The sequence below is a fragment of the Hyla sarda genome, chromosome 6, assembly GCF_029499605.1.
Source record: "Hyla sarda isolate aHylSar1 chromosome 6, aHylSar1.hap1, whole genome shotgun sequence".
Classification (NCBI taxonomy): domain Eukaryota; kingdom Metazoa; phylum Chordata; class Amphibia; order Anura; family Hylidae; genus Hyla; species Hyla sarda.
Window position 1 is genome coordinate 256,217,704 of NC_079194.1, and position 141,439 is coordinate 256,359,142.

Here is a 141,439-nt window from a genome sequence, read left to right on the forward strand (position 1 = left end):
GGAGCCCCGAGGACAGGTAAGCGACATCACCAGAGCTCACGGGGCACCGTAAATGGCTATCCGGTGGCAGCTGAAGCAGTCTGCGCTGCCGGATAGCCGTTTATGCGATGGCCCCGACATAAAAAAGAATCGTATGTTGATGCTGCCTTCAACATGCGATTGCCTCTGAGAGGCCATCGCATGTTGAAATTATCGTATGTCGGGCCATCGTAGGTCGAGGGGTCACTGTATGTGTATTAATAAAAAATGTTACGCTTTCTTGGGGGTAAAATGGGAAAAAAACGACGTTTTACCTTTTTATTGGGGGAGGGTATTTTTCATATTTGTTTACTGGCTGTTTACAAGGCTGTCCGGGCCTGCTGGGAGTTGTAGTTTTGCAACATCTGGAGGTCCGCAGGTTGAAGACCACTGCTCTACACGGTCACTGCCTGTAACAGCTTGAGAAAACAGCACTCCCAAAAATATTAGTGCCCTGCGGACGGTGCATCCAAAAATAGCCAAACCAGATTTTAGTATGTGTTGTTTAATAAGTATATTACACAAACATCCCATTTTATTTATTTTTTCTCTGTTAGCAAGAGAAGGAATTTTGGAATACAACAGTTTATCGTGTAGGGTTGTGATCAAAGTCTCTTATTCTACACTGAGAACATCGGTGGCGGTGTCAAAAACCCTTTTCAGCCAACCATGTCTGTAGTTCCTTATCATGGTAGCCTTTAATCCGGATTGAGTTGTTGATCTCATTAACCTGAGTTGCTGGTGTCTTTCCTGTTAGATTGGTCAGGAATTCCCGTACTTCTGCTTCCAGGGCCTTCAGAGGGTAAAGAAGTAAGCAAAACTATTATGGACACTTCTACATAAAAAAAACATGACATTTACAACTACCTAATGGTGACTGGAACTAACACCAAGAAGGATGACATGAAAAGGTTTATAATATGCTCACAAAAATATAGGAGAGCGTCCGGCACTGGAACCCGTATTTGATCACTTGTGGATGTCGGGATGTCTGTACTATATTGAATGGTGGTGCAGATTGCTGTAGACACAGGTGCGTACAATATGCATAAAGAAAACGGCAGCACAGCACTCACCCTTCCTAGCAGGACGTGGTTTATTCACGGTCCATACAGTACATTGTGACGGGGGGGAGGTGAAGGAAAAAGAGCTCAACTGAGCTCGGGAAGCGACAGCACCGTTTCGCAGTCAAACCGCTTGGTCACGCCTAGGCGTGACCAAGCGGTTTGACCGCGAAACGGTGCTGTCGCTTCCTGGACTCAGTTGAGCTCTTTTTCCTTCACCTCCCCCCCCCCCGTCCCAATGTACTGTATGGACCCCGAATAAACCACGTCCTGCTTGGAAGGGTGAGTGCTGTGCTGCCGTTTTCTTTATGCATATTTATAATATGCTGCCACATAGTGCACTGCAGTGAACATACAATGGTTCCAGTCAAGCACCACCCTAAATTCATTTTACCCACTATTTGCTTTTTCTTTTGTTTAAATAAAGTTTATTCACGGAAGTACACATGCAACAATATAAGGTAAGTGACATACAGAGTATTCATCACAGTAATATATTACAAAGAAATAAGCACTTACATTAAGGCCGTTTTCACACTATAGAATGCTCTGTTTTAAAGATCCTTTAGAATGACCTTTTAACAAAACCATTAAAAACGGACATTAAACGGCCGTTACAAAATCCCATTATAGTCTATGAGATTTTTAAATTACCCGTTTTAACCCATTATTAATAATGGACATTATTTTGTGACGGCAGAGGTAACAGGAGAAAGTGCATGCACTATTTCTCCCATCACAAAATAACGTCCGTTATTAATAACGGGCTACGACGGGTTAAATTGGGTAATGTAAAAATCCCATAGACTATAATGGGATTTTGTAACGGCCGTTTAACGTCCGTTTTTAATGGTTTTGTTAACGGATCATTCTATAGTGTTAAAGCAGCCTAACAGATACAATAACATCAATGAAATTTCACACGTCTATCTTCCGGGTTTGACATTTATAGAACCTAACCAGTAGAACAACCAAAACTAAACTCATGGTTACTCTTAGAATAGACGATTGAAGAGAAGATTGAAAATGACTCACTATTCTGTTCCTCTGGCATGTAATGTAGATATGGGTTTTTTTTCCCACTTGTGGAAGAATGATTTAGCATGTAGTTCTGAATTTCTGATTGCTAGCAATAACTCTTTATATAACACAGAATTAAACTCTTAAGAATTTCTGCGAGATTCGGATTGATGGAAGAAACCAATAACTCAAAAGGCATTGCTTTGTGACTGAAAATAACAGGTGAATACTCTTGTTCAGTTTCCCCTATCTAGAGGATCTGATTCTTTTGCAGGAAGATAATGGATCTCCAAATCGTCTGTACTAAGTCTCGTACCTCCGTCCATAATCGTGTAACCTGCTGGCAGTTCCATAAACAATGCCAGATATCAATCTGCTCTGGGTAATGGGCAGGTGGGGCATTGTGTGAGGTAAGGAGGAGGTGGTGGCACATCCTGCCATTTAAAGGCATATGTCGCTTTATGTATTATCCGGCAATTAATTTCTTTCAACTGTGCACCAGGGGTAGAATTACATACTGCTATTAGACCCTTCTTTATATCAGATTGTCTGTATCATCTACATGGGAGGTGAGGGCCTGTGGAGCTGGTTCCATTAACACTACACATCCCTGATGGTTGCGTAGATGAACGAAAGGTAGTAATGACTAGTACCAGCATCCACTAACCTGTCAAAAATCAGATTCTTTCTCCACCGTGGAATACCCCCGTACCAGACCATTCAAAATTTTTTTTAAAAAAGAGCAAAATTGGTTATACAACCATTGATGTGATTTGGGAAGGCCATATTTGTTGCTGAAAGCATCCTACTTCATGACTACACCACTAGAGTCTGCCAAAAAGTCTTTAAAAGCTGTTATGTTTTTCTCAACCCACAATGTACTTACAGGATTACTCGTGCAGTCTTTAAAAATGGGTGTATGCCACAAGTGAAAAACTTAGACAAACACCAAGGCAATCCACAGAGTTTTCGCACCAAATTCCAAGCAGCCATGGTGTCACTAAAACATTTCTTCTAATTCTTTGAGGTATATCATTATATAGGAGGTGGAATAGCATCTGCAGAGAGCCCAAGGGGCATAGACCCTTTTCTAATTTTGTTTTAGAGAAACAAGCTGTGTCATGTAGCCAATCACGGACAAGACAAAAGATTGCTAAATTGGAGTCGCACAATCGGCTATTACAATTCCCCAGCCTCTTTTCCAAGACACAATGTGTCTTAGGCTACCCTCGGACCTTTATCCACCCATATAAATTTAGTAAAACTCTTATGTATTCTTTTTACATCCACTTGGTGTAGAAGCAAGGGAATTGTCTGTAGTGGGTAAAGTAGTTTGGGGAAGCTCATCAACCTTATAAGATGAATCCTACCTGACAGGGACAAGGGAAGTGAACGCCATTGAAGGAGTTCTTTCTCTATTTTAGAAATGAATGGAGGAAAGTTTAGCGTATATACTGACAATGGCGTACGACCCAAGTTAATGCTTAGATATATAATGAAATGTTTGGCCACCTGAAGTGAGGCAACTTGGAGAGGTGTAGTTGGTTTACTGCCTAACAATAGTAGTTGACATTTATCTATATTTATTTTGCACCCCGAGAATGTTCCAAATGTCCCCAGGACGTCACAGACAGCGTGTCTGGGCATTTCAAATAAAGTAGTGTGTCATCTGTATTGGCTTATTTTAACCACTATTGGACCCAAGATATAAATGTACATCAAGGTGCTCTGGTACCAGAACATACATTAAAGTCATGAACGTGAAGCTAGCACAGGAGCTGCCCTCGCTTCATTCATGACGGGTCCCCAGATCCCCACAAATCTAAATTTTTGACATATCAAAAGTTCTTTTAAATGACAGACTCACTATAAAGCAGACATTCAGCAGCTAAACAGGGGTAACAATAAGCCTATTGTTAGATGGAGCTTCTCATACATGGACACGTATTAGATCACCAGCAGCACAACTGCAGCTGGAGGTCTCCATACCTGCTCTTGCCGCTCTTAGTGGATCTTCTTGTACAAGTAGAATACTGATTATACTGATCAGTGCTATAACAATGCATAGCACTGAACAGTAAGGCTAGGTTCACACTACGGAATTTCCGTCTGCAATTCCACTTTAAATTGCAGGCAGAAATTCTGCTTCCTAAAAATGTACTGTATGGTGAATGGGTTTCCGTTCACAAATACACTTTGGAATTTGTGAACAGAAAAGCGGATTGAAAATTTGCACCTGAAGAATGGCGTTGCTCATTCTTCAGGCGGAAATACTTGTGGAACACATTGCAGTCTATTCCGCACTCGGAATCTCTGGGCGAAAATTTTCTGCCCAGAGATTCCAGTCTCAACCTAGCATAACAGTAGTAAAAAGATTGCAATAAGTCACTTAAAAAAAATGTAATAAAATAAAAAGTTTAAATGGAAAAACTAAAAATAAATCTATTTGGTATCACCATGTGCGAAAATGTCCGAACTATTAGAGTATTATATTAACAATAGTATACGGCGAACAGTGTAAACATAAGAAAATAAAGTCCCAAACTGATTATTTTTGGTCACATCTCATCCCAGGGGAAAAAAAAAAAAAAAAAGGAATAACAAGTGATCATAGTCAAATATACACTAAAGAGGTACCAATAAAAACTACGGATCACAGCACAAAAAAATAGACCTCATACTAAGAATGGAGCAATTGTAAGCATACTAATTTTCTTACATTTTATTTTTTTTAGTACAGTTGCAGGCAAGCATGTGAAAATGGGTATCGTTTTAGTCGTACTGACTTATAAAATAAAGAGGACATGTCAGTTTTACTGTATAAAGTCCACTGTGTAAAAAGGAAACCCTCAAAAGATGCAAAATTGCAGGTTTTTAATTTCTATCCACAAAAGTTTTTCACTGCACCATACATTTTATGGTAAACTGAAAGGTGTCATTACAAAGTACAATTGGTTGTGCAAAAAGCAAGCCCTCATATGTCTCAGTGGATGGAAAAATTATGAGTTATGGCTCTTAGAAGAAATTGGCTGTGTCCTCAGGGCCAAAATGGGCTGTGTCCTTAAAGGGCTAAAATACTTGAAATATAGGGTCTGGGTGCTGAGACTCTTACTGACCACTAGAACTCTCAGGTAGAGAAGCGATTAGCTGAGCACTCCATTCCATTCGTTCTAGCAATTGTTGACAGTTTATGCACCCAGAAGGGGACCCGTGGTTGACCCCCAAAAAATAAACAAATGTTACTATCAATAAATAGCTTTGGGTGTCCTATTTTTGGGCGTCTTTTTATTTCCATAAGGTATATACCTCTTACGGTAAAAATATCTTAAATTCTCACTGCAAGAGGTACATACCTTATGGGAATAAAATTGTTAAGGGGGCAATAAACGACAAAAATAAAACATTTAAAAACAACTAAAAACAGGACAGCAGTGAAGAAGCATTAAAAAGCTATAGAGAAAAATGTAAAATAGGTAAAGATGGAATTATGACTTACCGATAATTTGGTTTTCTTGAATCATCACAACAGCACCACCTGAGATTGCCCCCCATAGGAACAGGAAGCACAGAAGAGGTTAAAGGGATTAAAGGGTGATGTTGTGATGATTCAAGAAAACCGAATTATCGGTAAGTCCTAATTCCATTTTTTCAAATCATCATCCCAACAGCACCATGAGACATAACAGATAAAAGATGTCTAGGGAGGGACAACAGCTTGTAGCACTTTACGTCCTAAGGCCAATTCTTGAGACAAAGCCACATTAACCCCTTAAGGACGCAGGACGTAAATGTACGTCCTGGTGAGGTGGTACTTAACGCACCAGGACGTACATTTACGTCCTGTGCATAACCGCGGGCATCGGAGCGATGCCCGTGTCATGCGCGGCTGATCCCGGCTGCTGATCGCAGCCAGGGACCCGCCGGCAATGGCCGACGCCCGCTATCTCGCGGGCGTCCGCCATTAACCCCTCAGGTGCCGGGATCAATACAGATCCCGGCATCTGCGGCAGTGCGCGATTTGAATGAATGATCGGATCGCCCGTAGCGCTGCTGCGGGGATCCGATCATTCATAACGCCACACGGAGGTCCCCTCTCCTTCCTCCGTGCGGCTCCCGGCGTCTCCTGCTCTGGTCTGTGATCGAGCAGACCAGAGCAGAAGATCACCGAAAACACTGATCTGTTCTATGTCCTATACATAGAACAGATCAGTATTAGCAATCATGGTATTGCTATGAATATATGGGGACTATTCAAGTGTAAAAAAAAAAATGTAAAAGTAAAAGTAAAAAAAAAGTGAAAAATCCCCTCCCCCAATAAAAAAGTATCCTATTTTACCCCCAAAAAGTGTAAAAACATTTTTTTTATAGACATATTTGGTATCGCCGCGTGCGTAAATATCCAAACTATTAAAATAAAATGTTAATGATCCCGTACGGTGAACGGCGTGAACGAAAAAAAAAAAAGTCCGAAATTCCTACTTTTTTAATACATTTTATTAAAAAAAATATATAAAAAATGTATTAAAAGATTTTGATATGCAAATGTGGTATAAAAAAAAATACAGATCATGGCGCAAAAAATGAGCCCCCATACCGCCGCTTATACGGAAAAATAAAAAAGTTAGAGGTCATCAAAATAAAGGGATTATAAACGTACTAATTTGGTTAAAAAGTTTGTGATTTTTTTTAAGCGCAACAATATAAAAGTATGTAATAATGGGTATCATTTTAATCGTATTGACCCTCAGAATAAAGAAAACATGTCATTTTTACCATAAATTGTACGGCGTGAAAACGAAACCTTCCAAAATTAGCAAAATTGCGTTTTTCGTTTTAATTTCCCCACAAAAATAGTGTTTTTTGGTTGCGCCATACATTTTATGATATAATGAGTGATGTCATTACAAAGGACAACTGGTCGCGCAAAAAACAAGCCCTCATACTAGTCTGTGGATGAAAATATAAAAGTTATGATTTTTAGAAGGCGAGGAGGAAAAAATGAAAACGTAAAAATTAAATTGTCTGAGTCCTTAAGGCCAAAATGGGCTGAGTCCTTAAGGCCAAAATGGGCTGAGTCGTTAAGGGGTTAAGCTTGTGATTAGAGATGAGCGAACTTACAGTAAATTCGATTCGTCACGAACTTCTTGGCTCGGCAGTTGATGACTTATCCTGCATAAATTAGTTCAGTTTTCAGGTGCTCCGGTGGGCTGGAAAAGGTGAATACAGTCCTAGGAGACTCTTTCCTAGGAATGTATCCACCTTTTCCAGCCCACCGGAGCACCTGAAGGCTGAACTAATTTACCCAGGAAAAGTCATCAACTGCCGAGCTGAGAAGTTCGTGACGAATCGAATTTACTGTAAATTCGCTCATCTCTACTTGTGATGTTTGAAGAAAGTATGAGGAGTGGACCAGGTCGCTGCTCTACATATATGCTCTAAGGACGCTGATGATGATCTTGTAGAATGAGCCCGAAGAGGATTAAAGGGGTTTTCCAGGCCAAAACTTTTTTTTATATATCAACTGGCTCCGGAAAGTTAAACAGATTTGTAAATTACTTCTATTAAAAAATCTTAATCCTTCCAATAGTTATTAGCTTCTGAAGTTGAGTTGCTGTTTTCTGTCTAACTGCTCTCTGATGACTCACGTCCCGGGAGCTGTGCAGTTCCTATGGAGATATTCTCCCATCATGCACAGCTCCCGGGACGGGACATCATCATTGAGCAGTTAGACAGAAAACTTCAGAAGCTAATAACTATTGGAAGGATTAAGATTTTTTAATAGAAGTAATTTACAAATCTGTTGAACTTTCCGGAGCCAGTTGATATATATAAAAAAAGGTTTTGCCTGGAATACCCCTTTAAGAACAGGTTTACCTACTGTCCTGTACACCACAGAAATTGCTGACTTGACCCATCTTGGAATAGTGCATTTAGTAGCTTTTTTGCCTTTATTTTGGCCTCCATTCTTTAGTGACCGGAAGATGGTGAAGAATAGTCCTCACATCTAAGGTATGAAAATGTTTTTTTCTTTTTCATTTTTTGCAGTGACAAAAGGTAGAAAGAATGATGTCCTGTGATCTATGAAAACTTGAATAAGAAGGAATAGGTAGCTCAACAGATATGAATACAGATTCTATCGAGTACAGGTAAAAGGTTGTGTACCCTATACAACCTCAATACAGTGACCCCCCGATTTATGATGGCCTCGACATATGATCATTTCAACATATGATGGCCTCTCAGAGCTGTGTGTGTCGGGGCCATCATACAAACAGCTATCTGACAGCGCTGACAACTTCAGCAACTGACAGATAGTTGTTTCATGTGCCCCGCGTGCCCCGTTCTGCCTCCTGTTACTCACATGCTGTCCTGCTAACTCACGCAGGCTTCCACTGTGAGCTCCGTGTAAGCCCCGCCCCCCAGTGCAGCCATAGCCAATAGCCTGCAGCATCTTGCTGCAGGCATCCAATGAGCTGCTGGCTGCCCTCCCCTTCCTTTCCTATAGAGCTGTAGTCGGCAGGATCGTAATGGAGGACATTCTGTCCCCCCTGAAGGTATTTAAAGAACTGTACAGTACTGTATGCGATGTCACACATCACATACAATACATATACACACTATACACCCCATACATCAATGTTTCCCTCTCAATATGCCTCCAGCTGTTGCAAAACTATAACTCCCAGCATGCCCAGACAGTCAATGGCTGTACATGCATGCTGGGAGTTGTAGTTGTGCAACAGCTGGAGGCACCCTGGTTTGTTAAACACTCCCCATACAGTCCACATACAATGGTCATCCCAGAACCAATTAGCAGTTTCCCATAGAGATATGTATTCAACATACAATGGTTCCGAGGCCCCAGAACCAATTACCATTTTTACATAGACATATGATGTTTTCAACATATGATGGTTCTCCTGGAACCAATTAATATCATATGTTGAGGGACCACTGTATAATCAAAGAATGAAGGTGAAAGTTACCGTTCTCAAGCTAGATTCTGTGTGTGAGGAGTGTAGGAATTTAATTTAAAAAAATAGGGGGGGAGGAGAGAGAGAGAGGAGAGAGACAGAGAGAGAGAGACAGAGAGAGAGAGAGAGAGATTTGAATATTGATTGTGCTTATTAATAAAATGTATATACATATATATGGATAAAGTCGTGCTATATGTGTGGTGTCTGCATTGCCAATGCAGACCACCCATAAAACACTAATGCGGTTTTGTATACTTTTTTTTTTAAAAACATTAATAGAGTAGAAGAAAATTAAAGAGTACAAATGTTCATGCTGCTGGCTTGTTAGCTTATACGCTATGGAGTTATATATGCATCTACAGCAAAAGAAAAACATATGCTGTAGGTAGTAGGGGGTATATATGTGTAAGGCAGACAATATTGCAAATTGCGCATTTATATATAATATATCTTATTTACCCCATGAGAAAAAAATGTCTGTCAACAGGGGAAAAGTCATATGGTGCAATGCGCTGTCCTGGTGGTCCTGTACAATGAGAATTAGGTATATGCCTTTCTGTGAAGACTGATGCTATAGGGTACCGGCGCTATGTGTCGTTCCTTGTTGCTGTAAAAAAACTGTTAATTGCAGTTTGTAGGTGTGCGCTGCTTACCCGGAGTATGGATCCCACATAGCTCTCTCACTGCTTTTTTTTACAGCAACAAGGAACGACACATAGCGCCGATACCCTATAGCATCAGTCTTCACAGAAAGGCATATACCTAATTCTGATTGTACAGGACCACCAGGACGGCACAGAGCGCCATATGACTTTACCCCGTTGACAGACATTTTTTCTTATGTGGGCAAAATAAGATTATATATACGGTAAATGCGCAATTTGCAATATTGTCTGTCTTACACATATATACCTACTGCTACAAAGCAGCTTATGTTTTTCTTTCATTTGTACTCTTATTTTCTTTTACTCTATTAATGCTTAAATAAAATAAGAAAGTATACAAAACCGTATTAGTGTTTTATGGGTGGTCTGCATGGGCCCTGCAGACACCACACATATAGCATGATTTTATCTATATATATCTATATCTATACACACAGACAAACACATTTTATTAATAAGCACAATCAATATTCAAATCTCTCTCTCTCAGTATCTATTATTAAATTCCTACACTCCTCACACACAGAATCTAGCTTGAGAACGGTAACTTTCTTCTTTATCCTTTCATCTATGAAAACTTGTTACCACTTTGGATAAAAAAGCTGGGTCCAGTTTGAAGAGGAGTCCTCCAAAATTGTCAGGTAAGGTTAGTTAACTGATAAGGCTTGAAGTTCACTTACACGCCTGACTCCAGAACAATGCCTTCCAGGTAAGCAGTTTGTTAGACGTACTTTGAAGAGGTTCAAATGATGCTTTAGTTAATTCTGACAAGACAAAATTCAAATCCCATGGAGGAGAAAGATTGGTAATCGTAGGTCTAATTCTGGAAATTGCTGAGAAAAAACGCTTGATCCATTTATGATGGAAATGGAAATGCAGGTATCGAAAAAAATCCCAATGACAATGTCTGTACTTTTAAGGTTCTAAGAGATAGACCCTAATTAAAACCTTCAAAATGTTTTGAATTTGAGCAATATTTGGCTTGAAAATGTCCGGAAGGGATGAGCCACGCCAGGATACAAACTTTCTCCAGTACTTCCAATAAATTGCGGAAGTGGAAGATTTTTTACTCATTAGCAGAGTGTCTATGGCTTCTTGAGAGAGTCCTTTTTGGCTTAGAATTGACCTTTCAAAAGCCACGCTGTCATTTGTAGATTCTGTAATCCGTTGTATAGAAGAGGGCCTTTGGAGAGTAGATCTTCTCTTAGCGGGAGTGGAAGGGGATGGTCTATTGAAAGTTGCTGAAGAAGTGTGAACCATCCACTTCTGGACAACCCCATTTGGATACCAGAAGATTGAAGATTTGAGAATGTAATTCCCATTCTCCCAGATCCATCCAGTGTCTGCTTAGATAGTCTGCTTGAATGTTCTCTGTTCCTTTTTAGTGAACAGCAGTAATAGACAATATTTTGTCCTCCACCCAGGTAAACAACTTATTTGCTAGGTCTTGCAAAGGTTTATGTCTTGTTCCAACTTGATGATTCACGAAGGCAACCGTGGTGGTGTTGACCAAATAGATTTTTAAGTGTTGCCTTCGAACGAGGGTTTCTGCCGCCTTCAATGCCATCAGAAATGCTTTTAGGTCTCTGTAGTTTGAAGACTGAAGACGTGTCTTTTCTGACCAGATCCCCTGGAATGAGTGACTGCTCACCTGGGCACCCCAGCCTTTCAGTCTGTCATCTGTAGTGATGGAGATCATCGGGATAGGAATCCAAGAGACCCCTTTTGTCAGATTCTCAGATTTCAACCACCACAGTAGAGGCTTCTTTGCTAATGGTCAGATGAACATCATCTTCTCTAGAGAGAAAGGACAGCGATCCCATACTTTCAAGATTTGATTTTGAAGAATACAGGTATGATTTTGGCACCATGGTACCACCGGAATACAAGGCGTCAAGGAACCCAAAAGGGACATTGCTTCCCTTATGGTGGAAACCTTCTTTTGATAGAATTTTCTGACCTTTTGAAGAATTGATGAGACCTTGTCTTGAGGGAGAAATGTCATCTGGCTGTTTGAATCAAAGATCATTCCCAAGAATTTCTTGCTCTTGATGATCTGACTTTACAAAGTTCACAATCCAACCTAGATAGATTCTGGAGAGACAGAATTGTTAGCTGAACATGTTGGGAAAGAAGTTCCTTTATTGAAGCCACAATCAAGAGATCGTCTAGATAAGGAATAATGGTAATATGTTTCTTCCTTAGATACGCCACCACTTCCACCATAACTTTGGTGAAAATTCTTGGAGCTGATGCAATCTAAAATGTCAGTGCTATGAATTGAAAATGGAATCATTGGTTGTTTAGAAATATCGCAAATCTAAGCTATTTTTGATGAGGAGGGAATATAGGAAGAAAGTAGGCATCCTTTAAGGCTATTGTTGCCATCCAGGCATTTTTGTAGAATTAATGGAATGGCTGTTTTCAGGATCTCCATTTTGAAGCGTTTGTACACTATGAAATGACAGATTTTTCAGATTGATAATTGTTCTGAACGTCCCATTTGGCTTGGGTACGAGAAAAACGGGGGAGTAATGGCCCTGTTCTTGTTCCTCCACCGGAACTGAAACCACAGCTCCTAGAGAAAGAAGATCTTTCACACCCTGAAAAAGTTAGAGATTTAAACAGTCCATACTCTGCTTTGTAACCTACTTTTATGATGTTCAGTATAAAGGGGTTGCAAGTTATCTCTTCCCATTGATTGACGGAGAAAGATAGCCCCCCACCACCACCACCACCATGTTGTCACTTTTTTATCAGAGGTATTGGGATTGAGCAAAACCGCTCTCCCTTTACCTCCGTTGGGATAACTCCACCTGCGTGTTTTTCCCTTTCCCTTTGTATTCTTTTTGCTTGTTTTTAAAGGGACGAAAATTCATTTTAGGTTTCTGGGATTTCTCCTCAGGGAATCCCTTCTTCCTATCCAATGCTTTTTCTAGAATGTTATCCAGAAACTTCCCAAATACCATTTTTCCTTCAAAGGGAATTGCACACAATTCTGTTTTTGAAGTTGTGTCACCATGCCAATTCTTTAGCCAGAGAGCTCTTTTGGCGGAATTTGACAGAGCAGCCGATTTAGCAGCCATTCTGACCGATTCCACAGAAACGTCAACAAGGAAAGCAGTAGCCAACTTCAACATAGGAATAGAGGACAAAATTTGGTCTCTGGGAGTTTTATTTTCAAAATGATTTTCCAGGTGGGTTAACCACATAAAAAGAGATCTAGCAACGCTGGTTGCTGCTATGTTCGGATTCAGTAATGCAGTAGAAGAATCCCAATATTTGTGAAGAAGGCCATCCATTTTCCTATCCAAAAGTTCCTTCAGTTGGTTGGCATCTTCAAAAGTCTTTTCAGTAACCTCCGCTACTTGAATATCTATTTTTGGAATTTCTCCCCACTGTTCAGTGTCCTCCGATTAAAAGGAAATCTGGATCTGGACTCTTTGGATAAGGATAAGCTTTTTTCAGGCTCCTGCCATTCATCAAAAATAAGACTTTAAATTTTCATGAATAGGGAAACACTTTTTTTCTTGGTTTTCAGTCCTGAAAACATTTCATCTTGAATAGTTTGAGTAACTGGAGGATCCACAATATTCATAACGGACTTCACTGCGTCCAAGAGAGTATCCGTATCCTCTGCAGAAAAGTAATACTTGTTAACTTCAGTTTTAGTAGAAACAGTGGGTAATTCAATCTCAGACTCTTGATCAGAGGAAATGGATGCTTGAACCTGCTGATTTATGATATTTTTTAATTCGTCCATAAATGAAGGTGCTTCCTGTCGGACAATTTTTGCCGTGCAGGAGGAACACAGGGGTCTAACATAACCTTCCGTCAGTTTTTCTGAGCACAGTACACATTGTTTGATTTTTGCCTTGGCTTCTTTAGGTTTTGGCTTCTCTAGGTTTTTTAATAGTCTCCCTAAAAGAGAGAGAAGGAAATGATAAAAGGGGAACCTCAACAAACCCCCCAAGGGACAGCTACTTACTGGGCTGGACATCTTAACCTGCTCCGCAGACTCAAGAGCGGTATGCAGAAGAATCCATACTGGCAAGCAGACATCAGAAACAGGTACAAGCTTACCTTTATATGCCCAAACATTTCAATTTGGCACCAGGAATCCCACGCCAGAATCGCCTCCGGAATTCAGAATTTTGAAAGTCGTGCCAAAGAAGGAGGAACTTCCGGCCTCCGTACTGCTGCGCGCAATGCTGGCATCACACACAGCCCTGGGAGGCACAGAGACCGGAAGAAGTCACGGGAAGCACACGCGTGCGCCCGAGACCCCTGCAACAATGAACCCTGCTGTATAAACTCCTGGAGCGCCGCAGCAGGGAAAACAGGTCCCGGGAGGCACACACCATACGGCGACCTGCAGCGGAGATCGCAGGAGGGGGACCCAAAAGACACCGCCCTGCACTGCCTGGCATTTTTCCAAGAACCACTGATACCATCGCCAGCCACGAGACCAGGAGGTACAATCTCTATAGTTCCTATAAGAACAGGAAACACTGAGGGGTAATCCGAGAAGGGGCTTTTTAAACCTCTCCTGTGCTTCCTGTTCCTATAGGATGAATGGGGGCAATCTCATGTGGTGCTGTTGGGATGAGTAGAAAAAAAAAAACAGATAAAAGCAGCAAAAATAGAGACAGAAAGACTCATTGCCAAATAAAGTAAAACTAACCCCAAAATGTTTTTTAACTATATAAATAGCAAAAAGGTTGAAAATGAAAGTGTTTAAAAAAACCGATGAAGAAAAACTTATAAAAACGGGATCAGGAAAAAGCAAACAAATTAAACAAATTCTTCTCCACTGTATTCACAGATGAAAATGAATCCCAGGTGAAATACAACAAGATAAGGTAAACTCCCCAGTACAGTGCCGCCTACAAAAAAAAAAAATCTAAATAGACAAATCACCAGGTCCAGATCGCATTCACCCCCATGTTCTAAAGGAATTAAGTAATGTAATAGACTGACCCCTATTTTGTTTTATATTCAGGGACTCTATAGTAAGAGGGACTGTTCCCCAGGACTGGCGCATGGCAAATGTGGTGCCAATATTTAAAAAGGGGTCAAAAGGTGACCCCAGGAATTATAGGCCTGTTAGTATACCTCCGTTGTATGTAAACTGTTTAAGGGTTTTCTAAGAGATGCTATTTTGGAGTATCTTGATCAAAATAAATGTATGACTCCATATCAGCATGGCTTTATGAGGGATCAGTCCTGTCAAACTAACCTGATCAGCTTTTATGAGGGGGTGAGCTCCAGACTGGACCAGGGGGAAATCACTGAATGTCATATATCTGGATTTTTCCAAAGCATTTGATACGGGGCCACATAAAAAGGTTTGTGCATAAAATGAGAAGGATTGGCCTGGGGGAAAGTGTGTGCAAGTGGGTAAGTAACTGGCTCAGTGATAGGAAACAGAGGGTGGTTATTAATGGTACTTATTCTGATTGGGTGACTGTTACCAGTGGGGTGCCACAGGAGTCCGTCTTGGGTCCTGTTCTGTTTAATATATTTATTAATGACCTTATAGAGGGGTTGAATAGTAAAGTAGCAATCTTTGCAGATGATACTAAACTCTATAAAGCTGTAAACACTATAGAGGACAGTGCACTGTTACAACTGGATCTGGATAGGTTGGAGGTTTGGGCTGGGAAGTAGCAGATGAGGTTCAACACTGATAAATGTAAGGTAATGCACATGGGGAAGAAAATGAGTATATGCTCTTGCCACTAGGAGGTGCTGACACTAGGAAGAAAAAAAGGTTGGCTCCTACCTGGCAGGATATACCCATCCACTTGAAGTGAGGTAATCAGTTTTGTCACAAAGCAGTAGGAGAAGCCAACAAAAAACAATGTCTGAAGGACCCTAGAAAGAATACCGGCTAAAAAACCCAGAAACCGGAAAAGATAATCCAGACAAAAAAAAAGAAGAAATGGGTGGGTGCAGTGTCCCCCAGTGAAGGCTAGGAGAAAGAGATTTTACAGTGAGTACAAAAAAAGTCTCCTTTTCTCGGTCGCTCTTCATTGGGGGACACCTAACTGATGGGACGTACAAAAGCAGTCCTCTAGGGTGAAAACAACAACCACTAGAGAGAGGGAAAGAGTCAGAGACCGAACCCACTCGTCCGCAAAGCCTGTGGATGAGACCCCAGGCCAGGGACAACCGAGGCCCAGAAACTGAGCAACTGAAAGATCCCCCATCCATGGAGACGGACCAGGACACCAAAGGAAGAGACCGTCCTTCGTCGATACACTAACCTACGGTCCATATAGGGAGACAAGAAAAAATCGACTAGGAAGCCAGATGGGCCGGAACCATCTCGGAAGGTGGTAGGAAATCAACCCCAAGGAGCACAGGACAGACAGAGGGCAAACTTGGCTGGGAACAAAAAAGAAAAGGAAAAGGGCACAACAAGAGAACCCCATCAAGAGGAGACCAACGCCATAGAGAGCAGCATACGCCTTAACAGAAGGCAATCACCAAAGGAGGAGACCAGAACCCCACTGGAAAAAAGAAAGAGACGGAGTCGGCTCGAGAGAGGTCTGGCCCATAAGATCGAAGACTCGAATGTCTGGGGTCCCAAAACCCCTGTCCCAGGGGCCTGAAGACCAGAGAATTCCCAAGCAATGTCCCGTCAGGACGGGAATGGAGGGAAAAAACAAAAAGGAACCCAACAAAGATTCCCAGGTACTAGGCCCAGGAAGGTCACTCTAAAAGACTGAGGTGTCAGTGTCGCACAACCAACACTGTCAAGGGAAAGATAAACACACCCTTCCAGAGAGATAGATCTAAGTGAGGAAAAGAGCGATGGCAGGACCCAAACAACAGACAGAGGCTAGATTGGCCGTCGCTGAGTCATACATGAGGAGAAAGCCAATGCTGCATGAGCAACGGAAGATAACCAAAAAAAATAATACAGGAAGAGAGACAGTCTGCAATAGTGGGCAGTAAGCACACAAGCATAGACAAGTAAAAAGCTCTACTGAATGCTTTTAGCAAAAACAAAAAAAAAGGGCCCAGCCAGATACCCCACCAATATAGTGGGAAGAAAGGGATGGCTCCATCATGGAAAAAACAAGGGGTGGTCGAGAGAAAACCCAGGCACTGACCACGCCAACAACCTAATCCCCATACCCCCTGGAAGGGGGGTTGACAGTGTGCCAGGTACGGTAACCAGGCAAAGTACTGGACACAAGGAGCCCCCCCAGGAACCTTACGGCAAAATATAGGTATATGAGGGGGGGGGGGAATCGGAATCCCGGACACAGGTGCTGGGTAAAGAAACCAAGACATGGCTACAAATGCGAGTAAGAAGCATACAGCAACCAACAGCGTTGAGAGGAACACCCCAACAGGGTGAAACCCTGGACCAGATGTGTGCCAACTGAGCCATCCTAGACATGTTCAAAGCGACAGAGCAGATGAGATACCCAGCACAGGAAACCAGGAGAATACCTGGAGGTAGAGGGGGGGGCTGAACTGACTGCCACCCCAACAGGCCCTCTGCCAGAACAGAAGTGCTCAACCATCACAGGACTTCAGAACAAGATTCCAAGAAGGCCCAAGGCACACCACACCGAACAGAAGGGAGGGAGGAGTCTACACGAGCAGAGGAAGGACCAGAAGGAGTAGGAGACCCTGAAGACTAATGACTGGCTGATTGGCATCAGTACTTTGCGCCTGCAGAATCCTTCTGACAAAGTCCGCACACCAACCATGAGGTACGGGGAGCCACAGCATGCACGTGGCAGCCCAAAGATGGGAGGCCGACAGCGGCGGAAACTGAGCAGACAACGGTCTGGTGCAATGAGTGCCCCCTCAGGTGCTGGTGATAAGGGGACACAGTCGCATAGGCAATGCCTGAGCCCCTTTGACGCATGTGGAAGGATAGTGAAGCCTAGGAACCATGAATAGAATCCCCGACACCCTGGGAGATCGGGGGAGGCTTAGGAGCCGTGGAATTGTATCCCCTTCGCCCTGCCTAGGGTCGACAGAACACACCAGGTCACTCCACAGGACACCGCGCACCAGCAGTGAGGTACCAGAACTTCAGTAGCAGATACTTCAGCCCTTGGAGAAGTTGACAGGTGGCAGAGAAAACCATGCAGACCACTGTCTGACTTACTGGTATGGGTCCATGTAGACAACGGGCACTCCAGCGGTCACCTCACACTAATAGTGGGGTACCGAAATCCAGCCGCGGATGCGGCAGTGGAGAGGTGAGTGATAAGCGAGACTCCTGTCTGGCCTAATGAGAGCAGGTGCAATCCATGGCCACACAGGGACACTTTCACAGAGAACTCTCCCTGGACGAGGGGATCCGGGGCAGCAGCTGTGGATGTGGCAGCCTGTAGAGTAGGGAATTAAGTCCGCACGTCAAAACACACCTGCGGACAAGGCAACCATGTCATGACATGGTGGTAGAGGAGAAACAGTTCTGACTGTAACCCCGGTATCTTCCAAGTGGTCATGAACCTCTGGCACGACCTGCCACAGCGAGTTGCTGAAAGCGGGTATGCCAGAGGCATACCTCAACCGACCTAATGCAATGTTATATCGGGTCCAGGGGGGCCATCGTATACTGCCCCAGAAAAAAAAAAGAGCCATATAGGGTCAAAGCATGGGGGCAAAGGAAGCAAGCTTCGAAATCGGCCCCAGTTGTCAAAAAATCCATTTAATATATGGTCCCTAGATAGGGAACGTATCAAGAAGAAAACTCAGAAGAACACATAGTACACTTGATCACAGCCAAAAGGCCGAGAAATTATACATAATACAGGCTAAGGCTGTAAATTTTGTGTCCGTAGAGGTCACAAGGATGCATGGAAAAGAAGACACAATTTAATTATTCCACTAGAGGGCCCCCAAACACCACTAAACGACCTGAGAGACCCGCAGCAGAGAGTATTTATTTATTTAAATGCACACCATAAGTAAGTGCAGGGAAAAGGCGCCTTGCACTAAAACTGACCTGATGATCCTCCGAAGGTAGAACGGGCAAGGAAGCCCACACACTGTCCCTCATGCAGGAACATTCATGTTGCGGCCTTGAGTGGCGAAGTAGGGAGCAGTGCACTTAGAAGCGCCTGCTAAGAAGTGCACAGCTCCGAGGTCAGGTGACAAGAGCGGACCAAACCCAGGATAACGGAGCTGCTCAGATAACGGAGCGCCGCCAAGCATGAGAGGAGGGGCGGGGCTATACGCCGCTGGAGGCACCCACTATAGATCTGCGGGTAAGCCCGCCGGTTAAAGGCATAATGGCCCAGATTTATCAAACTGTGTGAGAGAAAAAGTGGAGAGATTTTCCCACAACAACCAATCACAGCTCAGCTTTCAGTTTACCAGAGCTAGTTAGCTGAGCTGTGATTGGTTGTTGTGGGAAAATCACTCTATTTTGTCTCTCACACAGTTTGATATATCAGGGCCAATGTGTGTGATGCGCGAACCAGGAAAGGCGGTCCTGGCCTTCTGGTCCATGCACTCTCAGGGGGAGAAGAAGGGTCGAGTCACGTCCCGCCATAGCCCCCGGAAAAATGGAGAGGAGGCGCAGTCTGGCCTCCTGGGGCACGCTGGCTCAGGGCAAAAAGAAGGGCGGCCAGGGCCCTGGACTCCCGAAAGCTGAGCCCCCAGTGGGGAAAATAATAGCCAGCAGTAAGTAGGAACAGCAATGCTGTTAAGAGATGAGCCAGAAGAGAATGCCTGTGGAGGGAGCTGCTGCAAAAAAGACGGCGACTGTCCTCCACAGGACCTAGTATGCCGAAACACAGCCCCCCTAGTGGACCGAGGGAACCCCCAACATAATATCCCAATAAAGGACAGAGTCCCACTGTAAGACAAAGGGAGGAGGGGGTGGGGGGGATATACTCACCTGTCTTCTTATACTCACCTGAAGATGTCTTCAGCCAGCTTTTTAGTCACCTGCATCACGTCATGCTGCAACAGACAGGATGAGCAGGAAAGATAGGGGGACCCGGACCCTAGGTGCAATCCCAGGAGCTGGCCGTTGGCGGGAAGGGGTTAATGGAGCATTTTGCTCAATGCCGCATGCCCCTCAGCCGCATATGGGGGAACAGGTAGCGCCATGCTACTGAACCCCCACCTGAAAACAGGAAACAAAAGGGAGTAAAGAACCTAATAAACAGCCCTTACTAGAAAATAATTAAAAAAAAGAAGACCAGGTCTGAGAAGCTCCCAGAACTGTGTCTTGCCTCTTGCTGACACTAGCTAAAACTTATTACCTCACTTCTAGTGGGCAGGTATATCCTGCCAGGGAGGAGCCGACCTTTTTTCCTTCCTAGTGTCAGTGCCTCCTAGTGGCAAGAGCATATACCCATCAGTTAGGTGTCCCCCAATGAAGAGCGACCGAGAAAAGAAGGCTTAGGGGCGATCTAATAACTATGTATAAATATATCAGGGGACAGTACAGAGATCTCTCCCATGATCTATTTATACCCAGGACTGTATCTATAACAAGGGGGCATCCTCTACGTCTAGAGGAAAGAAGGTTTCTACACCAGCACAGACTGGGATTCTTTACTATAAGAGCAGTGAGACTGTGGAATTCTCTCCCGGAGGAGGTGGTCATGGTGAACTCTGTAAAAGAGTTCAAAAAGGGGCTGGATGCATTTTTGGAGAATAATAACATCACTGGTTATGTATATTAGATTTATAGGGACAGAACGTTGATCCAGGTATTTATTCTGATGCCATATTTGGAGTCAGGAAGGAATTTTTACCTCTAGTATGAGGGTTTTTTTGCCTTCCTCTGGATAAACTCAGTGGGGACTCATTAGGGATATAGGTTGAACTTGATGGACTCTGGTCTTTTTTCAACCTTATGAACTATGTTATGTTACTATGACCTGATCATTTGCCTTTCCATTCCCAATGTGGGTTTAAAGTTTGTGTGACAATTCAGGGCAGAGGCTTTTGTACCTTGTGTGCCAAAATCAACTTTTAGTGATGGTCAGAAGCCACATTAGACTCAAAAATTTAGAGGATATGTATTGAATATTAAAAAGCAAAAAATCCTGTATTTGGAAATACATCAGTATTTTAAATTAGTACAATACCATCCAAAATGGCAGTGTTTGGCTGTAATAGTGTATATAGCTAGTGCTTATGATCGTAGGCATACCATGAGTTCCTGAGCCACTTGTCTAGTTTGGTGATTCAGGGAATTGTCAGAAGGGTGTGAACTTAGTTTTAATAATGGGAGAGAATATCAGGTGATGGGTGGAATCATACCGTCAGGGGGTGTTAAAGGGGTACTTCGGCCCCAAGACATCTTATCCCCTAACCAAAAGGTTGGGGATAAGATGTCTGACCGCGAGGGTCCCGACGTTGGGGACCCCCCACAATCTTGCATTCAGCACCCACCTCGGGGAGCTGCACGCCGCGCTGCCAGCTCAGAATCTGCTGTGTGAGGACCACGGGGCCGGAGTATCATGCCACCCCCTCCAATAGACTTGCATAGTGAGGGCGGGGTGTGACGTAACACGGGGGCGGAGTCGTGACATCACGATGCTCCGGCCCCGTGGTCATCACACGGCAGTTTCTGAGCTGGCAACGCAGCATGTAGCTCCCCCGAGGTGGGTGCTGAATGCAAGATTGCAGAGGTCAGATGTCTTAGGGCCGGAGTCCCCCTTTAATATTGTACATGAGAGGCATATTTGCCTCATATACATATCTCCATGGTGCCTCTTTAAATGCAACAATAGGGTAATGCTACTTCTGCAAACAATACTTATTACATGAAAGCAAGAGACCCAAGTTCAGATGCTGTCACTCACCCATATGTCACCTTCAATCTTCCGTATAATTGTCATGTGCCGATTACCATGAGTAATGTCTTTGTACACTGGAATATTATGCATCCGGGAGCGTCTCACAATATAAGGAAGATCTGGCAGGGTGTCTAGAAAAAACAAAACAGTTTGCACTAAAAGTTAATTTTCAAAGAACAAGACAAAAGTGGCAAGTTCAATCCTAGCATAAAAGGGGTTCTCACTGCAACAACCTTTATTTATTTATTTTAACTAATTTAAACATGACCTGTGATCAATTCTGACCTACACAATTTCCCCAAGAAATAACATTTCTGGAACTAGAAATGTTTTGCTAAATACTCAAAAAGGGTGTCAGTCGCTGGGGGGCATTTCCCAACACTGTCCAATCAAAGATGGCCATCTTAGACGGTGCAGGGACAAACATCCAGCTGGACATTGAGGATATGACTTCACAAACACCCAAAATTCAGCTGATATTATAGGGACCTAGCTAAAGATTTGACAGGAGGGACATCCTGTCATGTTTTGATTGGTCAGGGGCTGGGTGCGGAGACCCCACCATTCACTAGAAAGAACAGGGAGAAGTACTGTTTCTCCTCGCTGCAGGAGATGGGACTCTATAAGCAGCCAGATCCCCACCAATCTAAATTTTGACAGGACATATCAAAAGTTCTATTAAATGACAGACACACTGTAAAGCGGACCAGTCAGCAGCTAAACAGGGGTAAAAAATAAGCCTATTGCTAGATGGGGCTTCTCATCTTGATTCCAGACATACCTTTTAATCTCCATAGTACTTTCTAGTTCTGACATATAAGCCTTTAAAGATGTTGACCACCTCTCAACATTTTTCATAAACTTACAGTTTCAGAGGTATTCTAGATAATTAATTAAATGAGCTGTGTCACGGATCCTAGTTATTTAGTTATTTCCTACACCATTCGCCGGTCCCTGTTCGTATTTCTCTTCTTAGGCTGGGTTCACACTACGTTTTCTCACATACGGGAGCGCATACGGCAGGGGAGAGCTGAAACCTCGCGCTCCCGTATGTCATTCATTTCAATGAGCCGGCCAGAGTGAAACGTTCGGTCCGGTCGGCTCATTTTCGCGCCGTATGCGCTTTTACAACCGGTCCTAAAACCGTGGTTGACCACAGTTTTAGGTCCGGGGAAAAAGCGCATACAGCGCAAAAATTAGTCGACCGGACCGAACGTTTCATTCCGGCCGGCTCATTGAAATGAAGTGCATACGGGAGCGCATACGAAGGCATACAGGAGCGCGAGGTTTCAGCTCTCCCCTGCTGTATGCGCTCCCGTATGGGAGAAAACGTAGTGTGAACCCAGCCTTACATGGATTTCCGTCCAGGATCCTTCATGTTGCCGTGCATGTTCACGAGCCTCCACGCCTCTCCACCGCCATTACATTCTCAAAGCTGCTGCTGGCAATGAAGCGTGGAAGCGGAGGCGATCTCAGTACATGCACCTGCTGTTACATAATGCATAGTAGCCCTCTGCTGTATAGAATTAGGCAACTATCACCTAACGCTATAGGGCTTCTACACATAAGATGACAGCATGTGCTTATACAGTGGTCCCTCAACATACGATGGTAATCAGTTCCAAATGGACCATCGTTTGTTGAAACCATCATATGTTGAGGGATCCGTGCAATGTAAAGTATAGGACAGTGGTCTTCAACCTGCGGACCTCCAGATGTTGCAAAACTACAACACCCAGCATGCCTGGACAGCCAACGGCTGTCCGGGCATGCTGGGAGTTGTAGTTTTGCAACATCTGGAAGTCCACAGGTTGAAGACCACTGATATTGGAGGTTATACTCACGTGTTCCCGACGCTCCGGACCGTCACCGCTGCCCTGGATGTCGCCCTCCATCGCTGTCGCCGCGTCCCCAACGCTCCGGCAAGGCCTCTGCTTCCCTGGCATCCTCGCTCTCTGTCGCTGACGATGATGGAGAGCGCCGACGATGCAGGGGATCTCGAAGAGGACGTGCCGGAGCCCCGAGGACAGGTAAGTGATCGTCAGCTGACCACACGGGGCACCGTTAACGGCTATCCGGTGGCAGCTGAAGCAGTCAGCGCTGCTGGATAGCCGTTTATGCGATGGCCCCGACATACAAAAGCATCATATGTCGATGCTGTCTTCAACATGCGATGGCCTTGAAATGATCGTATGTCGGGGCCATCGTAGGTCGGGGGGTCACTGTACTGTGATTCTATGCAGCCAGCTACACTGAACTGCCTGTTCCTAGTCAACGTCCTCATTGCCGGTGATTCCTGTGTGTAGTGGCGCTGCTCCCTGACTACAATATCATAGTAGTCCTGATCGGCATCTGGGATCCACTGTATTAGAGAAGCGGCCCTACTCTGGATACTCCTTATTTTCTATTCCAGCACTTGGTCTTCAGTAGTATAGCATTAGGTGATAGATGGTTGCCTAATGCTATACTACATAGCCCCTATACGTTGTATGACAGCTGGTGCTTGTACTGAGATTGCTATGCCAGATGATTGGTCTTGTCACTTCTATGCATCAGTTCATACAAAGAAACCAGCTACAAGTCTGATATTCTGCATACTGAAATAAATTACATGATGGCAGATACACCTGCCATAATCTAATGTAAATCACTGTCCAGCGTGTCAGATGAATGGCATATCACATTGTATGAGCTGATGCTTGGTAGCAGCAGGACCGATCATCCGGCATAGCGATCAGTACAAGTACCTGCTGTTATATAATGTATAGTAGCCCTCTGCTCTGTAGTATAATATTGGGCAACAATTTAATACCTAATGCTATACTACTGAAGACCAAGTGCTGGTGCAGAAAGCCAGGAGTACTTTTCTCTCAGCCGAGTTTCCAGAGCAGGGCCGCTTCTCTAAATACAGTGGATCCAGAATGCAAATCAGGATTATGATATTGTAGTCAAGGACCATGCAGGTATCCTCGGCAATGAGGACTGTCTAGGAACAGGCAGTTCAGCATAACTGACCGCATAGAAGCAGCGGTACCAATTACCTTGCATATCAATCCCAATACAAGCATCTGCTGTCATCTAATGTATAGTAGCTCTGGAGTATAACATAAGGCAACCATCTATCACCTAATACTGCTGCGCAGAGGGCTAATATACATTATATGACAGCAGATGCTTGTACTGAGATAGCTATGCCAGATGATCAGTCCGCCGCTTCCAACCATCAGTTCATACAACGTGATATGCTATTTATCTGACATGCTGCACATTGAATTACATTAGATGACAACAGATACACCTGTCATCCTCCAATATAAATCAGTTTGCAGCATGTCACTACAGCGTCCACTAAACCTACAAAAGATATGTGTTACAGTCCAGCGCATACGTGGTAGGGAACTCCAAAAACAGATAATAGAAGCAACATGAGATCTCCTGTGAATGCTCATTCAGATGGACAAGGGGTTACATGATCCTCTAGTAAAAGCCACCTTGGGCGCAGTCTATGGACGACAAGTTTTTTCTCACATACAGATCATCTTGGGTCATGGAAAGTGAGGGAGAGCAGATCAAGCAACAGAAACCAAAAAAGTAATTGAAGTATTTTACAAATTATAACATTTGCCTGGGCTCTTTTTACATACAAAAACTTTAGTACTAGTGTTTAACCTCTATAAATTAATCTATAAATAAGGCTCAACTGCCCAGGGGGTGTTCTTAAACATAGCAAGAGCCCCAGATTACAGGCCCATTTCCTCTTATTCACTGCCTTCATGTCTGATGTCAAAGGGAAGTAGTCATATGCAGGCAGCAATGAAGGAGGTGAAGAAGAAGAGATGGCTGGGCTCTGCTGGGAAACGCCCCCATGGCACTCGAGCCTCATTTACATTTGAGCAAAATGGCTCATATATTGGTACTGGAAACAAGTAAGGAGATTTAAAAAAGCCAAGGGTGTGTTGTTTCATGGGCTAATTTTCACTCCTGTTAAGCTGCAGATAGGGCCACTTTAACTGTAGTCATCCAGTCAGCATGTCTATCCAAATACAGAGTAGACCTGCAGTAAACAAACCTTTAGGAGGGATCCATCCAGATGGGGCTACTCCTGTATGCTTCAGTGGTTTGGGCACTTGAGTGGGTGGAATGAGACGTTCCACAAAATGAAACTCTTCATGGGACTCTACTACACCTGGGTAGTGGGATGTCACACTGGCAGCTGACCCACTGCATGGCCTCTTGAATAAAATGAATGGAGAGGTTATATTTAACATTTTTATTTACCTCTAATGTAAAAGTCAAAAAATTCTAAATCTGCTATGGCTCAGTTCACACTCCTGAAGCCCTGTAGATGGCATAAGAGTATTCTCGCACTCTGCAAGTATTTTTTTTTCTTAATTAAAGCAATGATGGATCTTTTATATAAAGGGTTACTGATATGCCTATACAGTGGTCCCTCAACATACAATGGTAATTCGTTCCAAACGAGCCAATGTATGTTGAGGGATTCGTGCAATGTAAAGTATAGGAAGCTGTACTCACCTGTCCCCGCCGCTCCGGACCGCGTCCCCCGCTCCCGATGGTGTCCCCGCCGCTCCCGATGGTGACCCGGGCCTCCGCTGGGCTCTCCTGGTCTTCTCCGGTCCTCCGCTGTCTTCCGCAAGGCCTTACTGGGCCTGTGTAGCGACGTCATTACGCCGCTGCGTACGCTGTTCCTATTGGATGACGTGCGCAACAGCGTATTGACGTCACTGGAGAGGGCCGAGAAGACACCGGAGGACCAGCGCTGAACCCGAAGGACACCCCAGAGCATCATGGAGGGGTAAGTAATACTCACCGCACCACACGGGGAACATTAAGCTGCTATCCGGCAGCAGCTTAAGCATTTTGCACTGCCAGATAGCACTTAATGCAATGGCCCCGACATAAAAAAGCATCATATGTCAATTTGATCATATGTCGGGGCCATCGTAGGTCGGGGGGGGGTCACTGTACTTGAAGGGTCTAGTCTATGCTTTACAGCTGTGGTCTCCAAACTGTGGCCTTCCACATGTTGCAATCGATTGGAGACCACTGTTTTACAGGATAGGGTATTGCATAGGACTTAAAGGGGTACTCCGGTGGTCAATGAGTTTTTCCGTTTTTGACTTACCCTATTTGTTTTGTTTCATTTCTATTCTTGTTGTTTAGCCTACTCTAATTCTGTTCTTTGTTGTCTTTTTATCCCCCACTTTGTTTTCCTATCTTTGCTTCTATTTCCTGTTTCTTGCTGTGCTGAAAACTACAAATCCCAGCATGCCACATGCCTTGCTGGTTTGGGGCGGCTCCTTTTTTTTTTTTTGTTCCGCCCTTTACCCATCCTACTATTTTCCCGGGTCAGCCCCCTTATACACAGCACACTAATATAAATCAGCCCTGGTTGGGATACACTGGCATACACACATAAAAGGGACTACAACTCCCAGCATGTGTCATTCAGGACTCTACAGGATAACACCAGCATGCTGCCTCTGTAGTCTCCTGGGGGTTGTAGTTCACCACACCACTGTAGGGCATACACCAGTGTTTCCCAACCAGGGTGCCTCCAGGTGTTGCAAAACTACAACTCCCAGCATGCCCTGACAGCCTTTGGGCATGCTAGGAGTTGTAGTTTTGCAACAGCTGGAGGCACACTGGTTGAGAAACACTGGTGTAACATGATGTGTATGCTGAATAGGCTAGAACAGTGTTTCCCAACCAGTGTGCCTCCAGCTGTTGCAAAACTACAACTCCTAGCATGCCCAAAGGCTGTCAGGGCATGCTGGGAGTTGTAGTTTTGCAACACCTGGAGGCACCCTGGTTGGGAAACACTAGCATACACACACACACCAAGGACTACAACTCCCAGCATGTGTCATTCAGGAGTCCCCCCCTCCCCCTTCACATATAGAAATCATCCCCAGTATGAGATTTCTTCCCCTGCAGTCCATACATCCCCAGCCCGCGCACCTTCTCATCCTCCCCTTCACATAACACTTATCTTCTCTGTGAGGTCCTTCTCCTGTGCAGACCTGCGTCCTTAGAATACAGAGCAGGGGAGGGGGAGGAGCTGTGTACTCAGCTGGATGAGATGAGGGGGCGTGGCTTATTTTTCTCATGCAAACAGAAAAGAAAAAAAAAAGCTGTGACATCTTGTCAACCACAGACTCAGAACTGTGAACAACGGTAAAAGAAAACCCTCTGAATTACAGAACTTCCTGCCCAATAAACAGGTAAGAAAAACACAGACATGCTGCCAAAACATATAACACATGTATACTGCAAAAAAACTAAAAACTTACAAAGAAGATGCCATATAGTCAAAAAAATTAACCACTGGAGTACCCCTTTAAAGGTGTAGTATGGCAAAAAAAAATATTTTTATTCTCTTTAAAATCTGGTCAGGAAGGGGTTCATAAAACAAAAGAACTGTCTCCTACCTTGCTCGCACCTGAGCCTTTTTTTTTAACCAACCCCCTGGAGACTTTATAAAACCTTTCTATGTTGCTGGGGTAGCCTAGAAAAAAAATAAAAAATCCCCTGGATCTCCCGCTGTGATGTCTTCTAGGCCCTCGCAGCCCCATTTAATTCCTACATATGCGCCCAATTCAGTGATTAGCTAAGAAGCCATTGCTGCAGTGAAGAGCTTGTTTCGGAAGTAACTTAAGCTGTGGAGGACCGATGATGTCCCTTCAGGAGCCCTTGGGGTCCAAAGTAGGTAAGTATGAGTATTGTCTTTCTTAGACCACCCCTGCAACATAGAAAGTTTTTAAATCTCTGGATAACATGCGGCCAACCCCCAAAAATGATATTGCATTATCATTAAATAGCATTAAATCAGGTGACAAGCAGGACTATACAGTCAGGGGGGGGGGGGGGGGTGTATTAGGCATAAACTCCCCCTCTATGCAAAACATTTACACCCCCAGCTCTATAATCCCACCCAGTCACTCTCATAGGGTGTAAGTGGTATGCTCTGGATGGTTAAATGTCTGAACGAGCAGAGGAGCTGAACTCAATTCATAGGTGAAGATTGATGGCTTCTAACAGTAGCAGAAGCCTCACCTTTAAAGACAGGTAGTAGCAATCCTGCAGCTGCCATCATTAACCCTTTAGATGCTGTGATCGATGCCAATCACGGCGTGTAAAGTGAAAAAGATGGCAGTAGCTCAGTGGAGTTCATCAGACCTCCGCAACGTGATTGTGGAGATATCATGTGCTTAAATGGCGGCAGAGGGTCTCCTTACCTGCCTCCAGATTGATGCTGCAGTGATGCAGCCTGGGACAGTATTGTGTGATTGCATGTAAAAGTTTCCTAAGGGAACTTAAAAAGTGTAAAACATAAAAAAAAATCACAAAGTAAAATCACTCTTATTTTACCAAAAAATTATAAACATACTTGGTATCACTGAATGCATAACTGTCCAAACTATTAAAATTTTATGTTTATGATCCAGCATGGTGAACGGCTCAAACGTAAAACAAACAAAAAAATAAAAAAAACTGTCCATAAAATGCTGATTTTTTTTGGTCACATCATATCAAACCAAAAAGGATATTAGTAAAACTTACAGATCACATCGCAAAAAATGAACACTTATACAGCCCCATACACTGAAAAATAAAAAAGATATAGGGGTAAGAAAAGAACAATTTTAAGGACAATACTGATATTGTTAAGGGCACCTGTCATGATCTTGTTAAATTTTATAATCCTCCCAGTTCACTCCCCCATCATGATAAACCACCCTCTGCCTTTATTATTATTATTTTTTAGTTTTCTACCTTGATATTGTCCTGAATTTTCTGCTCAGTCTCACTGAGTTCCACAGACTGGCCAGGGGCATTTCCCAGCAGGTGTGACATCATCTGAAGCCATACAGGGGAGAACTTCCACCCTCACTCATAGCAGTTCAGTGTGAGACGGGCTGTGATTGGCTAAGGCGGCAGCTCTATACACTCTATACCTGTGATGGGCTGAGGTCCCACCTGCAATTCCTGACTTTTGTCTTTGCCAGGCTGCTGCTGCTGGCAGGACCATAAGGACCCCTGGTGGTCATACTTCTAGGGGTTGATTTAACAAATAGTTACAACATTTTTAAATTATAGCACTAATTACAGGTACTATTTAACCACTTAAGGACCACGGGCGTACAGGTACGCCCTGAAGCCCTGGTACTTAAGGCCCAAGGGCGTACCCACTGTAGTCTGGACAGAGTGGGGGAACCGACGGTGACTGTTGCCGGAGGTCAACGTACCCATCCGCGGCGGCAGCGGGCGGAGATCGGCGGCAGCAGAGGATGGCGATGCGGCTCCCTGGATCCTACAGAAGCCGGTGAGTTGCCTAGCAACATCTGGAGGGCTACAGTTTGGAGACTACTATACAGTGGTATCAAAACTGTAGCCCTCCAGATGTTGCAAAACTACAACTCCCAGCATTCCCAGACAGCTGTTTGCTGTGTGGGCATGCTGGTATTTGTAGTTTTGCAACATCTAGAGGGCCACAGTTTGGAGATCACTGTGCAGTGGTATCTACACTGTAGCCCTCCAGATGTTGCAAAACTGCAAATCCCAGCATGTCCAAAAAGCTATAATTGTAATGTAATTTTTCATTTGCTCAGCCCACTGTTCCAAAGATCTGTCAAACGCCAGTGGGGTGTAAATGCTCACTGCACCCCTTATTAAATTCTGTGAGGGGTGTAGTTTCCAAAATGGGGTCACATGTGGGGGGGGGGGGGGGGTCCACTGTTCTGGCACCATGGGGGGCTTTGTAAACGCACATGGCCATTGACTTCCATTCCAAACAAATTCTCTCTCCAAAAGCTCAATGGCGCTCCTCCACTTCAGAGCATTGTAGTGCGCCCGCAGAGCACTTGACGTCCACACATGGGACTCAGGAGAAAATAACCCCCAAAATTTGTAACCCCATTTTTTCTATTACCCCTTGTAAAAATGTAAAATTTGGGGAAAACCCAGCATTTTAGTGAAAAAAAATGTTTTTTTCATTTACACATCCAACTTTAACAAAAAGTCGTCAAACACCTGTGAGGTGCTAAGGCTCCCTGTGCCCCTTGTTACGTTCCTTGAGGGGTGTGGTTTCCAAAATAGTACGCCATGTGTTTTTTTGTTTGTTTGTTTTTTTGCTGTTCGGGCACCATAGGGGCTTCCTAAATACGACATGCCCCCCAAAAACCATTTCAGCAAAATTTGCTTTCCAAAAGCCAAATGTGACTCCTTATGGGCATTGTAGTGCGCCCGCAGAGCATTTTACATCCTAACATGGGGTATTTCCATTAGGGATAGACCAATATCGTTTTTTTAGGGCCGATACCGATAATCGGTGTAGGTTAGGGCCAATAGCCGATAACTTATACCGATATTCCGGTATAAGTTATCGGCTATTTAACCCCCTACGACACCGCTGCAGATCATTGATTTAAAGCGGGCGCTTTAAATCAATGATCTGCAGTGGCTTTTGCGGGGCCATAGGCCGCCGTCGCCACCACCCGCTTCTCTCCCCCTACCTGTCAGGGTGGTCCGGGCCATCCATCCTTCCTGTAGTGTCCGGGGGCGTTCCGGGTGGAGGGTGCACTGGTCCGGGCTGTCCTTTTTCTCCGGGGGTCATCTTCTCCACTCCGGGCAGGCTCCGGCCTAGTACGCTGCATAGACGCTGCTGCGCAGTGACGCCCATGCGCAGCGACGCACCTGACGTCACGGCGTAGCGGCGTCTATGCAGTGTACTAGGCCGGAGCCTGCCCAGAGTGGAGAAGATGACCGCCGGAGAAGAAGGACAACCCGGACCGGTTCACTCTTCACCCGGAACGCCCCCGGACACTACAGGAAAGATGGATGGCCCGGACCACCCCCATTACGGGTAAGTTTAATTTTTTTATTGACTCGGAGGGTGGGGGAGGGGCCCGACCGGTATAGCGGTATGGGCAAAAATCCATACCGGTATACCGCCCAGCATCACGGTGGGGGGTGCGACGCGGTGTGGTGGGTCGGGGGTGCGGTGCGGCAGGTCGGGGGGGGTGGCGGTCGCGGTGCGGGCGGGGCATTATCGGCTTATCGGCAAGTTAATTGCCGATACCGATAATGCCCAAAATCGGGATTATCGGCCGATAATATCGGCCATACCGATAATCGGTCGATCCCTAATTTCCATACTCTTAAGAGATGGGGTTACAAATTTTGGGGGCATTTTCTCCCATTACCCTTTGTAAAAATGGTAAATTTGGGGGGGGGAAACTGCATCCGACTTTAACGAAAAGGCGTCAAACACCTGTGAATGTCTATTTTCCTTACAAGCAGAGAGCTTAAAAGTTAGAAAAATGCAACATTTGCAATTTTTTCATCAAATTTTGGAATTTTTCACAAAGAAATGATGCAAGTATCAACAAAAATTTACCACTAACATAAAGTAGAATATGTCACTGAAAAACAATCTCGGAATCAGAATGAAAAGCGAAAGCATTTATTAATGCTTAAAGTGACAGTGGTCAGATGTGCAAAAAACGCTCTGGTCCTTAAATGGGCACTGTCAGATACAAAAACTTTTGATATGTTGTAAAGCATGTATAACCAATAGGTTTTGCAATTGGTTTCATTAGAAATTTTTCAGTATTTCATACTGATAAAGCCAGTCAAACAACTGCCCCCCCTGCCTGCTTGGACACATACTAGTCCTGCTGTGTCCATGCATCATCACCTATATCATGGACACACTTCCTTGATTGACAGCTGAGAGCGCAGGGCTCAGAGCTGGAGGAAAAATCCTCCCACTGTCAGCTTGTGTCCCGCTACTGTCAGTGAGGACAAGCTGGGAGTTGTAGTTTTGCTAATGCTGGGGGAGATGGGAGCAGATAGCATACTGAGGGAGGGGGCGGAGTTAAAAAAAAAAGTATTTTTTTTTTGTAGTGCAATAATACAAATACATGTCAGCTTTACCGTGCATTTCATAAAAACAGCACTGCCCCCCCCCCCCCCCCAAAAAAAAAATAATAATAATAATATGCATTACTGGGCATATTGCAAAACTGGGCATGGTGGGAGTTGTAGTTTTGCAAATGCTGGAGGCACACTGGTTGGGAAACACTGTGTTAAATGGGCAGCAAAAACACAGTGTGAACATTGCCTAACTGATGTACAGCCGCCCCATTCACAGCCGCAGCCTACACCAGCACTACATCCCCCTGCACTCCCACCACCTTGCCCCTCTAACCTTCCTATGGGCAGGTGTCACTGTCTCATGACCTGTATCTAGTAACCTGTGTCTTTATACACCTGAAGTAAATTACAACTCATATCATAAACCGTACACATAGAACCGAACAGTTCAGTACCTGACACTTGATAACCGCATTCAGGGCTCCCAGTGCCGTCCTTCTCAACAAGGGGGCAGCCATCTTTGTTTGACAATCACACAGACTCCCTGCACTGGGGCAGTAATGAGAGTACCAACATGGCCGCCAGCGTCGCAGCGCCAAGTCTTACGTCATACGTGCGCGTCCACGTCCTGCTTTAAGATACGTGCGCGCTCCTTCCTCCTCCTCTTTCCTTTCCTCCATTTTGCGAGACGCGGAGCGGCCGGTGAGAGATTCGGGGAATGTGTTGGGTGAGGGGGGAGATCGCCTGCTGGGGCCACAGATGGTTATGTGGGGCTGGTGGGTGACGTGCCCAGGGGGTGAGCATGAGGGGGGTCCCGGTTCCAGTCTCGGCTATGTCCGCGAGATCCGTCACGTGTCCCAGGCGTGGTGTAACGTGTTCCCGGGGTCCTCCAGCCTGTCCCGGATAGAACTGACCCCCGTCCTCTCTACCCGGTCACGTGGGCTGTGTGAATAAAGCCTTATACAGTGTACACTGCGGCTTGTCTGCCTCCTGTGTCTGCAGCCCATAGACCTATTAGACTATCGCAATATAACCTTAGAACTGTAATATATCTAACTTTCTCCCGGTTGTAAGAGTATATCGCGATAAACTGGATCCCATAGCTGTCTATATAGTGTAGCATTTCCTATAGCTGTCACTACATTATTATTCCCATATCTGTAGCGGTACATCAGTGTTTCCCTCCCAGGGGGCCTCCAGCTGTTGCAAAACTACAACTCCCAGCATGCCTGGACAGCCTTCGGCTGTCCAGGCATGCTGGGAGTTGTAGTTTTGCAACATCTGGTTGGTAAAGTGTGGTACATTATGAACTTCTATAGTTATAGCAGTACTTCATGATACTCTTCAGCACAGAAGTGACAAACTACGATCCCCAGGAATAAATAGAGGTATATATATATCTCCAAATTCTGCAGCCCTTTACAAGTATTGGACTGGGTTCACACCATGCTTTTGCAATACAGTTCCTGTATCAGGTTTTTGGATGGAAAAAATACTTCCTCAAAACCTGACTAAACTGTATCAACCTGTAAACAAAAGGAAAAAGGAGGCGCCTAGTGCATTACCCTAAATATTAAATCAAAAACCCACATAAAGTGGGGACAAGTAGGGGGTCTGATGAATGGCCGCTCACCTGGAGCATATAACCTCAGTCTGAGGTAATGGTAGAGGAATCCGTGCAGGCCCGCAGGTCTTCAGGATGGATCCAAAGGGAGATCCTGTTGGTGAACTTGGTGGTGGGAAAAAATGACCTTTAGCCAGGCGCTCGGGGATCCAAGGAGATCTCACAACCAAGTCATGGAGGTGGATATTAATTTAAGCTTTATTAGTATACAACGCGTTTCGGAGTTGGCATACCCCTTCTTCAGATTGACAAATCTGTCAATCTGAATAAGGGGTATGCTAACCCCGAAACGCGTTGTTGTATACTAATAAAGCTTGAATTTATATCCACCTCCATGACTTTCCTCTATTATGAATAAAGTTTCACTTGTTTGATTGAAATTCCAAGAAAAAAAAACTGTAAAGTAAAAAACCGTATGGTGCAAACCAGATGGAAGCATATGCACATGCAGTTCTGTACGGTTCCTATTGACTCCCATGTTAGAAAATAACGTCTTCCCGGACCAAAAAACTGGTAGTCTGCGGTTTTGGGTACAGGGAAAAAACTGACAAAACCGTACAAGACACAAAACGGCAACAACCTGATGTGTAGTTTGGCATATGGCTTTCAATACGGTTCTCAAATTGAAAACGTATACGGGAACTGTGTGGCAAAAATGTGGTGTGAATGCAGCCTTAGACGTCACAATAACATGCAGTGAAACAAAAGGAGATGAGTGGAGTAGTGGTGGGGTCTTTATTGGATATCTGAGATTACAGGAATGGGGTTTAGACAAAAATCAAAGGGGAAGGATTTATCAACCTGTCCATAGCAACCAATCAGATCGCTTCTTTCAGTTTGCAGAGGCCTTGTTAAAAATGAAAGAAGCAATCTGGTTGCTATGGGCAACTGGACAACTCTTCCTCTGGACAGGTTTGATAAATCTCCCCCTCTAGAGTGCTTTATTAAAGGGGTTATTCAGGAAAAAACTTTATTTATATCTATCAACTGGCTCCAGAAAGTTAAACAGATTTGTAAATTACTTCTATTAAAAAATCTTAATCCTTTCAGCACTTATGAGCTTCTGAAGTTAAGGATGTTCTTTTCTGTCTAAATCCTCTCTGACACGTGTCTAGGGAAACGTCCAGTTTAGAAGCAAATCCCCATAGCAAACCACTTCTAAACTGGGTGTTTCCCCGAGACAAGTGTCATCAGAAAGGATTTAGACAGAAAAGAACAACCTTAACTTCAGAAGCTCATAGGTACTGAAAGGATTAAGATTTTTTTTAATAGAAGTAATTCACAAATCTGTTTAACTTTCTGGAGCCAGTTGAGATATAAAGTTTTTTTTCCTGGAATACCCCTTTAATACAATGGTACAGCCATTTTTTCATTAATAAGGGAGGTTAATTAAAGTAGGGTGAACAGTCACCAGCACATCTGAGTGTTTAGAGGGTGGGGGCAGGGGGGTTACCCGTCAGTGATATGGGGGGGGGGGGGGGGAGGAGACCAATTAGTAAATGTTATATAGGCCTGCGTGAAGAGATGTCTTTAGGATACACTTAAAACTGGCTGTTAAATAGACTTCTGAGGGTTTGGGGCAGTGTTTCCCAACCAAGGTGCCTCCAGCGGTTGCAAAACTACAACTCCCAGCATGCCTGGACAGCCATAGGCTGTCTGAGCATGCTGGGAGTTGTAGTTTTGAAACAGCTGGAGGCACCCTGGTTGTCAAACACTGGTTTGGGGTATCGCATTCCGGAGAGCTGGTGCAGCACCAGCAAAGTGTTGTAGATGGGAGTGAGCGGTTCGGATGATAAAGTTTAGTTCTTTGGCACGTGTAGGATGATGTAGGGCGGTGAAGGGTTTTGTGCTGTATTCTGGACTGAATAGGAAACCAATGACTGGCACAGAGGGGAATCAGTGTAGCTGCTGAGGAGCAAGATGGCTGCCAGTGGCATTTAGGATGGACTGGAGAGGGGAAGGCCTATTGGAAGAGTTACAGTAGTCAAGGTGAGAATGAATCCGAGCAACAACCAGTTAAATTGTTTGAATCTCTTGTACCTCCCCCGGTCATGTTGTCGTCTATCCAGGCTGGTCATGTAGGTTGTCATGTGGCTCCTTGAGGAGGATGTTGTGGCCGACAGTAATTGGACAATAGTCATGTGACATCAAACACCTGCGTGCCAATGGTGCCCAGAGTTTGCAGTCTGATTTAAAGGGGTGCTTTGGAGGAAAAAGTTATTGCTTTGTAAAAGTTTTATCAAAACTACAACTCCCAGCATGCTCCGGGCATGCTGGGAGTTGGAGTTTTAAAACAGCTGGATGCTCCCTGGTTGGGAAACACTGTCTTAGTGTATCAGAAGCACGTTGAGGGGGAAGAGATTTATCAAGCTTATTGTGAGGATCCTTGTTGCCCATAGCAACCGGAGCTCAGCTTTCATTTTACCAGAGCGGTACGAGGAATAGAAGCGGAGTTGAGATTGGTTGCTATGGACAACAGTCTTACTAGAAAACAGCTTGGTAACTCTCCCTTGTGTTTAGGGGGTAGTAGATTTATGGCTCCTCATCCCTTCCCTTCAGTATATCATTCACCATGTTTGTTCTGTGTTGTGTGTAGCATTGTTATATTTATTTATTTTTTTCTTGCAGCTGAAACCATGCAGCTTTTTGTGAGAGCTCAAAATCTACACACCCTTGAGGTGTCTGGACAGGAGACTGTGTCCCAGATCAAGGTGAGATATCTGGTAAAATTGGGACAGGCATAAAGGGGTATTCACATGGGGCGTATATATCCACAGGACATGCCATGAATGTCTTATAGATGGAGCTCCCACCTCTATTGAGAATGGCTGGGTTAGCCAGCAGAAACATTGCCTGTACCTTTACACTTGGAATAAAACACCCTTTTTAGTTTTGTGTAAGACATGTTGGTGTGCTGCAGTGATCCCTTTTCAAAGCTATTCTAAACTTACTACTTAATCTGTGCAGGCTCACATCTCCTCTCTTGAGGGAATCGCCTCTGAAGACCAAGTTCTTCTTCTTGCTGGCACACCTCTCTCTGATGAAGCCACCCTAGTCCAAAGCGGAGTATGTGAACTCGGCACCTTGGAGGTAGCTGCCCGTCTTCTGGGAGGTTTGTACTTTTCACTTGTATTTTTCCCGACCCTCTAAGGGTTTCATTAAAGTACTATGGTTACCACTATTTTATCCTGCTTAAAGGGGTACTCAGCTGCTCAGCATTTGGAACAAACTGTTCTGTATCCTGGCGCTGGCAGCTCGAGATGTCATAGCCCTGTCCCCTCAATGCAAGTCTATGGGAGGGGGCGTGACAGTTGTCAGGCCCCCTCCCATAGACTTGCATTGAGGGGGCGGGGTGTGACGTCACGAGCTGCCGGCTCCAGCGTTTGGAACAGTTTGTTCCAAATGCTGAGCAGCGGAGTACCCCTTTTTAAGGGTATGGTTGCACATTGCAGATTTTCCCAGATATCTTCTACATGTGAACATACCCTGAGGGTACTTTATATGAAGGGGTACGGTAACATATGAATGTTTTCTATCAACAGGTAAAGTCCATGGTTCTCTAGCTCGTGCCGGAAAAGTACGAGGTCAGACTCCAAAGGTACGTAGTATAATTCAGTCTAGGACTACCTCTAAGTGGAGGGGTGTGGAACAGGGCCGGCCCATTTTAGATCCAGTGTGGGACAACATGGGAGTTGGGGGAACAGAAAGCGGTGTGTGTATTTGGGTACATTCATGTACTACAAGTAATGTAATCCTAATGTTTGCAGGTGGCCAAGCAGGAGAAGAAGAAAAAGAAGACTGGCAGGGCAAAAAGACGCATGCAGTACAACAGGCGTTTTGTCAATGTTGTCCCCACCTTTGGCAAGAAGAAGGGACCCAATGCCAATTCTTAATTTGTCATAAAGGGTTAATAAAAAATGTAGAACTTTTGTCTTGTGTGGAGTCATCTGTAGATTAAATGTGTAAATCAGAACCTATAGGCGACCAACTATTTTCCCAAATGTTTGTGCAGCCTTTTAGATGATCTGTAGGGCTGGACTACAACTACAGTCTGATATATATCCCTATTGTCTCATTGAAAGGTCACTGTAGCTCTGCCTCCTATAGGCTGCCGTGTGTAAGGACGCATTCACTCTGTGCAGCCTAATCCGGCAAGAGAATTTTATATGGACCTGCTGCTGGATCACTGCCATGCCCCAATCATTTTAGAGCCAAATGGAGTCAGGTAGTGACTGGTCAGCTCGTTTTCTGACTGTATATAACATGTTTTTGCGGATTCCGGAATCTGGATTTCCACGGCAGATGTTGCTGCCACTGAAACTCTGCCATGTGAACAGAGCAGCAAAATCCCATTGAAATCAGTGAGACTCCGCTGCTACAGAATCTCCATGTGGAATATTCATGCAGAACTCTGCCATGTGAACCCTACCTCTTGGGCTCAGCAGGAAGCAGGTGCATAGAGCAGATTTCTATTGGGGGGTGGGGTATGGAGACCCTATGCCAGTGATTTGGCATAGAAAAGGCGCATGTTTTTGCACAAACCCTTGTTGCCCCTTTTTATGCCTGCTGCACCAGTTTTATTGGCTTGGTGTCAAGGACAGGGTCTGATTACATGCTGAATTTACTACAATATATACTAGAGGGCTACCATATAGTGTCAAAAACTACGCTAGCTTGGAGCTAGCATAGACTTCAAATAGTAGCTGCTGCAGTGCCTGATACATTAGGCGGCACCTCTTCAATGGGTTATTCATGATTAGAAAACTGGCTAATTTCTTCCAAAAACTGTTCAGGTTGATTGTAGCATTGCAGCTCCATTCCATTGAAGTGAAAGGAGCAAAGTTGTAATACCACACACAACCTGAAGACTGGTGTGGTGCTGTTTTTCTGTTCCTCACAAACCCCTATTATCGGCCAAATCCTATAAGCATGGGATTTTTTACTAGACTGGTGTGTGAGATGCTGGTTTTAGTAAATTCCCCTCAGAATGTTTGAATGATGGGTTACGATTCCTTAAAGTGGTACTCCGGTGGAAGAAATAGCTATATATTTTTTAAACTTGTGCTAGAAAGTTTAGATCTGTAAATTACTTCTATTAAAAATTCTTAATCCTCCCAGTACTTAGACTTCCTCTGGAGCATACAGCAGCTATCTGTCTAACCACAGCGCTCTTCTGTAGTATTCAGCAGCTAATAAGTACTAGAAGGATTAAGATTTTTTTTTAAATTGAAGTAATAACCAAATATGTTAAAGATAAGCAAAGTTACAGTAATTCGATTTGTCACAAACTTCACGGCTCGGCGGTTGCTGACTTCAGCCTGCATAAATTAGTTCGGCTTTCAGGTGCTCCGGTGGGCTTGAAAAGGTGGATACAGTCCTAGGAGAGAGTCTCCAGCCCACCGGAGCACTTGAAAGCTGAGAATTTATGCAGGCTAAAGTCTGAGCTGCGAGGTTCGTGACTAATCGAATTACTGTAACTGCTCATCTCTACATCTCGCCTCAAAATCCCAGACGTGTTTTTGCTAGGCTACTTCATCAGGGGTGGTGATTTCCATACAGCAGAAAGTTCACTTTAGACCAGCGCCGATCGTAGTAAATGAGTACAATAAAACAGCCAATGTATGTGACCTCATTCCCATAGATTGGGGGGCAGACTTAGGATTTGAGGTACATCTGGTATGCTGGTTCTAGCCTGTGCTCAAGTTACAAAAATTCCCAGATCTTTCTGAAGAGACAGGCAATAGGTGCTCTATCTCCATACCGGCTACGATCTGCAGCTCTGAGTGTCATAAAGTGCAGACAGGTTCTCTTTAAAAAAAACTAATGGATAGGGAGTAAGTGCCTGATCTGGGGTTTGGGGGTGTCCTGTTGTTACCTCCTAATACAGGCTCTGTTGCTTCTCCAAGTTCTTTGGCCTCCACCCTTCGAGCACACTCAAACAAGTGGCGGCCTACTCACAGGGTTCTATCTCAGCAAGTGATTGGCTGAATGGGTCTTCACAGCACCAGCACGTCTACGAGGATAAGGGGCCAAAGCATGCTGAGGAGAAGAGATGGGGTGCCATTTAGATTGGGGGGTCCAGTGATTGGACCCCCCGAGCTCAACAAATGTCCTATCCTTTGGATAGGGGGAAACATTAAGTGGAGTTCTTTAACCCCTTAAGGACCCAGCCAATTTTCACTGTAGGACCCGGCCATTTTTTGCACATCTGACCACTGTCACTTTAAACATTAATAACTCTGGAATGCTTTTACCTTTCATTATGATTCCGAGATTGCTTTTTCGTGACCTATTCTACTTTGTTAGTGGTAAAATGTTGTCGATACTTGCATCATTTCTTGGTGAAAAATTCCCAAATTTGATGAAAATTTTTAAAATGTTGCATTTTTTTAACTTTGAAGCTCTCTGCTTATAAGGAAAATGAATATTCCAAATAAATTATATGATTCACATATACAATATGTCTACTTTATGTTTCCATCATAAAGTTGACATGTTTTTACTTTCGGAAGACATCAGAGGGCTTCAAATTTCAGCAGATATTTTCCGATTTTTCACAAAATTTTCAAAATCGAAATTTTTCAGGGACCAGTTCTGTTTTGAAGTGGATTTGAAGGGCCTTCATATTAGAAATACCCCACAAATGACCCCATTATAAAAAAAAAACTGCACCCCTCAAAGTATTCAAAATGACATTCAAAAGGTTTGTTAACCCTTTAGGTGTTTCACAGGAATAGCAGCAAATTGAAGGAGAAAATTCAAAATTTCCATTTTTTACACTCCCATGTTCTTGTAGACCCAGTTATTGAATTTTTACAAGGGGTAAAAGGAGAGAAATCTTCCTAAAATGTGTAACCCAATTTCTCTCGAGTAAGGAAATACCTCATGTGTGTATGTCAAGTGTTCGGCGGGCGCAGTAGAGGGCTCAGAAGGGAAGGAGCAACAGTGGGATTTTGGAGAGTGAGTTTTTCTGAAATGGTTTTTGGGGGGCATGTCACATTTAGGAAGCCCCTATGGTGCCAGAACAGCAAAAAAACAAAACCACATGGCATACTATTATAGAAACTACACCCCTCAAGGCATGTAACAAGGGGTCCAGTGAGCCTTAACACCCCACAGGTGTTTGACGACTTTTCATTAAAGTTGGATGTGAAAATGATTTTTTTTTTTCCCACTAAAATGCTAGTTTTCCCTCAAATTTAGATTTTTTACAAGGGTTAATGGACAAAATGACCCCCAACATTTGTAACCCCATCTCTTCTGAGTATGGAAATACCCCATGTTAGGATGTAAAATGCTTTGCGGGTGCACTAAAATGCTCAGAAGAGCAGTCACATTTAGTTTTTGAAAAGCAAAATTTGCTGAAATGGTTTTTGGGGGGCATGTCGCATTTAGGAAGCCCCTATGGTGCCAGGACAGCAAAAAAAAAAAAAAACACATGGCATACTATTTTGGAAACTACACCCCTCAAGGCACGTAACAAGGGGTACAGTAAGCCTTAACACCCCACAGGTGTTTGACGACTTTTCGTGAAAGTTGGATGTGTAAATGATTTTTTTTTTCCACTAAAATGCTAGTTTTCCCTCAAATTTAAAATTTTTACAAGGGTTAATGGACAAAATGCCCCCCAAAATTTGAAACCCCATCTCTTCTGAGTATGGAAATACCCCATGTGTGGACATCAAGTGCACTGCGAGCGAACTACAATGCTCAGAAGTGAAGGAGCGCCATTGAGCTTTTGGGAAAAAAATTGTTTGGAATGGAAGTCAGGGGCCATGTGCGTTTACAAGCCCCCCCTGGTGCCAGAACAGTGGACCCCCCCCACATGTGACCCTATTTTGGAAACTACACCCCTCACAGAATTTAATAAGGGGTGAAGTGAGTATTTACACCCCACTGGCGTTTGACAGATCTTTGGAACAGTGGGCTTTGGAATCAGCCACCCCTGTGCAAATCACCAGTTTAGGCCTCAAATGTACCCGGTGTGCTCTCACTCCTGAGCCTTGTTGTGCGCCCGCAGAGCATTTTACGACCACATATGGGGTATTTCCGTACTCAGAAGAAATTGCGTTACAAATTTTGGGGGTCTTTTTTCCTTTTAATGCTTGTGAAAATAAAAAGTATGGGGCAACACCAGCATGTTAGTGTAAAAAATTTTTTTTTTTACACTAACAAGCTGGTGTAGCCCCCAACTTTTCATTTTCATAAGGGGCAAAAGGAAAAAAAGCCCCCAAAATTTGTAGTGCAATTTCTCCCTAGTACGGAGATACCCCATATGTGGCCCTAAACTGTTTCCTTGAAATACGACAGGGCTCTGAAGTGAGAGAGCTCCATGCACATTTGAGGACTAAATTAGGGATTGCATAGGGGTGGACATAGGGGTATTCTACGCCAGTGATTCCCGAACAGGGTGCCTCCAGCTGTTGCTAAACTCCCAGCATGCCTGGACAGTCAGTGGCTGTCTAGAAATGTTGGGAGTTGTTGTTTTGCAACAGCTGGAGGCTCCGTTTTGGAAACACTGCCGTACAATACGTTTTTAATTTTTATTGGGGGGGACAGTATAAAGGGGGTGTATATGTAGTGTTTTACTCTTTATTATGTGTTAGTGTGGTGTAGTGTAGTGTAGTGTTTTTAGGGTACATTCACACTGGCGGGTTACAGTGAGTTTCCCGCTTGGAGATGGCGCTGCGGCCAAAAATTTGCCCAAACTTGGGCAAAGTGAATGGTTACCACACGAGGTTACACTCCCCAACTGCAACAATGGATAAGAGCAAAGAATATATCAAGTGACTGCAGCCGCTCCACGTCTAATTCAATGCAATCTTAGAAATAAACCTTCAGTAGTTGACGGGATTCCAAACACTGAACACAGAAGTAAAAGGGAACTGACATTTTATTCACCCATGATGCAACGCGTTTCACAGTAGAACTGCTTCATCTACTGTGAAATGCGTTGCATCATGGGTGAATAAAACATCAGTTCCCTTTTACTTCTGTGTTCAGCGCCTTGAATCCTGTCAACTACTGAAGGTTTATTTCTAAGCTAGAAATACTGGAAGGATTAAGATTTGTTTAATAGAAGTAATTTACAAATCTGTTCAACTTTCTGGCATCAGTTGATTTAAATAATAAAAAAAAAAAGTTTTGCATCGGTGTACCCCTTTAAAAGCTTCTTCCAGATCACCTGAAAAAAAATCCACTGTTGCCGTAGTAGACAGGCGTACACATGGCTGACGCAGCATCCTGATCACGTGACCGCTCTAACAGCCTATGGAGTATCACTCTGGCTGTACTCAGACACGTGCTGAAGAGCGGCTTCCTGTTCCAGGTACACGTGACATTATTCTTCCTCCTGATTGGTGCACACTTGAGAAAGCTTAGGTCGGTACCACGGTAACGCAGTCAGTAATGGCGGCTCCGGAAGGAGAGATCGTGTGTCCGGGCCGCACGTCTTCTCCCACCCCGGCCGTTACAACGCCAAAAGAAAATGGCGGCCCCGTGGTGTGCGCCCTGTGCCTGTCCGCTCCCGGGAAGTACACGTGTCCGCGGTGTAACGCTCCGTACTGCAGCCTGGCCTGTTACCGGGGAGCCCGGCACACCGCCTGCTCCGAGCTCTTCTACAAGGAGGCCGTGCTGCGGTGTCTACGGGAGGAAGACACCGGGGGCTGGGGGAGGAAGCAGATGGAGGAGACGCTGCTGAAGCTGAGGAAGAAGGAGGAGGATCCGCTGTGCGGCACCGATGCGGTTTTTGATGAGGAGGAGGAGGAGAATCCGCTGTGTGGCACCAATGCGGTTTTTGATGAGGAGAGCGGCTTGTGGGGCAGTCTGTCCAGCCAGGAGAAGCAGCACTTCAGCCTCTTGTTACAAAGTGGCCACATTGGATCCCTCATCCCAGTTTGGACGCCATGGTGGGAAACACATCAGCAGGGACACAAGATTATGGAGCTGCCTGAGGCTGTGCCAACCTGTGGGCACCATGAGACCCCAAGTGAGAGAGGAGAAAACGACCTTCAGCTAGTCACAAGTCCTGAAAAGACTGGAAGGAAAGAGGAGGAAACCCTGGGAGGAGAGCGGAGTCTCCATGACAAGTCTCCAGTATCTGCACCGCCACCACTTCTAGGGTCTATCCCACCCCTGTCCTCCCTTACCCGTTGTCCTTCCCCATTGGTCCGCTTCACCTTGGTCAATGTCATCTACGGCTATGCCTTCTCTCTCCTACGACACAATGGTGACCTGAGTGATCCGGACATCATGGCGGATTTTATAGGGACCTTGCTGTCCGTGTCTGGTGCGCTCAGCACGACTGCTGTGTACAACTCCACTGCCCACGCTTTGAAGAGCGCTGTACGAGCCGCCTCAGACCCCTTATTGGGTGGAGATGAAGGTGGAGCCATTTTGGCAATGGAGGCTACAGCTAAAATCCTTCTGGGTGATGGTGGTAACAAGTATTCCCTGGCTGCAATCTCCCACTTGTACCATCTGCTGGGAAAGATCCGTAAACTTGTAAAAGCAGAAAAGGACACGAGGAAAGGAGCATTTACTGCCAGGAAAAAATGCCTGTTCCTTGCATCGTGGGTGAATGAGCATGAGGAAGGTTTAGCTGTTCTATCCGCAGAGGTCATGGTGGAGTATACAGAGTATCTTAAAGATCTCAATGAAGTGGCAGAGATATCAAAAGGACTTCAGCGGGTCTGGGCTGGAAAAAGGCCGCCGGCCAAGAAAAAACTCATACAAGAGGTTGAGTAAAAGATGGACACCTGCCCTGAGGACAGAGGGATACCTCTCCAGGATTTTCTGGGTGCTGTGCGTTAAAGCTCGCTCTGGCTTAGCAACCCGAAAAATGACATAGGGTCCCCTGATCACACCCCTTTTTACAGTATCTTGATACGCCCGTCCGTTCCCGAGATATGTGGGTTTATATTTTCTGACAATCTAGGTAATGTCAGGCATAAACTTAAAGGGGTACTCCGGTGGAAAAGTTTTTTTTAATTATTTATTAACTGGTGCCAGAAAGTTAAACAGATTTGTAAATTACTTCTATTAAAAAATCTTTATCCTTCCAGTACTTATTAGCAGCTGTATGCTGCAGAGGAAATTCTTTTCTTTTTGAATTTCTTTTTTGTCTTGTCCACAGCGCTCTCTGCTGACACCTGATGCTCGTATCAGGAACTGTCCAGAGCAGGAGAAAATCCCCATAGCAAACAGAGGTGTTAGCAGAGAGCACTGTGGACAAGACAAAGAAGAAATTCAAAAAGAAAAGCATTTCCTCTGTAGCATATAGCTGCTAAGAAGTACTGAAAGGATTAAGATTTTTAAATAGAAGTCATTTACAAATCTGTTTTAACTTTTTGGGACCAGTTCATTTAAAAAAAAATTCCACTGGAGTACCCCTTTAATTTTAGTCATGGGAGGTAACGGGTGGGATTACAGTCATCGGGTGTGAATGTTGTACATTAAGGACTGAATGCCTAATGCACACCCCCTGACTATATAAACCTACCCACCACCTGATATTTCCTCCATTATTAAAATTTAGTTCACACCCGTCTGATTTCCTGAATTGTCAGGCGAACTATAAACCCTCATATCTCAGGAACAGGATGACGTATCGAGAAACTAAAAAGCTGAGATCAGGGCACCCTAAACTATTTAATAACGCAGTCTCATTTTCTGGGGGTTGGTCACATGTCCTCTTTAAAATAAAGCAACTTTGCGATAGATCTTTCTTAATTTCCTACAGTTTTGTGTCTACAACTCCTAAGCAGCAGATTCAGCATAGTGGACGTCTATCTTGCAGTCCCAGACATTTAGTAGATTAGCCGGAAGTAGAGGGGAGGGGGGCAGAGTTATTACTGGTTTTATAATCTTTGTATCATGTGTAAAACATCTTCATTCAAACTTAAATACAACTCCTTTACCCAATCTTCCCAAACGTAGAAATCCCATAAAAGTCTATGGGCTTTAAAGGGGTACTCTGCTGCTCAGCGTTTGGAACAAACTGTTCCAAAAGCTGGGAGCTCGTGATGTCATAGTCCCGCCCCCTCATGACGTCACGCCCCACCCCTTCAATGTAAGTCTATGGTAGGGGGCATGGCATCCATCGCGCCCCCTCCCATAGACTTGCATTGAAGGGGCGGGGTGTGACATCATGAGCTCCGGCGTTTGGAACAGTTTGTTCCAAACGCTGAGCAGCGGAGTACCCCTTTAACTTGTGCAATTCCACAAGTGGAAATTCTGCCATGTGAATAGACCCTAACACACCTGATAAGAGTTACCTTATTACCATGATGCGTCTGATTTTAAACTTTTACCATATGGTTTCTACCCTGAACTTTGTTCTCTCTCTCCAAGGAGTGCGCCCTCCATTATGAGACAGAGGGGCCTGATATTTGTGATTTACACAATGAGAAACTCCCCTTTCTAACTGCAGGATCGTTCTATACAGAGTTTGTGGTCCGTCCATATGCAGACACATAGGCCTGCATAAGAGCTGTAGACACAAAATGGTAGAAAATGTTTAAAGGGGTACTCCGGTGGTAAATTTTTTTGACTATATGGCATCTTCTTTGTAAGTTTAGTTTTTTTGCAATATACATGTGTTATATGTTTTGGCAGCATGTCTGTGTTTTTCTTACCTGTTTGTTGGGCAGGAAGTTCTGTAGTTCCGAGTATTTTCTTTTACTGTTGTCCACAGTTCTGAGTCTGTTGTGGACAAGATGTCAGAGCATTTTTTTTTTTTCTGTTTGCATGAGAGGAATAAGCCACGCCCCCTCATCTCATCCAGCTGAGTACACAGCTCCTCCCCTCCCCCTGCTCTGTATTCTAAGGACGCAGGTCTGCACAGGAGAAGAAACACAGAGAAGATAAATGTTATCTGAAGGGGAGGGTGAGAAGGTGCACGGGCTGGGGATACATGGACTGCAGGGGAATAAATCTCATACTGGGGATGATCTCTATGGGGGAGATTTACCAAAACCTGTGCAGAGGAAAACTTGCCCAGTTGCCCATAGCAACCAATCAAATAGCTTCTTTCATTTTTCACACGCCTTCATAAAAATGAAAGCAGCAAGCTGATTGGTTGCTAGGGGCAACTGGGCAAGTTTTCCTCTGCACAGGTTTTGGTAAATCTCCCCCTATATGTGAAGGGGGAGGGGGGGATTCCTGAATGACACATGCTGGGAGTTGTAGTCCCTGTTTGTGTGTATGCTAGTGTTTACAAACTAGTGTGCCTCCAGCTGTTGCAAAACTACAACTCCCAGCATGCACTGACAGACTTTGGGCATGCTGGGAGTTGTAGATTTGCAACAGCTGGAGGCACACTGGTTGGGAAACACGGTTCTAGACTATTCAGCATACACATCATGTTACACCAGTGTTTCCCAACCAGTGTGCCTCCAGCTGTTGCAAAACTACAACTCCTAGCATGCCCAAAGGCTGTGAGGGCATGCTGGCAGTTTTAGTTTTGCAACAGCTGGAGGCACCCTGGTTGGGAAACACTGGTGTATGCCCTACAGAGGAGTGGTGAACTGCAACCCCCAGGAGACTACAGAGGCAGCATGCTGGTGTTATACTGAAGACTCCTGAATGACACATGCTGGGAGTTGTAGTCCCTTTTGTGTGTGTATGCCAGTGTATCCCAACCAGGGCTGATTTATATTAGTGTGCTGTGTATAAGGGGGCTGACCCGGGAAAATAGTAGGGTGGGTAAAGGGCGGAACAAACAAACAAAAAGGAGCCGCCCCAAACCAGCAAGGCATGTGGAATGCTGGGATTTGTAGTTTTCAGCACAGCAAGAAACAGGAAATAGAAGCAAATATAGGAAAACAAAGTGGGGGATAAAAAGACAACAAAGAACGGAAATAGAATAGGCTAAACAACAAGAATAGAAATGAAACAAAACAAATAGGGTAAGTCAAAAACGGAAAAACTTGTTGACCACCGGAGTACCCCTTTAATAAAGACACAAGGTAAAGTTGATTATCTTACATTTTATATGCATAAAGAAAGAAAAAAACCTTGGAAAGGTGGACAAAACCTTTAAAAGGGAATGTGTCCCCTGTGTTTTTTCCTTTTTCAGAATCAGATGGTGAAACATTGTTTTTATTTGTAATTTTTTTGTACATTATTATGAGCGCAGCCAGGGAGGTGAGATGTGACGATCGTCTATTGTTTAATGGCCTGATCCTGTCTTATCTATATAAAAGTGTCATTGTAATCCTGTCTGTGATAAGGAGGACACTGCTGGAAGGAAGTGTCACCTTATTAGGTCTAGTTGCTAGAATGAAAATTAGTTTTATAATATAGACAGTAACATGGAAAATGTAGAAAAATATTCTTAAATATGTTTAACGTAAAAACGTAATCCCAAATTCACTACAAAATGTCACTAATGGGCTTTAGGCCAGGCTGCTGTTCTACTGACCAGGCTGGGCCTTGGTGCCGGGATCACACTGACAGCTGGAGCCCTGCGATCACTGCCAGCAGTCAGTTTAACCTGTTACATGCCACGGTCCAGGCATGATCATAGCATGTAACATATTGTGAGGCTCATGAGCAGCCCGGCGATATGATCACCAGGGTCCAACAGAGGCTCCCAGGTCTGCCATGGATGTGCTTACATACAGTTGTGCCCCTGGCATGGCTGTATAGATTGCCTGGCATAATACCCTGCACTACAGTAGTGCATTGTATATGTGCAATCAGACAACTGCTGGTGCTACGTATTTACATACTAGAAGGTAATGTGGCTGCAGTCCACTTCCTAATTTGACTGTTCTTAGAGTGTGGTGGAAATTTTTTTAAATCACTGACACATGGCCCGTCCTACGTTTCACCACATCAGTGGCTTTATCAAGGACTAGGGGCAAATGGCCATTTGCCCCTATTCCTTGATAAAGCCACTGATGTGGTGAAGCCTCCAAACGTTACAAAAGGCCTTTTTTTTTCTTCAATTTTGTCGCACAATTTAACTTTTTCTGTTTAGCCGTGGCTTTTTCGGTAAAAAGACTAATGTCACTGCAAAGTAGAATTGGTGGCGCAAAAAATAAGCCATAATATGGAATTTTATGTGTAAAATTGAAAGCGTTATGATTTTTAGAAGGTGATGAGGAAAAAAATTAAAATGCAAAAACGGAAAAAACTTGCGTCCTTATGGGGTTAAGGTGTAGATACAGTCAAACTGATGCCAAAATTTGTTTAAAAAAAAAGGTTTTTATTCATTTTTTTTTTTTTTTTTTTTTACAAATTGCCCTCCAGTGAAATGCGTTACATAGTTAGTACGGTTGAAAAAAGACATACGTCCATCAAGTCCAACCAGGGAATTGAAGGGAAGGGTGTAAGGGGATAATAGTACAGATCAATAAACAGGTATTATTTGAGATATAGGCAGCCTTAGTACGGCTCAGCACGGGAGCTGTATATTTTGTACTGTGATCTGAATCACATCCCATCAGCTTTTAGAAAGGATTAAACCTGCTTTGATCCTGTTCTTGGCCCCAAATATACAGAACCTGCTCAGAGCCATTTTTTTCTTTGTGTCCTCTGTCCAATCCTCCCACAACTGCTGTTCTAGTAGTGTCCGGTACCCACTGCGTCTCTACCTCTATATGGGAAAGCAGCCACTGATTGGCTAAACGGATAGTACAGCAGTGGCGGGGGGATTGGGTCAGTGAGTAAAGGTTTTTTTTATTTTTTATTTTTTTAAATCCCATCAGGCCAAAAACATTAAACACCAGACAACCCCTTTAGGGCTGCATTAATTATTAGTTGCTGAAATCCATGTCAGTCCGTCTGAATATGGTTGTTCTGTTGCCAAACACATGAGTTTCTATAAGCTCCACTCAGGACAGTTGCAGACGTTTCTGTAAATTATCCTGTAAAGCTACTGACTATACATGAGGTCACTTCAGTTTAAATAAAAAAAAAATGAAAGTCAGCAAATTGTTTAAAATCAACGTACCCATCATTTGAAGAACTACCATTACACAGCAGTGGTAAACTGTAAGTAATCTAAGAAAGAACATCATTTGAATGCAGCCAAAGCCATTCCCCCTCCCCCATATAAGATCAAACTTTTCTTCCATAATGAATGTTACAACATTGTACATCTTGGCAAACAGTAGTCAGTGTCTGTTTTCTTTTCTAGTTCAGTGCCCAATGGTGGATGGATGAATCAATAGATATATGGGAATATCCTGTAAGGAACCCTTCTGCAGTATTCCTGCCAGGCTAGTCCATACTTCTTCAGACACTGGTGCTCATCTCTTGCCTCACGGTGAACCAGGAGACCAGTGAAATAAAGAACATAGAAATAGGGTAAGATATGACTGAGACCTGTGGGAGACAATAAGATTATATGTAAAACATTGTTAAAATGTACAGGAAAAGCCCCGAATGCTCAAAAGTAGGACCCAGACGTATTTGTAAAGTGGTAACTAACCCTTGGCTTCTAGATTATACATTTCAGTGTAAGACTATGTTCACATGGGGGAATGTCCACACCGAAAATATCTGTGCGGACATCGGAGCGCCGGCAGAACATGCTAATACTAGGACCAATCGGAAATGCATTTCTGTACAGGGTCCGCAGAAAGAATACACGTCTATCCTGCGGACACCAGAATCTGAATTTCCGTGACAGTAATTTCCAGCTAGAACAGCGAGATTAATGGGACTCTGCTGCTGCCGAAATTCCTTCATAGCCTAAAGATCACATCCTTTAAGCTGCCCGTACAGCTAGATCAGTGTTTCCCCACCAGGGAGCCTCCAGCTGTTGCAAAACTTGAACTCCCAGCATGCCCGAAAGACATGCTGGGAATTTTAGTTTGGACTGGAGGTATCCTGGTTGGGAAACACTAAACTAGATAAAGGCAAGGTGTCCAGCGCGAGTATCAGAAAGCAGGATGTTTATTCCAATAAAAGCTACAAAGACCATGAGAACATGACAGGGTGACGCATTTCGGTCCTAAGACTGGACCTTAGTCATACCTATGACTAAGGTCCGTTCTTAGGACCGAAACGCGTCACCCTGTCATGTTCTCCTGGTCTCTGTAGCTTTTATTGGAATAAACATCCTGCTTTCTGATACTCGCGCTGGACACCTTGCCTTTGTTCGTTGATTCCAGTCAGTGCTGCCCACGCCGGTCTTGGCGCGACGGGCTGAGGGAGTGAGCTGGACTATAGACACTTTTGCTTGCAACTAAACTAGATAGTTATGCTCATGCAGGTCAGTTTTCACCCTACTCTGTCAAACACATCGGCTGAGCAGTCATGTGTATTGCCGTAAGAAGGTAAAAAGCCGCTGCTTCCTCCCAATGGGCACTTGGCACTATACAATGCAATCAAAGTTTTTCAGACCCTTTAATTTCCACACAATCCTGTCTCTGAGCTCTACATGTAGTTCTTTCCACCTCATTGCTTGTTTTTTGCACTGATATGCATTGTCAGACCTTATATAGATCAAATGATCTGAATTTACCATAGGTGCCTCTCATAAAAGGTGCAGGAACACCTCAAAGATGATCAAGAGAAATGGGAGCAGACTAGAGCTAAATTCCAGGGGTCCTAACAAAGGGTAGAAAAGGAATCCAGCTCACCACTTGAATGTAGTGCACGGATCTGTGTCTGGCAAGGCACACAGTATGCAAAAGAAAACTACGATCCAGCACTTGGAAACGATAGCTTTATTGAAGATCACTTGACACCGTTAAAACCGACCATACCATCAAACGCGTTTCGAGCGCATGCGCTCGAAACGTGTCTGATGGTATGGTCGGTTTTAACGGTGTCAAGTGATCTTCAATAAAGCTATCATTTCCAAGTGCTGGATCATCGTTTTCTTTTGTCCTAACAAAGGGTCTGAATATTTTTGTCCATGTGAAATTTTAGTTACTCCTTTTTAATATAAGTGCAAACATTTTCTTAGCATAAAATTCTGTTGTCGAATTCTCATTTTGGAGTTTTGAGTGCGGAATGATGGGGGGGAAATTTTTTTTCAAACAGAAGGAAAAGTGAAAGGGTCGGAAGACTTTCTGAATGCATTGTACGCGTGGTGTTGTGAAGTCATAGTAGTGCAGTCAAACTAATCTACTGCTCACTTTTTAAAAGAAGACTTCAATCCAATACATGTTCTATTATGTGAGTTTTTTTTAGTATGACAGGGACTCACCGCATGGTAGTGACCAGGCCAGAGCCATAATTAAATCTCCAAGGTAATTTGGGTGACGAACAAGACCCCACCATCCGGATACAAGAAGTCGCTTTCCTGTTGCGGTTGGGATGGTTTCTAGCCCTAAAATTCATAGAAGAAGTGCTGTCAGTGCAATACAAAACAGGCAACCATTATTCATTATCTAGCTTGCCTAAAAGGAGTTTTGCAGGCTAATAAACTGCCCAGCAGTAGGGGATGGAGGGAGAGGTTTAAAATATAGGCTCCCCTTCCATCCACTGTCCAGTACCACCATGGCTCTAGGGTGTCCTGACAACACCCCACAACACTGTGCCCAGGAACCTGCAGCCAATCAGTGGTCACGTGCACATGCGCTTTTACATGACCACCAAGTCCAATGGTTGGCTGCAAACTAAACCTTACTGCACACACAAGGATACGGCGGGGTAGCCCTCATAGCAGAATCCACAGTGGATTTCCCGTAGCACAGAAAAAAATGCTGTGGATGCGCTACACCCTTAAAGGAGTACTCCGGTGAAAAAAAAAAAAAAAAAAAAGCAACTGGTGCCAGAATGTTAAACAGATTTGTAAATGACTTCTATTAAAAAATCTTAATCCTTCCAGTACTTATTAGCTGCTGAATGGTACAGAGGAAATTCTTTTCTTTTTGAAACACAGAGCTGTCTGCTGACATCACGAGCACAGTGCTCTCTGCTGACATCTCTGTCCATTTTGGGTACTGTCCAGAGCAGCATATGTTTGCTATGGTGATTTCTTTTTACTCTGGAAAGATCCTAAATTGGACAGAGATGTCAGCAGAGAGCACTGTGCTCGTGATGTCAGCAGACAGCTCTGTGTTTCAAAAAAAGAATTTCCACTGTAGTATTCAGCAGCTAATAAGTACAGGAAGAATTAAGATTTTTTAATAGAAGTAATTTACAAATCTGTTTACATTTTTGGCACCAGTGGATTTAAAAAAAAAAAAGTTTTCCCCGGAGTACCCCTTTTACACCTGAATGCATATGATCTCCAAATGGTATAAAGCATTGTTCACCTACGTATTCAGGTCATTTGTCATCTCTCTTTAGCAGATACACCTATTCATCTACCATCAGAATACAAAGCATACAGTTCTCACCTGGATATTTTTGCATGTAGTCTTTCGGTACTGGAAAGTTTTATAACGCTAAATGCACAAACTTCAAGACATGGAGATACGAGTCATACAAGTACAACTTCAAAGTCACGTGACAGTCCCTTAAAGGTAACATGTACCTATGACTGATATACGGATCACTATGGACTGACTGGAATGTTCCAGCTACTATCTTGGTTACAAAAAGGCTGCATGAAGCCTAAGCCTAGAAAACTAATTTATCTTCTACCATTTTAACCCCTTAGTGACTGCCTATCGTCTATAAACTGTCACTAAGAGGGCCTTATGCCTGGCTGACATCTTTAGACGGCAGCATCCTGATTGCTCTTTCCCAGGATCGTGGGAGCCACGCTGACAGAATCACAGCTGTTTCAGGTGGTTTCACCCATTACATGCCGCAATCAAAACATGATCGTGACATGTAAGGGACTAAAGTGTTCTACCTAATCTGCAGCCTGGGGACAACATGTAGACCAATCACCATGTCAGCTGGGGTCCTTTTGAAGGACCCAAAGCCTGTATGGAAAAGCCTGTATACAGCCGTGGCTGTATAGATTGCCTGTCAGCATAGTGTTGACATGCATAATACTCTGCACTACAGTAGTAGTGAATTATACTAGTGGGACTAGGCGAAAATAAAGTTTAATAAAATAATGTAAAAAAATAAACAAACAATAAAAAAAGGTTGATACCAGTAAAACATACACACAAAAAAAGTTTATATTTTGCCAAACTATTAAACCTATACTAATTTGGTATCGCTGTAAATCAAACTGTCCCATACAATAGAATAATTTTATTTAAAAAAAAATAATTTTTTTCTTCATTCCCCCCCAAAAAAAACTATTTATCAAGTTATATGAACCCCAAAATGGTTTAATTAAAAAGTACAACTTGTTCCACAAAAATTAAGCCCTTTTGCAGCTATAGCAAGTTAGCTGTTACAATGCGACAATGAAAAAATATGGTTTGAGCAGCAAGGCCCAAATTGGCTTGATGACTAAGGGGTTAAAAGAAGTTGTCTGGCAATTACATTTTTATTGCCTAAAGATTAAAACAAATAACTAAATTCTCAATTGATCCTGTTCTATCACTGTCCTAATCCTTACTGGTATGGGGCATGTGACTGCTGCTGATAATCATTGGCTACAGAAGTCACGTTTGTGGGTAGTGATTGGCTGCAGGCTCAGTTCAAGCGAATGAAACAGTCACAGAAAATTGACTATACCCTATAGGAACAGACCCTAGGGAAAGAGATCTGTTTTTATGATAGAGCTCCGCATGCCCTGTGCCCCTTCACAGAACTGTAGTGTGTTAACTTGCAGCCTATACGCAAAGCTTACTGCATATGAACTATGAAGGAGTTTAAAGGGGTTATCCAGGAAAAAACTTTTATATATATATATATATATATATATCAACTGGCTCCAGAAAGTTAAACAGATTTGTAAATTACTTCTATTAAAAAATCTTAATCCTTTCAGTACTTATGAGCTTCTGAAGTTAAGGTTGTTATTTTCTGTCTAAATCCTCTCTGATGACACCTGTCTCGGGAAACGCCCAGTTTATAAGAGGTTTGCTATGGGGATTTGCTTCTAAACTGGGCGTTTCCTGAGACAGGTGTCATCAGAGAGGATTTAGACAGAAAAGAACAACCTTAACTTCAGCAGCTCATAAGTACTGAAAGGATTAAGATTTTTTAATAGAAGTAATTTACAAATCTGTTTAACTTTCTGGAGCCAGTTATATATATATATATATATATATATATATATATATATATATATATATATATATTATATATAAAAGTTTTTTCCTGGAATACCCCTTTAACGGGATCTGTATAAATACATGCTCTGGCACGCCTACAATCTTACTGAAGAGGGCACCCTTCTCCCGCGCCCCGCCTGCATTGTAAGAAGGTGCTTCCCACTTCGTCTCTATAGCAGCTGTCTCCAGACCCAGTGCCGTAAAACAGAATTATGCTGGGTTGCGCACTAGACACGGAGCAGGAAGCTCTGTCTCATAGACAAGCAATATGCGCTAGAATTTACCGTATATACTCGAGTATAAGCAGAGTTTTTCAGCACAATTTTTCGTGCTGAAAACGCCCCCCCCTCGGCTTGTACTCGAGTGAACTCTCCGCCTGTCAATCCCTTCATCAGTGGTCTTCAACCTGTAGACCTCCAGATGTTGCAAAACTACAACTCCCAGTTCATGCGCAACGTCCCTGTGTGTCATTGTCAAGGCAACGTCACTAGTCTGGGGCTGGGCCCGAAGCGCGGAGAAGAGGCCCCCCCCCCCGCACTGAAAATGGACAGCCTGCAACGACTAACCCTCCCCACCGGACGGTCCCTGCAGCATAGATGGCCTGGACCAGCTCACCCTAACTTCCCGCCGAGGGGAGGCGAGTACAAAACAAAAGGGGGGGGGGGGGGTGGATGATGACGAAGGCCGCAGTGGTCTTCAACCTGCGGACCTCCAGAGGTTTCAAAACTACAACACCTAGCATGCCCAGACAGCCGATGGCTGTCCGGGCATGCTGCGAGTTTTAGTTTTGCAACATCTGGAGGTCCGCAGGTTGAAGACCACTGATGAAGGGGTTGACAGGCGGTGATGATGAAGGGGGGGGGGATGATGACATGGGAGGGGATGATGTATTTCCCACCCTAGGCTTATAGTCGAGTCAATAACTTTTCCTGGGTTTTTGGGGTAAAATTAGGGGCCTCGGCTTACACTCGAGTATATACGGTAGGCACCGAATTTGAAATACATGCACGATACATACATGAGTCATTTGTCAAACTTTCATTAGAGGTACACTTAAAGAAACAAAGCGAACAGACTGTAAGGTGGACTCAGTCAGCACTGTTCGCTTCCTGCATTTCTCTTTAAAGCAAAAAAAAGACTGGACAAAAGATATATATTAGACCAGTGTTTCCCAACCACGGTGCCTCCAGGTGTTGCAAAACTACAACTCCCAGCATGCCTGGACTGCCAAAGGCTGTCCAGGCAGGATGGGAGTTGTAGTTTTGCAACATCTGGAGGCACGCTGGTTGGGAAACACTGTATTAGACATTCTTTTTTCTTCTCTTACCAGCCACACTTGGATCTGAAGGATTTCTTCGGAAAGCATTTTTCTGTGAGTTAGACCCTCGGAAAATGATGTATCCAAGAGCTGCCAGAATGTAAGGAACTGAATTAGATCAAAGCGAATAAAACCGAATACAGTAAAACCTCTTTGAGAAGACCATTCAAAACTGCTTTTCTATGTGGGGGGGGGGGGGGGGTGATCTTCTTTGAAAGATGGCCACTATGCATAATATATGGTGGACTGAAAATCCAGGGCACAAAATCTAGTCTGAATAAGGGGTGGTCTTCTCAAAGAGGTGGAGAGGTTTTATTGTATTTGTGTAGATAAAAGGTATGCAAAAAAAGTAACCCAAACCTAAAGAAACGTACAATGTGAAATTCTACAGTTTAGGCATCAATTTAAAGGGGTATTCCAGCGATACAACCGTATCCCCTATCCACAAGTTAAGTGTCTAATTGCAGTGAGTGCGACCTTTGGGAAGCTGGGAAATGAGGAATATAGCTACACGTTTCTCATAGCTATATCTAGGGATTGGTTGGAGTCTCAGCGCCCATCAGGACCGCTGATGTGTTCATGTGGCATGTACAAATTTTTTTTTTAGAATTGTCAGTAATGCTTAAAAACACCTAGTGCCAGTGCTTTAAATGTAAGACACATGGCACCAATGGGTTAATATCAATCATCAGTGAAACATGACAATGTGAGACATCATAATAGAACTTTCTAGGAAGGAAAAAGGTGTTCATACCATTGAGAAGGACAATGCCAAAGGCAGCCAGAGTGCTCAATTCCTGGGGATGGCGGACTAAGAAGTACGCTTGTAGTGAATATGTGAATGGGACCCAGCACAGATCCCCAAAAGCCAACATGAAACCAAATCCATCATGTACAATATCCATGGTGGTGAGAATTGCTTCCTAGTGACAGAAAACATAACATCATTTGGGTGAACACACACAAGAAGCTTCCTACTTTGCTGCCATCAGTTATGGTCTGTATAGAAACATGACAAAATGATATAACAAGTGATGCTGACCTCGTGCCATAGAGCGTCAACGACGTAAAGAGCCTGGAATCCACACACCAAAATCACGGAGAGGGAGGGGGAGCCACGGAGCTCAATATCCTTCATCAGGAAGCACAGGTTGATCAAACACTGGAAAGGAACATAAAGTGTCAGAGGAGTAAACTAAATTCCTAACGGGTTAAAGGGGTACTCTAGTGGAAAAGTTTTTTTTTTTTTATCAACTGGTGCCAGAAAGTTAAACAGATTTGTAAATTACTTCTATAAAAAAAAAATCTTAATCCTTCCAGTACTTGTTAGCTGCTGAATACTACAGAGGAAATTATTTTCTTTTTGGAACACAGAGCTGTCTGCTGACATCACGAGCACAGTGCTCTCTGCTGACATCTCTGTCCATTTTAAGAACTGTCCAGAGTAGACGAAAATCCCCATAGCAAACATATACTGCTCTGGACAGTTCCTAAAATGGACAGAGGTGACAGCAGAGAGCACTGTGTTCCAAAAAGAAAAGAATTTCCTCTGTAGTATTCAGCAGCTAATAAGTACTGGAAGGACTGAGATTTTTTAATAGAAGTAATTTACAAATCTGTTTAACTTTCTGGCACCAGTTGATTAAACATTTTTTTTTTCCCGCGGAGTACCCCTTTAAACTAAAATAACTTTTGTAGATCAAATCAGTTAATGATGGGAAATCAACCCAACAATAATGGAAAGGAGATTGTAGGTAAATTGAAATGAGGTCTTTCTGTCCAAGGTGGTTAGGTGTGTGAAGGCAACCAGTAGAGATGAGCGAACTTTCAGTAAATTCGATTTGTCACAAACTTCTCGGCTCGGCAGTTGATGACTTATCCTGCGTAAATTAGTTCAGCTTTCAGGTGCTCCGGTGGGCTGGAAAAGGTGGATACAGTCCTAGGAAAGAGTCTCCTAGGACTGTATCCACCTTTTCCAGCCCACCGGAGCACCTGAAAGCTGAACTAATTTATGCAGGATAAGTCATCAACTGCCGAGCCGAGAAGTTCGTGACGAATCGAATTTACTGTAAGTTCGTTCATCTCTAGCAACCAGTACCAGATGGGAACCACATTATGGGGACCCTTCTGTTCTATGGACACTACTGGATATGGATTATTATCGAGCACTATTTTGATAAAAGGGGATTTTGTGTACTTTTTTTTTTTTTTACTACAAATGTGTTCAGCCTGGTGTAAAACCGCCCCCATTCTACCGGAGCTGGTCCCATTGCAAAGCAATTCTTCTGTTTGTGGTCAACACGTGCACTGCCTGCTCAGCCAATCAGCGGCTGAGGTGGGACACTGACACGGCCACTGATTGGCTGGGCAGGCGTTGGCTGTGTGCAATGGAATCAGCTTCAGCAGAGGAAGACAAGTATAGGGTTTATATATATATTTTTTGCATCAGGGTCTATGTAGAAAGTAGCTACTAAAAAAGGACTTTCCAGGTCAGTTGTTCTATAACTACAAGCTCCAAATGATAACTCAGTCTGACACCAAGGTTACTGAAAGAATTCTCACCCAACCGATGAGTCCGGGACGAAGTTCACAAAAATACTTCAGGTCAAATGAGCCAATACGAGGGTTCAGTTCATGCCCAATGAAAAAGTCATATAAGGGATTTCCTAAAAAAAATTAAAAATAAAATTAAAGGATGAAAATAAAATTGTTAAACAAATACAGTGGTCCCTCAAGTTACAATATTAATTGGTTCCAGGAGTAGAGTTCAGTTAGAGTTCAGAGCTGGGGAGGGAGCTGTCTCAGCCAATCACAGCTCATCACCAATGTACAGCTCTAGGCTGTATGTTCAGAACAACATAGCAGAGAGAGAGGACAGAAGTTCTCCCCAGCATCGCTTCAGATGAGGTGACACATACTGGGTAATGCCCCTTCCCAGTCTATGGAGCTGACTGAGACTGAGCAGAATATGTAGCACAATATCAAGGAAGAAAACTAAAAAAATTATAAAAATAAAGGCAGGGGGTGGTCTATCATGATAGGAGCTGGGAGGAATAAAAAATGTATCAAGATCACGACAGGTACAATATTCTGGAAGAATCAGGCAATATATATTCTACATAATTCATCTGTTTTCCCAGGCATGATGGGAGGAGGATTTATGGGACTCACTTTATTTTAGAGAAGTGTTTCCCAACCAGGGTGCCTCCAGCTGTTGCAAAACTACAACTCCCAACATGCCGGAAGTTGTAGTTTTGCAACAACTGAAGGCACCCTGGTTGGGAAACACGGTTAGAGTCTGGAAAGTTAAGAGTTAATGAATCTAATGCTGAGGTTGGCTTCCACTTTCCCTGGATCCTCCTTAGGCTAAGTCTCCACTTGATTTTTTTGTCCTGCGTCTTTAGGTATTAAAAAAATGCCAGAAAAAACGCCTGGTCCCCCTTTGGAAGATCTGGTCCCCCTTAGGAACAATACTCCGTAATCTTAAAAATAATCTCTGCTGCTGTTCAATTGTCGTCTTGAAAATACTTTCTTGTGACCATAGGATCTAGTAAATCATTTTGCAAAAACTAAGAAAGAAATGGTTTATTACATGTAGTTTATATGTGCGTGTGCCGTACATTAGACAAAGAGACTGAAGTATTTAACCCTTGGTTCAGGCAGCAGGAATGTCTTGACAGATTTCCCTTGAAGCCATGTTCACAAGGTGGAATTTCTGTGAAGAATTCCTCGAATATTTACTCCCCACTGATTTCAATGGGATTCCACAGTCTCATTCGGACAGCGGAATTTCCACTGCAGGGATTCTGCCGCGGAAATTCCAATTTCTGCATTCCGCAAAAAAATATATATACATGCGCAGTCTTATATTTTGCAGAAATCCATAGCGGAATCCCATTGAAGTCAATGGGGCTTGGATTTTGGCAGAATTGTGTGTTCTGAGAACCTATAAATTCTGCCACAATATTCCAATTCCACATGTGAACATAGGGTACTCCGCCCCTAGACATCTTATCCCCTATATAAGGATAGGGGATAAAATGTACCCCTTTAATGTGTTTTAGCTGTGTGACAGGTCTGCTGTGTGATTATGTTCTTTCCATTCTCATTCTTTAGGGTTAAATGGGCACTGTCAGATTTTTGTGTGCCTTATATATCTTGGCAAAACATTAACCTTTCTTATAGAAATCATGGCCTATAATTAAAGGCCAATAGGCGTCCCCATACCATTCAGAACATAATCCTGTCCGGCTGCAGCATCATCTTTGTCCTAGTTGGAGCACGGGAAGTGAGGACAGGACTAGTACTCCCCTGTGTTCACTCCTATGCTGTCTATCAGACTCTTGTCAGCAGACTCAGGGAGGAAGTGAATGCACGGTGAGTGAGGGCGAGCTCGTTGCATGCCTAGAATATTCCCCTCCCTGAGCAGTGCAATTCAGAATAAGTGAGCAGCAGAACAGAGGGCTTTGTGAGCCAAATACAGAAGCTAGACACAAAAATTACATGTAAGAGAACCTGCATGATCTAGTGAGTAACACGTATAAGCATTATTTTTTTCTATGATATGACAGGTACACTATAAGGCAACATTACCTGAATTGCCACCTGGTGCCAATGCAGACTCTGGTGCTGCCAAGGACTTGATGTAAAGGAAGATGCTGAGAGCCAAAGACAGGATTGCTGCGGCAACAGCAAACTCCATGAAGTGGTCATAAACATAAGAAAGGGGTAACTTGACCATTACTGCAACGCCTGCCAGGATGGCACTTACCAGGAACGCATAAAAAGCTGCCAAAAGACACAAAAATCAGAACAACTTGACTAGGGGTTAACATACATTGGCTCAAATTGGATATTGTGTGCATTTTTATTTAGTAAATACATATGATCTGACAAGTCATCTTTATTTACCCCTCATGTTAATGTCTAGAACACCCCTTTAATTGTTAAAAAGGAGCTGTGGCCAGCCCCAAAAATATTATTAAATAGATTGGGGTGCCCTGATCACACACCTGTTTAAAGCTTTATGATACACCCTTACAGTTCAGAGATATGTTGGTTATAGTTAGTCTGACAATTCATGGAATTAATCAGATTGGTGGGAACTTAACCCCTTCATGACCCAGGGTTTTTCCATTTTTGCACTTTCATTTTTTCCTCCTTACCTTTAAAAAATCATAACTCTTTCAATGTTGCGCCTAAAAATCCATATGATGGCTTATTATTTGCGCCACCAATTCTACTTTGTAATGATATCAGTCATTTTACCCAAAAATGTACGGCAAAACGGGAAAAAAAATAATTGTGCGACAAAATTGAAGAAAAAACAAAATTTTTAACTTTTGGGGGCTTCCGTTTCTACGCAGTACATTTTTCGCACCTTCTCCTTATTCTGTAGGTCCTTACGATTAAAATGATACCTACTTATATAGGTTTGATTTTGTTGTACTTGTGGAAAAAATCATAACTACATGGAGGAAAATTTATATGTTTGAAATTGTCATTTTCTGACCCCTATAACTTTTTTATTTCTTGCGCCGTGATCTGAAGTTTTTATCAGTATCATTTTTATATTGTTTGGACTTTTTGATCACTTTTTCATGATATAAAAAGTGACCAAAAAGACACTATTTTGGACTTCTGAATTTGTTTGCGCCTACGCCATTGACCGTGCGGTTTAATTAGTTATATATTTTTATAATTCGGACATTTCCGCACGCGACAATACCACATGTTTATTTTTATTTACATTTTTTTTTATGGGAAAAGGGGAGCGATTCAAACTTTTATTAGGGAAGGGGTTAAATGATCTTTATTAACTTTTTTTTCACTTTTTTTGCAATGTTATAGCTCCTATAGGGGGCTATAACACTGCACACACTGATCTTTTACACTGATCATTGTTATCTCATAGGATAACAATGATTCTGCCGCTTGAATGCTTATGCCTGGATCTCATGCACTGAGCAGTCATTCGGCGATCGGACACCAGGAGGAAGATAAGGGACCCTCCTCGTGTCCTCCAGCTGTTCGGGACACTGCGGTAAAATTGCAGCGGTCCCGAGCAGCCCACTGAGCTAAACGGCACTGATTAGTTTTCACTTTAGATGTGGCGATCAACTTTGAACGCCGCGTCTAAAAGGTTAGTAGCGCGCAGCACAGCAATCAGTGCCGTGCGCTATTAGCCACAGGTCCCGGCCGTGGCCCCGCATTATAGAAAGGAAGAGGACCCAGGAGGTACTGGTACGTCCTGGGTCGGGAAGGGGTTAAAAAAACCTGTCATCCAACCAAATTTTGTAAACTAACTCAGATTATGTTTCCTAACTACTCCTAACACCCCTTCTGTCCTTAAAAAAAATGTCTGCCGGCAGGAGAAAGTGGGCGTTCCCCAGCAGGCGCAACATCACTGAAGCCTACGAGAGCTGTGCCTCGCCATGCCCCGCACGCACTTCCTGAGTTTGGTCTCCTACTAGGCCGGAAGAAGACCAAACTAACTGTTTGACTTGCGGCAGGAAACATAACAAAGCCACCTAGAGGCCATTTTTTCAATCACATTAACCTGTTAACGACCATGGACGTGTATACTCGTCCATGTGCCGTTAACAGGGTATGGCGCAGGCTCCCGCCTCAAACATGCGTCATACCGGCCGTCCCCCAGCCGACTCCTGTAGCTGCGGTCGGCGTTAATAGCCGACATGCGGCGATCGCAGCGGCCGGCTACTAACCCTTTACATCGCCGCTGTCAAAGCTGACAGTGGCGGCTAAAGGTGCCTTTATCCAGTCCCTGGTGGATCGCCCCCCCCACAGCGATCTAATGCTGAGGTAGCCGGAGGGCTTACCTCTCCTTCAATGCCGGCTCCTGCGCTGAGAATTATAAAGCCTGGCAGGGCCAGGCTTTATCATTTGAGCGCAGAGCACACAGGTCAATGTGGTTTTATGGAACCACATTGATCTGTATGAGGAATCAAATGATTCCTCCTAAAAGTCCCCTAAGGGGACTAAAAGTGTAAAAAAAAAAAAAGTTTAAAAACAAAGTTTAAAAAAACACACACACACATAACCCCTTTTCCCAAATTACATATAAAAAATATATAAACATAATAAAAATAAACATATGTGGTATTGCCGCGTGCGTAAATGTCCGAACTATAAAAATATATAGTAAAATAAACCGCACGGTCAATGGTGTACGCGCAAAAAAATTCCAAAGTCCAAAATAGTGTATTTTTGATCACTTTTTATACCATAAAAATGAACAAAAAGCGATCAAAAAGTCCAATCCAAACAAAAATGGTACCGATTAAAACTTCAGATCACAGCGCAAAATATGAGTCCTCATACAGCCCCATATGCAAAAAAAATAAAGTTATAGGGGTCAGAACAGGACAATTTTAAATGTATTCGTTTTTGTGAATATAGTTATGATTTTTTCCAGAAGTAACATAAAATCAAACCTACATATCAGTAGAAACGGAAGCCCCCAGAATTTACAAAATGGCGTTTTTTCTTCAATTTTGTCGTGCAATGATTTTTTTTTCCATTCCTGTAGATTTTTGGGTAAAGTAGAATTGGTGGCACAAAAAAAAAGCCATCATATGGTTTTTTAGGTGCAAAATTTAAAGGGTTATGATTTTTAAAAGGTGATGAGGAAAAAATGAAAGGACGCTTGGTCCTTAAGGGGTTAAAAATATATAACGGTTGAGAATTTTAACAGCAAGTAAATAGCAAAGTGTCTTATAATTACATAAGGAACAATATATTAAAAGTTTTGTTTGGTGACAAAGTGATGGGCGAGATTATACAGTCAGTGGGTGTGTATTACACATATATACCCCTCTATGTAAATTATTTTCACCCCATGACTGTATAATCCCGCCCATCACTCATTATTAAAATTAAGTTCACGCCCATCTGACTGATTCCTGGATTTGTCAGATAAAATATAAACTCACATATCTCAGTAACGGGAAGTCGTATCAAGAAGATGTAAAAAGGTGTGTGATCAGGGCACAGTAAGCTATTTAAAGGGACTATCCAGAAACAGAAATACAGAGCTAATTTCTTTCAAAAACCGTGCCGCATCTGTCTCCAGGTTGGGTGTGGTTCTGCAGCTCAGTTCTATTGAAGTGAATAGAGCAAAGTTGTAATTAAACACACAACCTGGGGACAGAAGTGGAGTTATTTTTGAAAGAAATTATCTCTGTTTTTCTATTCCTGGATAACTACTTCATAAGGAAATCTGACATCAGTATCCCCTGCACTAACCTTTCAGTACAGACAGGTAGTGCAGGTGACATTGAGGACAATGGTGCTTTCCTGGTCCCATTCCATGCGGTCGTTCTCCGGCAATCCTCTTAGGTAACTTCACCTCCGGGCCTGACTATGGGTGGGGCTTAGTGACATCACCGCTGCTGTTCTCTGCTGGGTCCCGCTGTTTGATGTCACTAAGCTCCGCCCATGCTCCAAGTCGGGCCCGGAGCTGAAGATACCGAAGAGGATTGCCGAAGAACGACAGCTCGGAACGGGACACTGGGGTGACACCATTGTCATCAGTGTCACCTGCACTGTCTGTCTGTACCGACTGGTTAGTAGAGGTGACACTGATGACAGATTTCCTTTAATGACAGATTATATATCAGGCCACAGGTCCTCTTTAAACTACTTTTGTATCCAGTTTTATAGACCCAGATGCAGAACAAAACATATTGACTAAAACCCATTTCTGCTGACTAGGAGACAAATCTCCTTTATAGTTACCTTTACAACTTACCATTAATTTTATATTTCAGACGGGTATTATCTCTCAAAGTGATTCCTTCAGCAATCTGAAATGACATCATTGCTATATAATTATTTGATATAATTGAGAACATTATTAGAAATTCAAATGATAATTAAAAAAGAAAAAAAAAAGAAAAATATCTGTGTGTGTGGGGGGGAGAGACAAATCCATATTATTTCCACACTGCTCTATGTATGTGTCATTGGGCAACAATCGGAGACACTGGTGATCTAGATGCCAGTATGAATAGACCATTATGTATCAGTGCTGCATTTGTTTTTTCTCTAGCCATCATTCAGATCCCTACTATACTGACTGTTAAATGGGTACTCTCATTAAAAAAATATTTTTATTAAATAGATTATGTAAAAAGAAAAACAATTGTAATATATTTTATTTAAAATAAATCATGTTATACATGTGTTTTTTACATTTGAAAACCTGGCCACTAGGTGTCACCCTATATGGCTCAGGATTACTTTTCTCCCCCTAACGTTGTTCACGTTCGGACCAACGCTGGCCGGGCACAGCGTGTTCCGGAATGCGCGTTCACATGAATGAGGAAAGGGAGATGCAGGGGGGCGGGGATATTTAAATTTTGCGTGCCGCGCGCACTGTGCTCGCTCTCTGCCTGTTTCCTTCGCGGCACGTGAAATTTAAATATCCCCGCCCCCCTGCATCTCTCTCTTCTCATTCATTGAATTCGAGCGAGCTGCACGAGAGAGAGGAGACGGGCGGAAGCGAGCCCCGGCCAGGCTTCAGATGAAGTCGCGCCTCACTAATTTAAGTTAGTGATAGCTACTCTTTAAAGCTCCAGAAAGAGCAGTACAGGACCCTAATTTGAGGTTTGTGATTGGAGAGTATATTTAGCATTCACCAGAACGGTGTCTGTCATTGTTGTTAGAACCACCGCCGCCCCCCCCCCCCCAAAAAAAAAAATAAAAGAAACAAATTACGTACTGCTCCCATAGGCAACATATATAGCACCGCCTGCAGTGTCATCCAGCAGAGCAGCAGCAATAAAGCAAATGGGTTCCACAAAGATTGCAGCGAGGGAAGAGGACCTGGCAGCTGGAACACACTGGCATCATCTGTACTACATGTGAGAAGGAGGTAAAGGACGGTTCCAGGCAGGACTACCAATAGCAGTATGGCCCCTATAGACAGGGAAGAGAAGACATATAAATATAAGTATTTCTGTAATACTGCAGTGTCATGCAATCCTCTTACAGAGGGTCATACACTCTTACCAATGGATCCCCCAAACTCAAGCTCTTTGGTACGTGGAGTTTTTATCTTGTTCACCATCTTTTGTTATTTACTAGAATAATAATAAAAAAATTAATCAATCAAAAATCCAAAACAAGCACCTTTTCATCGTTCACCAGTATGCCCTTATTTCGGTTATCTGGCATTGACACCCATCTTTTTCTAGATATGTCATCATCTGTATACATACAGTTAAAGGGGTACTCCGCCCCTAGACATCCTTTGGATAGGGGATAAGATGTCAGATCGCCAGGGTCCCGCTGCTGGGGACCCCGGGGATCGCTGCTGCAGCACCGCGCTATCATTACTGCGCAGAGCGAGATCGCTCTGTACGTAATGACGGGCAATACAGGGGCCAGAGCATCGTTACGTCACGGCTCCGCCCCTTGTGATGACGTCAATACAAGTCTATGGGAGGGGGCGTGGCGGTCATCACGCCCCCTGCCATAGACTTGCATTAAGGGGACGGGCCGTGATGTCATGAGGGGTGGAGCCATGACGTCACGCTGCTATGGCCCCTGTATCGCCCGTCATTACGCACAGAGCGAACTCGCTCTGCGCAGTAATGATATCGGGGTGCCGCAGCAGTGATCTCCGGGGTCCCCAGCAGCGGGACCGCGGCAATCTGACATCTTATCCCCTATCCTTTGGATAGGGGATAAGATGCCAGGGGCGGAGTACCCCTTTAAATCAAGTGACCCACAATGACACCTTCTCTAATCTGAGTAGTTCACGCTCCCTTTTTTCTCCCCGGATTATGAAGACTTCTCCAATCCATCACACTTCTTCCCAGAATCTGTGCAGTGACGTGCAGCTGTCTGTAACATGTTTAAGGAATAAGCACCCGCTCCCAACCAATACATCCATCATTGATGAAAAGGATGCTGACATATACTGTAGTGACCCCAATCATATGAAATCACCTAGTGAGTCCATAAGGGAAGCTTCCCGCTTGTTTACGCCAATTTGGCACAATAGCTTATGGTCTGCTGCTCTTCTGTGTCCAAATTAGCGTATACTAGCAAGAAGTGTCCCTAATGGACTCACTTGGCGACTCCGTTCGGCCATTGAAATGAATGGGGATGCTGCAGTTTACGTCGGTTCCCTTTTTTAAAGCTGCAGATACCTCGAACATACTGCAGATACACAGTACAGTGGTCCCTCAACATACGATAGTAATCCGTTCCAAATGGACCATCGTTTGTTGAAACCATCGTATGTTGAGGGATCCTGCAATGTAAAGTATAGGACAGTAGTCTACAACCTGCGGACCTCCAGATGTTGCAAAACTACAACACCCAGCATGCCCGGACAGCCTGGGTGTTGTAGTTTTGCAACATCTGGAGGTCCACAGGTTGAAGACCACTGGTATTGGAGGTTATACTCACATGTCCCCGCCGCTCCGGACCGTCACCGCTCGTCACCGCTGCCCTGGATGTCGCCTTCCATCGCTGTCACCCTGTCCCCGGGGTGTCCCCGATGCTCCAGCAAGGCCTCTGCTTCCCCGCATCCTCGCTCTCCGTCGCCGCCATCACATCTCTACGCACACCGCTCCTATTGGATGATGGGACAGCGTGCGCAGCGACGTGATGACTAGGATGGAGAGCGCCGACGATGAAGGGGATCCCGAAGAGGACGCGCCGGAGGATCGAGGACAGGTAAGTGATCGTCAGCGGACCACACGGGGCACCGTAAACGGCTATCCGGTGGCAGCTGAAGCAGTCTGCGCTGCCGGATAGCCGTTTATGCGATGGCCCCGACATACAAAAGCATCATATGTTGATGCTGCCTCTGAGAGTCCATAGTATGTTGAAATGATTGTATGTCGGGGCCATAGTAGGTCGGGGGGTCACTGTATTAACAAGGCCTTTGCAATAACATTTTATAAAAATGTATTTTTTCTTTTATTTATTTATTTATTACTTTATTTGCTGATTTGTTTTGTCCCCTGATAACTATTTTAATGCATGGAAATAGCTGATTGCTGTGAACCTGACAGCCGATCCGGTAAGAGAGATGCTGTAGATAGACAGAAGGAGCTCCCTCCCCCTGTCAAATACATTGCACGTGACAGTTGCCACTCCCCCCCCCCCCCCCATAGACTTGCATTGAGGGGGCGGACTGTGACATCATAAGGGGGCGGGGCCATGATGTCACAATACTCCGGCCCCCGTATCGCCCATCATCAGGCACGGAGTGAAGTTCGCTCCTTGCAGCAGATGACACAGGGTGCTGCAGGAGAGATCGCGGGGGTCCCAGCGGCGGGACCCCTGCAATCAGGCATCTTACCCCCTATCCTTTGAATAGGGGATAAGATGTCTAGGGGCAAAGTACCCCTTTAAAGGGGATTTTCCATTAATTGTATTAACTAAAGGCAACCCCAATGAATCTCATATTTGGGCTATGTTTACACAATGCAGCTAATTAGCGGTACGGCAGCTAATTACCTTGTTTTTTCCACTAATGACTGGTAAAAATGGCGCGCTATTATGCACATTGCAGTAAAATGCGCACATTTTTTCACAGCAATAACACATGAGCTAATTATCGGCAGCGTGTGAACACAGCCTTGACGACCTGCAATCAGTTGAGAGGCGCTGTGTCGTCTTCACCTGTTTAGATGGGAGCCCGGATATAAAGAGTTCTGCCCTTTCCTTCTTTGATGTAACACAAAAACTATATCAACGCCATCTACAATCAGAGGGGACTCTGACCGCACTATAGGCTGCTAGATACCAAGAGCTCATGACCTTCGAGCTCTTAAGATACATTTAGTGAGTGGCCATGGCTGGGTCTATATTATGTAGGAGGGGTCCGATTTCTGTGCACAATAAAAAAAAATTCTCCATTAAACTACAGGATCTCTGACGGACCTTATTCAAGTGAATGGGGTCTGTCAGGACTCGCAGTGTCCGTTGCGCTCCAACCTGTTTCAGATTCCTGTGCTTGGAAGTCTCCTTAAAGAAGTACTCCGGCCCTAAGACATCTTATTTCCTATCCAAAGGATAAGGGATAAGATGTCTGACTGGGGGGTCCTGCCGCTGAGGACCCCCGCAGTATTGCATTCAGCACCCACCTCTTTGAGCTTCACGCCGCGCTGCCAGCTCACAAACTGTCGGGTGCCGACCACAGGGCCGGAGTATCGTGACGTCACGACTCCACCCCCATGTGACGTCACCCCCCAACCCCGCTATGCAAGTCTATGGGAGGGGGCGTGACGGCCCCAACAGAGGCCCTAATGCTAATGTGAACAAGGCCTTTTATCATAGGCTACCTGGAAAATATGGGCGGGCATTTCACCACATTTGAATGATCCGACAGGCACTAGGACTGATGGAAATGAGCAGTCTCATAAACGGCACTGCATTCCTGAATCTGCAGAAAGAATAGACAGAATTTCCTTGGCAGAAACATCTGCTGCGGAAATTCCACCGCGTACACAGTGCAGCAGAATCCTGTTGAAATCAATAGGACTCCGCTGCAGCAGAATGTCCGTGCGTGGAATTCCGTACGGACATTATGCTGTGTGAAAAAGGCCTTAATGGTGCCAAATTTGTTAACTAGTGACTATGTTCTGGCCTTCTCCTGCGGTTAGAACATTTAGTTCTGAACGCTTTGTGCGCGCGCTGCGGGGAGTCGGCCATGCCCTGCAGTATGAAAACAGAAAGGAGGGAGTTACAGAGCAGCCTGCATTGATTGGTTGAAGAGACCAAGCACAGCAGACTCAGGGAGGAAGTGATTGCATGGTGAGTAAGGGTGTGCTCAGTGTTTGCCAAGCACAAGCCTATTCCTGAGCAGTCAGTTTCAGAATGAGTGAGCAGCAGAACAGAGAGATTTGAGCCAAAAAAAGAGGTTATCGGCCGTTCTGGACAGGGCACAACGGCAGTGAAAGTAGCCTTACAAATATAATCTTTTTTTAGTGACATGACAGGTACGCGTTATACACCAACTAAATAATGAAGAGAACAGCCTTACTACACTTACTGTTTGCTATATAACGTACGTATAGTCATAACCAATCAGATCCATATAGGATGAGAGGCCACAGATGGACTAATACTTCAACAGATGAATTATACATTATAGAGGAAGATAGCAAGGTTTCTAAGGTGGGAAAACTACAACTCCCAGCATGCCTGGACAGCCTTTGGCAAAATCATTTCTGCGGAAACATATGATTATTTGGTCAGGGGACACTGGATCAGACCTGCGGCAATATTCTTTTAGAATGACTACATTTGGGGTGAATGTCCATAAAAATCTGAGAACCTAGGGGGAAGTTTGGATAAGAATATTTCTAGAATACTGTCAGTCTGCAGGATGGGATCGGTAGACATGGAAGTTCGTCACGCGGCGATCGCCAACCTGTCCCTTCAACTTAGTGCTGGGCGGTTATACCAAAAATGTATATCACGTATATATCTTTAAAAATTATGGTGGTTTCACAGTATTTAACGGTATTTTTATTTATCTTAAATGGGAATTTTTAATTTTACTTAATTTTTAAAATGGGAAAAGGAGGGTGATTCTGACTTTTATTAGGGAAGGGTTAAATGATCTTTATGAACTTTTTTTTCTCCATGTTATAACCCCCATAGGGGGCTATAACACTGAACACCCTGATCATTGTTATCCCATAGGATAACATTGATCAATGATTCTGCCGCTTGACTGCTCCTGCCTGGATCTCAGGCACGGAGCAGTCATTCGGCGATCGGACACGCAGGAGGAAGGTAGGGACCCTCCTAGAGTCCTCCAGCTGTTCGGGTCGCCGCAATTTCACCACGGCGGTCCCGAACCACCCACTGAGCTAACCAGCACTGATTAGCTTTCACTGCGTCTAAAGGGTTAATAGCGCACGGCACCGCGATCGGTCCTGAGCGCTATTAGCCACGGGTCCCAGCCTTTTATAGGTGACGGGCCTGACCCACTATGATGCAGGGCCAAGGCGTGGCCCCGCATTATAGGAAGGGAGTGGGCAGAAGGCGTACAGGTACGCCCGCCATCCCCAACAGGGTAAACAATCACTGGTATTGTGGTATATGAAAAATTCCTATCATTAAAAATTAAATAAAAAATACACCGGTATTCGGTATGAACCGGTATACCGCCCAGCACTACTTCAACTTCTGTAAAAGTACTACACTGGGCATGCTGGGAGTTGTAGTTTTGCACACAAGTTACTCAATAATCACTATCCCTTGTAGGTTATTATAAAGGACGAGGTTGAAAGAATGTAAGAAAGAAGAGAACCTGATAGAACCATTCTACACACCACAGGCCTCTATCACTCACACACACCTACCTGCAGCTCTGTCCCTGGGACTACAAATCCAGGTCACTGTCCCTTTAATTACAATCATCTCCCCATCGCTCCTCTTCCTATACTGTCACCAGCAGCAAGAGCCAATCGGAAGCGGAATCGACAGACCGCGCCTCCCCTCAGCCAATCAAGTGCGACTAACTCTCGAGCCATGCGCGTGGTCTGAGCGGGATTGGCTAGGGGTTGCCATGGCAATAAGTTGTTCCGCCTATGGGCGGGAATACTGTTACGAAAAGATAAGAAACTTGTCGATCTTCTACTACGTCATCTGTATGAACTGCATGTGAAATAGAACGGCAGCCTGTAGTAGAGCAGTGTTTCCTAACCAGGGTGCCTCCAGCTGTTGCAAAACTACGACTCCCAGCATGTCCGGACAGCCAAAGGCTGTCCGGGCATGCTGGGAGTCGTAGTTTTGCAATTGGTGTGGAAACGCTGCACTCTTCTTAAAGGCACAGTCACCACAGTTTTAAAGTGTCTTCCTGTCTATACCTCACAACACGTTTTATGTCCGTCATTTGTGAAAACGCAGTTAAAATGTGTTGTTTTTTAAGGACATAATTATGGCTGTAAAAAAAATCTATTCTACTTATTTTGAAGAAAATATGCGCAGTCTTCTTGCAGTTCCTAACATCACACATAAACGCCCATAAAACACACACAGAAAATGGCGAAAAAAAACACAACTATAAAAATGCTTGAAAATAAGGCTAGGTCCACACCGCATTAGTGCCTCCGTCAGACGTATCCATTGGCAACGGGATGCTGACGTATACTGTATCGGAGGACGACGGATAGCGTTCATTTCAGTGGCACGAATGGAGTCACGTATTGGACAGATACCGCTGAAGGAAGCAGTAACGCAGTGTGGACCTAGCCTTAGAGCAGGACTTTCCAAGCCCCTCGGTGTGTCGCGGGACCGTCCTGCAGCAGCCGCCATTGGTCACAGTCCTTGGTTTCCATAATTTTTTTTTTTTCTGGCAGTTTTTGGTAATCTGCCACTGCAGTTTTGGAGCCAAAGTCAGAAGTGGATCCATAAGGGAGGAGAAGTTTAATTTCTTCCTTTATATGTCCTATTCCTTATGAATACACTTCTGGCTTTGGCTCAAAAACTGCAGTGGCAGATTACCAAAAAACTGCCAGAAAAAAAAGCAAGAGGAAACTTATCCTTAAGTGGCTATAGCCCGTGCTGCTGATCGTGAACAGGCAGCTGGCACCGCGACCAGAGTGACGCACCTTGACATCGCAGCGATGAGCAGAGCGGGAGAACGTCACTTGGCAGTGCCACGCAAGAGGACGTTGCTCGTCAGACCCACCAAGCCGCTGACCCTGCACCTGAGCCAGCCAGAGGGGGACTGAGGCCAGGCGAGAGCGAAATAGCTGTGGGGGGGAGGGGGATGGGTAAGGCGAAGTGGCACAGCATGGAATTAAAGGGAAAAATGAAGTGGCACAGGGTATTATGAAGGGGGGACAATGTAGTGGCACAGGGTATTATGAAGGGGGAACAATGAAGTGGCACAGGGTATTATGAAGGGGGGACAATGAAGTGGCACAGGGTATTATGAAGGGGGGACAATGAAGTGGCACAGGGTATTATGAAGGGGGACAATGAAGTGGCACAGGGTATTATGAAGGGGGGACAATGAAGTGGCACAGGGTATTATGAAGGGGGGACAATGAAGTGGCACAGGGTATTATGAAGGGGGGACAATGAAGTGGCACAGGGTATTATGAAGGGGGGACAATGAAGTGGCACAGGGTATTATGAAGGGGGGACAATGAAGTGGCACAGGGGTTGAATAAAGTGTCACGGGGAGATTGAGGAAGGGGGTGAAGTGACACGGGGGGGTTCTGGGTTAGGATGCATTCACACCACGTTTTTGCTATACAGTTCCCGTATCAGGTTTTTGATGAAAAACGGATTCCTCAAAATCTGACTTAGGCTGCATTCACATCTCGTTTTGTACATACTGGTGCCGGATTCGTTTGGGGGAGGGGCAAACCGGGCGCTCCCGTACCCCAGCCGGATCAGCTCGTGACTCCATTTACTTTAATGAGCCGACCGGAGTCAAACGGTTACTCCGGTCAGCTCAGATTTGACCCATATGCGGTTTTGGACCGGACCTAAAACCGTAGTATACCGGTTTGCCCCTCCCCCAGCCGAATCCAGCACCAGTATGTACAAAACGAGATGTGAATGCAGCCTAAACTGTATCAAAACGTGTGTCCAAATTTCAACCCGTATACGGTTTGAAAAATGACGTCCGGTTGCATCTGTTTTTTCAGAAAAAAACGTATACGTTTTTAACTTTTCACTCCATTTTGAATAAAGTTTCACTTGTTTGATTGAAATTCCAAGAAAAAAAACTGTGCAAAGTCAAAAAACTTATGGTGAAAACCTGATGGAACTGTTTGCACATATGGTTCTGTAGGGTTCCCATTGAATCTCATGTTAAAAAAAAAAACGTATACGATTTTATACAGTTTTTTACCCGGACCAAAAACCGTGGTAGACTACAGTTTTGGGTACGGGAAAAAAAAACTGACAAAACCGTACAGGATGCAAAATGGACACAACCTGATGCATCTTTTGCCATATGGTTTTTAATGGAGAGTCAATGCATATGGTTTTCAATATGGTTCCGTACGGGTTTCACATTGAAAACGTTTACGGGAACTGTACTGCAAAAACGTGGTGTGAATGCAGCCTTAAATGGCACAACTGTGGATCAATCCATCAAGAGGGAGAAAGAAGTGACACTGGGGGTGATCATTGGGGGTAATGAAATAACAGGGGGGTGATAAAGGAAAAAATGAAATGGCACAGGGGTTTATAAAGTGGCTTAGGTAGGATGAAATGACACATAGGGGGTAATGGGGGTTATGACATTGCACAGGGGATGATCAAGGGGGAGGTAAGTAGCCACATTTGTAATGCTGATGCTGGTATCACATTGTGCGTCATAGGATATGTAAGACAATACATGTGATTGGGGGCACAGCTAGCTGTGTGTCACCAAACTGCATGTCTATAAAGGTGTCACCCACATGAAAAGTTTGGAAAGCTCTGCCCTAGAGGCTCATTTGGTTTGTAAATAGAAGCATATTTTGTGCCTGTGTGAACATGGCCTAACACTGCACTATTCACAGAGCTATGGTGAACTGGGCCTAAGTGACAATATGAAATACATGAAACTAGACTAGAGGACATCTGTAGAAATACAGCATCAGGTAAACCCACAAGTGGTTCCGCAACCTTTCTACACCACAGCGTTCTCAGCAAAATCCAACACACCTCCAGATTTATGGCAGATTTCTTTATTGAAGTCAATGGGGAAAATCCACAATAAATCCGCAGAGTTTCCAACACCAAAACTATGAATTTGAAATCCACATCTCAGGTCGATTTTGTGCAGATTTTTTTGCAGTGCGCGGATATGATTTATTTAAATCTCATTCTCTTCGCTGTTATTGTAAATATTATGGATTTCCTGCGTGTAACTGAACAGAATAAAAAATCACTTTTTTGCTGGGAGGACAGTAGGAGTGGGACAGTCTAAGCTGACCCTCCAAGTTGACTTAGAAATCCACACGGTTTGTGCTCCAAAAACCTCATATTTAACCACAAATTTAAATTTCTGCACTTTCTGTGAATTTCCGAGGATTTAAAGGGGTATTCCAGAAAAAAAAACGTTCGGCTCTGCCATAGAGATGTATTGAGGGGGCGTGTTGGCCGCTGCTTCGTGCGGAGGTCGACACCCGCTATCTAGCCGGAGAGCCGGGGCCCTGTACAGAGAGATCGCAGGGGGCCCCAGCGGTCGGACCCCCCGCGATCTCAAACTTATCCCCTATCCTTAGGATAGGGGATACGTTTTTCACCACTGGACTACCCCTTTAAGATTTTTTAATAGAAGTAATTTACAAATCTAATAAAAACCTATAGCTTATGCCTCTAGGACCTCACCAATGGTGCATAATGGTGTGGACAAAGATAGATGTAACAGCGTTTGTTCAAAAATTGCTTTTAATTCAGATAAAATGTAATGTATATATATATATATATATATATATATAAATAAAATAGTAGCAAAATAGTAGCAAAATATCACATTACACTGGCATTGATCTAATGAAAAACTCACTGGGCCCTAATGAGGTATCAAAAATTGTGTGAATTAATATTGAATAAGTCCATGAATCTGCAGATAAAAAAAAAAAATATGAAAAATACAAATAAAAATAAAAATACCAATATAAAAATAAGTCCGTAAAAAATGTGTGGTTATTGAAACATAAAGTCAATGAAGAAATTAATAAAAAGAGTTGATGAATGAATGATACGGAGTATCTCTCACCACTGCTTCTGGCTTGATCTGTTGTGATGGATGGATCGCAGCCTCATAATCCTCATGTGCCCCAATGGATGGAAGGGGGGCACAGATTGGTAGATCTCCCTTAGCAGCCCCGTTGGCAAGGGGGTGCAGATGTTACGTGTCGTAGGCTCCGATGGCAGGGGAGCAAGCGGCAGTTGCAGCGCTCGGGACCTCGTTCGCTTGTCGGCTTAGCACAGACAGCACTAGTCTGGCACTCCGGCAGGAGTGTCAGTCGGCTCAGGTGCGACAACGGGTCTGCTGGTGATGGTGTTCTGGGAGCAATGGAAGGTCTGGGATTGGCGTCCCACGTGGAGGCAAAGGTGAGGCTATGAGATGCAATGGAGGTAAGGTTACAGCCAGGCAGGGCGGAGTAGAACAGGTTTAACTCCTCTATTGCCGAGGTATTTGCAGATGGACACTGATGATAACTGTGTGAATAGTGCCAGATTTCTAAACGCGTTTCGGGGTACTGGGAAACAAAGACCTCCGACCCCTTCCTCAGTAGAAATGTGTATATGATACAATTTAATAATGACGCTGTTTTTATAATGAATTCACACCTGATAGTGGTTAATAGCATTCAAAAACAATACACGGTCATGGAATAATAGTGGATTGACTCTTAAGACTAGTAATAGACGGAGTGGAGCAGCTCTTAGACAATAACTCATGAAAAAACGGATGGTGAGATAGGACGTTATTCACACCCTATTAGTTCTGATAGTAAAATTAGTCATATTACTTGTAGTTAGACAATGTGAATTAATACAAATTTACTATAACTAATACGTGTAGTCATAAAAGGGTGTTATATTGAATCAACCTGTATACAGAAAAATAAAACAAAAATGAAAATGTCATAAGGAATAGTATATAAATGTAGAGATGGCAGATGTAGAAAAGGAAAATATGTAAATTAAGAGATATGAAAATAAGAATTAAAAAAATGGAGTAAAAATAAAAATAGAAATAAATATTGCAATAGAGATTAAATGAAATAAAATTAAGATAAAAAGATAAATGAAAGATGAAAAATAAAGATGAAAATAAAAATAAAAATAAATGGATTAAAAAACAACGGATACGAAAAACAAAAAACAAAAACTGAAAAATAAAATAAAACGATAAAAATAATAATGGAAAATAAAAATAAAATTTACAGTAGATACTAGATACTAATAAAAAAGAAAATAATAAAAAATGGAGATAAAAGATGAATTAAAAGTGAATAAAAATGGGCCGGTGGTCACGTAACTAAAAATAATAAAAAACAAAATTAAAACGGAAGAAAATAAAATAAAAAATAAATAGAGATAATAGAAGCAAATAAGAGAGATTAACAGTGAGCACGGAATATCTGAAACCTGGAAGATGGTTGTTGAGAGGTTCCCATCAAACCACGAACCGCCGACAGGGGTGAAACATGGCGGCGGGTGGTGGTCGGAGGGGAACCACCTCATAAAAAACCAAACAATTCAAAGCTGGAGTTCAAACCTTTGGGTTCCATTGATCCAAATTCGTAGATCATTTTGCTCTCGGCCCTGGACATTTGGACCATGTAACTACCACCCCTCCAATCTGGTTTGATAGTTCAGAGTCCTACAAATTTTAATTTTGATGGATCTCTGTTATGAGTGATTGAAAAATGTGTTGATAGTGGATGTTTTAAATCCCCTTTTTTGATATTATTGATATGGTCTGCTATTCTTAGTTTCAATGTTCTTTTTGTTCTCCCCACATACTGTTTTTTACAGTCACATTCCAAAATATATATGACTCCTTTTGTGTTGCAAGTAATGCACTCATCTATTTTCCATATGAAATTATTAGTTCGGGATTTTACTTCTACAGTTTTTTTGAAATCTACAGTGGTGTTGCAATTGTTGCATATTCCACAACGAAAAAAACCTTTAGTGGAAAGCCAAGTTTTGTTATCTTTGTTATTCGTTGGTGGTTTAATGGAGGGAGCAACGGTTATACCCAGGTTCGGCGCCTTAGTGTATATGATAGGGGGGTGGTGTGGTAATGATTCTCCTATGATTTTATCCTGTCTTATTATTTCCCAATGTTTGTTGATCACTTTTTCAACTTTTTTGTGTGAACTATTGAATGGCAAAATGATCCTAAATTCAGGTATTTCTTTTTGATTGTTTTTATCCAAAGTGAAAAAAGAGGTTCTATCTAGTACTCTTACTTTGTCCAAAGATTGTTTTAGAATCTCATCTGGATAACCTTTATCTAAAAATTGTTTAGTGAGGGTCTCGGCTTCTACCAAAAAAGTGTCGTTATTAGTACAATTGCGTTTTAGACGACGATATTGGCCAGTTGGCACATTCAATAGCCAGCGTGGCAAATGACAACTATTGTAGGTAATAAAGCTATTCTTAGCTGTGGGTTTAGTGAATGTGTTACAGATTAATCTGTCCTTGGATACCTGAATCTGTAAATCCAAAAAATCAATGTGACTAGTGCTAATGGTAAATGTTAATGAGCACTATCTCAATTTCACTTCTAACTGGTGAATGAAGTGTTCTAATTCTAATAGAGTGCCACCCCAAATCCAAAAAATATCATCTATATATCGTCGCCAGAGCACCAGACTGGCGCCAAGTATGGGGGTGATGGTGTCTTCCTCCCAAGATGCCATGAATAAATTGGCATAACTTGGCGCGAATCTAGTGCCCATGGCAGTACCAGTTTGCTATAAATAAAAATCACCTTCAAAGAAAAAATTGTTGTGAGTGAGAATAAAATGGATTGCCTGTGTTATAAAGTCCACCTGATCTGGTTTGATATCACCTTCTTCCAGGAATTTTTTAATCGCTTTCAGACCCAAATCGTGACGTATTATGGTATAAAGGGAAGATACATCAAGTGTGGACATGATGTAGTGATCCTCCCATTTTAGGGACTCTACCATGGCCACCACCTGAGTAGTATCTCTTAAATAAGATCTTGTTTTCTGTACAAATGGTTGTAGAACTTTATCTACGTATTGGGATAGGTTAGATGTTAAAGAACCTATTCCTGATACAATGGGTCTTCCTGGGGGTGTTTTTATGTCTTTATGGGTTTTAGGTAGACAATAAAACACAGGCAATCTACCCGGGGTGCTTAAAATAAATTTGTATTCATTCGTAGTGATAATACCCTTCTCCTGTGCACTGTGACAAAAATCATGTAATTGTTTAGTGAAATTTTCAGTAGGATCTTTGGACAATTTTTGATATGTGTCGTGATCATGGAGTTGTCTCCAACATTCCTTGTTATAATCTACAGTATTTAACAAAACCACACCGCCCCCCTTGTCAGCTGGACGTATAGTCAAGTCTTTATTAGACTGGAGTTCTTTAATGGCTTTTCTTTCTTGTGGAGTTATATTGCCCCTACTGTATTTAGGTGGATTAATTTTACGTAGATCCTGCTCTACTAGTTTTTTAAAAGTAGTGATTTCCGGACCCATTTCGGTTTTAGGAAAAAAACAGGATTTTGGTTTGCAGTCTGTTTGTATATATGTTGTTTGAAATGTTTGTTTTTCTACAGGATGTTTGTGAAAGTATTTTTTTTAAGCACAGATTGCGTACAAACTTTTCTATTCCAACGTAGGCATCAAATTTTTTGAGAGGATAAGTTGGAGCAAATTTCACACCTTATTCTAAAAGTGTTGTTTGTGATGACGTAAGATTATGAGTACTGATATTTATAATGGATGTTTCTGTTATAGCTGTTATAGTTTGCCTATTTTTGTTGGTGGTTGTGATAGAATTTCGATGCCTGGTTCTTCTACGTGTGTTCTTTTTTTTGTTGGCGTGGGATTGTGATTTGGAAATTGATGAACTTCTGCCTGGATGGTCTGTATTTTGGGTTTTGGAATATTTACTGGATCTTGGATGACGTGTGTATTCTGTTGCGGAATAAAGTTGGACCGATTTGGTCTCTGGTTGTTGTGATATGTTGGATTGTGACGTCTGTATTGGGGTTGTGGATGGTAATATGGTTTGTGATAAGGTTTGTTGTATGGCCTGTGTGGGGAGTATCGTGGTTGCCATGGGTGATAATTTGGTCGTATAGGTGTTCTCTTTATAGTGTCTTGACCTAAAAAATTCTCAGAAAGGGGTGTGTATTTGTTTTGTGTGAGAATTGTATATGTTGCTAATTGATCACCAACCTGGTTTAAACCATTCGGTTGTTGCCATAATGATTTTTTTGTTTTTCTATTAATAATCTCCAGTTCTAATTTATCTAACGTTTTACATAAAAATTCCTGCTGTTTCAGATATTCCGTGTTTTGGGAAACGATGCGATCCATCCATCACAACAGATCAAGCCAGAAGCAGTGGTGAGAGATACTCCGTATCATTCATTCATCAACTCTTTTTATTAATTTCTTCATTGACTTTATGTTTCAATAACCACACATTTTTTACGGACTTATTTTTATATTGGTATTTTTATTTTTATTTGTATTTTTCATATTTTTTTTTTTTTTATCTGCAGATTCATGGACTTATTCAATATTAATTCACACAATTTTTGATACCTCACTAGGGCCCAGTGAGTTTTTCCATTAGATCAATGCCAGTGTAATGTGATATTTTGCTACTATTTTGCTACTATTTTATTTATATATATATATATTACGTTTTATCTGAATTAAAAGCAATTTTTGAACAAACGCTGTTACATCTATCTTTGTCCACACCATTATGCACCATTGGTGAGGTCCTAGAGGCATAAGCTATAGGTTTTTATTAATTTACATTATTGTTGCCGGTGGGGTCCGGCTTTAGCTTTAACTGCCTCGGTCCTTCTGTTGTGAGCTGCACCTTATTTTTTAGTTTTCAATTTTCACCCCTAGTGTGAACGTGCTCCAACACCATAATGAATGTGTGGCAATACTTAGAAAACAAGAAAAAATCAATAGAAGATTACAAATTTGATAATGGTAACCTTTCTCAACAGACTCCTGGGGGAGACTTTCTGAATGTGTCATTAATACAGAATTTTAAAAAATTTGAGCTATCTATGAGTAGAAGATTGAAAAATCAGTGGGAGATAAAAAGTTTGTCCCACCTTTTGGATAATGATATTATCCCTAGAGGCTTGAGCTTATCTAAGACCCCAGCAGGCGATTTGGACAATCCAGATTTTAATAAAAAATGGAATGACACCCTCAGAAATCACTCCAGGAGTTTGGTAAAAATGGTCATTGAAAGGAGGGAGCAGCTCCTATTAGAATGTGATCAAGATATTACTTTACTCAGAGTAGAATTGGAACAATTTTCCCAAAACACGGAATATCTGAAACAGCAGGAATTTTTATGTAAAAAGTTAGATAAATTAGAACTGGAGATTATTAATAGAAAAACAAAAAAATCATTATGACAACAACCGAATGGTTTAAACCAGGTTGGTGATCAATTAGCAACATATACAATTCCCACACAAAACAAATACACACCCCTTTCTGAGAATTTTTTAGGTCAAGACACTATAAAGAGAACACCTATACGACCAAATTATCACCCATGGCAACCACGATACTCCCCACACAGGCCATACAACAAACCTTATCACAAACCATATTACCATCCACAACCCCAATACAGACGTCACAATCCAACATATCACAACAACCAGAGACCATATCGGTCCAACTTTATTCCGCAACAGAATACACACGTCATCCAAGATCCAGTAAATATTCCAAAACCCAAAATACAGACCATCCAGGCAGAAGTTCATCAATTTCCAAATCACAATCCCACGCCAACAAAAAAAAGAACACACGTAGAAGAACCAGGCATCGAAATTCTATCACAACCACCAACAAAAATAGGCAAACTATAACAGCTATAACAGAAACATCCATTATAAATATCAGTACTCATAATCTTACGTCATCACAAACAACACTGTCACGATGCCGGCTGGCAGGTAGTGGATCCTCTGTGCCAGAGAGGGATTGGCGTGGACCGTGCTAGTGGATCGGTTCTAAGTCACTACTGGTTTTCACCAGAGCCCGCCGCAAAGCGGGATGGTCTTGCTGCGGCGGTAGTGACCAGGTCGTATCCACTAGCAACGGCTCACCTCTCTGGCTGCTGAAGATAGGCGCGGTACAAGGGAGTAGACAGAAGCAAGGTCGGACGTAGCAGAAGGTCGGGGCAGGCAGCAAGGATCGTAGTCAGGGGCAACGGCAGGAGGTCTGGAACACAGGCTAGGAACACACAAGGAAACGCTTTCACTGGCACGATGGCAACAAGATCCGGCAAGGGAGTGCAGGGGAAGTGAGGTGATATAGGGAAGTGCACAGGTGAACACACTAATTGGAATCACTGCGCCAATCAGCGGCGCAGTGGCCCTTTAAATCGCAAAGACCCGGCGCGCGCGCGCCCTAGGGAGCGGGGCCGCGCGCGCCGGGACAGGACCGAGGGAGAGCGAGTCAGGTACGGGAGCCGGGGTGCGCATCGCGAGCGGGCGCTACCCGCAACGCGAATCGCATCCCGGCTGGAAGCGGAATCGCAGCGCCCCGGGTCAGTGGATCTGACCGGAGCGCTGCAGCGGGGAGAGTGTAGCGAGCGCTCCGGGGAGGAGCGGGGACCCGGAGCGCTCGGCGTAACAGTACCCCCCCCCTTGGGTCTCCCCCTCTTCTTAGAGCCTGAGAACCTGAGGAGCAGACTTTTGTCTAGGATGTTGTCCTCAGGTTCCCAGGATCTCTCTTCAGGACCACAACCCTCCCAATCCACTAAAAAAAAAGTTTTCCCTCTGACCTTTTTAGAAGCTAAGATCTCTTTGACAGAGAAGATGTCCGAGGAGCCGGAAACAGGAGTGGGAGGAACAGATTTGGGAGAAAAACGGTTGAGGATGAGTGGTTTAAGAAGAGAAACGTGAAAGGCATTAGGGATACGAAGAGAAGGAGGAAGAAGAAGTTTGTAAGAGACAGGATTAATCTGACACAAAATTTTGAAAGGACCAAGATAGCGTGGTCCCAACTTGTAGCTAGGGACACGGAAGCGGACATATTTAGCGGAGAGCCATACCTTGTCTCCAGGGGAAAAAATGGGAGGGGCTCTTCTTTTCTTATCCGCGAACTTCTTCATGCGTGATGAAGCCTGTAAGAGAGAATTTTGGGTCTCTCTCCATATGATGGAAAGGTCACGAGAAATTTCATCCACAGCGGGCAGACCAGAGGGCAAGGGGGTAGGGAGGGGGGGAAGAGGGTGACGGCCGTACACCACGAAAAATGGGGATTTGGAGGAAGATTCAGAGACTCTGAAGTTATACGAGAATTCGGCCCATGGAAGGAGATCTGCCCAGTCATCCTGGCGGGAGGAAACAAAATGTCGCAAATAATCACCCAAGACCTGGTTAATTCTTTCTACTTGTCCATTGGACTGGGGATGATATGCAGAAGAAAAATTTAATTTAATCTTGAGTTGTTTACAGAGAGCCCTCCAGAATTTAGACACGAATTGGACGCCTCTATCCGAGACGATCTGCGTAGGCAACCCGTGAAGACGAAAAATGTGTACAAAAAATTGTTTAGCCAACTGAGGCGCTGAAGGAAGACCAGGAAGAGGGATGAAATGTGCCATTTTGGAGAATCGATCAACGACCACCCAAATAACAGTGTTGCCACGGGAAGGGGGTAAATCAGTAATAAAATCCATACCAATCAGAGACCAAGGCTGTTCGGGGACAGGCAGGGGATGAAGAAGACCAGCGGGCTTCTGGCGAGGAGTCTTATCCCGGGCACAGATAGTGCAGGCTCGCACAAAGTCCACAACATCCGTCTCCAGAGTCGGCCACCAATAGAAGCGGGAGATGAGTTGCACAGATTTCTTGATGCCCACATGACCTGCGAGATGGGAGGAGTGACCCCATTTGAGGATTCCGAGGCGTTGGCGTGGAGAAACAAAGGTCTTTCCTGGAGGAGTTTGCCTGATGGAGGCTGGAGAAGTGGAGATCAGGCAGTCAGGTGGAATGATGTGTTGCGGAGAGAGTTCAACTTCTGAGGCATCCGAGGAACGAGAGAGAGCATCGGCCCTAATGTTCTTATCGGCAGGCCGAAAGTGAATCTCAAAATTAAATCGGGCAAAGAACAGAGACCACCGGGCCTGGCGAGGATTCAGCCGTTGGGCAGACTGGAGGTAGGAGAGGTTCTTGTGGTCGGTGTAAATAATAACTGGAAATCTTGATCCCTCCAGCAGATGCCTCCATTCCTCAAGTGCTAATTTGATGGCTAGAAGCTCTCGATCCCCGATGGAGTAGTTCCTCTCCGCCGGAGAGAAGGTCCTAGAAAAAAAACCACAAGTGACAGCATGCCCGGAAGAATTTTTTTGTAGAAGAACAGCTCCAGCTCCCACTGAGGAGGCATCAACCTCCAATAGGAAGGGTTTGGAAGGGTCAGGTCTGGAGAGCACGGGAGCCGAAGAAAAGGCAGACTTGAGTCGTTTAAAGGCGTCTTCCGCTTGAGGAGGCCAAGACTTGGGATCGGCATTTTTTTTGGTTAAAGCCACGATAGGAGCCACAACGGTAGAAAAATGTGGAATAAATTGCCTGTAATAATTGGCGAACCCCAAAAAGCGTTGGATAGCACGGAGTCCGGAGGGGCGTGGCCAATCTAAGACGGCAGAGAGTTTGTCTGGATCCATTTGTAGTCCCTGGCCAGAGACCAAATATCCTAGAAAAGGAAGAGATTGGCATTCAAACAGACATTTCTCAATTTTGGCATAGAGTTGATTGTCACGAAGTCTCTGAAGAACCATACGGACATGCTGGCGGTGTTCTTCTAGATTGGCAGAAAAAATTAGGATATCGTCCAGATATACAACAACACAGGAGTATAACAGATCACGAAAAATTTCATTAACAAAGTCTTGGAAGACAGCAGGGGCGTTGCACAGGCCAAAGGGCATGACCAGATACTCAAAGTGTCCATCTCTGGTGTTAAATGCCGTTTTCCACTCATCCCCCTCTCTGATGCGGATGAGGTTATAGGCACCTCTTAAGTCCAGTTTAGTAAAGATGTGGGCACCTTGGAGGCGATCAAAGAGTTCAGAGATGAGGGGTAGGGGGTAGCGGTTCTTAACCGTGATTTTATTAAGACCGCGGTAGTCAATGCAAGGACGTAGGGAGCCATCTTTTTTGGACACAAAGAAAAATCCGGCTCCGGCAGGAGAGGAGGATTTACGGATAAAGCCCTTTTTTAAATTTTCCTGGACGTATTCAGACATGGCAAGAGTCTCTGGGGCAGAGAGAGGATAAATTCTGCCCCGGGGTGGAGTAGTGCCCGGGAGGAGGTCGATAGGACAATCATAAGGCCTGTGAGGAGGTAGAGTCTCAGCTTGTTTTTTGCAGAAAACATCCGCGAAGTCCATATAGGCCTTAGGGAGACCGGTTACTGGAGGAACCACAGAGTCACGGCAAGGGTTACTGGGAACCGGTTTTAGACAGTCCTTGGAACAAGAGGGCCCCCAACTCTTGATCTCCCCAGTGGACCAATCCAGGGTTGGGGAATGAAGTTGAAGCCAGGGAAGTCCAAGGAGAATTTCCGAGGTGCAATTGGGGAGGACCAAAAGTTCAATCCTCTCGTGATGAGATCCGATGCTCATTAGAAGGGGCTCCGTGCGGAAACGTATGGTACAGTCCAATCTTTCATTGTTTACACAATTGATGTAAAGGGGTCTGGTGAGACTGGTCACTGGGATGTTGAACCTGTTGACGAGAGAGGCCAAAATAAAATTTCCTGCAGATCCAGAGTCCAAGAAGGCCACAGTAGAGAAGGAGAAGGCAGAGGCAGACATCCGCACAGGCACAGTAAGACGTGGAGAAGCAGAGTAGACATCAAGGACTGTCTCACCTTTGTGCGGAGTCAGCGTACGTCTTTCCAGGCGGGGAGGACGGATAGGACAATCCCTCAGGAAGTGTTCGGTACTAGCACAGTACAGGCAGAGGTTCTCCATGCGGCGTCGTGTCCTCTCTTGAGGTGTCAGGCGAGACCGGTCGACCTGCATAGCCTCCACGGCGGGAGGCACAGGAACGGATTGCAGGGGCCCAGAGGAGAGAGGAGCCGAGGAGAAGAAACGCCTCGTGCGAACAGAGTCCATATCTTGGCGGAGCTCCTGACGCCTTTCGGAAAAACGCATGTCAATGCGAGTGGCTAGGTGAATGAGTTCATGTAGATTAGCAGGAATTTCTCGTGCGGCCAGAACATCTTTAATGTTGCTGGATAGGCCTTTTTTAAAGGTCGCGCAGAGGGCCTCATTATTCCAGGATAATTCTGAAGCAAGAGTACGGAATTGTACGGCATACTCGCCAACGGAAGAATTACCCTGGACCAGGTTCAACAGGGCAGTCTCAGCAGAAGAGGCTCGGGCAGGTTCCTCAAAGACACTTCGGATTTCCGAGAAGAAGGAGTGTACAGAGGCAGTGACGGGGTCATTGCGGTCCCAGAGCGGTGTGGCCCAAGACAGGGCTTTTCCAGACAGAAGGCTGACTACGAAAGCCACCTTAGACCTTTCAGTGGGAAACTGGTCCGACATCATCTCCAGATGCAGGGAACATTGGGAAAGAAAGCCACGGCAAAACTTAGAGTCCCCATCAAATTTATCCGGCAAGGATAGGCGTAGACCAGGAGCGGCCACTCGCTGCGGAGGAGGTGCAGGAGCTGGCGGAGGAGATGACTGCTGAAGCTGTGGTAGTAACTGCTGTAGCATAACGGTCAGTTGAGACAGCTGTTGGCCTTGTTGCGCTATCTGTTGTGACTGCTGGGCGACCACCGTGGTAAGGTCAGCGACAACTGGCAGAGGAACTTCAGCGGGATCCATGGCCGGATCTACTGTCACGATGCCGGCTGGCAGGTAGTGGATCCTCTGTGCCAGAGAGGGATTGGCGTGGACCGTGCTAGTGGATCGGTTCTAAGTCACTACTGGTTTTCACCAGAGCCCGCCGCAAAGCGGGATGGTCTTGCTGCGGCGGTAGTGACCAGGTCGTATCCACTAGCAACGGCTCACCTCTCTGGCTGCTGAAGATAGGCGCGGTACAAGGGAGTAGACAGAAGCAAGGTCGGACGTAGCAGAAGGTCGGGGCAGGCAGCAAGGATCGTAGTCAGGGGCAACGGCAGGAGGTCTGGAACACAGGCTAGGAACACACAAGGAAACGCTTTCACTGGCACGATGGCAACAAGATCCGGCAAGGGAGTGCAGGGGAAGTGAGGTGATATAGGGAAGTGCACAGGTGAACACACTAATTGGAATCACTGCGCCAATCAGCGGCGCAGTGGCCCTTTAAATCGCAAAGACCCGGCGCGCGCGCGCCCTAGGGAGCGGGGCCGCGCGCGCCGGGACAGGACCGAGGGAGAGCGAGTCAGGTACAGGAGCCGGGGTGCGCATCGCGAGCGGGCGCTACCCGCAACGCGAATCGCATCCCGGCTGGAAGCGGAATCGCAGCGCCCCGGGTCAGTGGATCTGACCGGAGCGCTGCAGCGGGGAGAGTGTAGCGAGCGCTCCGGGGAGGAGCGGGGACCCGGAGCGCTCGGCGTAACAAACACTTTTAGAAAAAGGTCTGAAATTTGCTCCAACTTATCCTCTCAAAAAATTTGATGCCTACGTTGGAATAGAAAAGTTTGTACGCAATCTGTGCTTAAAAAAATACTTTCACAAACATCCTGTAGAAAAACAAACATTTCAAACAACATATATACAAACAGACTGCAAACCAAAATCCTGTTTTTTTCCTAAAACCGAAATGGGTCCGGAAATCACTACTTTTAAAAAACTAGTAGAGCAGGATCTACGTAAAATTAATCCACCTAAATACAGTAGGGGCAATATAACTCCACAAGAAAGAAAAGCCATTAAAGAACTCCAGTCTAATAAAGACTTGACTATACGTCCAGCTGACAAGGGGGGCGGTGTGGTTTTGTTAAATACTGTAGATTATAACAAGGAATGTTGGAGACAACTCCATGATCACGACACATATCAAAAATTGTCCAAAGATCCTACTGAAAATTTCACTAAACAATTACATGATTTTTGTCACAGTGCACAGGAGAAGGGTATTATCACTACGAATGAATACAAATTTATTTTAAGCACCCCGGGTAGATTGCCTGTCTTTTATTGTCTACCTAAAACCCATAAAGACATCAAAACACCCCCAGGAAGACCCATTGTATCAGGAATAGGTTCTTTAACATCTAACCTATCCCAATACGTAGATAAAGTTCTACAACCATTTGTACAGAAAACAAGATCTTATTTAAGAGATACTACTCAGGTGGTGGCCATGGTAGAGTCCCTAAAATGGGAGGATCACTACATCATGGCCACACTTGATGTATCTTCCCTTTATACCATAATACGTCACGATTTGGGTCTGAAAGCGATTAAAAAATTCCTGGAAGAAGGTGATATCAAACCAGATCAGGTGGACTTTATAACACAGGCAATCCATTTTATTCTCACTCACAACTATTTTTTCTTTGAAGGTGATTTTTATTTACAGCAAACTGGTACTGCCATGGGCACTAGATTTGCGCCAAGTTATGCCAATTTATTCATGGCATCTTGGGAGGAAGACACCATCACCCCCATACTTGGCGCCAGTCTGGTGCTCTGGCGACGATATATAGATGATATTTTTTTGATTTGGGGTGGCACTCTATTAGAATTAGAACACTTCATTCACCAGTTAAATGTTAATGAGCACTATCTCAATTTCACTTCTACCATTAGCACTAGTCACATTGATTTTTTGGATTTACAGATTCAGGTATCCAAGGACAGATTAATCTGTAACACATTCACTAAACCCACAGCTAAGAATAGCTTTATTACCTACAATAGTTGTCATTTGCCACGCTGGCTATTGAATGTGCCAACTGGCCAATATCGTCGTCTAAAACGCAATTGTACTAATAACGACACTTTTTTGGTAGAAGCCGAGACCCTCACTAAACAATTTTTAGATAAAGGTTATCCAGATGAGATTCTAAAACAATCTTTGGACAAAGTAAGAGTACTAGATAGAACCTCTTTTTTCACTTTGGATAAAAACAATCAAAAAGAAATACCTGAATTTAGGATCATTTTGCCATTCAATAGTTCACACAAAAAAGTTGAAAAAGTGATCAACAAACATTGGGAAATAATAAGACAGGATAAAATCATAGGAGAATCATTACCACACCACCCCCCTATCATATACACTAAGGCGCCGAACCTGGGTATAACCGTTGCTCCCTCCATTAAACCACCAACGAATAACAAAGATAACAAAACTTGGCTTTCCACTAAAGGTTTTTTTCATTGTGGAATATGCAACAATTGCAACACCACTGTAGATTTCAAAAAAACTGTAGAAGTAAAATCCCGAACTAATAATTTCATATGGAAAATAGATGAGTGCATTACTTGCAACACAAAAGGAGTCATATATATTTTGGAATGTGACTGTAAAAAACAGTATGTGGGGAGAACAAAAAGAACATTGAAACTAAGAATAGCAGAACATATCAATAATATCAAAAAAGGGGATTTAAAACATCCACTATCAACACATTTTTCAATCACTCATAACAGAGATCCATCAACTATCAAACTCCGAACTATCAAACCAGATTGGAGGGGTGGTAGTTACATGGTCCAAATGTCCAGGGCCGAGAGCAAAATGATCTACGAATTTGGATCAATGGAACCCAAAGGTTTGAACTCCAGCTTTGAATTGTTTGGTTTTTTATGAGGTGGTTCCCCTCCGACCACCACCCGCCGCCATGTTTCACCCCTGTCGGCGGTTCGTGGTTTGATGGGAACCTCTCAACAACCATCTTCCAGGTTTCAGATATTCCGTGCTCACTGTTAATCTCTCTTATTTGCTTCTATTATCTCTATTTATTTTTTATTTTATTTTCTTCCGTTTAAATTTTGTTTTTTATTATTTTTAGTTACGTGACCACCGGCCCATTTTTATTCACTTTTAATTCATCTTTTATCTCCATTTTTTATTATTTTCTTTTTTATTAGCATCTAGTATCTACTGTAAATTTTATTTTTATTTTCCATTATTATTTTTATCGTTTTATTTTATTTTTCAGTTTTTGTTTTTTGTTTTTCGTATCCGTTGTTTTTTAATCCATTTATTTTTATTTTTATTTTCATCTTTATTTTTCATCTTTCATTTATCTTTTTATCTTAATTTTATTTCATTTAATCTCTATTGCAATATTTATTTCTATTTTTATTTTTATTTTTACTCCATTTTTTTAATTCTTATTTTCATATCTCTTAATTTACATATTTTCCTTTTCTACATCTGCCATCTCTACATTTATATACTATTCCTTATGACATTTTCATTTTTGTTTTATTTTTCTGTATACAGGTTGATTCAATATAACACCCTTTTATGGCTACACGTATTAGTTATAGTAAATTTGTATTAATTCACATTGTCTAACTACAAGTAATATGACTAATTTTACTATCAGAACTAATAGGGTGTGAATAACGTCCTATCTCACCATCCGTTTTTTCATGAGTTATTGTCTAAGAGCTGCTCCACTCCGTCTATTACTAGTCTTAAGAGTCAATCCACTATTATTCCATGACCGTGTATTGTTTTTGAATGCTATTAACCACTATCAGGTGTGAATTCATTATAAAAACAGCGTCATTATTAAATTGTGTCATATACACATTTCTACTGAGGAAGGGGTCGGAGGTCTTTGTTTCCCAGTACCCCGAAACGCGTTTAGAAATCTGGCACTATTCACACAGTTATCATCAACGTCCATCTGCAAATACCTCGGCAATAGAGGAGTTAAACCTGTTCTACTCCGCCCTGCCTGGCTGTAACCTTACCTCCATTGCATCTCATAGCCTCACCTTTGCCTCCACGTGGGACGCCAATCCCAGACCTTCCATTGCTCCCAGAACACCATCACCAGCAGACCCATTGTCGCACCTGAGCCGACTGACACTCCTGCCGGAGTGCCAGACTAGTGCTGTCTGTGCTAAGCCGACAAGCGAACGAGGTCCCGAGCGCTGCAACTGCCGCTTGCTCCCCTGCCATCGGAGCCTACGACACGTAACATCTGCGCCCCCTTGCCAACGGGGCTGCTAAGGGAGATCTACCAATCTGTGCCCCCCTTCCATCCATTGGGGCACATGAGGATTATGAGGCTGCGATCCATCCATCACAACAGATCAAGCCAGAAGCAGTGGTGAGAGATACTCCGTATCATTCATTCATCAACTCTTTTTATTAATTTCTTCATTGACTTTATGTTTCAATAACCACACATTTTTTACGGACTTATTTTTATATTGGTATTTTTATTTGTATTTTTCATATATTTTTTTTTATCTGCAGATTCATGGACTTATTCAATATTAATTCACACAATTTTTGATACCTCACTAGGGCCCAGTGAGTTTTTCATTAGATCAATGCCAGTGTAATGTGATATTTTACTACTATTTTATTTATATATATATTACGTTTTATCTGAATTAAAAGCAATTTTTGAACAAACGCTGTTACATCTATCTTTGTCCACACCATTATGCACCATTGGTGAGGTCCTAGAGGCATAAGCTATAGGTTTTTATTAATTTACATTATTGTTGCCGGTGGGGTCCGGCTTTAGCTTTAACTGCCTCGGTCCTTCTGTTGTGAGCTGCACCTTATTTTTTTATTTACAAATCTGTTTAACTTTCTGGAGCCAGTTGAGTTATATAAAGAAGTTTTTTCCTGGATAACCCCTTTAAAGCAGCTACAGATGAAGTAAAGCACAAAGCACAACCCTAACACATGCAGTTATCACAGGCGATAATAGCTAAATTGTTTACAAATACATAGGGCTTCTCTAGGTTTTTTTTGGTGGCCTGTTAGGATAGGCCATCAATACCCAATTGGTAGGGATTCAACTCCAAGCAGCCGCTGATCACATGATAGGATGGCTGTTGCAGCTCTTCACTACCAGGCGGGGGAGCAGCTTCTTTATCTTACTAAAGTGAATGAGACAAACTATACAAGCGCTGCAGCCCTTGTTATCAGCTGATCTGCAGGGGTGCTGGGAGTTGGACCTGTATAAATTGGATATTGAAGATAGGTTATTAATAAAGTATCCTGGAAAACCCCTTTAAAGGATTGCTGTCATTTGTGAAAACTTTTGACATGTCATGCAGACACTTCAAAACATTTGATTGGTTGGGTACTCAGTGCTAAGATCTCCATTGATTCCTATTTATAACCAGGAGAAGCTTGTGGCAATACACTTCACTTCCTGACTCAGGAGACAGGCTCATTATAGTCAATGGAGGTGCAATGTATCAGTAGATGGGTATATGTAGTAAAGTGTACATTGTACAATAGTTGTTTACTATAGCTTTTATATTCTTTATATGCTTTCTGCCATCTAGTGGAAACTTGATCTATTGCATTGCCCTGTTTTTAAACCTATACTGTTTTCAAGTGTCCAATAAGTGACAGCCAAATATAAAAGGATTTGAATTAACATTTTAATCCTTTAATAACTATCATAATACTCACTTATGTTTCATAGAGTAGGTGTATAAAGAAAATTGGACATTTCTTAGTATTATACCTAAAACAAAAATACTATACAGTCCTACTAGCTTGTGAATATTAACCCCTTAAGGACACATGACGTTCTCATACGTCTCCATTTCCGAGTCCTTAAGGACACATGACGTATGAGAACGTCATGTGTTTTACCGGCCCCCCGCAACCATCTGGAGCGGAGCCGGTCCCCGATGCCTGCTGAAATCGTTCAGCAGGCATCGGGGCATATCGCCCAGGGGGGTCATTATGACCCCCCATGTCGACGATGGCCGCAGATCGCTGGACAATTCAGTCCAGCGATCTGCGGCGGATTCCGGGTCAATCGGGTCTCCAGTGACCCGGTGACCCGGAATTATTGGCTGATCGGGGCCGTCAGAGACGGCCCCGATCAGCCAGAGCCAGCAGGGGTGAGGTGGCACTGGTGCCACCTCACAATCGCCCTGATTCGTCGGCCGGATTACCGGCCGACCAATCAGGGCGCCTGCTGCGGGTGTCACTCCCGCAACCCGCTCCGCCCCTCTTCCGGAGGACGTGAGCGGGTGCGGGACGTGCACCCCGGGTGCTGGGGACCCCGATCCCCGGCGCCCCTGTTGGGATCGGGGCCCCAGGAGCAGCGGCGGCGGCGGAGACGACGAGGGACTGACCTGTGCGGCGAGGATCGTTGGAGGTGAGTGACAGCCTCCTGCTGTTGCTTAGCAACAGCTCCCAGCATGCAACAAGGGCATGCTGGGAGCTGTAGTTATGCAACAGCAGGAGGCAGACCACCACAACTCCCAGCATGCCCTTATGGGCATGCTGGGACTTGTAGTTTTGCAACAGCTGGAGGCACATTCTTTCTATGGAAAAGTGTACCTTCAGCTGTTGTGTAACTACAACTCCCAGCTTGCACAATCAGCTAAAGTGCATGCTGGGAGTTGTAGTGGTGCATCTGCTGGTTGCATAACTACAACTCCCAGCATGCCCGTTGGCTGTCGGTGACTGCTGAGAGTTGTAGTTTTGCAACAGCTGAAGGCACACTGAGTTAAGTAGCAAACCAGTGTGTCTCCAGCTGTTGCATAACTACAATCCCCAGCATCCCCAGCCAAAGTAGTATGCCTCCAGCTGTTGCATAACTACAACACCCAGCATGCCCTTCCGCTGTCCGTACATGCTGGGGGTTGTAGCTTTTGCAACAGCTGAAGGCACACTGGTTGCAAAACACTGAGTTTGTTACCAAACTCTGTGTTTCACAACCAGTGTGCCTCCAGCTGTTGCAAAACTACAACTCCCAGCATGCACTGATAGACCGTACATGCTGGGAGTTGTAGTTTTGCAACAGCTGGATGTTCCCCCCCCCCCCCCAATGTGAACGTACAGGGTACACTCACATGGGCGGAGGATTACAGTAAGTATCCGGCTGCAAGTTTGAGGTGCGGCAAAATTTGTGCCGCAGCTCAAACTGCCAGCGAGAAACTACTGTGAACCCCCCGCCCGTGCGACTGTACCCTAAAAACACTACACTACACTACACTAACACACAATAAAATAAAAAGTAAAAAACACTACATATACACATACCCCTACACAGCCCCCCTCCCCTCCCCAATAAAAATGTAAAACGTCTGGTACGCCACTGTTTCCAAAACGGAGCCTCCAGCAGTTGCAAAACTACAACTCCCAGCATGCACTGATAGACCGTACATGCTGGGAGTTGTAGTTTTGCAACAGCTGGATGTTCCCCCCCCCAATGTGAACGTACAGGGTACACTCACATGGGCGGAGGATTACTGTAAGTATCCGGCTGCAAGTTTGAGCTGCGTCAAATTTTCTGCCGTAGCTCAAACTGCCAGCGAGAAACTACTGTGAACCCCCGCCCGTGTGACTGTACCCTAAAAACACTACACTACACTACCACAAAATAAAATAAAAAGTAAAAAACACTACATATGCACATACCCCTACACAGCCCCCCTCCCCAATAAAAATGAAAAACGTCTGGTACGCCACTGTTTCCAAAACGGAGCCTCCAGCTGTTGCAAAACAACTACTCCCAGTATTGCCAGATAGCCGTTGACTGTCCAGGCATGCTGGGAGTTTTACAACAGCTGGAGGCACCCTGTTTGGGAATCACTGGCGTAGAATACCCCTATGTCCACCCCTATGCAAGTCCCTAATTTAGGCCTCAAATGCGCATGGCGCTCTCACTTTGGAGCCCTGTCGTATTTCAAGGCAACAGTTTAGGGCCACATATGGAGTATCGCCGTACTCGTGAGAAATTGGGCTTCAAATTTTGGGGGTATTTTCTGCTATTACCCTTTTAAAAAATGTAAAATTTTTGGGAAAACAAGCATTTTAGGTAAAAAAAAATATATATTTTTTTACATATGCAAAAGTCGTGAAACACCTGTAGGGTATTAAGGTTCAAATTACCCCTTGTTACATTCCCCGAGGGGTCTAGTTTCCAAAATGGTATGCCATGTGTTTTTTTTTTGCTGTCCTGGCACCATAGGGGCTTCCTAAATGCGGCATGCCCCCAGAGCAAAATTCGCTTTCAAAAAGCCAAATGTTACTCCTTCTCTTCTGAGACCTGTAGTGCGCCAGCAGAGCACTTTTCACCCCCATATGGGGTGTTTTCTGAATCGGGAGAAATTGGGCTTCAAATTTTGGGGGGTATTTTCCGCTATTACCCTTTTTAAAAATGTAAACATTTTGGGAAAACAAGCATTTTAGGTAAAAAAAAATTTTTTTTTTTTTACATATGCAAAAGTCGTGAAACACCTGTAGGGCATTAAGGTTCACGTTACCCCTTGTTACGTTCCCCGAGGGGTCTAGTTTCCAAAATGGTATGCCATGTGTTTTTTTTTTGCTGTTCTGGCACCATAGGGGCTTCCTAAATGCGGCATGCCCCCAGAGCAAAATTTACTTTCAAAAAGCCAAATGTGACTCCTTCTCTTCTGAGACCTGTAGTGCACCAGCAGAGCACTTTTCACCCCCATGCGAGGTGTTTTCTGTATCGGGAGAAATTGGGCTTCAAATTTGGGGGGGTATTTTCTGCTATTACCCTTTTTAAAAATGTAAAATTTTTGGGAAACCAAGCATTTTAGGTAAAAAAAAAATATATTTTTTTTACATATGCAAAAGTCGTGAATCACCTGTAGGGTATTAAGGTTCACATTACCCCTTGTTACGTTCCCTGAGGGGTCTAGTTTCCAAAATGGTATGCCATGTGTTTTTTTTTGCTGTCCTGGCACCATAGGGGCTTCCTAAATGCGGCATGCCCCCCAAAAACCATTTGTCGCTCCTTCCCTTCTGAGCCCTCTACTGCGCCCGCCGAACAATTAACATAGACATATGAGGTATGTGCTTACTCGAGAGAAATTGGGTTTCAAATACAACTAAAAATTTTCTCCTTTTTACTCCTTGCAAAAATTCAAAAATTGGGTCTACAAGAACATGCGAGTGTAAAAAATGAAGATTTTGAATTTTCTCCTTCACTTTGCTGCTATTCCTGTGAAACACCTAAAGGGTTAATACACTTACTGAATGTTTTTTTGAATACTTTAGGGGGTGTAGTTTTTATAATGGGGTCTTTTATGGGGTATTTCTAATATGAAGACCCTTCAAATCCACTTCAAAACTGAACTGGTCCCTGAAAAATAGTGAGTTTGAAAATTTTGTGAAAAATTTCAAAATTGCTACTGAACTTTGAAGCCCTCTGGTGTCTTCCAAAAGTAAAAACTCATAAATTTTATGATGCAAACATAAAGTAGACATATTGTATATGTGAACCCAAAAAAAATATTTTTTGAATATCCATTTTCCTTACAAGCAGAGAGCTTCAAAGTTAGAAAAATGCAAAATTTTCATTTTTTTCATCAAATTTTGGGATTTTTCACCAAGAAAGGATGCAAGTTACCAAAAAATTTTACCACTACGTTAAAGTAGAATATGTCACGAAAAAACAATCTCGGAATCAGAATGATAACTAAAAGCATTCCAGAGTTATTAATGTTTAAAGTGACAGTGGTCAGAATTGCAAAAAACGCTCCGGTCCTTAAGGTATAAAATGGCCTGGTCCTTAAGGGGTTAAAGGAATAATTGAAAGGATATACAGTAGAATAAGTCAGATGTGGTCTAAAATTATGTATTGGCTAATAATTATGCTACGGTGTCCTCTGCAGGGTCCTTGCATTGGACATAACATAGACAATGTAAACAAAAGCAATAAGAATGGCATTAAAGGGTAACTCCGCTCCCTATCGTCCGCAAAATTCCACCTCACACCGGAACATTGAGTTCCTGGACACTGTGTGCGGGCTTCCGTGTTCAGGCCCGCCCCCTCGTGACATCACGTCCCGCCCCATCAATGAAAGTCTATGGGAAGGGGGCACGACGGCCGTCACGCCCCCTCCCATAGACATGCATTGAGGGGGTGGGATGTGACTTCACATGACGGAGCGTGACGTAACGAGGGGGCGGGCGTGAGCACGGCAGCCCGCACACAGCGTTCAGGAACTCAATGTTCCGGACGCTAGGGAGCGACGGAGTAACCCTTTAATAAAAAATCATGAACTTGATTAAATAACAAACAACTAGTTTCCCAAAAGGTAAGCAATTACTTCGATGGGTCGCGCTGTAAATACACACTTTCGTATCCCACTGTAGTGTGATTACCTTAAAGTCATTATGCAGCGCTGCAAGTACACTCTTTTTGTCCCACACTATAGTGGGATTGCACTATGAGTTAATAGGTGGATATTAAGTAGCAGAGTTTACTAGAGATATCGTGACCGTGTGTCTGATGGTCCGTCTCTTATGTTGATGGCTCGGGCGTCGTCGATCTATAAGTCTATTGCTGAGAATAACTGGTATATAGCAGGGTAAGTGCGCACTGCAGCACTGTAACCCCCCTGTTTGCAGCCCACTCTACCCTGGCGGCACAGGGCTAGTTTGAATATAAGTCAAGAGTGGGGTGGGGATTGGTCACTTTAACCGTGTTCCTGTGATGTCTCTCATGGCTTATTAATAAAGAACCGTTCCTTAGTCGGGCGCTGGACATCCTTGTTTCCTTTACTGACTAAAATATTTAGTCATGCAATGGAAGAATTGTTCTATAAGAGACAGAAATATGAAACATAACATATAGCTCTTTGTATCAATATGTGAAATAGTATCAATGGATAAATAAGAAGTATGAGAATTAATAATGAGGTTACAAACTTAGAAATTAAATTAGATCATGCAAAAAAAAAAATTATTATAGGTATATAAATGTAAAGAAAAAGACCTTACAATGTGTACTAGATTAACTACTATATGTTAACTAGGTATAGTGTGATATGACTGATAAATATACATAAAAAAAATATGAAAAAAATATTAAAAAAATATATAAAAAAATATAAAGAAATATAAAAATAAAAAATATGAATGGGAAGGAGTGCAGAAAGGTGATTTGCTAGAAACTACAGATGGAATTGTCATGAGGACTAGGTCGCAGGGTCCATTCAGGTATCAAGTACTCGACCAGGCTCAGAACGGACCATGTAACCAAGCCCGTCACGTCACGACCAACATCCTCACAAAAAGCCGAACAGTTCTATTTCTGCATTTAAACCTCTGGGTTTTAAGCTGGCGAACTCATATATTTTTCTTGCTTCTGCTCTAGACGTTTGCGTTAAACGCCAGAAGGATCTGAATTATGGTGAGTATGAAAGTGTGCTGACAAGAGATTGTTTTCGTTACTCTTTTTTATATTGTAAATGTGTTCGGCGATTCTAGTTTTTAATGGGCGCTTCGTTCTACCAATGTACTGTTTTTGACGTGTACATGTAATTACAAATACACCTTTGAATTGCATGCTAATAGCTGTTTAATTTCCCACTGAAATGCATTGGATGTAGAAATAATTTTTTCAGTTTTTTTTGGTAGCTTGGTAGCTCGACAGAACCAAACAGAGGCCACATCGGTGGAACCCCTTAGAGGATAACAATGTGTCAGTTCTTTTTTCCTGTTGTCTATTGTGAATAGTTGGGGCAACCTGAATTTCTAGATTGAGTGCTTTAGTGAACACGATTGGTGGTGTGCTTGGTAGTAACGCCTGTTGTAATAGATGCCAAATGTTCGCACATATTTGTTTACATTTTTTTGTATTCTTGGTTGAAAGGTATAGTATTATCGTATAGTATTATCATTGGTTTGTCACTGGGGGGGCATCTTTAAAGAATTCAGTTCTATCCAGTGTCTGAATCTTTTCTTTGGATTTTTCAAGAGTTTTTATTGTATAATTTTTGTCTATGAATTTTTTTTGTCAATTCTTGGGCTTCTCTTTCGTATTGTTGGTCACTAGTGCAATTTCTTTTTAATCTTCTATATCAACTGGTGAGGATATTGAGAAGCCATCTTGGCAGGTGAAAACTAGAAAAAAGAATAAAACAGTTTCTTGCTGTGGGTTTGTGAAATGTGCTACAAACTAATTTAGTGGGGGTTGAAGTGATTAGTAAATCAAAAAATTCTCTGTTGGTGTTACTGATGTGAGGGGTAAAAGTTAAATTCCAAGTATTGATGTTTAAGTTGTTGATAAATGTATTCAATTCGCTCGTTGATTTGTCCCAGATTATGATTATGCTGTCTATATGATATCACCAGAGTACCAGGCCCACGCCCAGCTGAGGGAGGATGTTCTTATGCTCTCAAAAAGAAATGAATACATTTGCATAGCTGGGCGTGAACCTGGTACCCATAGCAGTCCTTGAGATAATATGGGGTTGATTGAACATGTGGCTGTAAAAATGTTCAATCAACCCCATTTTCTGACGAACTAAAAAAACTGTGTAGCTGAGCCTTAGAAAAAAATATCTTGACAGATAAAGAAGCTCAGTTCCTTCTGGGCACGCAAGAAAAATTACCTGTCTTTTATTGTATACCCAAAATACATAAGAACCCAACTCAACCCCCCGGCCATCCTATAATATCATGAATAGGATCACTTACACCTAACCTCTCCCAATAGATCCAATACATGGACAAATTTTTATAGCCACATGTTCAATCAACCCGATATTATGTCAAGGACACAACCCAAGTAGTAAAATTGATAGAAGAATTCCCATTGAAACCGAGTTACACATTAGCCATTCTGGACTCCAGTTCATTATATACAGTCATCAAACATGAATTAGGCTTAAATGCAGTTAAACGCCACCTTTTAGAGGCACACATTCTACCGCAGCAAGTTTAATTTATACTAGAAGCCATTTATTTCATTTTGACCCATAATTATGTTTATTTTGAAGGAGACTATTATATACAGACTAATGGGACTGCTATGGGTACCAGGTTTGCGCCCAGCTATGCAAATTTATTCATGTCTTTTTAGGAACTTCAGAACATCACCCCTCCGCTGGGCAAGGGCCTGGTACTCTGGCACCGTTATATAGACGACATAATCATAATCTGGGACAAATCAACGAGCGATATGAATAAATTTATAAACAACTTAAACATTGATACTTGGAATTTACCTTTTACCCCTCACATCAGTAACACCAACATAGAATTTTTAGATTTACTAATCACTTCAACCCCCACTGAATTAGTTTGAAGCAAATTTCACAAACCCACAGCAAGAAACAGTTTTATTCTATTTTTGAGTTGTCACCTGCCTAGATGGCTCCTCAATATCCACAACATTCAATATAGAAGATTAAAAAGAAATTTCACTAGTGACCAACAATCCGAAAAAGAAGCCCAAGAACTGGCAAAAAAAAAAATTCATAGACAAAAATTATCCAATAAAATCTCTTGAAAAATCCAAAGAAAAGATTCAGAGGCTGGATAGAACTGAATTCTTTAAAGATCCTCCCCAGTCACAAACCAATGATAATACTATATTCTTAATTTTACCTTTCAACCAAGAATACAAAAAGAATAAAAAAAATATGTGCGAAAAATTGGCATCTATTACAACAGGATACAAGTCTAGGGGTGTTACTATCAAGCACACCACCAATAGTGTTCACTAAAGCACCCAATCTAGCAATTCAGGTTGCCCCAACTATTCGCAATAGACAACAGGAAAAAACAATTGACACATGGTTATCCTCTAAGGGGTTTCACCGATGTGGCCTCTGTTCATGCTGTCGAGCTACCAAGCTCCCAAAAAACTTAAAAAATTTAATTTTTACATCCAACACATTTCAGTGGGAAATTAAACAGCTATTAACATGCAATTCAAAAGGTATAATATATGTAATTACATGTACGTGTCAAAAACAGTACATCGGTAGAACGAAGCGTCCATTAAAAACTAGAATCGCCGAACACATTTACAATATAAAAAAGAGTAACGAAAAACATCTCTTGTCAGCACACTTTCATATTCACCATGATTCAGATTCTTCCGGCCTCACCTTCACAGCCATCCAGTCAATCAAAAGAAGTTGGAGAGGAGGCAAATATTTAACGCAAATGTCTAGAGCAGAAGTAAGAAAAATATATGAGTTCGCCAGATTAGAACCCAGAGGTTTAAATGCAGAAATAGAACTGTTTGGCTTTTTGTGAGGATGTTGGTCGTGACGGGCTTGGTTACAAGGTCCGTTCTGAGCCTGGTCACGTACTAGACGCCTAATTGGACCCTGCGACCTAGTCCTCATGACAATTTTATCTGTAGTTTCTAGCAAATCCCCTTTCTGCACTCCTTCCCATTCATATTTTTATTTTTTATATTTCTTTATACTTTTTATGTATATATATTTTTTGTGTATATTTATCAGTCATATTGCACTATACATTGTTAACATATAGTAATTTATCTAGTACACATTGTAAGGTCTTTTTCTTTACATTTATATACTGTGAGAAGTTGAAGGGCATGGTGGTTGATGGTCGGTATGTGTGACCAAGGCTCCTGGCCTTGGTGAAGTAAGAGCCAATATTTATTCAGTGTCTGTGCTGCGATGCAGACTGACACTGTGGATGTAGTATGGCTGGAAGGCCAATCCGGGATGGCTCTTACTGGGAATGGTCAAGTGTAGGGTGGGGGCCATTCCCCACACCCAGGCCGTCTTTTGTTGGCCTTAAAGCTAGGCTGCCTCACCAACTGAGGGGGATTTTGCATGTTGCAGCTCACACTGCCAGAGAGAGCTGAGTGTGAAGATCTTCCTTGAGAGTGTAGAAGCTGGTGAGCAGACTGCTTGGAGACTTGGGAAAGACTTGCTTGATGCCGCATGGTAGGTGTGAACAAACACCTAAGAAACGCAGGTGGACTTTTTTTTACTCTCTCCTTTGTTCTGCATTTAAGACTGTTTGCCAAGTGTGAATAAAACACTGAACTTTGATTTGAAAAATCTTGTTTCCATGCCTCTATACTGCAACCGCACCTGTCTGCAAGAGCAAGTCATCACATTTGGTGAAGGATGCGGGCAATGCAGTGAGGTCAGCGATTGAGTTGCAGCACGCTGTTGCTAAGAACTGAGCCTGGGATAACCCGTTGGAGTGGTTGCTAGGGGCAATGATCCTCCCTTCAAGTGACTGACAGTACAGTGGGAGTGTTTTCTCATGGAGGCCAACTTGCAACAGCTGGAGACCAACAAACTGCAGCAGGAGTCCACCAAGCAACAGCAGGAATCCAACCAGCTGCTGTTACAGCACATAATGGCGCTACAAGCCTCAGCGATGACTCGGACCAACCCGAACAGCCGGAAGGCTGTTAGGATGGCGATCCTCAAGGTGACCCCCTTAGATGATGTCGAGACCTACCTGGCCGTCTATGAGAAGGTGGCTTCGAGGGCGAGGTTACCCCGAGACCAATGGACTGAGGTTATTGCCCCGTTCCTGACATCGGGGTCCCAGCAGGCGTACTTTGACTTGCCCGATGACAAGCTGCTGACTCTGATATCATTAAAGGGTGAGATCCTGGTAAGACTGGTGGTAAATGTGTGGGTCCGGGCCCAGCGGGTACGACAGTGGGAATATAAGCCAGCTGAGTCTGCCAGACCGCAATATTACGACCTATTGCAATGCCTGCAGAAATGGCTACAGCTGGAGGTATTGAATCCCACTGCCATGCTGGACCGTCTCCTGGCTGATGTGTTCTGGAGGGCCCTGCTTTGCTCCCTCCAGAACTGGATTGGCCAGGCGTCCACTAGCAACTCATTAGGGATGGTTGACCTGGTAGAAAGGTATGAGGCCACCGTAAAACTGCGGGAGGGGGCGGTTAAACCCAGGAGGTCCCCACCCTTGCCCAGGCAGCTGGAAAGTCCTAAAAGCCCCACCCCATTGCTATGTTGGTGGTGTCAGGAGCCGGGACATGTAAGGGCTAATGGTCCCCAGAGGGAAGAACCGATGGACACCAATTATGCACTCTGTCCATCCCTGTATGCTCAGAGACTGTGTGCCACCAGTGTCCACAGGGCAGGGGACTTGGGTCACCTCTGCCACGTGAAAGTGGGAGGTAGTGTCATGGAGGCATTAATAGACTTGGGAAGTATGGTAACTTTAGTGAGGTCCAACCTAGTGCCGCCCACGGAGTACATGGGACCACAGGCTGGAGTATTGTGTATACACGGTGACTTAAAAGACTATCCCACCGCCTTGGTGACTTTGTCAACAGCAACTGGCTGCTGGACTCATGAGGTGGCCGTTGCCATGAAGTTGCCGTATGAATTAATAATTTGGAGAGAATTTCCAGAGTTCGTGTCTCTGTGGCCCCAGACAAGAGTTCCCCAGACCTGCGAGGCAGGGGTGTCCTCAATAGACTGGCCCTGCTCAGGGGTGACGCCAGAACCCTGGGAACCCGAGTCAGAAGCAGTTGGGGTGACCACCACTACGGTGGAAGAGGAGGTGTCGTCTCCACTGAGGGTAATGGTAGGAGATGTGGAGGATCTGCCATTAAGGCCAGAGTTGGCAGAACTCAATGTTACAGGAGAAAATTTTGGTACAGCACAGCACCAGGACCGACTCTATCTCGGGCCTGGGAAAATGTATTAATTGTAGAAGGTGCACCACAACAACAGGGAGCCGAGACTGTATACCCCCGTTTTGTGGTCCACCAAGGGATGCTGTACCGGGTAAACCAAATTCGGTGTGAGAATGTGTAACAATTGGTTGTGCCTAAAACATACCGGAGGCTGGTGTTAGGGTTAGCCCATCAGCATTTTCTAGGGGGCACCTGGGCCAGCAGAAGACACAGGACCGAATTTTGCAGCGCTTTTACTGACCCAACGTGTATAAAGAGGTCGAAAGATGTTGTGAATCTAGCCCCCTGCCACATTACCGTAGTCTCCTGTTCCCAATTATTGAGGTCCCATTTGAATGGATCGCTATGGATCTGGTAGGCCCATTGCCAAAATCCGCTAGGGGGGACCAACACATCCTGGTAGTCCTGGACTATGCGACTCAGTATCCCGAGGCACTACCTCTGCGACATACCTTGGCCAAACTCATATCTAAGGAGCTATTGACTGACCAGGGCACCCCGTTTATGTCAAAGGTAATGAAAGAGCTCAGTAAGTTACTGCAGGTAAAACAGCTACCACCCGCAGACAGATGGCCTGGTAGAAAGGTTTAACCAAACATTAAAAAATATGTTAAAGCGGGTGGTGGCTAGATATGGGAAAAATTTGAATCTTTTGCTGCCCTATCTCATGTTCGCAGTGCGAGAAGTGAACCAGGCTTCTACTGGGTTCTCGCCCTTTGAACTGCTATACGGCAGACATCCACGTGGTCTGTTAGACGTAGCTAAAGAAGCGTGGGAACAACAGCCCACGCCGCACAAAAGTGTAGATGAGTATGTCACTCAGTTGCAGGAACAGATGGAAACAGTGTAGCCCTTGGTTAGGGAACATATGGAGGCAGCTCAGCAAGCCCAGAGCATAGTCTATAATCGCCAGGCTCGTGTTTGGAATTTTAACCCGGGAGATCGGGTTCTGGTACCAATGGTCGACAGTAAATTTATTGCTGGGTGGCAGGGTCCCTACAAAGTGATCGAAAAGGTAGGGGAGGTGACGTATAGGGTACACCAGCCCGGGCGAAGGAAGTCAGAGCAAGTGTACCATGTAAACTTGTTGAAACCTTGGAAAGATAGGGAGACAAGTGTGGATGACAGCCCCGGTCAGGTTTGTTAGAGATGGAGTTTCCTGTCCCTCAGTCTGGTGCAAGGGAAGCAGTTGCCACAGTGAAAATAGCTGACAGCCTTTCTTCGGAACAGACTGAGGAGGCCAGAGAGTTCGTCAGTAGGAACACCTTCTGTCATCCGCCATGACATTGTCACTGAACCCCAGGTAAAAATACGGTTGAAACCATACTGGGTATCTGAGTTGCGGCGACAAGCCATCTCGGAAGAAGTACAGCAGATGTTAAAATTTCATGTCATCGAGTCAAAGAGTGAGTGGGCCTGAGAATCTTAATACCCAAGCCAGATGGTACGTTATGGTTCTGTAATGATTTCGGCAAACTTAATGAGGTGTCCAAGTTTGATGCATATCCCATGCCCCAAGTTGATGAGCTTATTGAAAGGATAGGACAGGCTCTGTATTTTTCTGTTTTGGACCTCATAAAAGGGTACTGGCAGGTACCCTTGATGGAGCCTGCCAAAGAGAAAACAGCCTTTGCCACACCAGAAGGTTTATTTCAGTACAAGGTGTTACCCTTTGGTTTACATGGCGCTCCCGCTACGTTTCAAAGGATAATGGATATTGTACGTCGGCCACATTGTCGGTATGCCTCAGCTTATCTGGACGATATCATCATACACAGTACAAACTGGGAAAGTCACCTTCCAAAAGTACAGGCAATGGTAGACTTAGGAATGCCGGTTTAACTGCTAACCCCCCAAAAAATGCCATAGGGTTGGAAGAGGCCAAATACCTAGGGTATGTCATTGGGCAGGGAGTTGTCAAACCCCAGGTAAACAAAATAGATGCCATCTGGAATTGGCCCCCACCTGTCACTACCCAACAGGTGAAGTCATTTCTAGGAATGGTGGGTTACTATATGAGATTCATCCACCCATTCTATGGTGGCTGCACCCTTAACAGACCTCCTGAAGGGATGCAAGTCCGTAATGGTGCACTGGAATGAACAGGCAGAGCAGGCGTTTTCCGCTTTGAAGTCGGCCCTATGTGGGTCTCCGGTGTTGGTGACACCCGACTTCAAAAGGGAATTTGTGGAACAGACCGATGCTCTGAGGTAGGTCTCCGTGCTGTACTCTCCCAGGAAGTCAAGGGGGAAGAGCATCCTGTTGTCTTTCTCAGCTGCAAACTGACCCCGGCCGAGATCAGGTATAGTATATTGGAGAGAGAGTGCCTGGCCATTAAGTGGGCACTGGAGTCTCTCCACTATTATCTGTTGGGGAGGAAGTTTCTTCTCATGACAGATCATTCCCCCCTTAAGTGGATGTGCCAAGCCAAGGACAAAAATGCCAGGGTCACCAGGTGGTTTCTGTCCTTACAGAATTTCAAGTTTAGGGTTGAACACAGGGCGGGTCAGTTACTAGGCAACGCCGATGCCCTATTACAAGTCCACTGTTGCACAAGTGTTCACACCCTCAGGGTTGAACAAAGGGGGAGGGGGGTATGTGAGAAGGTGAAGGGCATGGTGGTTGATGGGCGATATAAGTAAGAGCCGATATTTATTCAGTGTCTGTGCTGCAATGCAGACTGACACTGTGGATGTAGTATGGCTGGAAGGACAATCCGGGATGGTTCTTACTCTGAATGGTCAAGTATAGGGTGGGGGCCATTCACCACAATCCATGCCGTCTTTTGTTGGCCGTAAAGCTAGGCTGTCTCACCAGCTGAGGGGAATTTTGCATGTTGCAGCTCACACTGCCAGAGAGAGCTGTGTGTGAAGATCTTCCTTGAGAGTGTGGAAGTTGGTGAGCAGACTGCTTGGAGACTTGGAAAAAAAACTTGCTTGATGCCGCATGGCAGGGACTCAGGTGTGAACACCTAAGGATCGTAGGTGGACTTTTGTTACTTTCTCCTTTGTTCTGCATTTAAGACTGTTTTCTGTTTGCCAAGTGTGAAGAAAACATTGAACTTTGATTTGAAAAGTCCTGTTTCCGTGCCTCTATAATGCAACTGCACCTGTCTGCAAAAGCGAGTCATCACAATACCTATGATATTTTTTTTGCATGATCTAATTTAATTTCTAAGTTTGTAACCTCATTATTCATTCTCATACTTCTTATTTATCCATTGATACTATTTCACATATTGATACAAAGATATATGTTATGTTTAATATTTCTGTCTATTATAGAACAATTCTTCCATTGCATGACTAAATATTTTAATCTGTAATTTTTTAATCTGTAATTTTTTAATATATATAATCTTATAAGTCTTAGAACCTATTCTTCATTATTATATTTTCCTTTTCTATTTTCTCTTTCCCATCTATTGACACTATTTGGTCTTATATATTCCCAGTGGAAATACATACCCGATCCAGATCCAGATGCAGGGGTTATATAATGCCATTGTTTTCCCGGGCATTTCATTCATACTACTGTTGCCATCAGCTATTGAAAAAGGGGACCTGGCTCTCTGAAACGTGTCTATCCGGCCACCCTATTATCGCAAACACCCCAATACAGGCAAGCTTGAATCACTATTCACTATTACTGCAACACTGTAAACTTTGGAGGACATCATCCCACCAGCAGAGTGCGTGCTCCCCGGAACCCCACTTTCTTTGCTGAGTAACAACGTGAGAATCATCTGGGAGATCGATCCTCCAGAATGAAAGAAGGAGCATCTTTCACTGGCACCACAAGTAAGAGGTACTTGGTACCAATCCCCACCCCACTCGTGACTTATATTAAAACTAGCCCTGTGCCGCCAGGGTAGAGTGGGCTGCAAACAGGGGCGGTAACAGCGTTGCAGAGTGCACTTACCTTGCTATACACCAGTTGTTTTCAGCAATAGACTTAAGGCTCGGCGCCACCTGAGCCATCAACATCAGAGACGGACCATCAGACACACGGTCACGACATCTCTAGTAAACTCTGCTACTTAAAGCGTACCCATCAGATCCAACAATTTTTTTTTAAAAATATCACTCAGTACCTCATCCTGACCATGTACATCTATTTTTTATATCTCTATCACCTTTATTTATTTTTTTATTACACTTTTAATTTAGCTCACTAGTTTGAATTCCTCTCAAAGGGAGGGGGCGTGGCCTCACTGTGCAGGTCTCTGCCCCCTCACTCAGTATGCTGTCTGCTCACATCTCCTCGAGCATTAACAAAACTACAACTCCCAGCTTGTCCTCACTGACAGTAGCGGGACACAAGCTGGCAGTGGGAGGATTTTTCATCGAGCTGTGAGCCCTGCGCTCACAGCTGTCAATCAAGGAAGTGTGTCCATGATGCATGGACACAGCAGGACTAGTATGTGTCCAAGCAGGCAGGGGGGGGGGGGCAGTTGTTTGACCGGCTTTTTTAGTATGAAATACTGAAAATTTTCTAATGAAAGCAAGTGCAAAACATATTGGTTATACATGCTTTACAACATATTGTATTGTTTTTGTATCTGACAGTGCCTATTTAATATCCACCTATTAAGTTATAGTACAATCACACTATATTGTGGGACAAAAAGAGGGTACTTGCAGCGCTGCATATTGACTTTAACATAATCACACTACAGCGAGATGCGAAAGTGTCTATTTACAGCGCGACCCATTAAAGAGACATTGCTAATACTATAAGTAATTGCTTACCTTTTAGGGAACTAGTTGTTTGCTATTTAATCAAGTTCATGATTTTTTTTCTTAATGCCATTTTTAATGCTTTTGTTTGAATTGTCTATGTTATATCCAATGCAAGGACCCTGCAGAGGGCACCGTAGCATAATTATTAACCAATACATAATTTTAGACCACATCTGACTTATTCTACTGTATATCCTTTCGTTTATTCCTTTTCTATTCTCAACCTAGTAGAACTGTACAGTGGTCCTTCAAGTTACAATATTAATTGGTTCCAGGACGACTATTGTATGTTGAAACCATTGTATGTTGAGACCAGAACTCTATGGAAACCTGTTAATTGGTTCTGAAGCCCCAAAATGTCATTAAAAATAGGAAAAGGTGAGGATTAAAGAAAAATAGGTAGATAACTAATATAGATAAAGCAAATCCTTACATATAAAAGTAAGAAAGATTTGCTGGGAGCTGTAAATCACTGTTTTTCCAAGAAGTGTGCCTCCAGCTGTTGCAAAACTACAACTCCCAGCATGCCCGGACAGCCGTTGGCTGTCCAGGCATGCTGGGAGTTGTAGTTTTGCAACAGCTGGAGGCACCCTGGTTGGCAAACAATGGTTTATGTAGGGGACAGGAGCTTCTTCAGGGTCCTATACAGTACACACAGTGTCCCAAATGGAGCCACCTTTACTTGGTGTCCAAAGGAGCAGCTTATCCTGGCACAGGTAAGGAGTAGTACAGAACTTGTAGTTCCTCCCTGTACTGTAGGGGGCGCTACCAGACAGCCAGTCAGTGCATACACTTCAGTAATACAGGTGATTTACCAGTAAAATGCCCATTCTGATTGGTCGGTTCTTCCAGTTGTGACAGGTATCACAGATCTGGACTGTCCGTACATTGTATGTTGAGTCTGACTTCAACTTACAATGGTCCAAAAAAAAACATTGTATGTTGAAACTATTGTATGTTGAGGCCATTGTAAGTTGAGGGATCACTGTATAGTATTGTTGTTTTATGTATAATTATTTGACATATGGGGAAGTGTGTAACACAGTATCCTCGGTTGGGATATTTTCTTGATCCATGTTGAGCTCCCACAACCCTTTTTTCTGTATTATTTCTTACTATTAAACTTCATTAAACAATTCAAACAATAGGAGTAAGGATGCTGCTCGCAAGCATTTACAACCTATATGGAAATAGGTAAAGGTGCTTGTTTTTATAAATTCTAAGGCAGCACAAACAAATCTACATGAGCCAGTGTGTATGTACAGAAATAAAGTGAATGAAATGAAATCTGTCAGTGCAAGATCAAGAGCTCAAGTGTCAAAGAGGTTGTATGAATTGCAGAATGAATGCCTCCTCCTGCCATGAGTAATTGAGGGGTCCTGCACAGTGCTGGAAGGTGAGCTCTGTACTTTATTCATTCAAGGCAAGGAGGGGTAGGGGAGGGAGGAGGTGTTGCACCTTATGGTTCACACAGCCTCTTTGAAACTTAAAGGGGTACTCCAGCGGGAATTTTTTTTTTTTTTTTTTTATCAACTGGTGCCAGAAAATTAAACAGATTTGCAAATGACTTCTATTTAAAAATCTTAATCCTTCCAGTATTTTTCAGCTGCTGTATACTTCAGAGGAAGTTGTATTTCTTTCTGGAATTCTTTTCTGTCTGACCACAGTGCTCTCTGCTGACACCTCTGTCCGTATCAGGAACTGTGAGATTTGCTATAGGGATTGTCTTGTACTCTGGGCAGTTCCTGACATGGACAGAGGTGTCAGCAGAGAGCACCGTGTTCAGACAGAAAAGAACTGCAGAAAGAAATACAACTTCCTTCATAGTATACAGCAGCTGATAAGTACTGGAAGGATTAAGATTTTTAAATAAAAGTAATTTACACATATATTTAACTTTCTGCCACCAGTTGATTTTGAAAAATGTGTTTTCCACCAGAGTACCCCTTTAAACACTTATGATCTAGAGCTGACATACTTTAAACTCCCTTTAAGGTAGTTTTTAGCCACATGCACCTGCCACTTTGTTTGTCTTTATCCTTGAAGGGGTATTCCAGGCAAAACCTTTTTTTTATATATTAACTGGCTCCGGAAAAGTTAAACAGGTTTGTAAATTACTTCTATTAAAAAATCTTAATCCTTCCAATAGTTATTAGCTTCTGAAGTTTTCTGTCTAACTGCTCAATGATGATGTCACGTCCCGGGAGCTGTGCATGCTGGGAGAATATCCCCATAGGAACTGCACAGCTCCCGGGACGTGAGTCATCAGAGAGCAGTTAGACAGAAAACAACAACTCAACTTCAGAAGCTAATAACTATTGGAAGGATTAAGATTTTTTAATAGAAGTAATTTACAAATCTGTTTAACTTTCCGGAGCCAGTTGATATATAAAAAAAGTTTTGGCCTGGAATACCCCTTTACATGCAGAATACCCCTTTAAAGTGACAGCTGACCTGTAATTGGTTGTTATGGGCAAAATCTCCCCAGTTTTTCTCTCACACAGTACACCCAAATTCCACCACTTTATTAAAGTTGCTTGTTTGTTAGTAAAGTTTTTGTTTTCACAAGTTTGTTGATCATTTGCAATGAAAACCAGACAAATTGTAAGTCTAAACTTTAATACAGGTTGTAACATATGATCAGTACAGGATATATCATGTCATTTATTTACAAAGGGAATTTCAGTCTATAACAAGTTGTAAATTCAGTCTATTTATAAACTACAGTGTAAGTCATTTGAACATTATATAAGTGCCCATAAAGACAAGAAAGGCAGTATAACTGTAGATGTTATATGCTTGACTTGATACATCCAATACGTAATTTACAAAGTGTAAATGATACAAGTCTGTGACTGAACACCTTTAACATTCATTGAAGTATACTGTCAATGGGATCTCTCGCACTGGCGGAGACAGGTTGAGACATGAGATCTCCTCTTCATGGTTGACTTTCACAACCACATTCGTTGCTGTCATCCAGTGCCAGAATTCATTAATGGCACAGTTACATATCAGTGTTATATCTGATAGGTCAAGGCTTTGTAAGGACACCAAAGGAGTAAAACTTGAAGGTGACAGGGTGATAAGGTTGTTGCTTCCTATATTTAATGACTTTAGTGCCTCCAAGTCAATGAACAATTCTTGATGGATCAACCTAAGGTTATTTCTTGACATGTCTAAAGTTTTGAGTTTCGTAAACCCTTTGAATAAGTTTTCAGGCAGAGAGTAAATTCCGTTCTTTGCAAGATTGAGTGTTTCCAGTGAGGCCAGAGGTAGGAAGATGTCTGAACACTGGCCGGCATTCCAGACTTGTCCAAGGGTATTATCTGATAGATCCAAATGAAGAAGGGAACTGTTACCTAGAAGTTTGTTGGGGGCATTAGGTGAACACTGTGAGAGCTTATTATTACTCAATAGAAGTTGTTGTAGAGAACGTAACTCAAGGATATTCCACAAGCTCCTCAGATCAGACAGGCGATTACTAGAAAGATCTACAAATTTACAGTTCGGGCAGAAGGATGTCAGACCATAAGTGTTGGAGATGCGATTTTGCTTAAGTAAGACAAAATGTAAGCTTGGCAGCTCGACAGGTGGGATATATGTAAGGGCATTGTCCCTAAAGCTGAGGGAATTCAAGGAGTGAAAGCCATTCAAGGCTCCATGTTGTATAACTCCAATATGGTTGGAACTGAGATCCAGGGCTGTAAGAGGGGAAGATGACAAACTTGCAAAATTGTTTTTTGTAATTTCTCCAATGAGATTTCCTGACATATTAAGGCTAACCAGTTGTCTTAAACCTGTGAATGCTCCAGGGTTGATGTGGTTTATTTGGCTGTTAGACAGATCAAGAAGCAGGAGTTTTGGAACCACAGAAAATACGTTAGAAGACAATTCTGAGATGTAGCTATTTGCTAGGTCAAGAATGTACACATCACTCTGGCTGAGGCCTGAGAATGTGCTTTTCTCTGGGTTCTTTAAGTTGTTAAACCCAAATCCACTCCCTAACAAAGCGCTGTGCTTCATCCGTACATAGTTCACTTGAGTTCCAGAAATTATTTGAAAAAAAGTCTCTACCTTTTCTGCATTCCAGGCCATTGAAGATATATCTAGGGTGCCTAATGTGATGTTTCTAAAAGGGTTGGGGCAAAAGGATGTGTTATAAACCTGAAGAGGATTAGATGAAAGGTCAAGTAGCTCCAATCTTCTTCCTTGCAAGTTCTGGAGAGTGTCTCCACACACATCTCTGATTTTGTTAAGCTTTAAAAGGATGGTGGAAATTGAGTGCAACCCCAGGAAGCTAGGATCTGGCTGTAGTCTGCGTATATTGTTATATGAGAGGTCAAGCTTCTTCAGAGAGGTTAGCTCTGCAAACAAATCAGATTCTAGGACAGATTCATTCAGTCCTGTATGGTCAAGGAGCAGGGTTTCTAGTTTTTGAAGACCACGGAAAGCTTCAGGATGTAATCTGAGGTTGTGGTTGCTGCCAAGGTCAAGAGTGGTGAGGTTAGGAAGGCTTTGAAAGGCAGCTGGAGCAACATAGACAGATCCAATGGTAACCTGTGCGCCAAGGGTGAGAACCTGCAGCTGAGGGAGATTTTGGAAAGAGTCCTGGGATATACATGAAATCCGATTAAAGGAAAGCAAAATAACTTGTGTATCAGGAGGGACAGATGGAATAGACATTAAACCTTCAGCCATGCGGACATAAATATTTTGATATTTGCCCACTTGTGAGATGAGGTTGGCAGAATGTGAAGGGAAAATAGTCAAGATCAGTAGCACAATAGAGGATAAAAGGATCATGATACCTGCAACAAAATAATAAGATAATGTTAATTTTTACTATTATAGATGCAAGTTTTTCCATTTTCTGGACACAGAAGGCTTGTTGCTCACGAGCCCAAAGGTAACCATACAAGTAATTATAGATGAAGGTTTGTTTAACCCCTTAAGGACTCAGGGTTTTTCCGTTTTTGCACTTTCGTTTTTTCCTCCTTACCTTTTAAAAATCATAACCCTTTCAATTTTCCACCTAAAAATCCATATTATGGCTTATTTTTTGCGTCGCCAATTCTACTTTGCAGTGACATTAGTCATTTTACCCAAAAATGCACGGCGAAACGGAAAAAAAATCATTGTGTGACAAAATCGAAAAAAAACAAAACGCCATTTTGTAACTTTTGGGGCTTCCGTTTCTACGCAGTGCATATTTCGGTAAAAATTACACCTTATCATTATTCTGTAGGTCCATACGGTTAAAATGATACCCTACTTATATAGGTTTGATTTTGTCGCACTTTTATTTTTCCATGTACAGGGCGGTATGAGGACTCATTAAAAATTAATCCTCTCTTCTAAACGTTTTCGCCATTCTGAATGGCTTTCTCAAAGAAATGAGGCATTCCTCATGCCTCATTTCTTTGAGAAAGCCATTCAGAATGATGAAAACGTTTAGAAGAAAGGATTAATTTTTAATAACAGACTGTACCAGAGACCTTTCCTAGTTAATACACCGAGTGCCCAAGCTGCAGCACGGCACCGGGGTACACTAGATAGTAATGACAAACTAATAGTCTGCATGGCAGACATTTTCATGATACTATAGGATTTAACTGGATACAGTGCTGATAATTTTAAACACCACTGCCATTTAGATGCAATAAATGTGCAATATACTAGTTTGGACACTATTTAATGAGCATAATTAAAAGCTATATTTTATGGGGGATTTCTAGTCAGGGTTTATCCTGAGGGGATTTATTCCCCAAGTAGGTTTTGTGTTACTATCCTGAGGATGGTCCATCAATCAAAAAGTCCTGGAAAACCCCTTAAATTAGATGTAATCTATGGCATCCAGGGAGCGACAAAAAGAAGACTGCAAAGGGTAGTAGATGCTTCCCTTATATAGTCCAAAGCACACCACAATGTTCTGCTGTAAGGGCCAGTCCTAGACATCAATGCAATGAGAATTAAAGGTGGAGAAAGAGGTGTTGGATTTGTATCAATGCATAATACATGTAAATAGAGTTTGATAAAACTCCACGTACTGAGGAAACTGACAAAAAAATCAGATATATGAGCATGCCTATTCTTGTGCAGATTTTCAATCCATTTAATCCCCCGACACAATCTTCTGCAAAATCCATATGCAAAACATAGGCCCTCATTTACTAAAGTCCAACCGACTCTTTTTCTCGGTTATTGCGCCTAAATTTTAGTTGCAACGTCTGTGCGACTATTTATGCGACCAAATTTTAGTTGCACAACCGACACTTTAGAAAACACTCGGAGTGTTTTTTTTTTCACTCTGAAATGGGCGTGTTTTATGCAAAAATGGGCGTTTTACCGACAAAAACAAAAAAAATACTCGAAAATCACTCGAGAAAAAGTGTGAGTTTGCCTCACACAATAACCGACAGCCAAGAGGCCAAGTGAAATTCCAAAAATTGAGTGACAAGGGACCGTTTACCATTGTGTTTTGTGTGAAAGTAACGTGTTTTATAACCGTAAACATTTTGTACCGTTCAACACTTTTATGAATAAAATATTGAATGCTTATTTGATGTTTATATATTTTTTTTCTTTTTAACACATTTGCAATATTAGGTTTAAATCAATGTAACACCCAAGCTGATAAACAAGGATAATTGTTGACTCACACAACTAATTTCTTTAGCTTGGAGTTTGTGCGACACAATTGACTAATGCGACACAAAAAAAACGTGCGACAGAAAAATAACCGACATGTGCGACAGAATAGTAAATAAGCCTGAAAAAAAAAAGACGAGTGATATTGAAATCACTCCAGAATAAACACTCCACTCTTAGTAAATCACGGCCATAGTGTGGCATTTTGGTGGATTTGGAGCTAAAGCTGTGGCAGAAAAATTCTTCCATGTATAAATTTAGCCTGTGTATAAAAATAGGAGCTACAGTCAAAGTAACCTACATATAAGATGCATTCCTTATCTATTAATAGCAGTTTTATATCTTTCAATACTCTTAAAGGATTATGGCAGGGAGTCTTTCCATATCATATGACGCTTACATGAGTGTATGGTGTAACAAGACTGGTTTGTACCACAGCAGTAGTATGGACTGCCCTGACAAAAGAGCTAAATAACAAATATAGCAATAGTACTTACTAGTCGCTGGAGTGCTGTCCTCCTAGGCGTGTGCTCTGCAATCTCCCTGAGTTAATATCTCCTGCTCCTGTATTTAAGTGCCTGGCACATGAAACTTTACAATGAGGAAACACCGAGATGACGTCAACCAGTGCTCAGTGTCTGGTAACAATGAGAAGGAAATTTGCAAGGAGATTCCCACATTATTCTACTTCAAAGATGACATCTGGACTTGATAGCCTTACTGCACAACATCAGGATATATATGGTCCGTGCCTTTTCCTAGTACAATGCATTAGGGGACAGTTCCCTTCTAATAGCCTCTGCTACACAATGACCAATTACACAATTGACACAGGGATTTTTCCACAAAACTTTTTTTTCTGGCATAAAACTAGATTTGGAGAATTTTGCTGTTCCATACACGTGCAGTCACTTTCCAGTAAAGTAAAGATACATAAATAACTGCATGCAGTGAGCTAGGGACTGGGGACCCCAGTTCTCACTGTTGTTGGGGGTTACACTTCTGATGATCCCTATTATGACATGTCTAGTGGATGTGCTATAGAACTGTTTTATGGGTTTAAAGCCCCATACAAACCTAAATTGTAACTTTAAAATGTGGTAAAGCAAGGCTATACCAGAAAATGTTTGGCTATTTGCACATACCGTTTTCTGGGCCTCATTTTGGTTAGTATGTTTATCAAAATCAGGCGTTAAACTCACACAGAAAAAACTGTAATGGAAAGATCTGTACCTTATCTTATGTTTTGTACCCACACTTGGTTTTGGTAAAAACACTGACCCAATTAAGGCTTAAAATACTGTGTGCGCACATAGCTTTAGGGTTTGTTCACACGTGCATAGTTTTGCTGCAGATCTGCTGCAGATTTGATTTCAATGGATAGCAAAACCTGCTACAGCAAATCTGCAACAGATCTGCAGCCGAAAATATGCACGTGTGAACGTACCCTGTAGAATGCTTGCCCTCTCAGACTGACCTCACATGTCCAACGTTTGGCTCAGTGAAACTCACACAACTGATGCGTTGATGCAAATGTTGATGTGTTTGGCATCCGACATACATTATTTCTGAATGTTGAACAGGGGAAGGCAGCAAGATGCGTCCAGCATATCTAACCATCTGGTGTCCATGAATGTGAACTGTCCCATTGAAATGAATGTGTTCAGTTCTAGCATCAGTTTACCTTTTTTAGTAAGCAACGGAGGGAAAACATGACTGACGCTGGACAAATATGGGCGAGTGTCACGGATGGGGTAGTGGATTCGCTGTACCAATGTGGACGATGATGAAAGCCGCACCAGGGAGCGGAGTCTTAGGGGCTGCTGGTTTTCACCAGAGCCCGCCGCAAAGCGGGATGGACTTGCTGCGGCAGGTAAATTCCCAGATCGCTACCCCTGGTGCGACTTGCCCACAGTGGAGGCCGAGATGTGGCGAGGTACAGATTCACAAAGCAACTCAGAGTCGGGGATTGGCCGGTATTTCAGGGCAGGCGGCCCGGTTCAGTGGTCAGGAAACATAGCAAAAAGGTACTGGTGCACGGTAAGACAGACACAACTGGGAACGCTTTCTCTAAGGCTGGGAGGCACAAAGATCAGGCAGGGGTGAAGGGTAAGTGAGAATTACTTATAGGGTCAGCGCCCAATTATTGGTGCGCTGGCCCTTTAAATCTCAGAGAGCCGGCGCGCACCCTAGGAAGCGGGTACGCGTGTGTTGGCAGTGAGAGAGCGTAGTGGAGCTGGGAACACAGCGGGGAGCGTGGCCGCCGGCCGGGAGGCTGCGGGCAGAGCCCAGCAGGGTGACAGCAGTGCCACCCATGCCGGAGACAGCACGGGGCGGCGGGGTAGAAGTGCGCCCGTGGCCAGAATGTCTGGCTGCTGAGCCACTTGTAACAACGAGCCCTTACAGAGTCAAACCTACAGCTACAATATAGATTGCCAATAGTACAAACATAGTGGTGCTATATCACAAACATTAATATCATCACTATACCATACACATATGAGATGCTGCCATGAAACACATACTTTGTGCCATTGTATTGTACAAACATAAACGACTGCTACATACATTCACATATTTATACAATATACACATTACATTTACAAAAATACAAAATGCACACACAGATACACATGACAAACACATTAAACACGCTGATTAAACACATACATACATATTTTTTTCCCATACATACGTTTTTTCGACCTATACTCGAGTCAAAAAATAAATCTGAGTGAAATTAAATCAGGCACACCAGTGTGGGGGTGGGGTGGCCGCCCATCTTCACCAGGAGGCCCCCTTCTCCGCTCCAGCCCTGGACTCATCCAGGGTAGGGATGCTGCAGGGACAGTCCGCGTGCCGGTGGGGAGGGCAAGTTGGTCGGGGCTGTCTACCTTCACTGACAGGCCCTCTTCTCCGCTCCGGACCGGCCCCAGACTCGTGACGCTGGGGTAGGGATGCTGCCGGGCATTGACACTGCCACGCAGGGATGGCCATGCGCAGCAGACGTTGTTGTTGTTTCTAGGGAAGAGAAGACCCGCTGCCGCTGAGAATCACAACTGATGAATACCGAAGGTGAATACGGTAAAAGATAATAGAGGGGGATGATGACAGGGGAGATGGATGATGACAGGGAGGGGATGATGACAGTGGGGGTTGATGACAGGGGAGGATGATGACAGGGGGATGGATGACAGGGGAGGATGATGACAGGGGGGATGGATGACAGGGGAGGATGATGACAGGGGGGATGGATGATGCATGGGGGATGAATAATGACAGGGGGGATGGATGATGACAGGGGGGATGGATGATGCAGGGGGGATGGAGGATGACAGGGGGGGATGGATGATGCAGGGGGGATGAATGATGACAGGGGGGATGGATGATGCAGGGGGGGATGGATGATGACAGGGGGGATGGATGATCACAGGGGGAGATGGATGATGCAGGGGGGATGAATGATGACAGGGGGATGGATGATGACAGGGGGAGATGGATGATGCAGGGTGGATGATGACAGGGGGGGATGGTTGATACAGGAGGAATGGATAATGACAGGGAGGGGATGCATGATGCTACATTTCCCACCCTAGGCTAATACTCAAGTCAATACGTTTTCCCCAGGTTTTTGGGGTGAAAATAGGGGCCTCGGCTTATATTTGGATCGGCTTATACTCGAGTATATACAGTAACTCTAGCCTAAAAGGCTCTTGTAACTTTCTGTAGTACAGAGAATTGGGATTTCCAGAGATCCACTTCCGATGTTCCTCTCTGAGTGCATCTGGGGCAAGTGCCCTGATTACCCTCCTTTCCTAGCCACACCCATGTGCACCATGGCTGATCATCTTCTTAGGCTATGTTCGCATCACCGCTGAGCTCTGACCCGTTCAGGGTCTGTTCGGCGCCAAACAAAGGAGCCGAATGGTCCGTCAGGTGTCCGTTATTTTAGGAGAGTTGAGCGGAGAAAAAAATTCTGCATGTTCAGTATTTTTCTTTGTTTAATTTCTTTCTTTTGGTTACTGACCTCAGCAGTGATGTGGACAAGCCCTTAGTATGGAGCTGTTTGATCTCCATGCAGTGCTATATCTGTACAGAGATATTCTCCCCTAAAAACAATGCTTTTCAAAGAGAATAGTCCCTTGCATAAAACAACTAATAAAGCATGCAAAAATGTGTCGGATGTGTAGAAATCCTGATGATTTTTTTTTTTATTTAGATGCATATGAAGGTACAGTAAAAACCCACACATTTCAATGGAAGTCCTATTATGGATCTATAAAAGGCAAAGTCATAATATGGCTGTGAGTACGAGTTATTTTTATGTAGACTGATCTGACCTACATACTGCATAGGTTACTCAGAGAGGTTAAAGAACATTGGCAGCACCTTCAGGTCTGGTGTTTCATAATCATCAAATGCCCACGATGTTTAGGAACATACCTCAAGTTCTAAATCGCTCACAGAACAAATATCAAAACCAATGAAGGGGGCAGGTGGGGTACTTCCTCATGGCTACCAGTATTTATTGGATTTATTTCCAAAAGGTCTCTAGGAAATGAAGGATGAAATCTAGATTGTATTGTACTGTTTTTGATAACTCTCATCCACAGTTTTCTATATCACAGAGACATTTAATGTGTAATCTATGTTTTACAGAAATACAGCAGCTACATTTCATAAGAAAGCACTTTGCACAATAGACGCTTAGCAGGCACTCACCAGAATAGTGCAATTTCAGAAAAGATGGAGGAACTTTTTGAGTTGATATACAGTTTAAACAAAGTAGATATAAAGGAACCAGAATCACTCATCCCATTTCCCATACAACATTTACTTTGCCTTCACTACATTCTGTTTGGAATAACATTTCTAGGTATCTGTTCGAAGGGGGTAGATAGGAGCAAATAGACAACGGGCAGGTTCACAGTTCAGTATTTCTAGGTTTATTGGAATAATTCTTATACAGCAATAAGTTTTGCTTGCAGCATGCAGTTTAACTGAAACTTAAAGGGGTATTCATGGCAAAAACATTTTATCCCCATAAGATGTCTGATCACGGGGAGCCTGCTGCTGAGACCCCCCACGATCTCCCTGCAGCCCCCGCTGAATCACCAGTTTTGGAAACCTCCGGGTTACCGGGACTGGGGACGTGGCGTCACGCCACACCCCCTCCATTCATGTCTATGGGAAGGGGAGCGTGACGGGGAGGTTCTTTACATAAACTTCTGAGCCTCTCATCCACAAAAATCCATCTTTTTGACGCATTGTATCAGTATTCAACATAAGCCAGACAAGCTGATCTTGCTTCTGACTAACTCTTCTCTGCTGCTCTCTGGCAGTGCGCGCACATGTGAGATCAGGTTTAGAACTGCAACACACACACCAGAACTGGATAATGGGAGTGACTTTATCTCCTGAACCTTCAGTCACTCCCAAAATCTGGACCCAAACGCCAGTCTTATTGTCACTGAGGCAAGACGCTTCAGTGATACATACCTCCCATTCATTCATTCACCAGTTGTTGCTTGTTATTAATAGGTATGCCGTCTGTCTGTGCCGTATTCCTCCTTTTTTAACAAATTGCACTGTTTTTAACATTATGAAATAAAGTTTATATTTTGACTTACAATTTCTGAGTAGCTCCTTTTTCTTTGGGTTTATTATTATTTGGAGTCTAATAAAGAGGCTTTTCTGCAGACGTGGTTAGGGGTTGAGTTATATATATATATATTTATCATCTTTTTTCACATGAATACCCAATTTCGGGCAATCCTATATATTTCTAATACTTACTGATCTGTTATACCCCACACAGTAGTGCTATTTTTATATTTTTGTTGATTGTTTTTAATAGATAGATAGATAGGTGTGTGTATGTACATGAAAACAAACACCTAAAATACCTGCACACATATGCATAGTTACTGTATACTCACTCACATGAACACAGATAAAAAGGCCCATCTGTCTCATGAAAAACCACCAATATTATATATGCCATTTGGTAAATAGGGAGTCCTACTAATAGATATTACATTGGAGTGAAGATTGCACAAGTTTCACCTCTGAATACAAACAGTTTGCGCCTTCAGTGATTTTAGATCTTTTAGTAAGATGTTTCTCTAGTATACTGAAGTACTTAATAAATATGCATAACCTTGCATCACCCATACTATCACTACCATAGGCAACCATGCTGTCAGTATTTCTTTAAAGGTATGTATAGAGGACCTGTGGACACTGTCAAGAGGGTAGTCACCACTGCTCACTATGAATTTTAGAAACAGGCAGAGAGAGCAGAGCAAACTCAAAATGAACAGATATGTCTAGGTTTGCTTGACAAAATCTTAAAAAACATCCCAACATTTGACCTACAACTTTCTCAAAACAAATAATAGTATATTAAATGGTGCCATAAAAAAGAAAAAAAAACTCTTGTCAAATAACAAGCCCTCATAAAGCTTTGTTAATGTTAGATTGAAAAAAAGTCCTGGGTCTTGGAAGTCAGCGGAAAAACCAAACAAACCTTAAAGGAAAATGGTCGGCCTGTTCACCCACACTAAACCCAATACACACGGGTAAAGTCTGGGTGATCAAGATCCCATAGAGGGGTTAATTACTTAAATTGCTTCAGTAGGTCCCGAGATATCAGCCTAGTTCTGTTTTTGTATTCAGGGAGCTGCGCTGTGAATGGGGATGGTGCACTGACCCCCCCGGACCAGCTTCCCGGCCCCCGCAGAAGGAAAAACAGCTCAGTTTAATTTAGGTACTGCACCTTCTCCCCTCTGTCACCCTTGCCCACCCCCTTTGTCACCCCTGTTACACCCTTTCCTGTCATCCATGTCCATCTTGTACGCCCCTGTCACCCATGTTCACCACTCCACTGACTACCCTCCAGTCTACCCCCCATCACCAATGTCCAACCCCCACTATTCACCCCTCTGTCCCTTTGTCACCCCTGTCCATCCCTCTGTTACCACCTTGTTACTCCTGTCTACCCATCTCACCCCCCGTCACCCATGTACACTCCTCTACACCCATCTTTCACCCATGTACACCCCTCTATACTCCCCAACACCCCTCTGTTACCCATATACACCCCTCTGTCACCCCCTACGCCCACCTGTCACCCATGTACACTCTTCTACAACCATATGTCACCCATGTACACCCCAAACCCCTCTGTTAACCATATACACTCCTCTACACCCCATACACCCCTCTGTCACCCCTACACCCCTCTATCACACCCTACACCCATCTGTTATCCATGTACACCTTTATACACACCGGTCACCCATGTACACTTTTCTACACCCCTCTGTCCCCCCTACACCCCCGTCACCCATGTACACTCTTCTACAACCATATGTCACCCATGTCACACCCTACACCCCTCTGTTAACCATGTACACTCCTCTACACCCCGTACACCCCTCTGTCACCCCTACACCCCTCTACACACCTGTCACCCATGTAAACCTTTCTACACCCCTCTGTTACCCCTTTACACCTATACGCCCCTGTATTTCTCTTTAATTGTAAAAGGGGAATCTGGAGGCTGATGCTAGAAAAGTGCGGAGCTTAATAGGTTTGTTTTGCAGGTTTAACCGTAAACCTTTAAAGATGTCTGGAATGAAGGGGTAAAGGATGCCAGTTGTAGCCATATATAGATATGTTTACATTTAAAGGGTTAATATTAATATATATATATATATATATATATATATATATATATATATAAATAAAAGTTTTGATCAGTTAGGGTCTCTCAGTAATGAGATCCCCCTCACAGTTGTCTAGATAAAGCTGGGAGAAGTAAATAGCCATGTGATTTTAATTTTTTCAAATGACAGTAACTTATCCCCATAGGACAGGGGCAGGGGGGTAGCTATAGAGGTAGCAGTTGTACCAAGGCCAAAGCACATCTGCCCCATAAGAGAGCAATACAATAATTGGCATATGGGGCCCAGTTGCAGATGCCAACATCAGGGCCCCAAAGCTACAAGCTACACCTCTGGATAGGGGATAAGTGTCTGATCGCAGAGGAAGGGGGGGGGGGATTGGTTTGGGGTCCGGCTGCTGGGACCCCCGCGATCTCCTGCCCGCAACAGAGGAGTACCTTTTAAAGGGGTTTCCCGTGAATGTAAACTCATCTTTAATATTCCTGTAAAAACCTCTTTAACACTTTTTGGTTTCCTATAACCAGATTTATGGGGCCAAAATTAATGCTAAAACTGATATACAGAATACATTGTGAAATTTGACAACCTTCTGCATTCAAAACTGTACAATGAAAATACTGATATTCTGCACTTTTTTGCAGTTTACTATGCAGTTTTGAGGCAATGTCCCTTAAAGCAATAATAAAGATGTAAAGAAAAAGGAACATTCTTTTCTATTTTTTTTACCTTAAAGCTCAGCTGCTGTTCATTTATGTAGCGGAAATGGGATGTTAGTTGGATGTCCTGTTCTACCAGTAATGAGGTCAGATGGGTTTATGTAAGGGCTTCCTTTGTTTGAGTACAAGGGAAAGGTGAAGTGAAGGTGACATGTAAGTTGTGACATCAAATATAGGGCCGTTAGAGGAGTAATGATGAAATACATGGTGGACAAATGTTTATTGCTTAACATTTACAAGAAAAATTGCCATTCTTATGTAACACCAAAATGTACTCAAATAAATAAACCACTAATAAATAAATTGGTATTTGATATATTTTAATAAGGATTTCATTGACCAAGATTCAGGACATGTCCATGGAGTTAATGAGGAGATTGCAATAATGAAGAGAAGCAAATCAATGACGTGTAGCTAAGGAGGCTTTATTTTGTAATTCATTACTCCTGGGGGCATAAAATCCATAATATGGTGTGTGGGAGATTAGCTCTGTGGAGCAAATAATGGCAACTAGCATGACTTTAACCGCAACTAGGCAAACTTTAACCGCTTAAAGGGGTACTCCGCCCCTAGACATCGTATCCCCTATCCAGGGGATAAGGTGTTTGATCGCGGGGGTCCTGCCTCTGGGGACCCCCGTGATCTCAGCTGTGGCACTCCAGACATCCGGCGCATTGAAGTTGGAGGCAGGGTGGAGGCTCGTCATGTCACGGCCACACCCCGCTCATGATGTCATGACCACGCCCCTCAATGCTAGACTTGCATTGAGGGGGCGTGGCCGTGATGTTGCAAGCTGGACGAGTCCGTGACATCACTAGCCTCCGACGCTGTAAACGAACCCTGGGTGAAGCAGGGAGATCGAGGGGGTCCCCAGCAGTGGGCTCTCGGCGATCAGACATCTTATCCCCTATCCTTTGGATAAGGGATAGGATGTCTAGGGGCGGAGTACCCCTTTAAGGACCAAGACAATTAAGTCTGTACGCCCCTTTAAGGCCAAGCCTGTTTTTTCAAATGAGGGATGTATGACTTTATTAGAGAATAACTCTGGTAATGTTTTTCCAATCACGACAATTCAGACATTGTTATTTTTCTTGTTACAAGTTGTACTTTATGAACATAGTATGTCATCATGAAATTTTCATAAAAAAATGATTTTTTGCTATTTTTTGATAATAGGTTGCATATATTTATACTTACTGAGTAAATAGTTTATGAAACTTATACTTACAGATGTCTACTTTATTTTGACAGCACTTATTTTTTTAACTTAACATTTTAAAGGAATTAGAAACCTAACAATTTTACTTTGAAATTTTGAAAATGTTGGAAATTTGAAAAGTACATACCGTATTTATTGGCGTATAACACGCAATTTTTAGGCTAAAATTTTTAGCCTAAAGTCTATGTGCATGTTATACGCCGATACACCCTCAGGAAAGGCAGGGGGAGAGAGGCCGTCGCTGCCCGCTTCTCTCCCCCTGCCTTTCCTGGGGTCTAGAGCCCTGCTGCCGGCCCTTCTCTCCCCCTGGCTATCGGTGCCGCTGCACGTTCTGTCCCCCTGACTATCGGTGCCGGCGCTGATAGCCAGGGGGAGAGAAGCGGCGCCGAAAGACAGGGGGAGAGAAGCGGCGCCGAAAGACAGGGGGAGAGAAGGGGCAGCGGCACCCACTGCCGGCGCCACTGCCCCGTTGCCTCCCCCCATCCCCGGTTGCATAATTACCTGTTGCCGGGGTCGGGTCCGCGCTGCTTCAGGCCTCCGGTGTGCGTCCCCTGCGTCGTTGCTATGCGCTGCACGGCGCGGCGCATGACGTCAGTGCGCCGCGCAGTGCATAGCAACGATGCAGGGGACGCACACCGGAGGCCTGAAACAGCGCGGACCCCGGCAACAGGTAATTATGCAACCGGGGATGGGGGGAGGCAACGGGGCAGCGGCGCCGGCAATGAGTGCCGCTGCCCCTTCTCTCCCCCTGGTGCAGAAAGCCAGGGGGAGAGAAGGGCCAGCAGCAGGGCTCTAGACCACAGGAAAGGCAGGGGGAGAGAAGCGGGCAGCGACGGCCTCTCTCCCCCTGCCTTTCCTGGGGGTGTATTGGGGTATACACGCGCACACACGCACCCTCATTTTACCATGGATATTTGGGTAAAAAACTTTTTTTACCCAAATATCCTTGGTAAAATGAGGGAACGTGTTATAGGCCGCTGCGTGGTATACCCCGATAAATACGGTATTTTTTTTATGTGCTATGTAAGGTTTGCAGAAATTGGGATTGGCCCAATCTGCACTGTAGCCAACACTCGTAGACCTTTGGTCATCGATTCACGCACGGTGCTCATCCAGAAGTCAGATGCATATCAAAAGTAAGTACTTGGAGTCCTTTATGTGTGTCTGTTGCAGGAAGAAGCGGAAAAAACCTTTAGAGGAAGGCGCTGCTGAGGTCCAGTGGGAAAGATGTCCGGAGTAGGAGTGGAAATGATCAAGCGGGAGAGTGGAGTGTTGAACCACGCTGGATCAATTATGCAAGGTGAGGTACAAACAGGATAACACGTTTCGGGGGACAGCACCCCCTTCTTCAGATCATTGATCTGAAGAAGGAAGCGCTGTCCCCCGAAACGCATTATCCTGTTTGTACCTCACCTTGCATAATAAATTGATCCAGCGTGGTTCAACACTCCACTCTCCTGCTTGATCATTTCCACTCCTACTCTGGACATCTTTCCCACTGGACCTTAGCAGCGCCTTCCTCAAAAGGGTTTTTTCCGCTTCTTCTTGCAACGTCTTCCTCCGGGACGGGCTACGCCTCTCCTGCACCCTGGGCCAAGCAGCTGTCTCCAGTCTCTAACCCCGCTGTGGGTTGATATGCGAGTATCCTACTCGCCTCAGGCGAGTACCCACTACCTACGGGCTCCGCAGGCCCATATACGCCTTGTTTGTTTTCCTGGCCATCTATCCTTACGGTATCACACTAGGTGCTTCTTGCTGGTCTCCCTCCTTTTTTCTCTTATTTTAGCCTTTTTGTGTGTCTGGAATGGTTACAAAGTCAGTGGAAAAATTTTTAATTAGCTTTTTTTTCCCACAAATGCATCATTTATGGGACATATTTTTTATACATTGCATCTGAAAAGGAGGAAATGCACCCCATATTTTATTTAGCTGTTCATCCCGTGTTTGGCAATTCCCCCGCTTAGGCCATATTTGGTTGCTACCTGGTGGGACCTAGAAGGAAAGGAAGGCCATTTGGATTTCAGGACATCATTATAAAAATTATAGGTCCCACTCCATGCCTGCAAAGGATTGAAGCTGGTAGATCCATACTGCACCCCCACAAGTGACAACTTTTTAAAAACGACACCCCCTAAAGTATTTACTTGGGTAAGTAGTGCATTCTTTAATGTTTTTTTGTGTTGATGGTATTAACATAAGTCAGTGTAAAATATTAAAATACATATTTTTTTCACATATGCATCATTTGTGGGACAGATTTTTTAAAAATAGCTTATGTAATGAATGAAATGCACCCCAAATTTTATTACACTGCTTGTCCCATGTTAGGGAGTATTCCCGCTTAGGCCATATTTGGTTGCTTGGCTACATGGTGGGACCCAAAAGGAGAGGAGTGCCATTTGGCTTTCAGGATTTTATAATACAAATTATAGGCAGCACTTGCAAAACATTCTAGATGTCAGAACAATACTGCACCCCAAGAAGTGACCCCATTTTCGATACTGCACCACCTAAAGCATTCACCTAGGGCAGTAGAGAGTATTTTGAGCCCTGTAGCTGGAATTATTTCAAAGTCAGTGGAAAAAAATTTACATTTGTGGGACATATTTTTGGTACATTGCTTGTGAAACGGAGGAAATGCGCCCCATATTTTATTACGCTGTTTGTCCAGAGCTGGGCAGTACCCCCACTTAGGCCATATTTTGTTGCCTGACCACCTGGTAGGACCCAATAGCTTTCAGGACATCATTATATAAATTATAGACCCCATTCCATGCCTGCAAAGAATCGAAGATGGCAGAACTATGCCGTACCCCCACACGTGACCCAATGTGGACCACAAGATTTTTGTCTTAGAAAGAAATATGTATTAGCTGGATCAGGGACCGTGCACTGATCGCTCCTTTGTCAGCTAGCAGTGAGCAGTGATGGATATAGCTGTCATGTTGTGGAAATAAGCACCCGCTCATGAAGTATATATCCATCATTGGGTGTTAAAAATGTGTTAGGGCCGCTTTCCGCTAGTATACGTTAATTTGGCGGGATATGGAAATGAATGGGGCTGCTACAGTATACATCGGCATCACTTTTTTGATGCGATGCTGACTGATACCTCTAACATACTGCAGGAACGCAGTATGAACGGGGTCTTTGTAAAAAAATATTTCATAAGGGTCACACAGAGGGTATCCACAGCATATTTTGCACTGTGGATGCCCGCCGGCAATCACAAGAGCGAGCTCACTGCTGCGGCTGGGTAGCTCAGTGTGTCGGCTTGTGACTGCCGGCGCTGCAGGGCTACCTAGCCGAAGCAGGGAGCTCGCTCTTCTGACTGCCGTCGTCACATCTGCAGCATGAAATACGCTAAGGATGCACTCCATGTGACCCTACACTATGTATTTTTATTTTTTATTTATTTAATACATTTAATTTTATTTTATTAATTTCTTTTTTTAACATTTTTTTTAATGCTATGGATTACTTATTATTCTAAAGCATTGCAATAATATGCTGTCTGTCAGTCACATGCTGACTTTAAAAGACCCCTGGCTGGCCCCAATCATTGCAGGGTGCTTCCCCCTCCCTCTGTCAAACTCCTTACAGCTCACGGTCGCTTCTGACCACGGCTGTAAGGGTCAAACTGCCAGGATCTAAGCAATCAAAAAGTCCCTTCAAAACAAAAATACAAATAAAAACTACAGATAAAAGGTGCTAAAAATTATCCAGTGTTATAGCGGTCGAAGAGGACAACTTTTGGCATACTGATTTTGTAAAAAAAATAAATAAAAATTCCTTTTTTTTAAATAATACAATAATAGAAAAGCTACCGTATATAAATTAGGTATAGTTTTATTTGCAGTGATCTACAAAATATAGATAACTAGTCATTTTTACCAAAAAGTTCACTACGTAAAAACCAGAAATTGTGGATTTCTTATCATTTTTCCCCACAAATAATATATATATTCTTTGGTTTGACCTACTTTTTACAATGAAAGGTGTCATTACAAATTACAAAATACACACACAAGAAACCCAATTTTGAGGTCACAAAACATTATCTGACACAATTGTCATATCACAGCAACATACCTGATGGGAAACAGTTATGATGTCACAGCAGTTTAACCCCTTCGTATTATATGACCTGTATAGGGCAAAGCTTGTAAGCCCTCTGATCCTAAAAAATAGAGACATTTACTGAATAATGCCAATATAAAGTAGTCATATTGTAAATGGAAATTGTTAGCTAATTAAATTACTTACTTTCTTAAAAGCCAAAGAAGTTTTTCAAAAAACAATCTCAGAATCACTTTGATAAGTTAAAGGGGTACTCCAGGGAACTAAAACCATAGCCCATCCGTTTCCTCTCACCAACATATATATTTGTCTAAATATCATTCATTAGCTACATAGAGCAGTTTCTCTCTTTCAGCTGTCACTTACATGCAGGGAATGAGAGAAAGATGTCATTATCAGATCCACCTTATCTTAGTGCAAACCCCTCACTGATTTGCCCCCATCCACCTGGAAGACAAACACTAAGTGATTTCTGTCTTGTCTAGGGGTCTGGCTTCACAGCCATACCTCCCTTCCCTGTGTGAGGATCTTGCTGGGAGAGAAACAGCCCAGCGTCTCCTCAGCACATAACGTTGCTCTATGCCTGTTGCCTGCAGTAGATCTAATCACTGACTGCTGCCATTCAGAGTATAGCATGATTTATTACTTGGGGAAGGGGGGGGGGTAGTATGAAAGAATAGACATGTACAATGTGTGCTGCTCACTGTGTTTACAACAAGACAGCATGCACATAGATAGCAAAAACAATTGTCTAGCAGCCATTACACAGAGCCACACTTACTGCTGGGAGTTATAGTCTGAACTGCAAGCAAGGAAAAATAATATTCAGGAGGCCACAGGAGTGGGCAAAAGCACAAGGATAACTGCAGGGGTATTTTTATTTTTCTTACCTTCCCCGGAGCACCCCTTTAAAGCAAAGTTATTAGCACTTTCCAGGATTTTTTATTTATTTAACTATGCTACAGGGGTTGTAAAGTTAGTGTAGTTCATAATATAGTGTCTGTACCTTCGTTTCATGGTGGCCTCGCAATTCATGTGATTTTTGCCCCAAGGTTTATTTTTAACCGCATACAAAATTATTGTCGCCTGAGGTTTTCCCAGGTTGCAGAGCCCGAGAAATTACATCTCAGTTGATCAGAGGGAGCCTGTCTTTGCTTTATGAGTAGAGCAACTGCTGGGTGGGAGATAATTCTGTTTTTTCAACAGCTGGAGGCACCCTGGTCATAAAACACTGGTCTATTGCATTAAAGAGATTGCAGGTGTGTTTCAATGGGTTGAGTGGTTGATGTCTGCAGGACAGTAACTTCCATAAGGCAACTGATGTGATCGCCTCAGGCGTGCTCCTTCAAGGGGGCACAACGGCTAAGGATGTCCGGCACAGGGAGTCCAGCATACACTACACTTGGCAGTTATTTCCAACCAGGGTGCCCCGGCGGGGGTGCCAGGACACTCCAGTGGGGAAGATGACACAAAAATGTTGTTGAATTTTCCATCCCGACCTAGGCCTGCAGCGCTGAGTCACAGATGTGCAGGCCGGGTGGAAGAGATGTCTGTGCACACTCCCGGGACAGGATGCTGCAGCTCTGATCCCCATGTATCCTCCCTTTCCTGTGAAGCAGCTGTGGACTCCGGATTCTCCTTGGTCCCTTAGCAGAATGATGTGGATGGAGGGAAGGAGCAGGGTCTGCGCTGACAGAGGCATACTCAGCTTCAGGTATTTCACTCCTCTATAACTCTCTGTTACCCCTCGTAACCTATCTGAAACCCCTGGACATCCCTCTGTTATCCCGTACACCCCTCTGTCATCCATGTACACCCCTGTCTCCCATGTACACCCCTCTGTCACTGTGTGGGGTAAGGCTGGAGGCATTGTGTGTGGGTGAGGCAGGAGGCATTCTGTGTGGGGTAGGCTGGAGGAATATGGGTAAGGCAGGAGGCATTGTGTGTGCGCTTGTGGGGCTAGAGGCATTTGAGTGAGGCTGGGGACATTGGGGGAGATTTATCAAAACCTGTATAAAGGAAAAGTTGCCCAAAGCAACTAATCAGATTGCTTATATCATTTTTCATAGGCCTTGTTAAAAAATGGAAAAGCAAGCTGATTGGTTGCTATGGGCAACTGGGAAACTTTTCCTCTGCACATGTTTTGATAAATATCCCCCCTTGTGCATTGTGGTATTGTATTTGGAGGAGGCTGGAGTCATTTGTGGGGAAAAGAGGAGGATAATGCTGGAAAAGTGCAGAGCCTAATATGTTTGTGTTGCAGGTTCTGCCCTGAAGAGTTTTGGCTGGAAGAGATCATCATGATGTCCTGGGCCAGATGGGGGATAAAAAAAATGATCAAAACTGACTCTGATCAGTGAATATGTCACTGCATAAAACCGTAGTCTACATACGAAAACATATTTTAAAAAAATAATTCGGTTGGGGTGGCCCACAAATATTTTTTTTTCCCTGAGGGGTGGCCCGAGTCCAAATGGGGGAGGGGCGCAATCTTTTGTTCTTGCCTCGGGCACAAAAGGAGCTAGCTACAGCTCTGGATGTGTGGGAGGGAGAAAAGTGACCTCACACTTACAAACAACATAGCCATTTAGTCCCAAGACAAGCGCAGATCCTTTCTATGCTATTACTGTCTGGCAGGTACGTACTAAAATCACTTTGTGGTGGATAATCCCTTTAAAGTGAGACAGGTCAAATTTGAAAAATAGATAGTAGCAAGAAAATTACCTTTGATTCGGGAGCTCTGGAGTTATTTAGCCAAAGACATAAGGAAGTAAAGGATTAATGCGCTTTATTCTGTACAGCAATACCAGAGGTAATTTTTCCCAAGACCTTTTGGCTTGGATGGGACCATTCTATAGCTGGATACCCTTAATAGGGTGATATGTGTACTTTCTGTATGCTTAAATCGTACCCAACAGATCCAACAAATTTTTTTTTTAAATATATCACTCAGTACCTAATCCTGACCACGTACATCTCATTTTTATGTGTCTAGCACCTTTATTTTTTTATTACACTTTTAATTTAGCTCACAAGTCTGAATTCCTCTCAAAGGCAGGGGGTGTGGCCTCACTGTGCAGGTCTCCGCCCCCTCCCTCAGTATGCTGTCTGCTCACATCTCCCCTAGCATTAGCAAAACTACAACTCCCAGCTTGTCCTCACTGACAGTAGAGGGACACAAGCTGACAGTGGGAAGATTTTTCCTCCAGCTGTGACCACTGCGCTCACAGCTGTCAATCAAGGAAGTGTGTCCATGACATAGGTGAGAATGCATGGACACAGCAGGACTAGAATGTGTCCAAGCAGGCAGGGGGGCAGTTGTTTGACTGGCTTTTTCAGTATTTCAAAATGAAAATTGAAAATTTTCTAGTGAAAGCAATTGCAGAACCTATTGGTTTTGCATGCTTTACAACATATCAAAAGTTTTTGTATCTGACGGTGCCCATTTAAGGTGAGCGGCACTACTAAACCCCTTTTCAGGAGTCCCTTGGTTTATTAGGGTAAAGCACAAGGCGCTGTCCTCTGGTCTCTTTTGTTGATACAGATTAGTGTTGCTCGCGAATATTCGCAATTCAAATTTTATTCGCGAATATCGCATATTCGGGAATTTGCGAATATTCGCGAATATAGCGCTATATATTCGTAATTACGAATATTCTTTTTTTTTATTTATTTTTTTTCACAGTACACATCACAGTGATCATCCCTCTCTGCTTCCAGCTTGTGTGATGTAAAGAAGGCTCTAATACTACTGTGTGAGACCGGCGTGCGAATTTTCGCATATGCGTAAATTTATACATGCTACTTTTCGCATATGTGAATTTTCGCTTATGTTAATTTTATATATGTAAATTTTCGCATATGTTAATTTTTGCACGCGCGAATATTCACATATGCGAAAATAAAACGAGAATATTGCGAATATGCGAATATTCGCGAATATGACGAATATTCGTCCATATATTTGCGAATATTCGCAAATTCGAATATGGCCTATGCCGCTCAACACTAATACAGATACATTTGAAAAAATTGGTCCTTAATGCCAAAATAGGCTGCATCATTAAGGCGTTAAAACCTATGACATTGTAGCAGCATACTGGAGTGAAAACCACTTTTAGGCTATGTTCACGTCTGGAAAGTCTTTGTGCGGACATTCTGGAGACCGCTAAGACTGCACGGCAATGCACCGTCTCATAGACAGCTATGCATTCAGTACAAAGTCAGCAGAAAGAATGAACAGGTTCATTCTTTCTGTGGACACGGAAAACAGAATTTCCGTGTCAAAAACATCTGCCACGTGTACAGCACAACAGAGTCCCATTGAAGACAATGGGACTCTGCTGCTCCGGAATCTTCAGCGGGATTCTGCACGGAAATTCCGGACACGTGAACATGGCTTTAAGGTCACAAAAGCTTACATGAATAAAACAGGAGCTGACTAAATGTAAGATAATCCCACTTGGCAGCTTACCAAGCAGAAAGACACATGATGTCAAAGCAACTTACTAAACAGAAGACGGCAACAAGTACAGAACATATAGTTATCTGATTTCCAGTTGTAACAGTTGCAACTGGGTTGCCAGTCACAGCATCTGATTTATGGGTCCCCACTGCTGTTACAACTCACAAGTATCAGTAAGATGGCCTGCTCTGACTGAGTCTAGCTGAAGCTGGGTCTGTATTGTAAAGTGTTGTATTATTAAGTGTTGCATCTGAGAAGTTTTATAAGCAGAAGTTCATGTGCTAAGTATACTGTGGATCATTGTTTTCCAAACAGGGTGTCTCCAGCGGTTGCATAGCCCTTGCATTTTTTTTTTCTTCCTGTCTGTAGCACACCTGGGGGAGGGGTTAATTGATTAACTGCTCTCAGGTGTATAAAACTAACTGGGAAACTCTGTGAGCCCTGCTCTGACTGAGTCTAGCTGAAGCTGGGTCTGTATTGTAAAGTGTTGTATTATTAAGTGTTACATCTGAGAAGTTTTATAAGCAGAAGTTGTAAGCAGGACCCACTGTAACTGTAAGTATTACACTCCCTTGATAAAATTAGTTTTTCTTAATAGGTAATAACAGCTGTTTGTCACCAAGGATATGGACAACAGGATTGGAGGTTTTCTTCAGTGCACATTGTGCCACATGCATACATCTCTGGAGCAGCAGCTTCAGGGTGAATACCGCTGTGACAAATGTGAGCATGTTGCCCACCTGGAAGCTCGTATTAGAGATCTAGAGGAGCAAAATGCAACATTGAGGGCGATTGACAATCTTACAGAGCAAGCAGTTAGTGGGGTAGAAATGGAGGTTGGAGAAACTAGCCAGGAGGCCCAAGTAGGGAGCTGGGTTAATGTAGTTAGAGGGACTGGAAAGGGGGCAAGGAAAAGGAAGGCCACTTCTGCTTCTGATCTCCCAAGTAAAATTGCCAAGTTGGGCGATGATGCGAGGGCCTCAGTATCAGAGATGGCAACCCTAGTGGATACTGGTCTCCCTAACAGCCGGGGGAACAGCTCAACTAGTAGTGTGGGGGATAGTAACGCAGGTAGGCCAAGACAGTTAGTTGTGGTAGGGGATTCTATAATCAGGAAGACGGATAGAATAATTTGTCGCCAAGACCACCTCAACCGAATGGTTTGCTGTCTCCCTGGTGCCAGGGTTCGGCATGTGGTGGAAAGGGTGGACAAATTACTAGGGGGGGGCTGGGGATGACCCAGCTGTCGTGGTCCATGTGGGAACCAACGACAGAATACATGGTAGGTGGAGGTCCTTGAAGAATAATTACAAGGAACTAGGTGCCAAGCTGAAGGGAAGGACCTCTAAGGTTGTGTTCTCTGGAATACTTCCTGTGCCATGCGCATCGCAGGAAAGACAGCGGGAGCTTAGGGAGTTAAATGCATGGCTTAAGTCGTGGTGTGAGGGGGAAGGGTTTGGGTTTTTAGAGCACTGGGCTGACTTTTCATTGGGGTACAAACTCTATTCTACGGATAATTTGCACCTGAATGGAAGGGGGTCCGCTGTGCTGGGGGAGAGAATCCTGGAAGGGGTGGCTGAGTATTTAAACTAGGTGAGTGGGGGGAGGATAATAAAGCAAAGAAAGCAGACAGTGGGATGGATAGGTTAGAGAGGGGTCAGGACATAATGGTGGGTGGAGAGGAGTCCTGTGGGGGGAGGTTAAGAGCAATGGATAAGGAGATTCATGCGTTACAAACCAGCTGTAAAAATAAATGTAGCCCGAAAAATTGTAATCCCAATAATTCAAAAAATTCCATTAGCCCCAATAACTCAATAGCTACAATAAGCCCCGTTAACTCAAAAAATACAGTTAGCCCCAATAACTTAAATAACAACGTTAGACCCAATAACTCAAAAAATCCCATTAGCCCCAATAACTTAAATAATAACGTTAGACCCAATAACTCAAAAAATCCCATTAGCCCCAATAACTTAAATAGTACAATTAACCCTTATAACTCAAATAATAACATTAACCCCAATAACTCTGAAAATCCCATTAGTGAGACTATATGTGTAAAACTTAATGGAAATGTAAAGTGTATGTTCACAAATGCCAGAAGCCTAGCAAATAAAATGGGGGAGCTTGAGGCCTTGATACTGGAGGAACATATTGATATAGTTGGGGTCACTGAGACATGGCTGGACTCCTCGCATGACTGGGCCGTTAATCTGCAGGGGTTTACATTGTTTCGCAAGGATAGAATGAACAGAAAAGGTGGTGGAGTCTGTCTGTATGTAAGAAGTGGTATGAAAGTCAGTGTGAACGATGCCATAGTGTGTGATGATTCTGAGGATGTGGAAACACTGTGGGTAGAATTACAAAAGGAGGCAAATACTGAAAAAATGATATTTGGTGTAATCTACAGACCCCCTAATATCACTGAAAAGATAGAAGGTCGGCTGTATAAACAAATAGAGAGGGCCGCCCGGGCAGGTACAGTGGTAATAATGGGAGATTTTAACTATCCAGATATAGATTGGGGGCCGGGGTTGGCTAAAACTACAAAGGGGCGACAATTCCTAAATTTATTGCAGGATAATTTTATGGGCCAGTTTGTGGAGGACCCAACAAGAAGTGATGCCTTGTTGGATCTGATCATTTCCAACAACGCAGAGCTGGTTGGTAATGTAACTGTGCGGGAAAACCTTGGTAATAGCGACCACAATATAGTTACTTTTGACTTAAAATGTAGAAAACAAAGACAGACGGGGAAAGCAAAAACATATAACTTTAAAAAGGCAAACTTCCCTGGGTTGAGGGCTGCACTACAGGACATAGACTGGGGGGAGGTGTTGTCAAATACTGATACAGAAGGTAAATGGGACATCTTTAAATCAACTCTAAATAACTATACAGCTAAATATATACCAAAGGGGAACAAATATAAACGATTAAAACTAAATCCTACATGGCTGACAAATGAGGTTAAAAGAGCAATAAACAACAAAAAAATTGCCTTCAAAAAATTCAAATCTGATGGGTCAGCTATAACATTTAAACAGTACAAAGAGCTTAATAAAATCTGTAAAAATGTAATAAAAACAGCAAAAATTCAAAATGAGAGACAGGTGGCCAAAGAAAGCAAAACCAATCCTAAATATTTTTTTAGATATATAAATACAAAAAAACCAAGGACAGAGCATGTAGGACCCCTTAATAATGATAATGGGGAGGCTGTCACGGGCGATCAAGAGAAGGCGGAGCTACTGAATGGGTTCTTTAGTTCTGTATACACTATGGAAAAAGGAGCTGACATTGGCCAGGTCAGTGCTGGTAACACATCATATAATGTATTGAACTGGCTTAATGTAGAGATGGTACAAGGTAAGTTAAGTAAAGTAAATGTAAGCAAATCTCCAGGGCCGGATGGATTGCACCCAAGAGTTCTTAGAGAGGTAAGTTCAGTAATATCTGTACCCTTGTTCATGATATTTAGAGATTCTCTGGTGTCTGGTATTGTGCCAAGGGACTGGCGCAAGGTGAATGTGGTACCAATCTTCAAGAAGGGCTCTAGGTCCTCCCCAGGAAACTATAGACCGGTAAGTCTAACGTGCATTGTGGGTAAATTGTTTGAAGGACTTATAAGGGATTACATACAGGAATACATAGGGGATAATAGTATTATAAGTGATAGCCAGCATGGGTTTACTAAGGATAGAAGTTGTCAAACCAATCTAATTTGCTTTTATGAAGAGGTGAGTAGAAGCCTTGACAGAGGAATGGCTGTGGATATAGTGTTTCTGGATTTTGCCAAAGCGTTTGATACTGTCCCCCACAGACGTCTGACAGGTAAGTTAAGGTCCTTGGGCTTGGAAACTTTAGTTTGTAACTGGATTGAACACTGGCTTATGGATCGTACCCAGAGAGTGGTGGTCAATGATTCGTACTCTGATTGGTCCCCGGTAATTAGTGGTGTACCCCAAGGTTCAGTACTGGGCCCGCTGTTGTTTAATTTATTTATCAATGATATAGAGGATGGCATTAACAGCTCTGTTTCTATCTTTGCAGATGACACCAAGCTTTGTAGCACGGTACAGTCTATAGAGGATGTGCATAAGTTACAAGATGACTTGGATAGACTAAGTGTCTGGGCATCCACTTGGCAAATGAGGTTCAATGTGGATAAATGTAAAGTTATGCAGCTGGGTACTAATAACCTGCATGCGTCGTATGTCTTAGGGGGGATTAAACTGGCAGAGTCACTGGTAGAGAAGGATCCGGGTGTACTTGTAGATCACAGACTACAGAATAGCATGAAATGTCAGGCTGCTGCTTCCAAAGCCGGCAGGATATTGTCATGTATCAAAAGAGGCATGGACTCAAGGGACAGGGACATAATACTCCCCCTTTATAAAGCATTGGTACGGCCTCACCTGGAATATGCTGTTCAGTTTTGGTCGCCTGTTCATAGGAGGGACACTGCAGAGTTGGAAAGGGTGCAGAGACGCGCGACTAAACTAATATGGGGCATGGAACATCTTAGCTATGAGGAGCGATTAAAGGAGTTACAATTGTTTAGTCTTGAGAAGAGACGTTTAAGGGGGGATATGATAAACGTATATAAGTATATAAATGGCCCATACAAAAAATATGGAGAAAAACTGTTCCAGGTTAAACCCCCCCAAAGGACGAGGGGGCACTCCCTCCGTCTGGAGAAGAAAAGGTTTAGTCTAAAGGGGCGACACGCCTTCTTTACCGTGAGGACTGAGAATTTATGGAACGGTCTACCTCAGGAACTGGTCACAGCAGGAACAATTAACAGCTTTAAAATAGGGTTAGATACATTCCTGGAACAAAATAACATTAATGCTTATGCAGAATTATAAAACTACATCCCTTTCCCTTATCCCCTTACACCCTTCCCTTCAATTCCCTGGTTGGACTCGATGGACGTATGTCTTTTTTCAACCATACTAACTATGTAACTATGTGGATTCTGCCTACAGAAAGGTGCCAACTGTGCAAATACAGTAATGTCAATGGGTGCTGCAGGGCAGAATTAGTACAGATAAATCTGTTTGCGTTGCGATGGCTTTGAACAATGGATTTAATCTCAGATACACAGAACATAATTTAGTTACATAACTCAACTCTATTCACATGTACTTAGAGAACATGAGGACATGACCTGGACCAAACACCTAGAAAAACTAGAACATTCACAGGTTTTAAACTTCTAGTAGTTAAATACATGGAAGCCCCTGTTACCTATGCTGAGTTAGTCTCCATGGATAACACTGTCACTTTCCTTTTGGGTATCACAGACAAAGAGACCTCTAGTTAATTGCCAATATTTTAAAACATAAAACTTTATTAAACCACTAATTAATAACAACTGAATGAAACAAAAAAGTGTACATACGAATGTGAAAAAACAGCCAACTGATGGTGGACAGATAGGTAGATTGCATGCTCCACAGTCCGTGACCGCTGGGACACAACATTGAATACCTTAAAATAACATGTGTGATGTGATATAAAAATAGCTACACCGATAGATCAATTACCAACAAGCAATATTAAAACCAGGATGGATCCCAGTAGTATGTTCCTACGAGTTTCCACTGTCCAATAGTGATGGATTCATCAGGGAACCAAATATAATAACATACAGCTTAAGATATAGTCCAATTAAATCAACAGAGGCAATACTCAATCAAATATACAGTTGTCCTCAATATCTAGCACCTGACTTTCTGACGGGTTTCGATCCATGGGTTTCTACATGCAGTATAGACAAATCATCATATATCCAGTGATAGTATAAAGTGCAGTATAAAATGCTCAAGGTAAGGCAGCGTAGAGATATTATAAACCTTGGTATATTCCAGTGGCGTGATCAGCAGTATAATACAAAGGTAAATGCCGTAATAGCCCAAGTGTCACTGTTATGTGCCCCAAAAACTCGATAGGGAGAGCAGTGTATTTACAATAGATAGTGTAAATATCCTAGGGGCTCCACTGCGAATACACCGTCACATACAGATAGAAATGAAGGAGTGTGTGATGGCACACTCCGTCCCAGTTACTTATCCCGCTGTCACAAGCATGCTTTCCTGCTGTCCTGATGATAGGGGACAGCCTCAGATGACTCCATGCGTACTGGATATGAGCCATGTACTACTCACCATCTAAGATCTTTACTTAAGTTGCTGCTGCTAGACGCACTTCCGGACGGAGTGGGATGCGCCAGATTCAGCGTGCACTCCAACGGCCAGAAGTCGTCATGGATGAGTCTCATCTCCCGGATGTGACGATACGGCAACCCAAGTGGGAGTACTATCCTAATACTGATCCCGTCCAGAGGCTGTGTAATGAGATGACAGTGGAACGTGCTCGGTACAAAGTGCAGCCTGGAAGTAGTCATGGATTGGTATTGTATATAGATAAACATTCGGTATACAGAACAGGAGTATTGTACTAATATTATTACATCATGCCCAGAGGCTAACTGATATGAGATGAGAGAAAGGCAGGATTGGTAATGGGCGATATATGATATATGTAATATATATATATATATATATATATATATATATAGTAAAAAGAAAAAGTTGCAGCACAGCTCTAGTTAACAAGGTACGGGTGCCAGCGTCTAAACCTGATCAGGGTTCTTCATAGACAAAAATTCCAATGACGCAGCACTCCAAAAAAGGTGCATTTATTCCCACATGTCTCAATACAGCAACGTTTCCGCCATTTTCAAGCCTAGCGATACATACAGCCAACAAGGTATTTATACCTAAACAAAGTGCTATAAAATTCTACAGGTGAAAAACATTTCAATCAATACATAATTATATATAAATGTGAAAAGATTTACTAGTATTGTACAACAATACATTATTATGTGACAGGTAAGAAAGTGCATATTACAGTGCCAGTGCATTAAAATTGAATAAGCTTGAAAAAACATTAATCCATAGGCAATATACAAAACATAACATTAATTACTTCCAAATTATAAGTAACTCACAGGTGTACATAACATATTAAGGAGATGTATCCTACACGCTCTGTATATCCATCATGGCGCAGTTAGCGTGGATTAAAAATCTACTACGCATGTACAGGTAAACATTCCGATCATGTGACCAGTGATGTGGTCACAGTCTCGCGATCGCAGTAAATTTGAGTAGCCGTATTAGTCCAGTGATGCAGATGCACTTGCACTTGACAAAGGGAGGAATCCCGAAAGCTTGTCTCTACAAAATGCTGTTAGTCCAATAAAAAAGGTATTACAAGATACTGCAATATTTTATGATTTGCATATATATATATATATTGCAACTTTCTTTTTTGTACATTTTGTATTTGCCACAGCAGCGGGCACCTGTGTATTAGGTTGTTGTGCTAGCTATTTTTCCTTTTGTTTTTACTTTGTAAGTTGGGGGGTGTGGCACCCTCTTTAGCCATGCACGCCACCCCTCTCAGACTGGAGGTGGTTTAGTCAATGGCTGATCCAACATGTCACACAGTCAGAGGCTAGATGCACAGCAGAGGTGAGTTATCATGTTAGGGTCCCATCCGATATGAGGCCACCTCCGCGTGGTGGATGGGGGGACACATTTTGATCAAAAAGTGCGCTAAGAGCTTCCATTTTTTTGACCAAGAGTGCTGTTGCAACTTTCTTTTTTGTACATTTTGTATTTGCCACAGCAGCGGGCACCTGTGTATTAGGTTGTTGTGCTGGCTATTTTTCCTTTTGTTTTTACTATATATATATATATATATATATAGATAGATAGAGAGAGAGAGATACCAATCTACATTATTCAATATTACAATATTATATTCATATATTTGATGTGATCGGATCACCATAGTAGATATGGACAAATAATATGCCATTATTCATATGTTGAAAATAATATAGGATAAGTCAGGTATCCAAAACCCAGATATGCAGTGCTCCCAGTCTATGTTAATATGGCAGATGGTGGGGAGTGACATAAAACATAACTTTTAATAGTTATTCACTAAAAGACATATATTATAATGTGAGTAAATACATGGGCAAATGATTGGCCCTCCAAATAGACGCAATAGATGGACTCCTGTTAAAGT

At 43.3% G+C, this 141,439-nt stretch overlaps 5 protein-coding genes and 1 non-coding gene across 8 annotated transcripts; 2 read left to right on the top strand and 4 right to left on the bottom strand.

The window, feature by feature from the left end:
- Positions 1-586: 586 nt before the first annotated feature.
- MRPL49 (mitochondrial ribosomal protein L49) lies at positions 587-43,443 on the bottom strand. Of its 3 annotated transcripts, none has more exons than XM_056527038.1 (4): positions 43,224-43,443; positions 25,612-25,774; positions 21,549-21,673; positions 587-811 (listed from the first exon to the last, which is right to left on the bottom strand). In XM_056527038.1, the coding sequence occupies exons 1-4, from the start codon at positions 43,305-43,307 to the stop codon at positions 665-667; spliced, it is 519 nt and encodes a 172-aa protein (XP_056383013.1). In that variant the 5' UTR covers positions 43,308-43,443; the 3' UTR covers positions 587-664. The 3 variants fall into 3 exon arrangements, with proteins under 3 accessions (XP_056383013.1, XP_056383015.1, XP_056383014.1); XM_056527040.1 differs by lacking the exon at positions 43,224-43,443 and adding an exon at positions 34,075-34,098; XM_056527039.1 differs by lacking the exon at positions 43,224-43,443 and adding an exon at positions 32,897-33,053.
- Positions 18,333-18,524, bottom strand: LOC130278033 (U2 spliceosomal RNA). Its single transcript, XR_008845707.1, has one exon. It is a non-coding gene; the product is annotated as a U2 spliceosomal RNA (small nuclear RNA).
- Positions 33,072-37,994, top strand: FAU (FAU ubiquitin like and ribosomal protein S30 fusion). Its single transcript, XM_056527036.1, has 5 exons — positions 33,072-33,143; positions 36,694-36,776; positions 37,033-37,177; positions 37,608-37,663; positions 37,833-37,994. Exons 2-5 carry the CDS (start codon positions 36,702-36,704, stop codon positions 37,956-37,958), a joined length of 402 nt encoding a protein of 133 aa, XP_056383011.1. The 5' UTR covers positions 33,072-33,143; positions 36,694-36,701; the 3' UTR covers positions 37,959-37,994.
- ZNHIT2 (zinc finger HIT-type containing 2) lies at positions 43,342-45,068 on the top strand. The gene has a single exon (XM_056527035.1). It carries the CDS (start codon positions 43,474-43,476, stop codon positions 44,809-44,811), a length of 1,338 nt encoding a protein of 445 aa, XP_056383010.1. The 5' UTR covers positions 43,342-43,473; the 3' UTR covers positions 44,812-45,068.
- A 4,667-nt stretch (positions 45,069-49,735) lies between these two features.
- Positions 49,736-72,027, bottom strand: TM7SF2 (transmembrane 7 superfamily member 2). The gene is made up of 11 exons (XM_056527041.1): positions 71,832-72,027; positions 66,508-66,578; positions 66,218-66,414; positions 65,246-65,300; positions 61,069-61,263; positions 59,038-59,141; positions 57,518-57,637; positions 57,230-57,398; positions 56,485-56,565; positions 52,232-52,354; positions 49,736-50,397 (listed from the first exon to the last, which is right to left on the bottom strand). Exons 2-11 carry the CDS (start codon positions 66,563-66,565, stop codon positions 50,237-50,239), a joined length of 1,263 nt encoding a protein of 420 aa, XP_056383016.1. The 5' UTR covers positions 66,566-66,578; positions 71,832-72,027; the 3' UTR covers positions 49,736-50,236.
- Positions 72,028-111,129: 39,102 nt separating this feature from the next.
- Positions 111,130-115,712, bottom strand: LOC130277741 (toll-like receptor 5). The gene is made up of 2 exons (XM_056528475.1): positions 115,657-115,712; positions 111,130-113,319 (listed from the first exon to the last, which is right to left on the bottom strand). Exon 2 carries the CDS (start codon positions 113,312-113,314, stop codon positions 111,374-111,376), a length of 1,941 nt encoding a protein of 646 aa, XP_056384450.1. The 5' UTR covers positions 113,315-113,319; positions 115,657-115,712; the 3' UTR covers positions 111,130-111,373.
- Positions 115,713-141,439: the final 25,727 nt, after the last annotated feature.

Excerpts from the sequence above, each read along its gene's own strand:
- MRPL49 (XM_056527038.1), bottom strand. The coding sequence starts at position 43,307 with ATGCTGCGTCAGCCATGTGTACGCCTGTCTACTACGGCAACAGTGGAT. Across the intron at positions 25,775-43,223 it reads TGGAAGAAGCTTTTAAAGGG|AGGCCATGCAGTGGGTCAGC; the intron begins GTACACCGATGC and ends ATTTTATTCAAG. Across the intron at positions 21,674-25,611 it reads TGGATGGATCCCTCCTAAAG|ACACCCTGCCAGATCTTCCT; the intron begins GTTTGTTTACTG and ends TGTTTTTTCTAG.
- TM7SF2 (XM_056527041.1), bottom strand. The coding sequence starts at position 66,565 with ATGGTGAACAAGATAAAAACTCCACGTACCAAAGAGCTTGAGTTTGGG. Across the intron at positions 57,399-57,517 it reads TTGACGCTCTATGGCACGAG|GAAGCAATTCTCACCACCAT; the intron begins GTCAGCATCACT and ends TTCTGTCACTAG. Across the intron at positions 50,398-52,231 it reads GGCCTGGTCACTACCATGCG|GTCTCAGTCATATCTTACCC; the intron begins GTGAGTCCCTGT and ends TGTCTCCCACAG.
- ZNHIT2 (XM_056527035.1), top strand. The coding sequence starts at position 43,474 with ATGGCGGCTCCGGAAGGAGAGATCGTGTGTCCGGGCCGCACGTCTTCT.
- LOC130277741 (XM_056528475.1), bottom strand. The coding sequence starts at position 113,314 with ATGATCCTTTTATCCTCTATTGTGCTACTGATCTTGACTATTTTCCCT.
- FAU (XM_056527036.1), top strand. The coding sequence starts at position 36,702 with ATGCAGCTTTTTGTGAGAGCTCAAAATCTACACACCCTTGAGGTGTCT. Across the intron at positions 36,777-37,032 it reads AGACTGTGTCCCAGATCAAG|GCTCACATCTCCTCTCTTGA; the intron begins GTGAGATATCTG and ends TAATCTGTGCAG. Across the intron at positions 37,664-37,832 it reads TACGAGGTCAGACTCCAAAG|GTGGCCAAGCAGGAGAAGAA; the intron begins GTACGTAGTATA and ends TAATGTTTGCAG.